Genomic DNA, 143372 nt, shown 5'->3' on the forward strand with positions numbered 1-143372 from the left:
TTTCGATTTGTTATACTCTAAAGCCATCCACAGTTAACATAAAAGGAAAAAGAAAAAGCCATCCACAGTTCCATACACACTCGAAATAGTCCAAAGCCCCCATCTCATTCTCATGTGCCAAAGTCAAACAATAGTTCTTCCTTACCTGCTACTGCCCAATAGTCTCCAAAACACAAAACAACACCCAAATTCATAGGATTTCTAACCCTACACCCTATTTGTCAACCGATCAACAACAAAGCAATAAGGCACCAACCAATCACATTTCCTCTTGAAATTCAAGGAAGAAATTTGAAGAAAATAAATGATATGTTTTCCAATCTAAAGTTTAAGCATTTTACAGCCAAAATAACATGATCATTAAATAAAATTGATCTCTCTCTTTTTTTTTTTGGTGTTAAATTAATTAGAGAGAGAGAGAGAGAGAGAGCATGTGAAGGAAGGGGGCAAGGTGAGAATACTTACCCTAGTCGATAATCAATATTGAATATACGTGGTGTTGTCAACTCCAGATATTGATGGACGAGGTGGTGTACTTTTGAAGGTGGTTGATAGTTCGCCTTCAATACAATAACACTATTTAAGCCTAGGATTTGTTAACTAAAAAGGTTTTATTATTATTATTATTATTATTGCCTGAAGGAGACCATGGATCATAGGCTTGCAGACTTCCATTTTGTTGGATTCTCTTTGGAACAACTGCATTTTTGGATAAATTAGGAGTAATGTTTTGATACCAAAAATTAAAACACTTATACTATCCAAAGAAAAAAAATATATAAAAAGAGATTAAAACACTTATATAAAATATATATTATTTTAAAGTTTTGGAAAAGTATATTGTGGGGACATTAGAAGGCTTTTGTCCGCTTTGGGGAGCCAGTTCTTCACGGTTTTGTCCTCGGCCCCGGGTGTGGTGTTGGGGGTTTTTGCCTTTGAGGTGATTGACACCTAGGCTCACCTTAGTCCCACATCGGTTAGAGAACCCTCCTACTCAAGGTTTATAAGCTTCTGGAGCAACCAAGAGTGTACCACTACTAACTCAGGGCCGAGGACAAAACCGTGAGGGACTGACTCCCCAAAGCGGACAAAAGCCTTCTAATGTCCCCATATATATCATTACGTGAACCTTTTTTTTTTTATTATTATTATTATTTTTTAGTTTGATTCACAACCCAAAGTTAAATATAGCTATAGGAAATATATGAGTCTACCTGTTTGGATGATCTTACATATTTCCGTAGAGTTATTTTTGGAATCTTTTTAATAGTAGATTTTTTTTTTTTAGTAAACAGTAATACTTATTAGAACACATATAAAAATAATAATATTAGTGTTTTAAACCAGATTTATAATACATTATTTAACCAGAATACAACTACAAAAGGGCGTAACTTTTATAGTTGTAGATTGAGGTTATAATACATTATGTAGGGTTAAGGGCCCAACTCATATATTGGGCTTTGGGCTCTGGCCGAGAGCGTAATGATCTGAGGACAAATAAATGGTAGTGGCTAGGTCAAGCTTAGAATCTCATGAGTGAGATACGAATGGGAAGGTGGTCCGAAGAGGAATATCTCCTTAGATAAGCTAAGCACAGCTCAAATGTGTATCCTAATAATCAAGGTGACCTTCTAGGAAGCTCCAGTGATAGGGACGTGCCTCATAAACATACAAGAATGATGGAAACTCAAAAATATCTAAGGGAAAGCTGCTACCACCGTATTAAATGCTCTATAGCTAACTTTCTGACTGCATTAATGTAAAGAAGACCTCTGAACAGTGTTGTCTTGGCTACCTCAACTCATAGAATGCCTGAGGGGGTGTCTGATGGGATAGGCACTCAAGTAGTGGCTTAAATGATCAACAAGTGTAGGGTCAAGATCATCAAAAGGGAATTATATAATGTAAGAAACCCCCCATGGAGAAGGGACGGGAAATTAGAGAGAGAAATCTAAAGAGAAACACTGTAGCAGTCAGGAAATAATCGTGTAATCATACTTAAGATAAATATACAAGAACTGATCTCCTTGGACCTATCCGAGAACGACTTTCTTCAATTGAAATCCATCTACCTTTCTGTTCTTGTCATTTGAGTCCACTTTGTTTGCCATCCAACTCATTCTAACCCAATTTTTCAATTCACTTTCTACAAATTTATTGTTTTGGACTTTTTGGGCCCAAGCCTATTCATTTTTTGAGCTTGGGATTCAAACTCAGTCCTTACACATTATATTAAAACAATGTTCACTGGTATTATTTTTTCCTGTCTGTATTTTGTACTCATGGTTTTTCTTTCTTTTTTTGGAAACCTATTTTCTTACTCATAGCTATGGTTCCCTTTTTCACATTTATCTATTTTCATAATCTTTTTTTTGTCAAAAAAAAAAAAATCTATTTTCATAACTTTTTTTAATTTAAAATTATTACATATGATATCTTTCTTTCTCTCCTCTTTAATTAAATTGGTTATTTAATATAGCAAGACCCACTAAGCTTCTCTATTGCATGCATTGGATACTACAAACTTCATCACAGAAAAGTTATTGCTGAGTTATTAAGTCACACATTTTGTAGGTTTCTCCCAAAAAAACAAAAAAAGGTCACACATATTGTAGGAGCCACGCACCGCCAATTTAGGGTGCTGAATGCACAATCAGTACCTTATAACAAAAGGTACACTTAACATTAACACCACTGCAAATAGTTTTTTTTTTTTTTTTTTTTTTTTGAGAAAGCACTGCAAATAGTTAAGTCGAGTTCTAAAATAATATTAGTAAAAGTTGAACCATATCAAGCATCACTAGTACATATTTGATAGTATTAGAATTTTGTCCTTTTTTCCAATTAAAAAAAAAATTGTCTTTCATTCATTTTTTAGTCATAGTTAATCTTATTCGACACTTAAAAATTACATTATATTAGATTCAATAGAAATCAATAATTTAAAATTTCTCTTTTCTCTTAAAACCACTTTATCTAATTCCTTATATAAAATGATTCTCCAAAAAAAAAAAAAAAAAATTCCTTATATAAAACAATTTTAGAAAAAATGCTAAAATACAAGCAATTTCACACTTTCACTACAAAATACTTAAAATTTGATATGACAATAATTCTGATTAGTGTTGTAAGGATGCGTTTTGAACCCTAGACCTAAAGTATGATTGGATCAAAGCCCAATAAGCCCAATACAATGAATTTGTAGAGAGTGTGTTGGAAAACTAGACTCTAATGAATGAGATAACAGTTAGAATGGATTTTAAAAGATAATCAAACAGAAATGGACTGGAGTTATCTAAGTAAATTTGTCCTTGGCACAATCCGAGAAGGTCTGTTCTAATATATATTGATTGAAAATGGTTACAGATGTGGTTCAAACTGCTACAGTGCTTTCTCTTACAAATTTTCGATCCTCTTCTCTCATTGCTTCCTTCTTCTTTTATAGTTTTTTTTTTTTTTGGTTTTCATCTCCACCCTCCACGTGCAAGCTAGATGGTTGGTCTTGATACTTGTTCCATCAACACCTTCCTAAAGTCTTTAGGTAGTAACTATAAGGCTGAAAGCCATTATTTAGGTATCACCTCCACATTAAAGCGGCCAAAGAGTTAGCTGTAGAGTAATTAATGCGATGGTTGCAACTCTATCCTTAGATATTTTAGGACTCCCCTCTGTCCTTTGTTTTTGCAATACTTATCTGTACTAGCAGAATTTCCTGGAACATCCCCTTGGATGACAGACCACTTCTATGGACCTCGGCTTGGGTTAGCCGAGGAGGCACTCATCCTTGGCCTAACCTCCAGGGCCATTGTGATCAAAACTAACTTCTTCATTCACTAATACGGGCTCCCTTGACAATGTTTACCTTTCCTTGGATGACCCTTTATCCTCGGCTTGGGCCTGAAGGCCTAATATATACATTGATAATGAGCTCTTGGGCCCAATACCCTTACAATAGCCCCTCGAGATTCTTCTTTCTGGCTCCTTGGGAAGAAAGGAGGATTTCGATGTTACCTTAGCTAGTCTGTGCCCATCACATATCTCCTCTGCATGTGTAGATGTCTTTTTAACTACCCAAGACACGCTCCTAACGCTTCGGCATACGAGACACGCCTTCATTAAATTTTTGCAGCGTCTTGTCCCCCACGTTTTACGGCGCGATGCGAATCCAACAGTTGAGGATTCTGCTAGAACATATGCGGGAATTTTCCCACTCGTAGCTTTTTCTTTGATTTAAATACCTTTCAAATCAATTCTCCCATCTCACTCTAGCATTCATTTAGGTCTAGCGCACATACACTGAACCTGCCAATTTTCTTAACTTACTCATGCCTCTATAAATACCAAAAGCCTATCCGAGGACATTTTCCTTATTTCAGTAAGTCTTTCACAAAACTTTACATCTAGTTTTCCCTAAACCCTTCTAGAAATGGGTAGATTTAAGAGTTTGGTAGAATCCGAGGAGAGAATAGAGAACTTTAGGGCTCAGTATAGGATCCCTCCAAGAGTAGGAATTAGGTACTGTGAAGAGGGGTAATGGTACGAAGACAGGCAAGAGGGAGAGGTGGTAATCCCGATGATTGCCTTCATAGAGGGCGGGATGAGAATCCCCATGGGCACTATAACCAGGGATTATCTTAGGGCCCATAGGTTAGCTCCTACCCAGTGTGCCCTAAATATGTTTAGGATCTTAGGTTCCATAGATGCCCTTAATGAGAGAATGGGTTTAAACCTCACACACCACGATATCAATTGGGTTTACAACCTCCATCATTTGACGGGGCAGGGGTATTATCTAAAATCTAGGTACCCCGAGATCCGGCTCATTCAATGCCTTCCCGAATCCAACAAGGGCCTCAAAAATGACTTCTTGATCGTGTCAGGGGAATGACACGATGGCCTCCCCTGCTTGACGAGAGAGGGGAAACTAGGTGAGACTTTAGACTTAGGATGGATTTTTAAAGTTACCCATTCTGTGCTTTTCTTATTTTCTCCTTTTTTTGTACGTGTACCTGAAATTCTCTTTAATTTGTTTTGTTCTGTACTGATGATATTTTTTTATCTTTCCCAATGGTTTTGCAGACAAAAACACTGCCATCCCTAGCTTCAGCCTTGTGAATCAGGCAAGCTTGGATAAGATCCTCAAGGCCGAGGTGTTTGTCCACACAGATGAACAACTAAGGGTTGCTCACTTGATCTTGGATTACATTCCAATTTCTGAGGCCTTCCAAGCGCTGAAGTGAGTAATCAAGGCAAGAGATCCGCGTCTATAAAGGATCAGTGTAGTCGCTCCTAGGTTCCTCATCTGTAGTCCAGTCCCTGAGGGCATGCTCACCACCAATCCAATACTAGAAGACATTTCAAAGGTTACTCAACCAACACAACACATAGCTAAGGAGGGAACCTCTTCTCATCCTGCCTTTATAGAGGAGGAAGAAGAAAAAGAAAAAGTAGTAGAAATGTTCGATTCCGAAGACGAATTTGACATCTTCAATCAAATTCAACCCTCATCAAGAACCTACTAATACCTCCAATGATATAGGCATCCAACGCAAACAGAGGTCAACTCTCCAGGAATTGTTGGAGTCCCAATCTGGGAGAGATGCTCTTGAGAAGGTTGCTCAGACGAAGCTCCCCCCTTCTCCACCCACCTAACCTCCCCGAACTGATCCAATAGACTATAAGAGAAAAAAGGGAGGAAAAAGGTAAGGAGGTGGCAGAAGTAGGGAAAAGCCATCCATCTCATGAAGTTGAGCCCCAGAGGGATGCTAAGCAACAGGAAGGCCTTTAAATGAGGTCAGCCACCAAGGTAGAGTGGAGGGGTGACCACAGATCTACAGCCCCAGTTTAGGCCCCACGCATGGAGCTGGATAAGGCTCCTTTACTTAGTGATGCCTCTATCCGGGATTTCCAACAGGGCACAGTTGGGTATGTGGCAGATGCAGTAGAACAATCCCTACTACTGCTTAGGGATATGGCTGACCTCAGGTCTATGAGGTAGCACAAAGTCTTCCTCGGACTGAAAAGGGACTTGGCTATGGTAAGTAAATTTTTAAGTTTAAGTAAAGTTTTTATTTTATTTTATTTTTTTTAAACTGTACTCCTCTTCCTTTCGAGGCCATTCAAGCCACCTTTAGGGCCGAGGAGATGGTGAACTACTCCCATCGAAAGATGGAGGAAGAGAGGAGGAGGATAGCAGCTGTGAATGCCTTCCACGTAGCTGAAAAAAGCGTCCAAGATCTTAAGGCCAAGCTAATCAAGGAGGCGAGAGAAAGAAAAAGCGCTACATCTGCTCTGGATAGTGCTGAAAGACAAGCTGAAGGCCACAGGGTGTTGCTTTGAAACGTTGAGGACCAATTGGCCGCTTCCAAGGAGCAGATCCTTACTCTGAAGAAGAAATTAGAAGAGGTCCAAAAGGCCAAAGACAAGGTGGAGAAGGCCAAGGAAGAGGCAGAGCGGGCTAAGGAGGAGGCTGAGCAACAAAGATATGACATTGGGGTGGCTGAGACCGAGGAAGCCCTTAGGGCCAAGGTCTTAGGGGTATGTAGGACTTACTGCCTCCAGGTATGGAATGAGGCTCTCAACCAAGCTGGGGTTGAGGCTTCTTCTATGCTTAGGAAGGCAGAGAGTGTCTACTACCCTCCAGCCATCCGTGCCTCCTCCTCCAGCAGCTCCAAACCAGACACCCCTGCCAAGGTGGCCGATCTAAAGAAGAGCAGCACCGAGAAGATCCCTCCCTCCTCAGGTAGCCCTCCAAAAGTGGCCGAGCATCTTGGGGTGAATGAAAAAGGAGTTGAGGTGACCAAGGAGGTGGCCTCTGATGTCATCATGCCCCCGGTTGCTCACCAGGATCCTTCCAAAGACAAAGAGGCCCCTATGATGAAGATTGTTTTTGCAAGCCTCCCAATTCCTACCAAGGGTGACTCTAAGGGAGCAAACCAAGGATCCTTAGAGGCTACAGTTCAGCAATCCAAAGCCCATCCCCAAGGAAAAATTGTAATAAAAAAGAAGTAGATTTAGGATAGTTCTCTTTTTCATTTTCTTTCTTTTGTTTTTTCTGGCAACTTCTGTTTTGGTTTTCATAATTTGTAACCAAGTTGCCATTTTGTATTCAATTTGCCTTACTTCAAGGCTTTTGTTAATGAAAATTATGAGCATTGTCCTTATTTCTATGATTTTCATACAAGTGTCAATATAATTTCTATCTTGTTTAATACTTAGCCAATATAGAAATTGGATATAAGTCCATTTATCTATACAAAAGGTAAGACACCAATTCATGCCAGACTTTATCTAAACTTCTTCCCATTACTAAGTTAGAAGATCTGAATACAATAATCAAACCTGAAACAGATCATGGATATACTTTCAAATGCTTTAAGTGACGCTTACAAGCATGCAATTGACTATGTCACTTTAATGAAGATTTGCATCATTAATTAGGGTTGATCCCATCAGACACTTAAATAACCAATAGGAAGTGTTAACATACTCAATAGGATCTAGATATAATGTAGGTTCTGTTTGACACCTTTGTGAATGGCTTGAAACGTCAATTTATCCAAGGAACGTGGTCCGAGGATCTAAGCATGACCAAGGTTTTGTTGGATACTTAGGAAAGTAATAGGAAGTATTAATCTACCCAAAGCATGTGATTCGGGGAGCCAGGCATAGCTAAGGTTCTATTTAATACTTAACACAATGATTAAAAGATATCAATTTATCCAAGGTATGTGGCCCGAGGAGCCAGACATGACCAAAGTTATATTTGATACTTAGATAGATGTTAGGGAGTATTAATTTACCCAAAGCATGTGGTCCGAGGAGCCAAGCATAGCTAAGATTTTGTTTAATACTTAGATAGATGTCAGTAAGTATTAATTTACCTAAAGCATGTGGTCTGAGGATCCAGGCATAACTAAGATTCTGTTTGATAATTAAAATGATGATTAAAAAATATCAATTTATCCAAGGTATGTGGTCCGAGGAGTTAGGCATGACCAAAGTTTTGTTTGATACTTAGATAGATGTTAGTTAGTATTAATTTACCCAAAGCATATGGTCCAAGGAACTAGGCATAGCTAAGATTCTGTTTAATACTTAAATAGATGTTAGTAAGTATTAATTTACCCAAAGCATGTGGTCTGAGAAGCCAGACATAGTTAAGGTTCTGTTTAATACTTAAATAGATGTCATAGAATATCAATTTACCCAAGGTATATGGTCCAAGGAGCCAGGCATAGCTAAAATTCTGTTTGATATTCAACAAATGGTAGAACGCATGACAAATAATATGATAAACCAAAAATATGGCAAAGATTGCTTTCATCAATAATAATACATTTTTAGTTTGTTTACATTCTAGGGACGGAGTACAGTATTTTCATTTAAATCTTCCAGATAATATGTGCCTATGCATGCCACTGAAGTGATGCGATACAATCCTTCCCAATTAGGCCCCAGCTTTCCCCAGGTTGGGTTCTTAGCAATACCTAAAACTTTTCTTAACACCAAATCTCCTAGTGCTAGTGGTCTTAGCTTCACATTGACATCATACCCTTACTTGAACTTGTGTTGATAATAGGCCAATTGGACCATTGCATTTTCTCTTCGTTCCTCAATTAAGTCTAGGCTCTTCCCTAATAGCTCATCATTGTTGGTCAAAGTGAAAGAACTCATCATCAGTGTTGGGAATCCAGTCTCTAAAGGAACAACAGCTTTGGCCCCAAACATCATTGAAAATGGTGTTTCTCCTGTTGACCTACGAGACGTAATCCGATATGTCCAAAGGACATATGACAACTCTTCCACCCATTTTCCCTTCGCATCATCCAACCTCTTCTTGAGTCCATTCACTATGACCTTATTGACAGTCTCGGCCTGTCCATTCCCTTGGAGGCAAGCTGGGGTGGAATATCTATTTGTAATTCTCAGGTCACAACAGTACCTCCTAAAGGCCTTGCTATCAAAATGCAGGCTGTTATCTGAGATAAGGGTATGAGGGACCCCAAATTGGATTACAATATTCTTCCAAAAAAATCTCTTGGCATCCACGTCTCTAATGTTAGCCAATGGTTCAGCTTCGACCCACTTGGTGAAGTAATCTGTGCCAACTAGCAGGTATCTCTTATTCCCTGTGGCCTTAGGAAAAGGACCTACAATATCCAAGCCCCATTGAGCGAATAGCCATGGGATGGACAGAGGATTAAGGACTTCTCCCAGTTGGTGGATGTTTGGTGCAAATATTTGGCATTGGTCACACTTCTTTACATATTCTTGTGCTTCCCTTAGCATGCTCGGCCACCAGTATCCCTAAGTGAGGGCTCGGTAAGACAAAGATCTGCCTCCTGTATGGCTCCCACAAATCCCTTCATGTAACTCCTCAAGGAGTAGCTCTAATGCTTCAGGATGTATACACAGCAAGTACGGCCCAAAAAATGAATGCTTATACAATTTTTGGTTCTCGAACAGCTAAAACCGAGGAGCCTTTCTTCGCACCTCTTGGGTAAGATGTCCTCTTTAAGGAATAGCACTATAAGATCCATCCAGCTTGGCCCTACCCTGATTTGATGGATCTAGACCATATCTTTTCTCACCATAGCAGGCTTGCACAAGTCCTTAACAAGTATGACCCGAGGCAAATCTTTTGCTGAGGAGGTGGCAAGAGTAGCCAGGGAATTTGCATGTGTGTTTCTGCTTCTTGGATATGTATCAAACTAAAAGATTTAAACCCTGATTGCAAGTGCTTAACCTAACTTAAATATTCTTGCATTCTCACGTCCCTGGCTTCTAACTCCCCCTTCACTTGGCCTACGACCAATCTTGAATCCGAGAATATCTCTATTGCCTTTCTGCCCATTTTTTGCACCATGGCCATTCCCACCAATAGAGCCTCATATTCAACCTCATTGTTTGTGGCTGAAAAGTCCAGTCTCAATGATTTCTCAATAGTAATCTTCTTGGGGGATACTAGAACTAGCCCTACTCCGGATCCCCTCTGATTTGTGGCACCATCAATGTATACTCTCCAGGATAAAGGATCTTGTAAGGAGATCATGCCAATTGATTTTCCATCCATGCCTCGCTTCTCTGTTTCTACTTCCAATAGGGATTCAGCAAACTCGGCTACCAAATTGATGAGGACTTGACCCTTGGCAGAGGTACGAGGCATGTATTTGATGTCAAAAGCTCCTAGGATTGTGCCCCATTTAGCGATCCTCCCCGTGTAATCAGCACTTCGAAGCAAAGCTCTGAACGGAAGCTGAGTTAGGACAACAACTGTGTGTGCTTGGAAGTAATGGGGGAGTTTACGTGTAGCATGTACCACCGCCAAAATGGCCTTCTCCAGTGGTAGATAACAGACCTCGGCCTCATGTGGTGACTTGCTTACATAATAAACTGGCCTTTGTATGCCGCTATCAAATTGTACCAACACCAAGCTTACAGCATGAGGGCCCACAGCAATATAAGCAAACAGGACCTTATCCACCTCAGGACTAGACATGACAAGTGGCTGAGAGAGATATTCCTTAAGCCGCTGAAAGGCCAAAGTGCACTCCCCAGTCCACTCAAATCCCTTCCACTTATTCATCAATAGGAAGAAGGATCTACATTTATCCATTGACCGAGAGATAAACTAGTTCAAGGCAGCAGTCATTCCAGTTAGCTTCTAGACTTCCTTGGGATTCCGAGGTGTTTGTAAACTATTAATTGCCTTAATCTGATCGAGGTTAACCTCAATTCCCTGGTGAGTTACCATGTAGCCTAGAAACTTACCTGATCCCACATCAAAAGAGCATTTGGAAGCATTAAGGCGCAACTTATGTCTCCTCAGAATTTTAAAAATGTTCTTGAGATCTCCCACATGCTCGACACTACCTTACTCTTCACCGTCATATCGTTTATATAGACCTTAATACTCTTGTCCAACTATGGTTCAAACATCCTAGTCATCATTCTTTGATAGGTAGACCCTGCATTTTTCAAATCAAAAGGCATCACTTTGTAGTGGTAGTTTCCAGTGGGAGTGACAAAAATTGTCTTTTCCTGATCACCCAAGGCTAGTGGTATCTGGTGGTATCCTTGAAAGATATCTAAGAAGCTCATCCGAGGATAGCTTACAGTTGCATCCACCAGCTGGTCTATCTTAGGCATAGGGAATGGATCTTTTGGGCAAACCTTATTTAGATCTGTGAAGTCTACACACATTCGCCACTTCCCATTCTTCTTCTTCACTGCCACAATATTGGCCAATCACTTAGGGTAGAATACCTCCTTGATAGCCTCTGCCTACTTAAATTTCATCACCTCATCTCTGACAGCATTAGAATGATATTTGGATGAGTGCTGAGGTGGTTGCTTTTTGGGGGTGATAGATGGATTAACATTTAAATGATGGTAGATGAAGCTCGGATCCACCCTTGGGGTTTCGTAAGCGTTCCATGCGAACACATCAACATTTCTCCTAAGAAACTCTATTAGCTCTTCCTTTTTTTGAGGAGGCAGCTGAGCTCCGATCTGAATAAACTTCTCCGGATCATCACCAACAACAACCATTTCTAAATCTTCACATTTCGCTCCCTTTACTGATCTATTGACAAGAAACATCAGAGCTTTTGATTGCTATAAGCCCCTTTCAGCAGAGGTCGAGGACTTAGTTTCGGGCTGATGTAAGGTGGTAGCCACCAGGCACTACCTAGCCGTGGATTGACTCCCAAAAATCTCTTCAATCTGGCCTCCCGACGGATATTTTACCTTCTGGTACAAAGTAAAAGAGACGGCTCCTAGGGCATGAAACTAGGGTCTAGCCACAATAGCCGTGTAGGAGGAATAAGCGTCTACCACAATGAAGTCCACCTCCACCACTTTTAAACCAGCCTGCACAGGTAGTCTAATCTGACCCCTCAAGATGACAACCTTCCCATCAAAACTCACCAAAGGAGAATCGTAGGCTGTTAAGTCCTCGGGTCTTAAGTTCAGCCCCTTGTACAAATCGGGGTACATGATCTCAGCACCACTACCTTAGTCCACAATCATCCTCTTCATGTCATACCCCCCAGTCCTAAGCGTGACCACCAAAGTATCGTCGTGTGGCTAAATGGTTCCAATCTTGTCATTGTCTGAAAAACTCAGTGCCGGTTGGATATCCACTTTGGCCCTCTTTGGCTTCGAATTAGAGTCCTTGTCGGATAATCGAGTTACAGACATCACTCTAGAGGGACAAGAACCAGTCCTTCCTGGAGTAGCAAAGATGACATTTATTGTACCCAAGGGAGGTCTTGAAGAGGCATTTCTTCGGGGTTTTGAATTTGCTTGACCTTGTAGACCACTGGAATGATGCAAAAACTGCTTCAATTTTCCTTCTCGGACCAGCTGGTCCAGATAATCCCACAAATTTCTACAGTCCTCCGTAGGGTGTCCTTGGTCCTGGTGGTACTGGCAATAAAGGCTTTGATTGCGCTTCATGGGGTTTCCTACCATCTTATTTGATCATTTGAAGAACGGCTCATTCTTGATCTTCTCCAGAACCTAGTGCTCTGGTTCTTGGAACACCGCATTAACCACCTAAGTATTGGCAGGCTCTAGCTACCCAGCAAAGTCTTTTCGAGGTCAGTTGTTATTGTACCGGTCCGACTTGAAATCCCTCCTCTTTTGAGCGATAACCTTAGCCTTACCTTTCCCCTGCTGCTAGTCTTCCTCAACCCTTTTATACTTGTCAATCCGGTCCATGAGTTAACGCACATTGGTGACAGGCTTTCCCGTCAAAGACTTCTTTAAACCGTGCTCAGCTGGGAGGCCAACCTTGAAAGTACTAATGGCCACGTCATCAAAGTCACCATCTATCTCATTGAACATCTCCCAGTATCTGTCCAAGTATGTTTTCAAGATTTCCCCCTCTTGCATGAATAAGGACGGTAAGGAATCCAAGGGCCGAGGAACCCTGCTGCAAGTAATAAAATTAGAGCAAAATGCTTGGGTGAACCCCTTAAAGGAATTTATGGAACCTGCCCCCAAGCCATCAAACAATCTCATCGCCATGGGTCCCAGACTGGATGGGAACACCTTACACATCAAGGCCTCGTTCTTGGAATGGACGGCCATTCTCTGGTTAAAATGGCTCACATGCTCCGCAAGATCCGTTCGACCATTGTAAATGGTGAATGTTGGCTGATTGAATCACTGAAGAAGTCTTGCCCCTTCAATCTTGCACGTGAAGGGTGACTTGGAAATCCAGTTCAACGCCTTGCTCATAGCGTCATTTCCTAGGCCTTTGCGAGGCGAGCTCTTATACCTACGTTTATAATGGTGCTTTTCATCGTAGGAGAAAGACTCGCTAAGTGGGTTCTTAATCTTCGTCTATAACTAGCATCCTCTCCATCATCAGAGGAAACGTCAAAGTTGGAGGGGGTTCGCTTTCGCCATGCATGGCGTAACTTCTTCTTTAAATGGTCAATCTCTAGTTGCATGACTCTATTATTCTGCTCTTGAGAGATGTGACTTCCAACTCAAGAGTGGCTTCTACTTGTATGAGTAGTGTGCATGCTACCCTTCTGATCTCTCCTGTGTTTAAGATTAAGGAAACCATCTTGTCGTTGGGACCTCGTGGACTCTTGTTGATAGGGACCTGATCCTACCATAGTTAACTGTTGTACTCACTGTTACACAAGTTATTCCCCCAGATAGTGCCAATTGTAAGGACGTGTTTTGAACCCTAGACCCAAAGTATGATTGGATTCAAGCCCAATAAGCCCAATACAATGAATTTGTAGAGAGTGAGTTAGAAAATTAGATTCTAATGAATGGGATAACAATTAAAATGAATTTTAAAAGATAATCAAACAGAAATGGATTGGAGTTATCTAAGTAAATTTGTCCTCGGCACAATCCGAGGAGGTGTTCTAGTATATATTGATTGAAAATGGTTACAGATGTGGTTCAAGCTGCTACAATGCTTTCTCTTACAAATTTTCGATCCTTTTCTCTCATTGCTTCCTTCTTCTTTTATACTCTTTTCTGTTTTCATCTCCACCCTCCACGTGCAGGCCAAATGGTTGGTCTCGATACTTGTCTCATTAGCACCTTCCTAAAGTCTTTAGATAGTAGTTGTAAGGCTAAAAGCCACTGTTCAAGTATCACCTCCACATTAATGCAGTCGGAAAGTTAGCTGCAGAGCAATTAATGAGGTGGTAGCAGCTTTCTTCTTAGATATTTTAGAACTCACTACTGTCCTTTGTTTTTGTAATGTTTATTCGTGCCAGCAGAATGTCCTGGAACATCCCCTTGGATGGCAAACCACCTCTATAGACCTCGGCTTGGGTTAGCCGAGGAGGCACTCATCCTCGGCCTAACCTCCAGGGCCATTGTGATCAAAACTAACTTCTTCATTCACTAATACGAGCTCCCTTGACAATGTTTACCTTTCCTCGGACGACCCCTTATCCTCGACTTGGGCCTTATATACATAAATAATGAGCTCCTGGGCTCAATACCCCTACAAGTGTCATTTACAATATAATAAATATTTTCTCTAAGAAAATATAATAAATTAATTTCTTAATTGCTTTTTTGTTTTATGTTTGAAAGCTGACACATCCATTTCTAAGATTAATATATAGTTAAAGTTGCGATGCCTTTAGCATCACTCAACAATCTTAAAGAAACTTTTAGTAATTCTTCAACAATTATTATTATATATCATTATAATTTACTTAAAATGAATTTATAGTTCCATGTTAAAAAGTTAAATGGCATTGTAAGGACGCAATTTGAGTCATAAACCCAAAAGTTAAAAGGATCTAGGCCTAAAGAGCCCAATACAATGAATTTGTAGAGAATGGGTTGGAAAACTAGGTTCTAATGAATTAGGTCACGACTATAATGAATCCAGATGACAATAAAGTAAAAATAGATTGATTTTATCTAAAAAAAATTGTCATCAGTACAGTCCGAGGAGATCAGTTCTTGTATATAATTATTGAAGTTGATTACAAGTATAATTTTTATTGCTACAGTATTTCTCTCTTAATTCTTTGATCCCCTTCCTTCAGGGTCTTCTTTCTATTTTATATTCTCTTCCTCCCCTCATCTCTACCCTCCACGTGTAGAGTAGATTGTTGGTGTTGATCCTTATCCTATCAGCACCTTCCTGAAGTTTTTGGTAGTAGCTGTAAGACTGAAAATTACTGCTTAGGTATTACTTCCTCATTAATGCGGCTAGAGAGTTAGCTACAGAGCATTCAATGCGATGGTAACAACTTTCTCTAGATATTTTAGGACTTCCCACTGTCCTGCGCTTCAGTGATACTTATCCTTATTAATAGAATCTCCCAGAACGTTGCCCTGGATGGCAGATCACACCTTCGAACCTCAACTTTGCTCAGCCGAGAAGGCATTCATCCTCGAACCACCCTATTGGACTCTTATGACCAAGACTCGCCTCCTCACTCACTAACAAAGACCCCTATGACAGTGTTTGCTCGTCCTCGAACTACTATATGTTCTCGGATTGGGCCCCCCGCCCAATATATACATATAGATATATTCCATTGGGCCTACCAACCCTACAGGCATTAAAAAGAAAAACCCTCAAACGAATAACCTAGGGCAAATATATGACATTTAAGTCTTTTTTTAGCTATGAATCATTATTTTCTATCATTACTGGCAGATTTCAAATATATATATATATATATATATAAATATTGAATAAGAAGGAAAAAAAATTTAAGTATAGTGTTTTAGGTGTTGTACATTAGGTACCGTAAACACATATAACTGCATTGACCAATTAAACAAATGCAATGTTATTTTTTCCAAAAAAAAATAATAATATTCCAATAGGACCAATACAATTATGTGTTTGAATTTTATTAGAAAATCTAATATATTGTACTTAAGAAACTATAATTCAGTTTTACTTAAACAATAAATTTTTTTCTCAAATGGATAATGGAGTGTAAATTTATGACCTTTCGAAAAAAAGGACATTACAAATTTAATTATGCTAAACTACAAATTATGCCCTCTAACTTTAACTGGTTTTCATTAAATTTTTGGCCTTATAGATTCATTTCTTTAACTTACATCTATTTTCAACGAAATCCTTTCATCTATAACATACACTATTATACCCCATAAATTAACTTAGTTTACTATTGGAAATCAATGGGGAGTTTAATTAATGATGCAGTCTGAATAGAGATGTACATGATTTTTTTGAAAACTTAAATGAAAATTAATGGAGCTTAATGTAAATTAAAGAAATGAAATGAAAATATAAAAAAGAAACTACGAAGACGAAAATGAAAATATATCAAAATTAGAGAATATAATTTATGACTACTTAATACAAAAGTTTGTTATGAAATTATTAGTAATAACCATTGCATTTATAACTAGATGGGTTGGCTTAAGTTCTTAACATAATTCTCACTTCTCAATTCTCACTCTTGGCGTGACATTTCACAAGTACAAAGTTTATGTGAGGTGAAGAGGGTAAGAACTGGAGTTCAATCTTCCAAAAGGGAGTTTCAAGCATCTATACTCTTAGATTAGGTTATATAGTAGAATTTTTATCTTGTATATATATTATAAAAAAAAGATTATATGAGTGTAATCTTAATGGTTGATTCCCCCACTATGTAAGAGAACTACAAGAAAACTATCTGCCTTAACCTTAGCAAAAATAAAAAATAGAAAACTATCTACCTTAACAACTTGAAAGTCACCCTAGTTACAACTCCTTTTAATTAGAGAATGATCATTTTAAGCCTTTAAATCTAGTTAATATCCACACATATATATGTCCAAATAATACCTCAAAATTTTCATTATTCTTGTGTTCTATATATTATAAGTTATAACCTCAATATTTTCTATATATATTTTTCTCTTTTATCCCCATAATCATGAGAAGGTAGATGGTGGTGTTACTATTGTCACTCTTCAAAGAATTAGCCGCTCATTCAAATCCCATAATTTAATCTGACTAACTCCGTCAAAGATGGGATATATAGATAGCACCACCACCCATTAATCTCTATGATGATGGTTAAAACAATAAAGCATTCTACCTACCGAGTAAAAGAAAGAAAAATTTGGACATACATTATTTGGTTAGCCCTTTAAAGTTGGGTATTGATTATATTTTTTTGCTGTAGTGTTATCATCATTACGTGATAATCAAGTTCTTCCTTTTGCTTTCTAAGAATTTACAGACACCAAGTTCGATGTTACAACAAGTGGCATTAAGGGAGACAATATGCTATTTTCTCGTGTGCTTTAAACTTTTCTCTTCACATGTCTACTACTTTTGTCATCTAACTATGTTTTTTAAGTCGAAAATTGTAAAGTTGGTTTGGTTCTATATATAACGATTTTTCTGGGCAGTGATTGGTGGTCCCTATAACTAGTAATTGTTTTATTTTTTTGAACAAACTAATTAATTTATAAAGGATTTTTAATATTTTTTATTGAATTTGAATCTCTGTCACTTTTTTGATAGGATGTTAACCCGTCCAAGCAGCTGCGCTACTCTACAAAAACAAAATATACTTTTTAAGGTTCAAATCTTATTGTGTCTTTTACATAAGAAAATAATAAGAAAAAGCACCATGAAGATGAGTCAACCTCCTGGCAAATTGAATGTGTATAAAGTATACTGTTAGCCTTTAATATAAATATCATATTGATGGAATTCACTATTTTGTTTAAGTTGATATTATTTTCTTAGTGCATATTTATACTTTCATGCCTGACAGAGATTTTGTTGAGAAAGAGATCTCTTTTAATAAAAAAAGAATAAAAAAGAGAAAGCATAAAACAATGAATTAAGAGGACAAAGTATGAATTTATTTTAATCATCCAAAGGGTACGAAATAATTTAATAGAGTGAAGGAAAAGTAACAGAATCAGAAATATATAAGTTATGTTGACATCATTTAGGTCATCATATAATTAAGTAAATTATTCGTTTAATCTATTAAAAAAATGTGATTCTATTACATAGTTAATTAAGAATGAGGAATTTCTGTGTGTGCGCGGCGTTGAAGTTTGAGATTGAAAAGTATGTGATGGTTTGTTTTACCAATTCTTGATAAAATTGTTTTACATAATTAGGAAAATTTGATTTCTCTTCCCCTATAAATTTAGTGTAAGTCACATGCCTAAACAGAAGATTAGACCCATAATGGAAGCAAATGTTGGCAAATTCTGAAGATAATTGATAACAGACAAAGTTAGAGCTGGTATGATTATGCTCCTTTCTTCTTTCTTCTTTCTTCTTTCTTCATTCACTTTTGTGAAAAAGTGAGCTTCTCCCAAAAATTTTTTTGAATTCATTCTAGAGGATTCTTAATAAAAATCTAGCCTCAGTATTAAAATTTTGGGATCATTCATGGATGCTTAACAAACTAATCAGAATTAACTACATGTATTCTTTTGTAATTATCATATCCAATTTATTCTTAGAGGATTGTCCATAAGGAAATATATCAAAATTTTGGGATCATTTATAAATTCTTAACAAACTAATTAACCAAAACCAATTATACTTGTATTATTTATCAATGTTTTAATTATCATATCCAATTCGTTTTTAGAGGATTGTCCATAAAGAAATATTTAAAACGAGAGAATTAATTTACACATTCAGGAAAAACTAGAAAGAGTTCATCTTCTGTAGCGTGCAAGTTAGGTGAGCTCTTCACTCAGAGATCATGTACAGCATATACAAAGACTACAGTAACAGCATATCTTGGAACTTTTACTAGGTCAACAATGGTGCTCAATTAACTGCTTGTCAGCTTCCTTTCAGTGGAGTAGGGTGGCTTTATATTTTGTTGTATTGTTGCTGTCAATTACCAGACAATATATATTTTAAGGCTTTCTTGTTTCTTCAAGCAAAAAGAAAAACATAAAATTCAAGAAGGAAAAAGAAATTGCATATCCGGGAACAAAGTAATTAACACATTTTAAATACAAACCGTTGGGCCACATGGCATTTTTAAGCATCATGTTCACCTACAAAGACTGCTAATCTTAGGGTTCTCAATCAATTGGCATATATGGCAATCATAACTTCATATATATAGCCCTATTCAAACCCTAATAAAGAGAAACACACACCAGAGTTAGGTCCCAGGACCCAAGTTATATTTTGGGACATGTATTTAATTAATGTGTGACTTTGTTGCCAAGAGTCCATTGCGCTAATGGCATCAACATTGATCACTTTTTTCATGGGATGTTTATTGTTTAGGGTTTAAACCATACTAGACGCGTTTATATGTGATGGGAAAATTCAAGATATACTTTTTTTTTTTTTTTTTTTTTTTTTGCTGTTAAAATAAAAAGCTTTTTTGATTTATAATTAAGTACATCAATTGCTAATAAGGAAAATCTTCAAGCCAAAACAATAGCATCAACATATTCCTTAACATTCTCAATATATATATATATATATATATATTCCTTAACATAATTAGCATTTAGCAATAGCAAAAGCAACTTGATTCTCTTCCTTAGCTACATAGAGAAATAAGATCATGATCATTCCATCCCACAAGAGAGCCAAGCCATCTCACCAAGACTGATTCTATGACCATAAAAAAAAAGTTGATATTTCAGTTTAACTCAAACCTGTTCAATACCAACCTCTGGGTGCCTTGTTTCTATAAACAACAAAACATTGGGAACCTTTTTCCTTTGTTAAAGAAAGGATTAATTAGGACATCACTAATTCAGGATTCAAGATACTTAAGTACAAATTGATACTGTAGAAAAGTGAGGGAGTAGAGAATATTGGAAATGAAAAGAAAAGTTAAGACACTTTTATTGGAAATTTGTAATTATAAGTGAAGAGAAGTGAAATCAACATGAAAGGTAAGAATTTTTTAGAAAGACATTTTTAAAAAAAATATCCTAAATGTTGAGAGAGAGAGAGAGAGTAAAAAATAAGTAATGTCCACCTCAAGTTTTATTTCTTTTTTTGAGAAGGATGTCCACCTCAAGTTTGTTGTGATATCTCTCTCTCTCTCTCTCTCTCTCTCTCTCTCTCTCTCTCTCTCTCTCTCTCTTCCTAGCTTCTCCCCCCACCTGGTTTATAAAGGTTCAGCATAAGCTATTCCTTACATTTTTCCTAAACTCTGTCTATACTTTTAAATAGAAAGGGTGGACTTCAAAGAATGGTGTTTTTCTTTAAAAAAGAAAGAAAGAAAAAGGATTGTTGTTTTTCTCAATTCTCTTTTGTATATTACCCCCCACCTTCCATTTCTCCTCTTTAAAATTTCAATTGTCTCTCGACTTCTTTCGATAAGAGGGCACAATATGTTAAAGAAATTTTACAATTATCACAACCTAGAATTATATATTGTTACATAATAAATGATATATTGTTACCATATTAAGATGATTGAAAAATTATACAATCAACATTTTTGCAATTGAACCCAAATTTGGGGTTAAAACGTGAACCGGCAAAGTATAATAAGTTAATAACTTGATCTCTTTTCAAAACTCAAAACGATCTCCAAAATTTAAAAAAAAAAACATTCACTTTGGTAAATTTTACTTAAGTCACCTTCTTCTTTTTTTTCTTCTTCATTTTTTTAAGCTATCAATTTTAAAAATACACCCTACACCATTTATCATTATTTTTTTGTTTAACTCTATTTGGTTGCAAGGATAGAAAATATTAGTTTTCTATTATGTGTGTTACGTAGAGAGAATGGAAATATGAAATGATGAAAAATAAATATAAAACTAGTTGAAAACTCATGTAATGTAAGAGAAAGTTATTTTTCTCTCTTTTATTTTGTATATAAATATGAAATTAATAGTTATGGTAGTTATTAATAAACATTTATTTTGATTGTGTTTTTCTATTAAATATTAAATATGATAATTATGGTATATTTTTTAATAGTTATTTATTATTATGTATTTTTATAAAATATATTTATTATGATAATTATTATTAATATATATTTGTCATAATAATTAATATTTATTAGTATAGTTATGATAATTGTGGGGACGCGGGCCTATATATGTATTGGGCTTTGGGCTTATCCGAGGAGGCACAATGGTTCGAGAATAGATCAACAATAAGGAAGAAGTATGACTAAGGACTTCACGAACAAGTTATGGCTGTAAAGGCTGGGAGAGGTAAGCCGATCTCCTCGGCTAAGTAAAGAAGGGGTCAGAAGGTGAGCTCTATTATTTAGAGTGACATTTTAAGAAACTCTGGTGATAAGGATATGTACTGTGAACGTACGGGACAATGTGGGAGTTGAGAAATATCTAAGAAAAAACTGCTACCGCCGCATTAAATGCTTTACAGCTAACTCTCTGATCGCATTTATGTGGAGAAGACCCCTGAACAGTGTTGTCTTGGTCACCCCAACTCACAGAGGGCCTATGAAAGTGTCCGATGGGACAAGCACTCAAGTGATGGCTTGGACAATCGACAAGTGGAGGGACAAGATCATTCAAAGTGAGATACATAATGTAAAAGATCCCTGAGAAAATGGGGGGATCGAAAAGAAAAAGGAAAACACTGTAACAACCAAGAACTGAACTTATAATCAAACTTGAGAATCAATTTACAAAAACTGATCTCCTCGGACTACGCTGAGGATACTTTTCTTTATATTAAACTTGTCCATTTACATATTCTTGTGATTTGAATCCACTTCATTTGTGGACTGATTCATTAAAGCCTAATTTTTCAACTCATTCTCTACAAATTCATTGCATTGGGTCTTTGGGGCCTAAGTCCATCCACCATTTGGGCGAGAAACCCAAATCCGGTCCTTACAATAATTATTAGTAGATATTTATTATGATTTTGTTTATATATGGTACTATCAATTTTATTAATTAAAGAAAATATGATGCGAAAAATATTTTAATTGATGGTTTGAATATATAATATAATTTAAAATAAATTAAAAAATATATATTAGAATATTGATGCGTAAAATTGTGAGACCTCAAAAATTTATGTGGCAAAATATTATGAAATTAATAAAAAGTTAAAAAATTTTAGTATTTATGCAATGCATAGGAAAATATAATAATATGATTTTTTCTCTTTTAATTTTTTTAAAATATTAAATTTGATAATTATGATAGTTGCTGATATAACAATTGTTATGATTGCATTTTTATGTGGAACTATGTATTATAATATTAGCATTTATTATGATGATGATTGTATATGGAGCATATATTATATCATTTAAATAAAATAGGAATGATGTCAAGATTCCAATGGAGGGTTTAAATATAGAATAGAATTTAAATTAAATTAAGAATTTATTATTAAAATTACGAGGTGTAAAATTATGAGATCTCAAAAACTTATGTGGCACAATATCATAAAGTTAACTAAATGCCAAACAACTTTGGTTATATATAAATATATATTATAAATTTTTTTGTTTGATTGAAAAGAAAAATGAGATAACGAAAAATATAATATGGCTAAATTTGCTATAATGTTCATATTATATAAGAAATATTATTTTAATAGCATCTCAGAAGTAATTAATTCATCATCATTCTCAAAAAAAAAAAATTTAATTAATTCATCTCACCACCTCTTCTCTCCATCTGCCTTTCCCTTTTACCATTTTTTCTATTTTCACTCCAACCAAACATGGGATTGAGAATAAAAGGAGGAGAGAGAAATTTTGAATAAAAGATTATAAAAAAAAAGTTTTACAGAGCAATACAATACTTTCCTAACTTAATTTTAACGTTGTGTATAAATTTGAATAGTATTTGGAGAGCTGGATGAAGGACATTTTCTTACTTCTGTGAATCTTGACTAAAATACTCTTTGTCTTTCATTTTATCTAAAAAATATTAGATTATCAAAAAAAAATTATCAAAAAAATATTTTTAAAGAGTCAATGTTAATGCTTTAGCTTGAAGGGGAAACAAAAGAAAAAGAAGAAGAAGCTATCGTTGTTCAAAAACAGAAGTTAAACATTATTTGCTTTTTAAGCTTCTTACAATTTATTTAAGAATTTGAGTTAAGAAATAAATTGAGTAAAAATATACTTCTTCCTTTTTTTTTTAATAAAAAATTTTGACTTTAAAAAATTAATTAATAAATAAAAGAATAATTTGTAATTTACATTCTTTGACTTAAAGTTTGGGGTGATTTTAATTTTGCTCCTTAAAATTTAAAATTTTGGATCCATAAAACCAAGAAATTATTAGATCCATTAGAAGGATTGTTGAAGTAGTCATCATGATCCTTCTAACCGATAAAAACATTGTTATTTATGCAAATGTGACATTACCGAGTGATTTTTAATTTTTAATTTGTACTGATTAAGAATCTGATTTACACATTTATATAAGTAACATTATTTCACTAGTTGGGACAGCAATCCTCCAATGCACCTAATAACTTCTCCCATAAAACCAGCTTTTTTTTTTTTTTTTTGATGGGAAAACCAGCTCTGTTTTGAAATTAAATGATACTTAACAACGCCTGGTCACAGCACATAAATAAAATGGCTTAAATACAAACACTATGAAAAGTATGGGACACACATCTAAGTTTGTTAACCATTTAAGGAACTTTTCTACTGGAAAATATAAAAGTGATTAATTTTTTTCAAATTCTTATAAACAATTTCAAAAAATGGGTAGTTAATACATTATCCAGACCCAATTCAAAATTACAACAAACTAAAAATAATAAATTATAATTTTTTTTAGAGAGTATCAATTTATAGTATCGATTCTTGATGATAGCTCTTTATCATCAGATTAAGGTACCAATCAATTTTTAATATAAACAGAAATTAAACTTTAAATTTCTTATTTAATCATAAAAAATTTTATCGATTAAACTAATTGAAACCCATAAATTACCATTTAATTAAAACTTAAAACAAACTGACAAAAAATTAAAGAGGAAAAAAATAAAACTGATAATGTGTACGAAATCTCAGAGTAACAGCAATTTGCCGTGGGACCGTGAATAGTGTAAGAGATCGATGACTCCAAATTAATAATATTATTATAAATTTATTATACTATACAAAAATGAATAATAAAAAAATGAAAATGAAAATGAAACTCCCTCTTTCTTTTTGTGTATCTATGTCTGTGTCTATGAGTGATATTTTTTTCCTTTCCGCCATTTTGAGTCAGAGAGAAAGAAAGAAAGTGAGAGGAAAGAAACAGTAGCTGAAGCTTTGGAGCTATAGTACCAGCAATAGTTGTGACTCTCTGATATTTCTCGTGATTTGCATTTCAACCCTTTCTTTTTTTTTTCTCTCTCTCTCTCTCTCTCTCTCTTTCTTCATTCACTGCTAGTGCTTTCTCAACCTCTAACCAAACCCACTTTGCTTTCTCTCGTGAGCTCTAACCAGTATCCATCTTCAACAAAAATCAAGACCCCAGAAGAAGAACAAGCTTTTTGTTTGTCTGTCCCTTCCAAAAAAGCCTGTCTTTTTTTTTTTTCTATTGTTTTTGAAGCTTTCTTTGTTTCCACTGCTTATTGATCACTGTGTCTCTCAGGACTGTTTTGGGACCACTCTCTTTGTTTCAGGTTTGCTTTGCTTTTCTCTCTCTCTATCTCTATCTCTCTGTGTCTCAAAAAGTCTGTTTTGTTTTTCTTCTTGGTTGTTTTTGATTGTGATGCATACATAGAGCTCAATTTTTAGCTGACACCTGGGATGATCATATGATTCTATTAGCCTTTTCTTTTTGGCTTTTTTTATTATTATTATTTTTTTTTTGAAATTTTGAATTTTGATTGTTGGGTTTGCTGTGGTTTAGTTAATGAACCTGTCCAATTCTTATCAAAAAGCTAATTTTCTCAACTTTTTTACCTGCATTTTTCAAAATTTTATATGTAATGTTTTGTATTGTAAAGAAAGAATTTTTATTGATAAAAAATAGAAGATTGGAGTGGATCCATTATCATATACCTGATCCTAACTGATGGTTTAGGTTGTGATCTTTTTTTGGGTCTTGGATGAATTATTTAGTGGGAAATATGTGTGTGAAACTCTTTATGCTTGAAACTTTAGAGGCAGGAACATGGATGCCTAAGCATGTGTTTTTGGATTTATGAATCTTTTGATATGGTGTGGTGGATAAAGGTCACAGATTCAAAGATATACCAGTAATTGATTTGTATTTCCCTTTTAAAAAAAATATATATATATATATATATATTTTATTTTATGATGGGTTCTGGAATTAAAAGAAAACAAGAAGAAAAAGTAGATTTCACATGTTAAAAGTATGTCATGTTGGAAAATTTTTTGTTTTTTGTAACTTGTATTTATTTTGAGGGACCAAATGGGTGATGGATACAGTTGACATAAATTGTTGTGCTGAGAGGTGTTGGATTTGATTGGTTAGATCAAATTGAAAAGTCTTTAGCCCTTTGGTTATATCTAGGAGTATTTAACCCTTTGTGGGAGGAAAAGTGCATAATTTTATTCAATAAATTTAAGGCCTGTACTTATCTGAAATGTGGCGATCATGACAGGTTTGGATGCTTCATTTTTGAATTAGTGAAGAGGATTTAACAAGCCATTTGAATCTGTAAATCACTATGATAGAAGGAAGCTTCAGAGTATATTTGGTGTGTTTTCTAGATTCTGTGCTGGTCCATGTTCAAAATTCTTCTCTAGAATTGGGTTAATTTTTGCAAGGCTGAAACTACTTTTTGTGGAATTTTTATGGAATCAGCAAAGATGGGGACTCTACCCGGTACTAGTGAAATTGTTGAATCAACAGAAGAATCGGATTCTCAATATAAAATGGATGAGAAAACTGTAAACCTCTGTATGCAGGAATTGGGAAATAGATATTCTATAGAGGATGATATTAATCGCCTTTTTCAGCAAATTGACATTAAAACTAAAGCTAGAAGATTGGGTCAGTCGCATGAAATTGGTAGAGACCCTTTGCGAAAGAGTGCTCAGAAAAGGCCGATGAGAGTTAGTTCGTCTCATTCATCAGGAATTGGAATAGCAGAGCCTGTGAGTTTGAAGCAAGCCCTAAGAGGACTCTGCATCTCGCAGGCATCTGAAATGGCTGCCATGAAGCGATTATCTAAGCCACCCAGTTCACCAGGAGTCTCAGAAGCAGGAACCATCAAAAGGTTGTATAGGGCAGTGGTTGTTGAGGCAAATGGAGCTGGCATTCCAACAAAAGAAGGTAAGGGCAATTTGATGGAAATCTCTCTTGTACCAGAAAGAAGCATGTCAAGATTTTCTGATATGACACCTGAATCCATGCAAATGCCCAATGCAGATTTATCAAACCATAGTGCTCATCCTTCCACTCCTTCAGCTGGTGGAATGATGCCAGATGCAATGATGACCAGATTACCATCACAGGATCAGATTGTTCCTTTGCAGACAGATGTTGGGAGTGAAATGTTAAAGGCAGAGGTCAGAAAACTAAAATCTGCAGATTCTTCAATCACTAATGTCAGCGAGAAGGTTCTGGAGGTGGATGCAGCTGCTCCCACTTCAGTAGAAGTTCCAAGCAAAACTTTAATGCCAGATGGGGGGCAGAAAGGTAAGTTGCATTCTCTGTCTTCCTCATCTAGCTCCAGCAATGCTAGTAGGGTAAGCAAATGGGCTAGCAACAGTCAAAGTTTAATGAAGCCAGTCTTCAGGAACAAGAACTCTATCAAGACAAAAACAAAGCAGGATTCAAGTTCTGCCTCAAGCAGTTCTAATCCTTGTAATGAAAAACTTGATGATGATTTGGGTCCTAGTACAAGTAATGTGGACAATCAGACACAAAGTTGTACTATGAAGCCTGATAGGAAACAAAATGAGAAGGCTTCTTCAGCATCTAGCAGTATGAATGTTAGCATTGAAGCCAATTCAAGTACTTTGGACACGGGTTCAAGCAAACCAGGTTTCAGTTTGAATTGTAGTAACAGAAGTAAATCTCTTGTGACAAAGACTGATGAGAGATCGAGGTCTAGAGAAAAGGGGGAGTTCTCCCAAAGCTCAAAAAGTAGCATTGGTGACTATAGTACTAGCACAAGCAATAGTGAGGAAAGCAATGTGTGTGGGCCTAGTCGCAGTGGCAAGAGGCCTCACATGTCTAAAGACTTGAGATGGGAAGCCATCCATAGTGTTCAGAAGCAGCAAGGAAACTTAAGTTTGAGGCATTTCAAGATGCTTAGGAGGCTTGGTTGTGGAGACATTGGGACTGTTTATCTCGCTGAACTAACTAGTACAAACTGCCTATTTGCTTTGAAGGTGATGGATAATGATTTTTTGGTGAGCAGGAAAAAAATGCCCAGGGCCCAAACTGAAAAAGAGATATTACAAATGCTGGATCATCCTTTTCTTCCTACTCTGTATGCCCATATTGCAACGGATAAGCTGTCATGTTTGGTTATGGAGTATTGTCCAGGTGGAGATTTGCATGTGCTGCGGCAGAAGCAACCAAGCAGGTGTTTCTCGGAACAAGCTTCCAGGTAGCTTTTCATGTTAATTTTATTTATATGATAAGGTCCTGCAATGTCTTCTTCAATGGTTTCTTTATGATTGAAGTGGTCATTCTCTCTCTCTCTCTCTTTCAAAATAATTTTCCTTATGTTTTATCCCAGGTGACACTTTCTATTATATATATTGGTCAGATTCAAGTTAAACATGGTGTAATACCATATAAAAGTTACACCACTGCAGGACTAATTAATATATTGAAATTTCATCAAACCTACTGCCATATTACATTTTCTCTTCATACCTGTCAAACTTGCCAATAGGTGAATGGAGATTAAGCGATAACTAATTTATTATTAATTTTTTAAAAATAGTTTAGTAACATTATTTGCTATTTTCTTAAAACAAAATAAGAAGATGAGTTCATGCATAATAGATTGGATGGTAAATGATATCCAACAAATGTAAAATTTTACATGCAAGACAAGCATGAGAAGAACTTGTGTATCCAACCATTTGTTTTGGCAAAATTTTATTTTAATGAAAAGTTATGTAGTGTGGTGTAATATTTACAAAGTTTGAAATGAAATGTTGTTTGATCCTACCCCCATATATACAATTTTCTTGGATTTTGCTAACTTTTCTATTAAGCATACAATTAAGCTGTTGTTTGGCTGAAATTCAGAGCTTTTGCCAGACATTAAAAGACTTGATGGTTATGAGTGAACTTGTTTTATTGGTTTAACAGATCATTATATTTGATTGTTAACATTTAATTTTTTTAAGTGGGTAATATTATGGCGTAAACCTTAATCTGCAGTTCAAGGTCAGAAGAAATTTCCTTGCAATGATTTGTGGCCTTGTACCTGCCATTTTCCTTAGGTTAATATGCCTTAGCAAATCAGTGAAGCTATGCTCCTGTACTTACATCGGATGGACTGGAGTCAAGAGCTTGGAGCCAAATAATTAGACAATAGGTAAAAAGGTCTTAAGCTCACACTCTAGAATTGAAACTTCGTTTTTTAATTGATGAGTGGATGAAAATAAAAGTATGGTCTATACTTTAGGACTTGGGATGGCAAAAGTTTAGGTGCTAGTGTAGCACCAGAGCAAATGAGAGGAAAGTGAGTGGCTCCCAGATGTTTTGGATGTATTGATTAACCCTCAGCTCTGTAAGATTGTGTTTATGGCCAAAGTTGAATTATTTGCACTTCCAGCTCATACTTACTAGGTAGATATTGGGTTCCTATCAACTTATGTATGACACTGACTTCTGGGTATCCCTTACTGGGTCGATTGGACGCATGTAGTGTCAATCAGAATTAAAATGAGTCGGCAAAGTGGCATGTATGCTAATTGTTTGTTTTTGTTTGTTATCTTCTCTTGGCAAAAACTGTGCTGGAATTTTTATGATAAATCAAATTAGGTGAAGGAGAATCAAATTCCATTAATAAAAAAATCTAGGGGGATTTGCTACATCATCTGTCTTCCATAATTGTTACTCAGACAGTTCAATATTCTTTAGAATAATTCAAGCCATCACACATGCAGGTTTTATGTTGCTGAAGTTCTCCTCGCACTGGAGTATTTACATATGCTTGGAGTTGTGTACAGAGACTTGAAACCAGAAAATATCCTGGTCAGAGAAGATGGTCACATCATGCTCTCAGATTTTGACTTATCACTGAGATGTGCTGTCAATCCGATGGTGGTTAAATCTTCTTCTCCCATCCTGGAACCCGTGAAAAAGATGTCAAGTCCATGTACCGAATCTAGCTGCATCGATCCTTTTTGTCTCCAACCATCTTGGCAAGTCCCATGCTTCACTCCTAGACTTATATCTGCTGCAGCAAAAGCTCGGAAGATAAAAGCTGATCTAGCTGCCCAGGTCAGCCCACTCCCACAGCTTGTCGTGGAGCCAACAAGTGCTCGATCAAACTCCTTTGTAGGAACCCATGAATACCTTGCTCCTGAGATCATCAAAGGGGAGGGTCACGGGAGTGCTGTTGATTGGTGGACGTTTGGAATTTTTCTGTTTGAACTGTTATATGGTAAGACGCCCTTCAAGGGTTCAGGAAATGAGGAAACACTATCGAACGTAGTGTCACGGAGCCTCAAGTTTCCAAATAGCCCTATAGTTAGCTTTCATGCAAGAGATTTGATTAGAGGCCTTCTCATAAAGGACCCCGAAAATCGGTTAGGATCTGTGAAAGGGGCTGCAGAGATCAAGCAGCACCCTTTCTTTGAAGGCCTTAATTGGGCTCTAATACGGTGTGCAGTACCACCGGAGCTGCCAAAGTTCTCTGATATTGAAAGTGCTGCAACAGCCGCACAGAAAAAGGAGAGTGCTAAGTGTAATGAGCTTGAGACTACAGGAGGAGAGTATGTGGAGTTTGAGCTATTCTAATTAGAAGAGGGTTTTCTTTTCTTAACTTTTTCTTCCTTGTTGCAACTGATAATATAGTTTATAATGTAAATGTTATACAATACTATGGCGGCATATTATAGAGTTTTACATATAAAATATGAATCAGTAGCTGAGAGTCCAAATGGGAACCAAGGGGAGCCTTTTTCTCTACCCTTGTTGGTAGGTTTTATTTCATGCACTTGTACCTTAATTGGCCAAGCTCGTGGGACATTATACATTAAACATATTCACTTTCATGGTCTTTTATGGCTACTCAGAGAGTTGTCTTCCATTCCATTCCATTCTACCTATTATCAATATCAAGCTCAAACTCAAAGGCATTTTTACTTTTTACTAAGCTTCTTGGACAGTGTCGTCCATGCATTCATTGAACCAAAATGTGTTTTCCTTTTTTGTTGTCATAACTCAACCTATCACCACCACATATCATATCAGCGAGACTACATCAGACATAGGAAGAAGGATGTGACGTAACGTACAACATGATAATGGAACAGATCTTATTTTGAAGGGACATGGCATAGAATTTTAAGCACAATTAATGTTCTACTATGTTCTTGCTGGCATCCATGTCCGCTGATGTCTGAGAATCTTGGAATCTAGTTACTCACAAACAAATGGATTCCTTTTAACAATTTGCAGCCATATATAAGCTCAAAAATCCTTTTAAAATTTCCGAAAATCTTATAATGTAATGTCTAATCATATGACTAGAAGTAAGTATATGGCAGTGAAAGGTTTCATAACACATTGTCCGGTTCTCTTGATAAAGAAAATTTTAGTGCGCATTTCCTGCTCAATAATCAACTTTACTGAAAGTAAAAAAAAGATGAATTTAAACTTAAAAGAGTTCAAGTCAAAACTTATTAGTATAAGGACGAAAATCAAAATGAAAATTGAAAAGTACAATCAATAAAGAAAATTTTAGTGTACATTTCCTACTCAATAATTAATTTTACTAAAAGTAGAAAAGGTGAATTTAAACTTGAAGGAATTCAAATCAAAACTTTTAAATACGAGAACCACAATCAAAATGAAAATTGAAAAGTTTTACTTGGACATGCACTCATTACTGGTTGTTGAAGTGCATTTATTAAGTAGAGAATTTAACGGGTTCTATTGCATTGAAAAGTAACAAAAATTAATAAATAAATACTTTTTTAACTAAAAGTTGTTTGCTTGTCTTTTTTTTTTTTTTTTTTTTTTTTAAGCTATTAGATTGCAAAAAATCACAATCTTAACCAATGTGCTTCAATACTTGTATTTGATTAGTTTGAATTAATTTTTTGACGAAAAAAAAAAAAAAAAAACCAACCCGAACCCGACCCACAGGGCACAGTCAACCAGGTCCATGTCAAAGCTCCATCTCCAAAATGTTTGGAGCCAAATCCAGTGGACCAATTCATACAAATCCTCCACCCTTACAGCCACAGGCTCACAGCACAGCCAGGGAGGATGAGAGTAGTGCAAAGTAGATTGTTAACCCCACCAAATTTACAATGTTGCCACTCTTCCCACCCCATCTCTCTAAACCCTCCATTTCTTGTTCTTCTTCCACCAAAACAATACCCATCTCTCAAAAACCAAACTTTTCCTCCAATTCCCCACAAACCCACTTCCTCTTTCCCATTTGGGTCTCTGATAAGGGCATCAATGGCTTCATCTACCACACCATGCACAGCCACAGAGACAGAGACCAAACCCTTCTCTGTGCTCTTTGTGTGCTTGGGCAACATTTGCAGAAGCCCAGCTGCTGAAGGGGTCTTTAGAGACTTGGTCAAGAAAAGGGGTTTTGATTCTAAGTTTAACATTGATTCTGCTGGCACCATTGATTACCATGAGGTTGGTACCTTATTGCCCCATTATTTGTTTGGTTACTGAGAAAACAGGGGAAAAATTGGGATAGTAATAGTATTGACAAAATTTGTTTTTTTTAATTGTTGTAAAAGGGAAATGAAGCTGACCCAAGAATGAGGGCGGCCTCTAAAAGGCGTGGGATTGAGATTACATCTATATCAAGGCCAATCAGGCTGTCGGATTTTCGGGATTTTGATCTTATTCTTGCAATGGACAGGCAAAACAGAGGTAGGAATTTGATAATCTTAAGCATTGTAGTGAGTTTTATTCTTTTTTACTTGAATTTTGATCATTTGGATTTATTTTATTAGTAGTGTTATGGAAAAAAAAAAAGAACATTTTTTACAACGGCTAACATAATTTGTTGGGACTGTAGCAACATCACTTTCACCTTAATTCATAATTTTTTTTTTTTTTTTTAAACTTCCTTAATTCATAATTGACACCACTCTTATATATAACACTAATCACAACTGGCCATGTCAACAGTTGTGAAGAATGTTTTTATTTGCCACACATGCAAACTTATACCAATGTATAAATATGCAATAATAAACTTATTTTGTGGGTATTGATGTTTTTTGTAGAGGATATATTGGAGGCTTTTAATAGGTGGAAATTTAGAGAAACCCTACCTGATGATGCACATAAAAAGGTTAGCGTGAGCCTTTTTCTTTTTGCTATGTTAAATTAACTCAAGCACCCATACACAAGAGGGATTTTACCTGCAGACAGGAGCCACCAGCAAGGGTGGAAAGCCAATTGGGCTATTAGCCCATTGGTGGTTAGTATGAGATTGTTGTCATGGTATGGTGTGGTTTTGATTTTGTGGTATCTCGTTGGTGTATTGATGATGCAGGTGAAGTTAATGTGCTCCTACTGTAAGAAACATGATGAAACTGAAGTCCCGGATCCTTACTATGGTGGACCACAAGGTTTTGAGAAGGTAATATAATGATTAAATCATCTAGGTAAGTTGTCATTAACAATATGAACTGTGAGATGGAGGACTAAATGCCTATGTTGTTTGTGCATGTTTTTGAGTTGAAATTCTTACATGCAATGTACTGTACTATATGCAGTAATGTTTGTAATTCTTAACCAACCCTTTTTTGCCAAGCTTTATAAAGCTTTAAAAGAGAATAGGGATATTGTTGCATTTGTGAGAACTTGAACTAAACATTTATGTTCAGTGTATGACACGGGGTAACGATGGTCTTGATGCTGTTGCATTTGTGAGAACTTTAAAGAAATTTCAAGATTCAAGACATGGTAACTTTATTATGGCATGTAGATAGAATGTCAAATATTTGCAGGCCTTCCCCAATTCTCTGATTCAAACTGGTAATCATGGTTAGAATTTCAGTACATTTAGTTCATAGTTGGTTTATGCAACCTTATTTTATGACAGGTTTTAGATTTACTTGAAGATGCTTGTGAATCGTTGTTGGATAGCATCTTGGCAGAAAACAAACACATTCTGGATTCTTAGCCCCTGGTCAAAAGCCAGTTGATCATCTCCTGCAAAAAATAGAGGAACGAACTGTATTCTTCGGTGTAATGCTTGTTATTAGTAATGTAAAGTATTTACATCCAATTTTTATTACTAATGTAAAGTATTTACATCCAATCCATGGCAGTCTCATTATGGATTTTTTAATCCATCAGTTGGTTTATGGTACTTGAACTATTTCTGTGGAATTGGATTTATGATGTCACTTTTCTAAGCTGAATAATTGAAATCCTCATTGCTTTTTACCTTGTTTGAATGGTCTTGGGTTTGGGGTTTTACTCATTGTACCTCTCTGTCCTTGAATCTTACAGCTCTCTTAGATTTGCTTTGTAATTTTTTGGACTCTGCATTCATCATCGTGAGCATAAAGTGTTTTTAATTTCAATAAATCTACTCTACTTATTATTACACAAAAAAAAAAAAAAAAAAAAAAAAAAAAAGACACCCACATAGCGCATTGAGGCAGCAATTTAGTGTGCTGGACACTTGATCAAGCTAGATTCTGCATTTTCAGGTAATGGCTTAATATACATAAGTTCGCCGGTGATTTTTTTAATAATTATATTCAGATTTCAAAAGTGTGATGTTTACATTATTGAAGGTACTAAAAGAAAGAAGGCAATGTTCAAAGCTCGCACAGATATACTTTTTTTTTTTTTTTTTAGGCTGATTGTTACACTTAAGCCCATGATGTGTTGCTTTTGCTTTTGGTTGAAGGTAATGATCATTGCACAAAGACCCAACCACTACGTTGTTGAGCATACTATAGCAACAATTGTCTTCCCAACTGAAAATTTCAATTCAGCCCAAAATTTTCAGGACTTTCTTCAAAAAAAATTTCCACATCACTAATTGCGTGATAAAAGGCTTTTTATCTTAAATATATTTTCTCCGTTTTGCCTTTCTCCAACTTTTTCAAATGTACGAGAGACAAATTTTCACATTCTTTAAAAGCTTTATAATGTATTGCAGAGGTTGTTATTTTTTCTTGGCATGCATACTATAGAATTTGGACCATAGCATCCTGTTCCATAATTTTATCTTGCCATTAGACTGATGCACCAATAGTTAGAGCTCTCTGTTCATATTTCTTATCTCTTTCCTTTAACTAATATACTCTTTTCTTGTCCATAGAACTTGACATAAAACCATGAAGGAAAAACTTAGCCAAAACCCCGTAGACATGATGGCACCTGTTGAGTTGTTTAAGTCTTCAATGAAATGGCATTATGTGAAACTAAGTCAGAAATAATTAATTTGGCATTATATCCTTCACTTGCCTATAATGATTCAGATGTTGGAGGTTTATATCAGTCTCGCCAAAATCAACCTCACTAATGACCAACCACTCTGTAGCACCAGAACAACCAAATAATTATGCAATGTTAAACCAAAAAGTGTAACTTCATTCATCCCACCAGGTCATTCACAACTTAATCAGAAGCAGACTCAACTAACGTGACACACTCAGAAACACATGGCCTATCCAATTCCATCATTAAGAGGTTCAACAACCCACAGATGCTCGCCAAGAAGTACGGTAAAGACTACTAAATAAGTAACTGTAGAACACACTAGTCTTCCAGACGTACGCATTATGTGCGCTAGTTACCATGCTTCAATGCAATAGTTGAACCTTTTTCCAAAGAAAATCTGATGAACCACTTGAAAGAAACTGACAAAGTGATCAACAAGAGCAACTAATTCATGCTTTTATTACATCAATTTTCTGTTGCCAAAATATGTCACAAGCAACTCCACAAGATCTCGCTTACAGCTGAACAAGTACTCCAGAAAAGGGATGGGAGGAGAGACACATACACTCTTCAATTCTCAAGAAACCATGTCTTGATACATCACCATAAAACATAAGTGGTCAGCATGTGAACTATCTCAGAAAATAACACTTTTCAAACCAAAATAAAAGGATATACAGGTTACAATTTCTGACACCATAACAGTATTTTACAAGACTGTTCATTAGAAAAGCTAGCTAAAAATATAGTCAAAACCTTTCTTTCTCAGAAGAAAAACTATTTTGAATCAAATTTATAGGATTTAAATATTGAACTGCACTTGGTTTGCCAAAACTAAGACTTTGTCATCTGAATCCCTCCTCTGAACTTGACTTCAAAACTTCAAACTCATACTATGAAGCTCTGCCTCCTTCGACCCCTTTTCCTCCTTGGGTTCCCACTGATCATGCTAGAAAAGGCATTTACAAGCTCTGAATCCTCTTCATTTACAAGGCTCTTTGCTGCACTTGGGTTGGCAAGGAGGAGCTTTGCCACCAGATATCCTGCAATTGACCAGGTTTGGTACAGTTGTGCCTGCTTTCCAATAAATCTTGCTCGCTTGGTGTCATAATATTCAGGCCACTTATCTTGAGAAATGCGTCTCTCAGCTACCTCGACAGCTTTTAAGGCAACTTCTGGTCTGTTCATCTTTATGCATGCAACAGTGAGCTGAAAAACAAGCCCCATATCATGTTAATTTCAGAATATATACTTCCAGTCATTGGGCTGTATGCTGCCCAAAAAAAGGCGGAAAACTTTACAGTTCCTACTTCCCTTGTCTACCGCTACATGATTTAGTAGCAAAGAACATACCGAAATTTTCTAAACCTATCAAATCAACCAAAAACATTCCATGCCTATCAGATTCTTAATATAGTCAAAGCCATATGGAAGAGGCTCCAACATACATAGGAACATAATCGTTAGCCAATATTTTTTGATAACCTTTCAACTAATAGGCATCTTATATATATACTCAACTGTCTCAACAAAAAAAAAATAGAGAATCCAAAACTCCAAAAATAGGCATCTTATATATATACTCAACTGTTTCAACAAAAAATTAGAGAATCCAAAAATCCAAAACAGTAGGGGGACTACATTCATCGAAATACATTCAAGAAAACAACGTATTAATAAACAAAAAATTCTACAGGAGGTCTAATTAAGAGCGCTGAAATGTCCAGATTAAAGATAAGGTGGTTTCTATCATGGCTGAACAGAAGGACAAGCTTGCCTCTTCAAAAAACTTAACAACTATGTACCAAGCATGGGACATAGAACTTTCAGTCTGAAAAACGACCTCTTGTAGTTGGACAAAGAAAGAATTTAACCTTTCACCTTTTTGAAATGTCCTTAGGTAAATATTGATAGGAAGAGAGTTATCTTGACATTATATCTAGTTGAGCATAGTCTTGGTTATCTTCAAGCATGCACAAACACACAAGAAGAGAAAGAATGCATATGTGACAGGAGGGGGCAATACAAAAGGCCAATAGATACTGTCATTCATGTCAAATGCAGTGGCACACACTTATAACTAGCTTGGAAAATTACAAGTGGCATCACATGAGCACAGCAACAAAACTGTTCTCTTTTGTGAAAACTTTAAATATTTTTTTTTTTGGAAGTAACTTTAAAATTGGTATAAATTGGAAAAAAATTAAGGATCCATTTGTTTCGACATAGGTACAAAATATTTTCAAGCATTATTTTTGGTTGAAACACAATAATTTTCTAAATGTTTGGTTGCACTAAAAATCTATGTTAAAAAAAATAAAAAGTCAGTAAGTAGTGGTGGGTGTGGTAGCAATGATGGGAGGAGTTAAGTGTAGGAAGGGAGGTAGTGACAGTGCAAGGTGGTGGTAGCGTGAGAGGGGTGGTGGGGAAAGGGTGTTACCGATGGTATGGGGAGTGAGGGGGAGGAAGGTGGTGATGCCACAAAGGAGTGGTGAGGGGAGGGAGGTGATAGTAGAAACACGGGAGTTAGGAGTGGGAGGTAGTAGTGGCCATGCCAGCAGCATGGAGGAGGGAGGAAGGTGGTATAGACTTGGTCCAGAAAATGGTTTAAGCTTTTAAAAAACATAAATCATTTCTGCTTTTTTGTTATAGTTTTCTGTTGACCATGAAAATATTTTCCATTGATAGTAATTTTTGGTTGCACTAAACACTGAAAAATATGCATCTTCTTCTAGAAAATATCTTACGCCAAAGTAAATGGAGCCTAACTTATTGGTGCACTTTGAAATCAAGCTCCAAGACGAAAATGAGCTCTAGCTCAAATGACACGTCCTCCCCCCATAAGATAAGGTGGAGGGTAAGGTCATGAGTTTAAAACCCAAATGGATGTGTGTGCAAACTTATCAATAAATATACACACACACACACACACACATATATATATATATATAATTCAAACTCCAAAACATAGGCAATAAACCTAAATTAAAATGTAATACCAAACTAACCTGCCAAAGTAAAGTGGGCCAAGAACCTCCATTGTGGTAAGACCAAGGACTGAAACAAAGAACAAGGTTAAAGGGAAGAGGTATAAAATAGGAATAGGAACTTACTAAAAATCAACATAGAAGCATTACGTGTTCTTGGGATCACTGCCTGTGATAATTTGCCATTCCTGCCCTTCAAGAGCAGGATAACATATTTTGAATGGCATATCAGCAACTAATTCATCCCATTTTGCTTCTATAAGGTCCAATATGGCATGTGACTGATCCACTGTGGCAAGACTGCTTACAATAGACCATAAATTTCCAAGAGAAAAGAAACGGAAGTCCATGTGAGCTGGCTGCAGGTTTCCAATCAAATAACCTCCTTTACTGGGCATAAACTCCACCAGCCAGGAAGGAATCTGATCAGGGTAGATATTGAACTTATTAACAGCATCATATGAGTATTCCTCTGTCTTGTACCGGTAGATCTCATTGATTTTTCTCATATCTATCCAGTAATATTCCCTTACGTGGAAAGATAATGCAATTAGACGATTATTAAGTGCTCGTATAAGGTCAGCTGATGCATCCTCAGGAGCAAGCATCTCACGTGCAGAAAGTAATGCTGAATAAAACAGTGCCTGCAAGGACATGCAATATTGTGTGCAAAGTTAAGCCATTCATCTTTTCTCATAAACAGCAAGAATGCTCATCAACATGAATCAGAAGCTTCAGCTTCTGCAAAGAAAGGCACAGATGGCTTCTAAAGAGTCAAAACTCAAATCTCAGTTTCCCTTTATGCCTCTAATATTCTCTTATAGTAATTTAGCAGAATTTTTTACTTGAGTTCAGCATTACAAAATATACAACCATATTGCTTCATAGTTAAAATCTACACTGCGTGTCAACTTATCAGATTCTTAAGTAATCAAAAGGTTTAGCTTATAATAGCTCTAAGCAACGGGCAATAGAATCTATCCTTCCAAGCATGGGTCCTAATCATTATTAAAAGAAAGTGGGAAAAAAAAAAAGAATAGTCATATGAAGGATCAATTTAAAGTGAGTAAACATGAGAACCTGAATCTCCAAAGGGTGACCATGAATTCCCATTCGACGATCTATCATGCAAGAACCATCGGTCACCAACAAAGTAGGAAACATATCAAAACCATCAGCAAGGCACAACTTTAAAATCATTTTGATCCCAGTTTGTACATCAATTCTCTCTTGCAAGGACAAATCTCCAGAGCATTTTCCATATGCTCGTAACAATATAATCCACCACAATCCTGAGAGTAAAATTAGGATTGTTAGAATTATGGTTAAGTGAGAAACTCATCATTTCCTAATAGCTTAAACTTTTTGGACAATCAGTAATTTAACATGGTATTAAAGCATGAGATCTTGAGTTCGATCCCTATCTTCATTTTACCTCCCATTTAAAATGTTAAATTCTCACTTGTTGGGACCCCACTTATTAAGGGGAAGTTTAGGCCCACCAGTGAGGGGGAGTATTAGAATTATGGTTAAGTGATTAAACTCGTCATTTCCTAATAGTTTAAGTTTTTGGGACAACTAGTAATTTAACAAGTATTATAAATTAAAAGTCATAAAATCACATGTAGTTGATATTTTCAAAGAGAAATTATTAGCCACAAGAAATTTCTTACCAGAATCAACTGGTGCAACACGGCCAATTGCTGCTTCACCAAAGTCAGGATCCAATACATCTTCGGTTGCAGAATCATCACCATCTAGAGGAACAGTACGCACCTTGAAACTGGCAGGCATCAATCCTTGACCGGGACTATAGCAATCCATGGTTTTCTCCCAGCTCTGTTAAGATGAGTGTTAGTTGCTCACTACATGAGGAATTAACATGGTACTTCTTAGAGAGAGCACCTGTGTCAAGAAAGATTCTTGCTTCAAGAGAGCTTTTCAATAGACATGACATAGAAAACAGTTCAGAACTCTCACATTTGGAATATAGTCCATAAGAAAATTCCCTATGTTAAAATGTTTAGAAGCAACAATTGTTTTTAGCAGATCGCTTACTACTAGGTTGGATTGGCTGTGAAGGCTTAGGCTTTTTGTTTTATTTTTTTGGGTTTCATTGCTCCACAGAGGATTTACAAACATTCAAAATCAGATAACCAATTACTGCTTTCCTAAGCTTATATTTATGGGAAAAAAAAAAACAGGGAGAAGGATTTCTAGTTCAGAACTGACATTAGTATTTGTTAGTTGAGATTAAAGAAAACCCAAGCCTAAGTATAGACTTGGGCTTTCAAAAATTAAAAAATAAAATGAAATACTTCATTGTAAGAGAATTGTCTTCAGTAAGCAAGAGGTGATTTATTAAAACGCTCAATGAAGAGCAGTCATATTACCTGCAACTGAAGGGTGTGCAGAATGAAATTCCGTACAATGTCATACTCCCCCTTCAAAAGGAAGGCGATCCCAGAAGGTATGAAATCCCGAATAAAAACCTGATCATAGTTCAGAATACTGCTGCTGCTTGGGTCATTAGCAGCAATTGTTCCAACTTGATTATTACAATAATAAACAATGGAGTCCCTCAGCAAGTTCCAAGCTTCATCCTTGAATACATTCACCCTACCCTTATCCAATTTATCTTTAGTTGTTCCTGCAGCAGCGGCCTTTCCATCTCTAACATGATCTTCCTTTTCATGTTTCAACTTTTGACCCACCTCATATCCTTGAATGCTTGGTGCACTGCTTGTCCCATTAATGGGATTTGATGTTGGCCTCCTTGTTTTCCCCTTGAACCGGGTCTCATTTTGATCCTCTGAAAACCCACTAACTCCTTCAGCCTGTTGGCATTGGCAACCCATAGATTCCAACCTACCAACATCAGTCTTCTCATGAAAAACACTGTCTCTACTCCGTAATGCATAAACCCTCCTCCTGCAATTCTGTGATTTTCTTGAGCAGCTATGCACTTGCATTGACAATGGAATTTTTATCCTTCTATTATTGACATTGGCTTTAATTGTGTGCACCGAGTTTAAACTGTTGGTACATAGATCAGAGTGATGCAAGCGAGGTAATAGAACTTGTAGAATTGCTTCTGAAGTAGCCATTGGCAAACTATATACTAATTTCCAACTCTATAGCTCTGAAAATTACTACTTGACTTAGAGAAGGCGCCTATGCAAAAAATAAAAAAAAACAGAATATGCCTAAAATCATCAAAGCTGTGAAACATACATAATAAATTAAGAGATAGATAAGAGTTTCACGTTGCAAAACATTCTGTTACAATACATTCTTGAAAAATTATACCACATAAAAGTTGATAAAAAATAGTCCACACAATGAAACTTGTAATGAATTAATCTAGACAAGGAACTTGGAATAATTCAAATACAAAATAGGTATTATACCACTCTGGTCTTTCAGGGACAACAAGGCATGTATTATTTTCCTCCATTCTATTCTATTCGAAACCACTCTTTATTTTTTACTACTTCCATTAATGTTATTTTTAATCTTCCTCCACAATTTTTTTTTCCCTTCCCTATTACCTTATTCCAGTGGCGGAGCTAGAATTTTAGTCTAGAGGGGGCAAAATTAAAAAAATATATTAAAAGTAAAATTAATCTAAAAAATATTAATCAATAATAATAACAAAACAATGGTAAGAAAATATGAATATATTTCATAGTATTAAAAAAAATAATAATAACAAAAATAACCAATTCATAGTCATAGCTACAACAAATTTTACAAATTGATGTGGTAAAAATGTGAGTAGTGTTACTTGAACAATATAATGAATATATGTTTGAAATTATTTTTTGTGATTGGTGTGATGCTAATTTGTAAGACATAAGTAGTAAAATTTATAATATTTCTAACATCACTTAATAATAAAATGCTATGAAATGTATCACAGTAAAAATGGTAAAAATAAATATATTAAATAAAAAATAAAAAGTAGTGAAATAGGTGGAAGACAGACAAAAACTGCTTATGAGAATAGTGAAATGGTGAAGAGGTTACATGGTTTGGGAGAATAACCTTTTCTCCCTTTATTTTTCCTGGGTCACTTTCAAGTGGGTGTCCTTTTTTTTCTTTTTTCTTTTTTTTTTTTTCTCAATGTCTCAGGGACTAACTAGAGTAGACTATGCAAGGATGTTTTAGGAGTCAGAGGGGGCAGGTGCCCCCCCTCGCGCCCCTCTGGCTCCGCCCCTGCCTTATTCCCTCCAGAATTTCAAGGAAAACTCGAGATTAATTAAAACCAAGATTCTCATAAATTTAAAGACTGGATTTTTATCATGGTTTTCAAAGGTTTGTGAATTTTAGAAGAAACTAGTAATGGAAAAGTTTTCTAAAAAAAAAGAAAAGATACCCAAAAGTTCCTTACTGTTTTCCTAGCGAACCAATACAATATTTGACAGGGATTTGATTTCCATCCTAGAAATTAATTTCACATAAATTCTGGTTACACAAACAAGCCAACAAAAACAATAACAATAACAATAACAACAACAACAAAGTAGTACAAAGTATAAGTGGTCGAGTGTGAAGTAAACACAGTGATCCATGTGCATACAAGAGAAGTGGAGAGGTATTGGTTTTGCTTACCTATTTGTTGTCATCAGCTATATAGAACTAAACATAGACTTTACTGTCATCAATTGCTTGCCACTTGGACCTGATTTTTCTTCCCAGTAAACAGGAAAAAAAAATGGAGGAGTTTGACTCTTTTGACGAGAGTTGGAATTTATTGCAAAAGGGTTTCAAATCTTTTGTCCTTGTAGTTTGGAAAAACAGAGGATGAGACCCATGAGAACGGAACAGAACAGAACAGAACAGAACAGAAGTGTAAAGAATCTTCGGTGTCGTCTGATGTGAACAATGTCCCTGTTTTCGTGTTTGATTTTTGCTTTTGTCTTTGTTTTTTTACCTTTTCTCTTTGAAGTAAAAAGTAACTCACACAGTATCCACCGCAACCTCACACTACCGCTTATGAATGAACGCCATTTGGATTGGATTTCGGAGTTATCAATATAACGAGCTTGTTTTCTGTGAGAATTTTTATTTATTTATTTATTTATGTGATTGCTTATATGACATTGTTCTGTATATTAATTATTATTAGTGTTTATATGAAAATATATATGATCATTCTTATTAGAAAATTGAGAAAATAATAAATTTATTTATGAAGGAATTTCTGTATGTTAAATATCTATATACATTGTAAGGTGAGTTTTACATGTTAATTAAAAAAAAAAAAAAAATCATATGCAAGAGGTGAATCATTTAAAGGTCAATTAGTAAATCTCCTAATTTACATACGACTTAAACTTGTTTTCCCATTCTATGTTTTTTTAAAAGTCAATTAGTAAATCATTGAGTTAATACAATGAATGGCATGAAAATAAAATGATAAATAGTTAAATAAAATTAGGTACTTGCCCAAAATCAAAAACAACACCTACACCACCATCCCGTACCACAACCCAACCATCAGAATCTGAAACTTCCGACGTGCAAGACACAACAACACCGTCCGGAAACCTTCACCTGGCGCCGGCGGAAAACCCAAAACCATCCCCTCCCGATACAATTAATGGCACCATTAATGCTCATAATTCAGAGGCGAGAAGTGAGGAAAACCAAAACGTAAGTGCTGCCAACGGCTATGCAAACATTCCAGATTTGGTGCACGTTACAAAACTCAGCATTAAGTCAGACAATGATAGTGCAAACGTGGGAAACTGTCCAGCAATAACTCAGCCCATCAATACCCAAACCGCCAAGCCGAAAATGCCAGCCCAATACCACACAACCCACGACGAACAGCCCATCACCGAAAAGCCCAGTCCACATACAAATAACCATCCCAAAACACTACCAACCAAACCTACCTGGGTAAGGATTCCACGTGACCATCAAAAAACCCCTAGCGACGTCCATATGCTTGAAACAGAGCATACAAGACCAGAAATACCAGAGGAGGATTGCAGACCCATAAAACGGCAGACCGTGCCCCAGGATGATGCACCTGAACCTTGTCAAACGGTGGTGGCTGCTGGGCAGCCCCGCCGAACACCATGAATGCCATCAGTTGGAACTGCCGTGGTTTGGGACGACCACGCGCAGTTCAGGAACTCACCGAGTTGGTGAGAAAGCACTCTCCCTTAATCCTCTTTCTGATGGAAACCAAAGCAAAGGATAGCTATGTCAACAACCTGAAACACAAGCTCCAGCTAGACAACGTGCATATTGTTTCTAGACAAAATACAGGGGGCGGCCTAGCTCTGTTTTGGAAGTCTGAAATTAATCTCCACGTTATCGACGCATCGACCTCGCACATAGACGCAGTAGTTAACCCAGGAGTGGATGACGCCTGGCGGTTCACCGGTTTTTACGGAAATCCTGTGACGGCCAACCGGGAACACTCTTGGGCACTACTAAAGCACCTGAATCTAAAAATGGAACTCCCTTGGCTCTGTGTGGGAGACTTTAATGAGATTGTCAGAAACGAAGAAAAAATGGGCGGGCCACTACGACGAGAGCGACAAATGATGGAATTCAGAGAAGCCCTTGATTATTGCAGTTTTCGGGACCTGGGCTTCGTGGGTGCACCCTTTACCTGGTGCAACAATCAGTATGATGGAACGGTCACGTGGATCCGCTTGGACAGAGCAGTTGCTACTAATACTTGGATTCAATTCTTCCCATCAACCCGTGTACACCATATCTCAGGTTCACTTTCGGATCACTGCCCGTTATGGATTTGCACTGATGATGAGAATATTCGATTTTACAGGAAAAGAAGACCATTTAGATTCGAGGCAGCGTGGATGAAGGATGAAGGTTGTGAAGGTGTGATAAGAAATTCATGGGAGGGACAATCCTTGTCCAACCCGATGGAAAGAGTGGTCAATAAGATTAACCGGTGTAGCCAATCCCTTCAAACGTGGAGTAAACTTTCTTTTGGAAACATTCGCCGTTTGCTGCACCAAAAGAAGAAACTACTAGTGCAGGCCAAGAAACAGTCCATGGGTGGATCAAATCACGACCAAGTAAGACTTTTGAAAGCTGAAGTTCATGATTTGATGGTGAAGGAAGAATGCTTGTGGCAACAGCGAGCAAGGGTGGAGTGGCTGAAAGCAGGTGATCTCAATACCAGCTATTTTCATAGCCGGGCAAATCAACGTAACAGAAGGAATTTTATTTCCAAGCTAGTCCTTGACAGTGGTGAAATACTAGAGGACGAACAACAAATTGGAAAAGCATTTGTGGACTACTTCCAATCCATGTTCCAGTCAACCAATACGTTTGGGCTTGATCAAATTCTCCAAGGTATTGAGCCAAAAGTGACACCACTGATGAATGAAGACCTGACCCGGCCTTTCACAGCCATCGAAGTGGAACAAGCTCTAAAACAAATGAAGTCCTTAACAGCCCCTGGCCCGGACGGTATGCCCCCACTTTTCTATAAATCTTATTGGAATATTGTTGGCTCAGATGTTATTGATGCAACTCTATCAGTTTTAAATTCGGGAATTATGCCACCAAATATAAACCACACCTTCATCACCCTAATCCCCAAAACAAAATCACCAACTAGTCCAAAAGATTTTCGCCCCATTAGCCTTTGTAACGTCATGTATAAAATAATTTCCAAAACCATAGCAAAACGCCTCAAAAAAATCCTCCCAAAGTTGGTATCCGAAACACAAAGTGCATTCATGTCCAATCGCCTCATCACTGATAATATCCTCATTGCTTTTGAAACTCTCCACCACCTAAAAAATAAAAGAAGAGGCAAAACGGGGTTCATGGCTTTGAAACTTGATATGAGCAAAGCATACGATAGGGTTGAATGGAATTTCTTAGACAAAATTATGGAAAGGTTGGGTTTTGATAGAAAATGGATAAATCTTGTTGGTTGTTGCATCCGTTCGGTATCATTCTCCATCATGATTAATGGAGAGCCTCATGGCTTGTTCAATCCTAGTAGAGGGCTCCGCCAAGGAGACCCACTATCACCTTATTTGTTTCTTTTATGTGCAGAGGGCCTTCATTCACTAATACAACAAGCAGCCAACAATGGTGACTTGCATGGAGTGTCTCTATGTAAAGAAGGGCCGAAAATTACTCATCTGTTTTTCGCGGATGATAGCTTACTTCTTTGTAAAGCTAAAGAGACCGACTGCCAAGCGGTGATGGACATCCTTACAAAATATGAACAAGCTTCAGGCCAAAAAATCAACCGTGAAAAAACCCAATTATTTTTTAGCTCAAATACAGATATGAACACCAGAAATAAAATAAAGGACCAGCTAGGTGTGGAAGCGGTGACACAATATGAAAAATATTTGGGGTTACCATCATTTGTAGGGAGAGCGAAAAGAGAAAGCTTCAGCTATATTAGAGAAAGAGTATGGCATAAAATTCAAGGGTGGAAAGAAAAGCTCTTATCTCAAGCAGGTCGTGAGATCCTAATCAAATCGGTTATACAAGCAATGCCGACTTTTACTATGGGGTGTTTCAAACTCCCAAAGAGCTTGTGTAGGGAAATTGAATCAATGATTCGAAAATTCTGGTGGGGGTACTCGGGAGAATCAAGAAAAATCCATTGGATAGCTTGGAAAAAACTTTGCACTCCAAAAATCCAAGGTGGTTTGGGTTTTAGGGAATTGGAAAATTTTAACCTTGCACTCTTAGGCAAACAGGTGTGGCGCCTAGTGCAAAACAAAAATTCCATGCTCTATAAAGTCTTCAAGGCAAAGTTCTTTCCACATTGTTCGATCTTGGACAGTGAGGTAAAAACTTCAGGTTCATATGCTTGGCAGAGTCTCCTAAAGGCAAGGGAAGTTGTTAAACAGGGAGCATATTGGCGGATTGGGGACGGATCACAAGTACAGATCCGGGGGGATAGATGACTGCCAGGTTTGCCCACCAAGCACATTATATCTCCCCAGAAAAATCTACCTAATAATGCCAAGGTATGTGCCCTTATTGATGAGGATAACCATAACTGGATTGAGGATAGAGTTGTGCAGGAATTTCTCCCCCATGAGGCTCAAGCAATACTCGGCATCCCCCTAAGCTATAACCGAACAAATGATACTCTCATATGGGCTGGTACAAAGTCAGGAAATTACACAACAAGGAGTGCCTATAAAATGCTATCAAATTGTCCTGACCCAACCTTACCTGGTGCATCGGACCCCTCTGCCCAAAACAGCTGCTGGCGAAGAGTTTGGACTCTTAACGTCCCAAACAAAATAAAACACTTCATTTGGAGAGCATGTCGTGAATCTCTGCCTACAAAGAAAAATCTGCTCATCAGGAAAGTAACACGGACAGCAATCTGTGACCACTGCAATGAGGAAGTTGAAGACACAATTCACGCGCTTTGGGGCTGCCAAGTGCTCAAGGAAGTATGGTGGAATGAACACTACCTCAGAAATCAGTTATCTACACGATATGTGGATTTTCGGGACTTGTGGACAGGTATCATAAACTCTGAGGTACCCAAATTGGCTGAGAGATTTGCTTATGTTGTATGGAGCATATGGCACAAAAGAAATGCAACGAGAATGCAGTCCAGCTCACTCCCTTTCAACCGGATCTACCAGGACATGTGTGATAGGCTACAAGAATTTCAGGCAGCACGGGAACTTGCCATACCAGAGCAAATCCCAGCGGGACCTACTCATTGGTCACCACCTCAACGTACACAGTCCAAAGTAAACTATGACGGTGCTCTGTTCCATGATACCAAACAAGCAGGGATCGGTGTGGTAGTTAGAAATTCAGGGGGAACAATACAAGGTGCACTCTCGGACAGGTGTTGTCTCCCCATGACTGTTGATGAAGTGGAGGCTCTAGCTTGCAGATCAGCAGTACTTTATGCAATACAGCTCGGACTTGAAGAGGTAGTGTTTGAAGGTGACTCCGAAACAATTACAAAGGCTCTCAATTCAGACTCGCCCTGTCTAAGCTCCTTTGGCCATATTATTGATGATGTTAAAAGTCTAGCTTTGAATTTTGATTCAGTATCTTTTATCCATGTTAAACGTCAAGGGAATGCTGTGGCGGATAGACTGGCCAAGACAGCAAAGTTTTCCCCTTGCCCTCGTCTCTGGTTGGATGACATCCCTAGTGATGTGCAAAGACTTGTACTTGTTGATAAATGTTTTGTTGATTAATAAAAAGGACGGACTGGTTTCTCAAAAAAAAAAAAAAAAAAATTAGGTACTTCAAAAATTTGAAAAATTTATTCGTTCATATTGAAGTCCCTTACCAAGTTCCAAGCTTCAGAGTGGACATAAATGGATTGAGTGAACCGTATGAACCAAATAGATTAATGTGGACCAAATTGGACTGAATTAGATCGAATGAACTGAATTGGACCAAAATCAATTAAAAAATCTTAATCTTGATGATTTATTTTGTCATTTTACTCTGCATTTACCCTTTTTCTAAGTCACCAAAGGGATGGGTTAAATCCTTAACTCATATTCTGAAGTCTAAACATGATTTGAGTTATTACATTTTCTTTTTTGCCTTCAAAATTTATTTGAATTTGCCTTCAAAATTTATTTGAAATTAAACCGTGCATTCTAACGTGTAGAACCCGACAGCACTAAGCACTAAGCACTAAGCATATGCATCTTCTCCCTCTCCTATTATTAAAACTAGTAAGTTGTCTATGCGATCCACAGATAATGTTGTAATGCTTTACGTAATTTTTATAAAAAAAAAATTGTTATACATATATTATAACATATCTATCTATATATATTTAAAAGCTGAAATGTAGCATTTATAGTTACTATGCTCCTGTTGAGCCACATCAGCAGTCACATCATCTACTTTTTTTTTTATATATTTTTTTTCTCTATTCAAACTTTTCTTCTCCCTATTCTTAAAATAAAAAAAATAAAAACTCTTCTTCTCCCTGATAGTTCACACTTATGATTACACTTCTTCCAACCTTTCCCCTTCCTTTTTGTCTTTTTATCTCCCCACTACTCTCTATTTTACAGTTACACTTTCTTATTCTTTTTTTTGTTTTGACTCTTCTTCTCCCCATTTTATTTTTTATAAATTTGATATTATTTTCCCAATTCAATCCATATTTTTCCCACAGAAAACTCTCTCTCTCTCTCTCTCTCTCTCTCTCTCTCTCTCTCTCTCTCTCTCTCTCTCTCTCTCTCAATTAAGATTAATGGTTCTTTTTTCTTTCCTTTTTTAATAAGTGTTTTGGTATTGTGTGTGTGTGTGTGTGTGTCTGTGTGTGTGTGTGTGTGTGTGTTTTTTTTTTCATCAGAAAGTCTTCTCTTTCCCTTTTATAGTTTTGGTTAAATTGGTTTGAGTTAATATTTATTTTTATTTTTTAGATAGGAATTTGAATATGCCTACCAAATGTTTGAGTAATAAATTATTATAAAGTCTATTTTTATTCATTTAATTTCATTTTACTTTTGGCTAAGATAACATTGTAATTTTGTGATAATTTTTTATTATTATGCTAATTTCCTTATTTCTTAAGAGATGAAAATTTTGAATAATAAATTTGAAACTTATAAAATTTATTTGTATATTAAGCAAATATAATACACTACAACAAAATTTAGAATAATAAAATGATATATTTGTAGAGATAAAAAGAAAAAAAAATATTTGTAGAATTCTTAAAAAAAAAAAAAAAAGACAATAATTGAAGTAATTTTTACTTTTTATATATTATACCTCGTTATATTATATTTATATTCCCACACATCACGTGGGTCTTTGGCTAGTTTATTATAAAATTTTGTTAGTAATGAGTTCATCATCATAAAAAGTAACAATTATAAATTGCACACACATATCTTTCACAAAGCACGCATGAATTGTAATACCAACCCATTGTTGTTTCAGTGTTACTTATTGTTGTAATACCCTAGCAGTTCGCATCTTGCAATGAACTTTGAAATTAAATTGTATTTTTTTTAATGTAAATAATATGTTGTATTATTATCTTTTTATGTAAATGATAAGTATAATTTGAAATTATTAACGAACCTGTTTTGTAGGATCTCATTCATTGCATTTTATCTTTACTATTGTCATCATATTCTTTAAGGATAAATCCTCATATGAAAATTGTTTTACATGTATTTTTGGTATTTCATGTATAGGATCATGTTTTTTACCATTTCCATCATTGAATTTTTTTAAAGAAAATATTAAGTAAACGGCATTTTGTGAGATAATATATGCTATTTATTAGAATTTTTTGTTATTATAAATTTTAGAAATATGCTCTTGTCAATTATTTCAGCAATCTCAGGGATCTCAAGATTTATATTTATTTTTGTTGCACTGGTCGATGACAAAAACAATTTGTCTGCATATATTGCATAAAACATTATTAATAGACAAAAGTGTATTGAATTGAAATTGGGGAAAAATGAAGACATGATTTCATAAGAATGAAATTTTTTAAAAGTATCATCTATACAAAATGAAGACACGATTTCATGAGAATGAGATTTTCTAAAAGTATCATCTTTATGTGGGGGAGGAGGAAGAGAGTTTGTAAGTAGGTAAAAGTTTTGGCTTTGATTTACACGTGGGAAGGGTCGAATTTGGGTCATAATATGTAAGGTAATAACTGGGTTTGGATTTTTCATAAGGTTTGTGTGGGGACCGGCCCAGAATAACAAGTTGGCTGGGCCTTGGGCCCGTCCGAGGACGATCCTATCCGAAGAGACGCGCGGCCCGTAAATCCCTGCCCAAGCAAACCGAGCAAAGAAAACACATCCGAGGAGTAATTCCTCCTCGAACATCCCAAAGTCCAGATCAATGATGCATCCCCGTTACAGTAGCCCTTACTCCAAACGCATAAAAAGAAAGAAGGCTCAAAATATCCCAGCAAAGGCTGTCACCACCACATTAAATGCACCACAACTACTCTCCTGGCCGCATTAATGAGGAGAAGACTCCTGAACAGTGTTACCTTGGTCACTGCAACTCACAAAGAACTGGTAAGGGCGTCTGATGGGATAGATGCTCAAGTGGGTGTTTGGATGATCAACAAGTGTAGGGCCCAGATGATAGGAGAGGGCCTATATTATATGTAAAAGTCCCCCAGAAAGGGGACGAAAAAAAAAAAAGGAGAGGGGAGAGAGGGAAGAGAGAGAAAAGAAAGAAGTCATTGTATGAAAGCTTGTCCATGAATAGAACTTCGACTTTCACTTACATTTTCGTGATTTACGTTTCTACATCCACTAAGAACATGCAATGAACCGTTTGAGCCAACTGGAACCGAGTTCTTCAGCCCATACTCTACAAACTTCATTGTGTGGGACTTCTTGGGCCAGGGCCTGATCATCCAGGACTGGGTTAACGAAAATCGTGTCCCTACAATTGGTGCCGTCTGTGGGAAGAACTAGGGTATCAGCTAGCACAACGGTCGAGCATGGCAGAACTAGGTCCACACCAGGAGAATCCTCACCAGGCTAACTCCCAACAGACGCAACCCGTTGAGTCCCAGAGGCAAAATAACCCTGCCAACCTAGGCGGCAGAGGGAATCATGAGGGAAGTGTGCATACTATCCGGATGAGCCAGAGTCACAGTCAGATAGGTAGTCATATGTCCCAGAGGTGAAATAGTCATCAAGCCATGCAGCGAGAGATAGATGACTTGAAAAGGAAGTTACGACGTGTGCAGCGAAAACGATCTCCCTCTGGCTCAGATGAGTCCTCTAATGCGGAGGATGCGAGTTACCGACGGAGGTCAAGGACCCCCCCAAGTGAAACCTTTTCTTACGAAAGGGAACTACGCCTTGTACGGAAGTATGAGAGCCCATCCAGCAAGGGTTCGAGAAACGATGCTATGAAGAGGGCGCTGGACCAGGTTTCAAGGTCACCCTTCACGTATAGAATCGAAGGGGCTAAGCTGCCTCGACGCTTCAACCAACCAGCGTTCGCCATCTATAACGGCCGAGCAGACCTGGTAGAGCACGTGAGTCAGTTTAACCAAAAAATGGCAATCTACTCGCAAAATGAAGCCCTAATGTGTAAAATCTTCCCCTCCAGCTTGGGATCAATGGCGATGAGGTGGTTCAACAACCTGAAGACAAATTCCATAGGCTTATACAAGCAGCTCACTCAGGCTTTCTGCTCCTGCTTTATCACAAACACCAGGGTCCCTCGACCCCTCAGTTCACTATTGTCCTTATCCATGCACGAAGGAGAAACCCTGAAAGCATATTCGGATAGATATTGGGAGGTGTATAACGAGTTAGATGACAACCATGATGATGTTGCTATTAGCACATTCAAAAGCGGTCTCCCCACCGAGCATGGCTTAAGGAAATCCCTCACTGGTAAACCAGTTGCCAACGTTTATCAGTTGATGGATAGGATCGACAAGTACAAAAGGGTGGAGGAAGATCATCTGCAAGGAAGGGGAAAGGAGAAGGTCGCTCCTCCCAAAGCAAATGATTTTAGGTCGGAACGGTATAACCATAACCAGCCAAGGAGAGATTTTTCGAGACAGGCTGGACAGAGTAATACGCAAACGGTGAATGCCGTGTTCAGGGAGCCAGTGCAACAGGTGCTGGAGAAAGTGAGGAACGAACCCTATTTCAGATGGCCAGGAAAGATGGCTGGAGACCCTTCCAAACGTAACCAGAACCTGTACTGCCACTATCATCAGGACCATGGGCATACCACTAAGGATTGTAGGAATCTATGGAATCACCTAGATCAGTTGGTCCGAGAAGGGAAGTTGCGTCACCTTCTGCACCCCTCGAGCGGCCATCTCGATCAAGCAATACAAGAATCTCAAAAGGATGTGTCCTTAAGACCCCCCACCAGAACGATACATGTCATCCTCGCCGCACCAGGAAGAACTAGACCACCCCTCCCCAGGGTACTGGCTGTTGATCGGCTCCCCTCCGAGGATAGGCAAAGGGAACCCAAAAGGTCAAAAAGGGAAGCTCTTTGATACTGGGATTCTCGGACAAGTATATGAGAGGAACTATTCAACCTCACGACGATGCCTTAGTGGTTACGTTAAGAATTGGAGGTTTCGATGTGAAAAGGGTGTTAGTAGACTCAGGAAGTGCGGTAGAGATAATGTACCCTGATCTGTACAAGGGGCTGAACTTGAAGTCGGAGGATTTGACAGCTTATGACTCCCCCCTTATCAGTTTCGAAGGGAGAATTGTTACACCAAAGGGGCAGATCAGACTACCCATATAGACTGGGTTGGAGGTGGTGGAGGTAAATTTTATCATGGTCGACGCTTATTCACCCTACACCGCGATAGTTGCCAGGCCATGGATCCACGCCCTAGAAGCCGTATCCTCCACACTTCACCAAAAGGTAAAATACCCATCCAGATGACAAGTAGAAGAGATCCGAGGAGATCAGGCTGTGGCCAGGCAGTGTATGGTGGCCGCCATCTTACATCGGCCCCGTGCCGAGTCCTCGGCCCCTGAGAGCTTATAGCAACCAACCGCCTCAGCAGGGCAAGGCGATGGGCTAGCTGAGGAGATAAGGTGTGAAAGTTTAGATAAATTCGCTGTCAACAACGACCCGGAGAAGTTTTTTCAAGTCGGCTCTGAGTTGCCTTCTCAAGAAAAAGAGGAACTGGTCAGATTTCTCAGAGGAAATGTTGATGTGTTTGCATGGGACGCCTACGATGCCCCGGGAGTTGATCCTAGCCTTATTTGTCACCACCTGAACGTTAACCCCTCTTCAACTCCAAAGAAGCAACCACCCCGACGCCCTTCAAAGGAACATGCTAGTGCCGTAAGAGACGAAGTGGCAAAACTGAAAAAAGTAGGGGCTATTAAAGAGGTCTTTTACCCCGAATGGTTGGCAAACACGGTGGTGGTAAGGAAGAAGACAGGGAAGTGGAGAGTCTGCGTGGACTTCACAGACCTGAACAAGGCGTGCCCAAAGGACCCATTTCCCTTACCCTGAATCGACCGATTGGTGGATGCAACCGTGGGTCACCCTCGAATGAGTTTCCTGGACGCCTTCCAGGGCTATCATCAGATACCCCTTGCGTTAGAAGACCAGGAGAAGACGGCTTTCATGACGCCCATCGGAAACTATCACTATAAGGTGATGCCGTTTGGACTGAAGAACGCAGGGTCAACCTACCAAAGGATGATGACCAGGATGTTCGAGCTGCAGCTAGGCAAAATCATCGAGGTCTACATAGACGATATGGTCGTAAAGAGTAAAGTGGTGTCTGAGCACGTGAAAGACCTCGAAATAATCTTTGCCGTCTTAAGGGAGCACAAGCTGCGGCTCAATGCTTCCAAATGTTCATTTGGGGTCGGGTCTGGGAAATTCTTAGGGTATATGGTAACCCATAGGGGAATAGAAGTAAGTCCCGATCAAATTAAAGCAATTAACAGCCTACAGGCTCCTCGGAATCCGAAGGAAGTGCAGAAGCTCACTGGCATGATCGCAGCGTTAAACCGATTCATATCGCGATCAGCGGATCGATGTCGACCTTTTTACCTCTTGATAAACAAGTGGAAAGGGTTTGAATGGTCGGAGGACTGTGTTCGAGCCTTCCAGCAACTTAAGGAATACCTATCACGACCACCCATTATGTCCAGCCCTGAGGCCGACGAGGTACTGTTCGCATACGTCGCTGTAGCCCCCCATGCTGTCAGCCTGGTATTGATACGGGATGATAATGGGTGCAGCGGCCGGTTTACTATGTGAGAAAATCATTACATGAGGCTGAGGTGCGATATCTACCCTTGGAAAAAGCAATTCTGGCGATAGTACACACCACACGAAAGCTCCCTCACTACTTTCAGGCACATACGGTCATCATTCTAACTCAGCTCCCCCTTCGAGCGGTGCTTCGAAACGCCGACTACACAGGAAGGATCGCCATGTGGAGTGCGCTTTTGGGGGCCTTTGATATCAAATATATGCCCAGATCCTCCATCAAAGGTCAAGTCCTCGCAGACTTGGTCGCGGAGTTTGCCGAACCCTCTATAGAAACAATAACCGAGAAAAAAGACATGAATGGAAAATTGGTTGGTACAATTTCAGCAGGGGGTACCTTGCATTGGAAGGTCTACGTGGATGGTGCGGTCAACCAAAGAGGATCTGGAGTTGGGATAGTTTTAATATTGCCGGACGGTGCTGCCATTGAAAAATCACTGAGACTCGGGTTCTCAGCTACGAACAATGAAGCCGAATACGAGGCCTTACTTCAAGGGATGACGATGGTTCAAAGATTGGGCGGAAGGGCAATAGAAGCATTCTCAGACTCCAGATTGGTCGTCGGCCAAGTGATGGGTGAGCTGGAAGCAAGAGATGCTAAGATGCAAGAGCATCTAGGACAAATCAAACGCCTACAGACGAGTTTTGAGTCCTTCAATCTGACGCACATTTCCAGGAGTGTAAACACCCATGCAAACTCGCTGGCCATTCTCGCCACGTCCTCGGCGCATAATCTACCGCGAATGATCCTTGTCGAAGATCTAGTCCAAGCAAGTCCCATTAGAAGAAACCCAGCCCAGGTCCATCAGATCAGAAAGAGTCTCAGCTAGATGGACCCCATAAAAAACTTCCTCCAAAACGACATCCTACCAGAGGGAAAATTGGAGGCCGAGAAGATACTGAGGAATGCTCCTCGTTTCTGGCTATCGGAGGACCACAAACTATATCGGCGCTCCTACTCTGGGCCATACCTACTCTGTATACATCCAGAAGAGTCCGAGTCTCTACTTGAAGAGTTACACGAGGGGATTTGTGGAAGTCACACCGGAGGAAGGTCGCTGGCACACAGGGCACTCACTCAAGGATACTGGTGGCCGAACATGCAAAGAGAGGCCCAGGAATACACTAAGAAGTGTGATCAGTGCCAGAGATTCGCCCCAAATATCCACCAACCCGGAGGGGTCCTCAACCCCCTCTCTAGCCCTTGGCCGTTCACACAATGGGGTCTTGATATTGTCGGTCCTTTCCCCAAAGCTGCGGGGAACAAGCGATACATAATAGTCGGAACCGATTACTTCACCAAATGGGTGGAGGTTGAACCTTTGGCCAACATTAGGGACGTGGATGCCCAGAAATTCATCTGGAAGAACATTATTACCCGCTTCGGGACTCCACACACGCTCATTTCGGACAACGGTCTCCAATTCGACAACAAGAGCTTTAGAGAATATTGCCGCGAGTTTGGGATCATTAACCGATACTCCACTCCCGCCTACCCCTAGGGAAATGGGCAGATTGAGGTCGTGAACAAGGTCATAGTGAGCGGACTGAAGAAAAGGCTGGATGAGGCAAAGGGGAGATGGGTAGAAGAGCTCCCACACGTCTTATGGACCTATCGGACAACGCCACGACGGTCAACCGGTGAAACCCCCTTTTCGATGACTTATGGGGCTGAGGCCGTGCTCCCAATCGAGAACAACTTTCCCACACTGAGGTCTAGTTCATTCACCCCAAACAGAAACGACGAGTTATTGGGAAGAAGTCTAGACCTAGCCGAGGAAAGAAGGGAAAAAGCAACGATCCATATGGCCTATTATCATCAGAAGCTAAGACAAGGATATGATGCCAATGTTAAACTGCGACCTCTAGGTCCGGGTGATTTCGTAATGAGAAAGATTCTCGGCAGCACAAAAAACCCCTCTTGGGGCAAGCTGGGGCCCAATTGGGAAGGACCGTATCGCATCACGTCCGTGGCTGGGATAGGCGCTTATTATCTAGAAGATTTGGATGAAAAAACTGTACCTCGACCATGGAATGTAAATAACCTAAGAAGATACTATTATTAATGAAAATGGCTTCGCCCATGTTTTGTTTCGTGATTATCCTGTGCCCACTGGTCTATTTACAACTATTCATAGTTTTAAACAGAACCTAAGTCCTGCATGGCTCCTCAGACCACAGACTTAGGGGAAATTATTACTTATGGCAACTATTCATAGTTTTAAACAGAACCTAAGTCCTGCATAACTCCTCGGACCACAGACTTAGGGGAAATTATTACTTATGACAATTTATCCAAGTTTTAAACAGAACCTAAGTCCTGCATGGCTTCTCGGACCACAGACTTAGGGGAAATTATTACTTATAGCAACTATTCATAGTTTTAAACAGAACCTAAGTCCTGCATAGGGATGGCAATTTCAGCCCGACCCGCGGGTACCCAGTCCGGCCCGACCCTAATGGGCCGGATTTTACCCGGTCCGATTAAGGATAGGGTCGGGTATGGATTTAAAAAAAAAAAAAACCTCGAAGCGGGTCTGGATCGGGTCCGGGTTTTATTGAAAAAACCCGAAACCCGACCCGAAACCCGGCCCGTTTAAAACCCGGTACCCTAAATTACTAAAATGCCCTTTATATATATAAACCTATAATTCTAACCTAAATCCCTAACCCGGTAATCCCCAAATCTGAAATCACTCAGCCTCCAGCCCTCCCTCACGCAGCTCTCCCTCACAGGCCTCACTCCCTCACGCAGCTCACGCAGCAGCTCTCCCTCACAGGCCTCACTCCCTCACGCAGCTCACGCAGCTCTCCCTCACAGGCACGCAGCTCTCCCTCACTCCCTCACGCAGCTCTCCCTCACTCCCTCACGCAACACGCAGCTCTCCCTCACTCCCTCACGCAGCACGCAGCTCTCCCTCACTCCCTCACTCCGACTGGCTCTCTTTTACTCCGTCGCCCATCTCCAGTCACCGGCTCTCCCAGTCTCCCTCACTCCGCAGCTCATCTCCAGGTTTGTGTCACCGGTTCTTTTTTTTTTTTTGGTTGTTGTAATGTGGCTGACCGTCGACCCACAGGTCCGACTCTCCCTCACTCGGCAGCTCATCTCCAGTCACCGGCTCTCCCTCACTCCGCAGCTCATCTCCAGGTTTATGTCACCGGTTCTTCTTTTTTTTTTTTTTTTGTTGTAATGTTGTTGAGCTTCATTGTTTTTGTATTTTTAATTTTAAGTTTATGGGAGTTCAAAATAAATAATAATATGAACTGGGTTTTATTATTATTTTTTTTAATCAGCTTGGAGTTCAATAGGGTTTGGATTTTTTAAAAATGGGTTTTATGTTGGCTAACGTTTCTTGTCTTTGTTGTTTTCTCTGTACAGATTTGTGTTGGTTAGTGTGGACTGAGGCTGCTTGTGGTTTTGGGATTCCAATTAAATCCATTCTTTCTTCACATAAGGTAAGGAAGCTGAATCAAAATTTTGTTTTATTTTGTTCTTTCTGTTTCATTTATCAATTTTAGATGTACTATTTTTTGTGAGGAGGAAAACTCTCTCATACAACTATTTGGTTAAAAAATAATTCTGTCTTTTGACCATCATTTTGCCTCACATATTGTCTGTGTATATGTTGGTTCTGTTTATTTCACTTTTTGCTTCTTTGCTTGCATTGGTTATATTGGTTCTGTCTTTACCTGGATGCAAATTTCTACTTAGTATGAACCGGATTTACGAAACACAAAAGATTGAATCTTGTCGGATTTATATTGGTTATATTGATTAGCATTAAATTATTGATGGGCAATCTGGTTTTTATCAGAATAGTAGAAGAGACCATTTTAACTTTTAATGGTTGTTGGATCCCAAATTTATTTTCCAAGGAAACTGAGGTTACTACCTTTTGCTTTGCTGGTATTAAGTTTCGATTTGCTTCTCAAATGTGTTGCAATTGTTGCTTATTACTAATTGTCTAATTTCTATTTATAAAATTAAAATTGTAGTTTTATATTTGCTAGTTACAATTTGATATTTCATTCTTTAATTCATTGTTATTGTAGGTTTTTCAACTATGTTCGGAGATTGTACTGTTCAAACAATTCTTGATGATGGGGAGCCTAATGAAGAGGATGGGAGTTGTGTCACAATTATGGATGATTAGACATTTTGTAATAATTTAGTAGCCTTTTTAATTTCTTAAACTTGTTGGATTAATTTGTTGGTTTGTAATTATTTTAAGCCTTTTTAGCATTTTGTAATTTTTTAGCCTTTTTAATTTGTTGGTTTGTGGAGGATAAGACATTTTGTAATTTCTTACACTTGTAGGATTTGTTTTGTAACTTTTTATTTTTGAATTTCTTGAACTTGTTGGACTTTTGATACTTAGTTCTTGGACTTATTGGATTTATTTTATTTTTATGTTTAGTTGGTGATTTTAGTTATGATTCATTGATTTATAGATGTATTGATGTTTGGTGATTTATTGGCTGCCCAATGAATGGGCTTGAATTGGCTACCTTATTGATGTTTGGTGATTTATTGATTTATAGTTATGATTTATTAGCTGCCCAATGAATGGGCTTGAATTGGCTGCCTAATAATGCCTTGAATGGGCTTAAATTGGCTGCCCAATGAATGGGCTTGAATGGGCTGCTTAATAATGCCTTGAATGGGCTTAAATTGGCTGCTTAATAATGCCTTGAATGGGCTTAAATTGGCTGCCCAATGAATGGGCTTCAATCTGGCAAAAAACAACTCAATGGGCTTTAAAAAAAAAAAAAAATTAGTTGGGCCAGATTTGGGCCCAACAGGTTAAACGGGACCCGCGGGGCGGGTCTGGGCCCCAGAAAAAAAAACCCGATTATTATTCGGGCCGGGTCTGGGTTTAGGGTCTTGGCCCGCGGGTCGGGCCCTAGTATGCAAAAACCCGGCCCGAACCCGACCCGTTGCCATCCCTAGTCCTGCATGGCTCCTCGGACCACAGACTTAGGAGAAATTATTACTTATGACAATTTATCCAAGTTTTAAATAGAACCTAAGTCCTGCATGGCTCCTCGAACCACAGACTTAGGGGAAATTATTACTTATGGCAACTATTCATAGTTTTAAACAGAACCTAAGTCCTGCATGGCTCCTCGAACCACAGACTTAGGGGAAATTATTACTTATGCAACTATCCAAGTTTTAAACAGAACCTAAGTCCTGCATGGCTCCTTGGACCACAGACTTAGGGGAAATTATTACTTACAACAATTTATCCAAGTTTTAAACAGAACCTAAGTCCTGCATGGCTCCTCGGACCATAGACTTAGGGGAAATTATTACTTAAGGGAAATCATTTCAAGGTGTGCGCGTAGCCTAGCATTATTGAAACCCATATTCAAATTCGCCGCACGGCATCCTTTTTATCTCAACCATTTATATTTATTTACACCATTGCAAACGTTAAATAAAGGGATGGTACCAGCATACATCCATAGAAAACAAAGAGAACATTCTACATTAATATTCCGAGGTCAATACAAAGAGAGGTCCTTACAAAAGAACACAAAAACAGGACGACTCTCATTCAAAAAAAAAGGGGAAGTACAAAAATTAAAAGCCTAAGAGCTAAGCCTTGGCAGGAGGGTCCTTCTTCTGCTCTGGCTGAGGAGGAGGAGCCTCGGAGATAGAGTCCATGGCGGGATCCTTCGCTTTATCAGGCACGGGGACGGCATCAGGCACCGCCAAGTCCTGCTCAGAAGCTGCTTGGACGCCATCAGGATTCTCTCGGATCTCCTGAGGGTAGAAGACGTTCTCAGGCAGTTTCAGCGCCGAATCCGCAGGAATTCCTACAGCATCAAGGGCGTGAGCCCATGAAATGCTGCAGTATTCCCTACACACCTCGGGGATCTCCTCGGATAGCCTGGCCTCTGTTTCTTGGACCCCGAGCTGGTGAGAAGCTTTCTTTTCAGCCTCTGCAGCCTCTCGGATCAGTTGGGCCTCTTCTTTAACCTGCGTCATCTCATCCTGAGCTTTCTGCAGAGCGGCCTTGAGATCCAGTACATTCTGCTACTCAGTAGCGAGACTGGTTTCAGTTACGTACAATTTCTGGCTCTGATCCTCTGCTTGCGTTTCAGTATTCTTTAGGCCAGCCTCCGCGCTCTTGCGCTGTTTCTCTGACTCTTTGAACTTCTCCGTTAGTTCAAAGATTTCTTGCTTGAGGGACCCCACGGTCTTCTCCACCTCAGCCCGAGATTGAACCTCAGCTTCAGCCAAGCTGCGGTTGCTGCGGCAAAACTCCTCAACCACAAACACTTGCTGGGTGATCTGCCAACAAAATAAAACCAGAATTAGGACAGAATGCAACAATGTTGATGGCTTGATAAAAGGGTGCAAGAATGGCTTACCATCGCAAGGTCCCTCTTAAGGGACAAAAAAAGCTCGGGCTGGGAGAACCGCCTGTAAGCCTCCATATCCCGAGGAAGGAGCACTGGCTGCTCCAGGGTCTCAGCTATGTAGCCCGCTTTGCCCCTATTGTACTCGCGAACAGAGGCAGTATAGGGGATAGCAACCCCGTCTAGCTCCATCTTCGGACTCCATGCGCAGGGATTAACGCGCACCTCAGCCCGATTCTCCTCATCCCGGCTCTCCGTGGAGTTAGCCCTCTTACTCCTCAGGAATGTCAGCCGGCCTTTTCTTTTTTAGGTCAGGGTTAACCTTGAGGCCAAGGTCAGAAGGAACCTGAGGGGCGATTGGAGGAGGATCTTGGGTTTGTGCCTTGGCAGGCGTCTTTGAGGATTGACCCTTTCCTCGGCTGGACATCAGTTCTCGCAAAGACTTTCCCTTACCAGCCATATCGCCTACTTCCCCGTCCGAAGAGTCGTTCGAGCAAGTTATAATGATTGGACCGCCAGCCACGAAGTTGCGGTCCTGCTCTCCTTCAGGGTTCGAGAGCTCAACTACGGGGGCTTTGTCAACCTCCTCCTCAAAATAAAACTCGTCTATTTCCTCCTCAAGGGAAAGACAAGATGATTCGGCCTCTTCCTCAACTGGCGCGGCGACTTCAAGATCTCCTAGAGGCAGTTGCACGACCGGTGGAGGATCCCGAACTCCAGGTAGCACGACTGGCTTAAGATCTACTCGGGCCAAACACCCAGGCTTGGACACGTCAATCCTAGCTAACCGGGGGCTACTGGCTCTAATGGCATGGCCAACGGGTTGGAAAGCACGGGTTAGTGGTTGATAGCCCAAAACCAAATGACACGCACGCAGCTGCCCGTCCTCGTGGACGTAGATTTCTGACCTTAAAAGATAATTTAGAGCCGGCACGTTCACGTGGCTCAGCCTGGGAGCAACCAAAGCTTTATCTGCAATACAGCCGAGAAGGAAGTTAGAATTAAACTAAGACATTTATGATAAGCGGAAAAGTAAGTAAGTCCGAGGAGCTAAGCCCCCCCCTAAAGGATTGGGCCTAAAGGCGCCGCACCTGGGGTTCCTACCTGAGTTGGACAATGAAGACCGTCGCTCCATTCTCCTGAGGTAATGAGGAAATCATCCTTCATAGTCTTATTGGATATGGGGAGACAGGAGATTAGCCTAACCATCTCGGATCGAGATTTAAAGTAATACCCTCCATTCTCGACATAGTGACACTCGTACATGCGTACCATGACATGCCAAGTCAGACCTAAACCCATTCGCTCGTTCAAGACGTCTATGCAGCCTAATACCCTGAACATGTTTGGAGCGCATTGGTGTGGCGTCAGCCTATGGTAGAACAAGTAGTCCCGGGTAATCCTACGCATGGGGAGCATCATTCCCCCTTGAATAAAGGCAATCATGGGAATGACTACTTCACCCACTCCTCTATCTAACAATACTCCTTCTGGGGGACAGTACCGCAGAATCACCCCCGGCAGGATATGGAATTTTGCCCTAAAGGCCTCCATGGCAGCCGGAGTGTCTACTAGTTTTTTGAATCTACCCATCTAAGCTGAACTGGAGGAATGGAAATAAAGACCGAGGAGAAAAACAAAATCCGAGGAGAAAATCAAAGCGACAGAGCGAATGGAACTTACAGATATCTTCACAAATGACCGGTGAGGTGATCGGAAATCTCTTTTAGGGAGGGCGCTTCGCAGAAACGATTATGGAGATTTGAAGGAAGGAGGTGCTCAAGGATTTCTGGGCGCTGAAGTTCTTTGAAGCTCTCTGTTCTGATGTGCGGATAAAAAAGAAAAAAGGAGCCTCTCAGGCGCTTTATATAGCAGAAGGGAGAGAGAAAAAACCCCTTCCGCTCACGAATTCAAGGAGCAATGCTGGCCGTCAGATCCACATCTCGTCGTTGGATGAGGGAGACATAAAGCTGTCTGGAGTAAATGGCCGCGCCTCGTAACTTGTGGCGCGTCAAAAGTAACTGCCCACGCGCGCGGACCAAGAGGTCATCCGTTCCATCCTTTATAAATGTCAAAACCCCGCTTTTCTCCTCGGAGGGAGATCAAAACCGGAGTTTTGAGGGGCTATTGTGGGGACCGGCCCAGAATAACAAGTTGGCTAGGCCTTGGGCCCGTCCGAGGACGATCCTGTCCGAAGAGACGCGCGGCCCGTAAATCCCTGCCCAAGCCAACCGAGCAAAGAAAACACGTCCGAGGAGTAATTCCTCCTCGGACATCCCAAAGTCCAGATCAATGATGCATCCCCGTTACAGTAGCCCTCACTCCAAACGCATAAAAAGAAAGAAGGCTCAAAATATCCCAGCAAAGGCTGTCACCACCACATTAAATGCACCACAACTACTCTCTTGACCGCATTAATGAGGAGAAGACCCCTGAACAGTGTTATTTTGGTCACTGCAACTCACAAAGAACTGGTAAGGGCGTCTGATGGGACAGATACTCAAGTGGGTGTTTGGATGATCAACAAGTGTAGGGCCCAGATGATAGGAGAGGGCCTATATTATATGTAAGAGTCCCCCAGAAAGGGGACGAAAAAAAAAGGAGAGGGGAGAGAGGGAAGAGAGAGAAAAGAAAGAAGTCATTGTAAGAAAGTTTGTCCATGAATAGAACTTCGACTTTCACTTACATTTTCGTAATTTACATTTCTACATCCACTAAGAACATGCAATGAACCGTTTGAGCCAACTGGAACCGAGTTCTTCAGCCCATACTTTACAAATTTCATTGTGTGGGACTTCCTAGGCCAGGGCCTGATCATCCAGGACTGGGTTAACGAAAATCGTGTCCCTACAGTTTGGTATATTTTTAAAAGAGTAAGACTTAGGTACAGTACTTAAGTATTGTTCCTTAGGTTCCATTTTTAAAATTCTACCATGTGGATTTTTTCTCATGAGATGGAAGTGTATTTTTTAGTTAAATAGCCACATGACTAAATCTTAAAAACGAAACTTAAATAACATCTAAAGTACTGTACCTAAATTTTGTCTTTTTTAAAAGGTAGTCCATTTTGTAGAGAAAAACTTTTGGTCTAATTGTCAAGAGTAGCTCATATTTTATATAATACTCACTCTGTCCCAAATTGTTTAGCCTAATTAGAAAAACCCAATTATTTAGGGAAACATCATTAACTGTCTTATCTCTTTAAAAAAAAGTTAGAAATTTTCTAAATTACCCTTAAACAAATTTATCATTAACTACCTTATCTCTGAAGGTTTTTCTTTTTTGAATAAAGATGGTATGTATAGTGGATTTCAAAATTTAGGTTTTTAATTTTTTTTTAATTAAAACAAATGCTCCCATAAATCAATTAATCGCATAAAGGGAATGTTAATAAATTAATGGTATTTGACTTTTCAAATAGGACATAATTTTGAGACATTCCAAAAAGGAATAAAGGTCAAACAATTTGAGATAAAGAAAGTAGTAAAAAGATGTTACTATGATCTATTGAGTAACAATAAAATAAATTTAATAAAAAGTGGTAAAAAAGTCTAAATTTATATAATAGTAAAAAAAAGTTATTATAATTTATTGGATAACAGTAAAAAAATACTTAATGAAAAAAAGGTAAAAAAATGTTAAATAAAACATTAAAGCGTCACATAGCAGAACCTCATGCACTCTCGCTTGAAGTTTCTACTTATATATATAAATATATATATATATATATATATTTATTTATTGATTACGGAGCAAAGATAATACCAAAATGTTAAGGCATAATTTGCTTTATAGCACAATTTTAGAAAAAAATTAGGAAAATAACACCCAAACAAAGTTATTTAGTTATGTAGCACATTTTTTTGGATGCTATTCTCCTAAAAAATTTCTAAAAATGTGCTATTTGGCAAATTTTGCAAAAATGTTACTATTGCATCCTTTTATGTGCGGAAGTAATTTGACAATTTTAAGCTGACATACTCATATAATGTGCTCCCTGTCTATTAACTTTACATAACAAACACCACTTCCATTGTAGTAGAAAATAAAAGTATTCTTCTTGCTGCCAATGCATTTTACAACAATATTAAGAAATCTAATAGCAATATGAATAGGTACATCGCTAGTCCGTTTCAGCCATTTCTTTAATAAGGAGGGACTGCACAATTTAGAATCTAGTTAGTAAGTACATCTTTCCTTTCTAACTAAAAGCTACCCTTCCCTCAAAATATGCATAGTGCTCAGTGCTCAGTGCTCAGTGTCAACTCATACATCTTCCATGTTCTGATCATTATCATGGTCTCCGTCATAATATTCATCATCACGCTGGATGTGCTTGTCCTGGGTGTGCTCTGAAAAGACAGAATTTTAATAACAAAAAAAAAAAAAAAAAAAAAAAACTATAATAATAGAAGCATAAAAATCTGAAAGAATTTTCTTGTTAAATTTCAATTGGCAAACATCATGTTTAGGAACAATGCATGCTGGCATGATAGTTCCACTGGGGTGCATTATGCATATATGATTTTTATTTTACTTACGATCCATGCGCTCATCTGGGTTCTGCTCATCTTCGTCAAAATCAGGAATATAAAAGTCAGGTGGAACCTGAAACAGAGGAAACATTGCTATCAGTTCAATAATTTTGATACATCCATCCAAAACCAATGTCTGATTTCAGAAAAGCTGGAAAGATAAGATGTTGTCAATAAGGCGGCACCAAGGACCTGATGGACCATTGAAACCATCCCATTAATAAATTTCCACAGTTTAAGGTGTCTCGTGCAAACATAGCTCTTTCATGTTTTAAATGGTCCCAAAAATGAACCTTCTTTCACTTTTCATAGTTTAAAACATAAAACTTCATAATGGGAAAATCATTGTAAGTCAAAACTCAACAAAAGCATTCTGGCCCAGATAATTGACACCAGACTGCCAGCCTAACTTCTGGGGCAATGGCTATCCCAACGGAATCCACCAAGTGGTAACAAAGTTTGTTGGACATATCAGTGTGAGTGCCAGATGACCAGCATTTATAAAAATGTCAAATCCAATAAACAAGACTCCCTAAAATTATGCCATTAACTCAAATATAGTTATCAAAGGCTGCTCAAGAGTTTAGCAACTTAGCATAGCAAGTAAACAACAGTGTAACTCAATCTTTTAATATATTTCACTTCCCAGGATAACATGGGCTTTGGCAATATTTGCATTCCACTGACCTCTTGCATTTGTACTCCTGGGGCGTGCTGGATGCAACGAAGATTTTCGAAGACTTGCATTTTGATTGTGCTTAAGTACGATTTGCTATTTAAGTTCTCCTGCTCAACCAATAGGGAGAAAAGGAGTAAAACACACCAAAAACAATAAAGACACTGGGGAGAGAGAGTACATACTATGTGCCCATTTGGAAATAACTGATTCAGCAATCAAATTGCTGTATGGATGAAGTAAAATGCACTAGTAACATAAGATTTCTGAGAAAGTACATACTATGTGCCCATTTGGAATCCTCAATGAATATTCTGGACCAAAATATTTAATATACTCATTTTCCGGGATCTCTGCAAGAAAGATAAATTAATAATGAAACTTATACTCAAACTAGATAGAAATGGAATATTGATTATAGCAAGGGGAAAAAAGGCTTAACATGCATCATTTTTTTTTTTTTTGATAAGAAGGCTTAACATGCATCATAATCTGTGGTTTCTCATTATAAACAAGGAAAATAGTCACAACAAGCAGTCAGCACAAAGCATATGGTATAAGAAAAAGCTGAAGTTATGCCCAAGAAATATGAAGATAAAGGGTTATTATTTCAGATAATAGGTCAGACAACTGTTTGCAAGCTTCAAATATATAACAAGGTCAACATTGGGAAAACTAATGTTTTGCAGATAGTATATAAGTACATATCAGTTCATATCAACCCACCTGATGCGGACACCAGTGATTGATTGTTTTAATTGGACCTAAACTGATGTTGAGTTATTTTGGGAATTGATTTTATTTAGGAGCCTAATCAAAGGTCCCAGAGAAAACATTACGGACACGTATGATTAATGAATAAATACATATCAGTTCATATCAACCCGCCTGATGCGGACACCAGTTTGATCGATTGATTCAATTGGACCAAAATTGATGCTGAGTTATTTTGGGAATTGATTTTATTTAGGAGCCTATTTAAAGGCCCCAGAGAAAACATTACGGAAACGTATGAATAATGAATAAAAATAAATGTTGTAATTTGCCAATGGCTTGGTGTTGATTCCAAACAACCTAAGCCTCCCCACTTGGTATTGATTCCAAGCAATCCAATGTACTTATTCCTAGGTGTATACTCCCTTTTCTAGTTCTATTTGTTTTCTCCAATTTCTTTTGGATTTTCTGCTGCATCAAATTTCATTGTTCTGCATCACCGCAACCCATTTTTCCATTTCAACATGAAACTGAAGACAATGTCTATAAGAGCGATGCTTTAAAAAAATTTAGCTATAGAAGGCTAACTATGCAAACTTGGATATATTAAGCAAAAGGTCCAAAACAACCGGAACACTGCAATCTAGATAAAAGCAAGAACAATATCATGAATATGTTGCATGTCTTTTGCCCCTTTACTACACATTAATCAGGAAAAAAAGATGTAGATAGAATTCAACAATTAATGTTGGCATGCTAAAAGTGACATTTTATTTTATGATTTGGACATTGCTTTAAGGAGCTGAGATTAAGTACAATACATCACACCAACTTTGAAAATCAACTGCACTTACAATGACAAAAAAAAAAAAAAAAAAAAAATGATAGCTGCTTACAATGACAAAAATTAGCAATAGTAAATATATAATTAAAAATTAAAATATATCCAGTGCATCATGGCATATCTTCAATCAAACATTATAAGAAAGACCATCATTAGCATACCATTGGGAAGCTCTGTATCCAGAAGAACTCCAGTTTCAACAGCCCAACACCGAGCAACATTCTCTTTGGTATATCCTCCACCTCCAGTTACCTGCACAAAGAAGTTTCTCTCTTTATGTCTGATGTATGATACTAATGAACTAAAAGTTTTGGTCAAATTAAAAACATACCAGTAAGGGCAAATTAAACTTCTTCACAAACCTAACACATTCAGCATGCCCTGTAAGAAGCATCAGAATGTTACCACAGAGTAAACTTTGCAATCAAAGGTTAAGCCATTGGGAACTAATTCAAAACCAATCCAAAATCAATATTGACCAAAATAAGAGGGGGAGGGGGGGCGTATTGGAAATTATCTTCATAGGGGAAGAGAAAAAGCTTAATTACAAGGAGTATGCACCATCAATGGAGAGATTGAAGCAGCCCAAGCGGTCCCCAGCAAGTGAGTCTGCCCCACATTGGAGAACTATTGCACCTGGAACATATGTTTCAACAACCTTGGAAATAATCTACAAAATGGAAATTTGAAAGCAGAAATTAACACTTGACAGGATCAAGCCAGAAATAAAGGCATTAATCTTGAAATTAGTTGGTTATTGCTAGAACTTACGCTCTTAAAAAGTCGAGTGAAGCTAGTGTCATCTATTCCATCCTTGAGTGGCACATTGATGGCATAATATTTGCCTTCTCTTTCTCCTGTTTCCTTCAGTACAAACAATAGCAATGCACATTACTCAAATTTCAACTACATAACATTCTCATGTTCTAAAGATAAATAAACAATGAGGACAGAGGGAATGATAGCAGTTGAGCATGCAAATCTGAGATTAAGCAGTTGCATGCATGTCTTCTCAGGATGCATGAAATGTTTGTGTGGAGCAAACAACTAACAAAGTAGGAATCCCAACGGAATTAACTCGCACAAACTGAAATTTGTAAATTGTCTTCATTATTGGAAATACTACCCAAAAAACAAACAACACAGCATTAAAGAATCACCTTAACATCACCAGTTCCTGGAAAAAACATATCTCCATACTTGTGAAAACTAACAGTCATCACCCTGTCATGTCCAACTTTCACAGATTTAGTGAGGAGTATAAAGAAAGCACGATAAGTGTATTAACAATAAACAATTCAATCTACTGGACTGGTCACAAAAAAATAATCATGTATCTTTACTAAGATATGAAATTTAGAAGTAACAGCAAAGTGGAAAGAATGCATAGAAAAGAGTTCTCATGGTTTGACAGAAGAAACCAGCATGACTGAAGGTCAGCTTTTTTTATTCTCAAAAATATTTAAAGAAGTTATAAAGGCCTAATTTACTGATTGCTAGAACAACAAATATATTTTTTACGTGTAAAAGAGTTCTGGTAACATAATTTTTGGGCCACATGAAGAGCTAGAAATTCCCTTTTGTGGGGGGGGGGGGGGGGGGGGGGGGGGGGGGGGGGGTTGGGTGTCAGGTATACAATATGATAACTTTGAGGTGGCCAAGTGCAAAATGAATGTTTCACCATAGAACTAAAAAAATATATACATATATATATAAGGGTGTTCTGAAAATCTTTGAGGGCCATGGCTTCATACAGTACTCTACTTTTATCACCCATGTCGAGCCCATATTTTCTTGATTCAAGCTGTGGTCTAATTTCCCAAGTAATTTCTCATAAGCAAGCTGTGGTCTAGTTCCTATCAACATATGATTTTAACATCATAGATGTAACAGTTTACACTTGTTACTTTTCAAGCAAGGCAAAACCTACATCTAGCAGGTCATATCGACAGAGTGAGAGACTGATCACATATCACTGCATAAAGAATTTAGAAGAAATCTAATCATTTAGCATTGTTAGCAGTAAGCTATAATGTGTAAATTAATCATTTAACTAAATTCAATGTTCCCAGTAGCTTTAGTATACCTTTCCTAATCCAAATTCATCAACTAATAAGATGGTTATCCTACCTGTCAGTGAAATAAAAGGCTTCTTCTACACCATCCCCATGATGGACGTCTATATCTATATACAAAACACGGGCTTGATGTTTGAGAAGCTCCAAGATCCCCAAAACCAAGTCATTGATGTAACAAAATCCAGATGCCTCGCACTTTTTGGCATGATGTAATCCACCGGCCCAATTTATGGCAATGTCACAAAGTTGATTGTTCAATCTGCGTGCAGCATCTGCTAGCAAATGTCAGTTTCTATACAAGGCTTAACAGGCATAACCCAAACTTCTAAGAACAACACTCTAGTAGTTAAATTACCTATCGTTCCACCAGCATATATTTGACAAAACTCAAACAAGTTTTCAAAGACAGGGCAATCTTCTCCGAGATTATCTGGTTCAAAAACAAAGAGTAAAGGTATAAGCATAGCTTGATATTAATCAACCCAAAGGAATTAAATTCATTTAAGAAGTGCCAGCCAATGACACATCCAAATTAGATTTAAATTATAGAGTTTGCATCACTACTCAAAGAGACTTTATTTTAGTTTACTATTTGGGCAGTAGGCTGAGAGAAAGAGCCGCATTATTTTTGAGAGAGAGAGATGATAATTACATGTTGAAAAACTTATAAAATTTCCTTTTCTTATCAAAAAAAAAAAAAAAAAAAAAAAAAACTTATAAAAATTTAAAACCCACTCAACAATGAGTTATTGATGATAGTGATAAAATAAAAAGGTTAAAACTATAACCTGGACCAAGTATCTATACAATGCACTAAATTACACCATAACAAACCAATATATTACCACAACGCATACGGTTATTTAATTTCAAAATTATAATAAAAGTGCATCAACAATTCTAAAAAAGTCATGGACTTATTGCATACTTGCATGTTATGCTTTCACTGGCCATGGAATGGAAATCACAACTGAAAACAAGGATTCATATTATGCCACAAATCTGCGCAATAATTTCAAGATTCTCAAGCTATTGACTCCACTCAATTAAATGATTCACCACAACATTCTTTTTAAATACCTACAGTCAATTTTTCTATCAGAAGATTTGACTTTTAAAGCATGTAGTTACTCCTTTCCCAACATTTGTTACAAACGATAACGATAAACAATTATTAGCACATATCAATAACGCATATCAATCCACACAAAAAAAAAAAAAAAAAAAAAAAAAAAAAGTCATACATTTAGCCAATTCATTTGAGAACAAGTATTGAGTGTCGGGTGTAATCCGGTGCAAAAATTCAACATAATCAGCCGAATGGAACTGTGCAAGCTCAACAGGATACGCCTTGTGAGGTCGCTGCATTACACAGAACCAACCACTTTAATCCACAAAAACAAAAAAAGGAATGAAATTCAATGAATTCAAAAATCAAATAAACAGCTTCCAGATTTAGTAACTAACATAAATTTCCATCTTCTTGTGGAGATCGTAGGAGAGTACAAGATGATGTGTCATACAAAGCCGGTGCGGTTTCATCGGATGGTTCGGTCCAAAATAAACACCACCCACATCCCCTGCAACACCCATTTTCACATGAGTAAACAATACATTTTTCACAACATATTATTACTAATTCTCATATAGGCCACCACTAACGCCACTTTATATCATCTACTATTATTAACAACATGCCACGTCAACAATTGTGAAATTTGTTGAAACTCTTGGCTTATAGCATCAAATTTTTCAATGTCTATAGACACAAAAAATTTGACCAAAAATTTCACACCCGGAAGTGATGTCAGTAATAACCAGTAAAATCTAGCCAACTCAACTGTTATGAAAAATATTTGTCAATTTTTTTTTTTTTTTTTTTTTTTTTTTTTGTGTGTGTGTGTGTACTACTACAAGCAAAAAATGAGCTCATTTTGACATTGAAGATTTGAAGATGGATTGTAGAAATTGTTGTTCTGTTCTGGTTTAGCATTATGATCGCATCCAAACAGAGTACGAGATGGTATATACAAGGAGATAGAGAAATTGGCCATGTTCGAATACAGCTAGGGTTTTGGTTTTTGATAATTAAAAAAATTTGAAGGATTTAAATAAGAAAATAAAAGAGAGAGAGAAATAAGAAATCGGTGAATGGGAGAGAGAGAGAGAGAGAGAAGAGTACCGTCGTAGTAGTAGGCGATCTTGTCCTTGGAGCGCATTTTAGCTGGCAGCGCAGTGGCGCATGAAAACTCTGAGAGAGAGAGAGAGAGAGAGAGAGATAGAGGTGTTTTAATGAACTAGACGTGTAATTTCATTTGATTGGAGTTGGTGAAATCTGGACCCTTTGTTTGTAATGAACGGTTTAGGTAATGACACGTCATCACATTTTAATTAATAAAACGACACCGTTCGGACGTAATTATTTCAAGTTATAAAATTAACTTAGATTATGGATTTAAGTTTTATTTATTTATTTAGTCTTCAATTAAGACTTAACAATTTCTCCCAAAAAAAAAAAAAATTAAGACTTAACAATCAACATGTTTACAAATCCATTCTCAAAAAAAAAAAAAAAAAAAGTTTACAAATTAATTAATTAATTTAAAAAAAACATATTTACAAATTGCTTGATTGCTTTAATTGTTCCTTAATAAAACATCTTTCCTTTTTCCTCTCTCTTTCTTTTTGCTATTGTTATTGTAATTTAGAAAAAATTCAACCATGAAAACCATTCTTACAAAATGAAAGAGAAATACTATATCCACAATAATTTTACAACAAATTTTATGTGACAGATTGTTACTTATTGTTACTGGTGGATAAGAAAGTAATTTTAATAGTAGATTCAAATTAAAAACATTTAATAACTTACCAATTAAAATTTATTATAAAAATATTGTAAACATAACATTTTTTAATATAAAAGCTTCACGTTATGAGGATAGTATTAATTATTAGTTGAGGTGTGTAAATAGACTCTCGTCTTAAAGGCAATATCCTATAAGATACTGAAAAAGTTTTGAAAACTTTTTTTTTTTTTTTTTTTGGTGGCAAATAAGTTGTAATTGGAATGATTGTCATTTTAAGAGAATCAAAACTAGTTTTGACATGATTGAAAAAACTACTTGCATGTTTGTGGATTATTCTCGGAGTTTGAAAATGTGTGCTAATTATTCATTAAAAAAACAAAAAAACAAATATGTGCCAACTGATTGAGTTACTAGAGTTATATATATATATATATATATATATACACACACATAAACACCCTCAAGTAATGGTATTCTATTCTAGAGACAAAACTCTCTAAAATTTGAGGTTTCAAACAAAATGACTAATTCAACTACAATGGTATCATTCTTGTCCACACAAGAAGAAAAAAAATAAATAAATAAAAATCTTTGGATTCCACTTTTAATCATTTCTACGTATTCTCTGTATTCTCTGTCCGGTTCAAAATGTGCATAATTTGGTTGAATTCCAAAGAATCTTTGGATTCCACTTTTAGAAACTATAATTTTAAGAAATGGATTAAGTTTAGCCAACCAAAATGTAAGCTATAAAGTAGGTTCTAGTTAACTTAATTAATAAAGTTCGTTGTCAATAAATAAAAGATTTGGAGTTTGAATTCTACCTCAATAAAAAAATTAATTAGTGTGTTAGCCTAATGATAAGGGCAATCATTATGGAGTAGACTTCATAAGTTAAAATTCTATCGTATCTGTCCCAAAAAAAAAAAAAAAAAATGAAGGCTATATGAAAATTTTTAATAAGAGCTTTTTATGTGCAAAAAGGCTATCTTGAAATTTTGCCAAAAACTCATTTTGATTTATGAATTAATTAAAATTGATTGAATCCATCAATCTCATATTTATAACAATTTTTGTTTTCTTTTCTTTTTTTACAATTAAATAGAAACTCATTTTGATTTATGAACTACTAAAAATTAAACCCATTGGCCTCATATTTAGAAGACATTCATTTTCTTCTTTTTCTTTTTTGTTATTGTTATTGTGCGTACCCAAATTCTACTATATGGACTGGGCTTAGAACTGGGCTCACAATATACTTGTATAGTGGGCCTAGCATTTCCTACTAAGGGTAGTTCCACCTCAAATCACTCTATAGCTTCCCTTAATCCTAGTGAACACCCTTACTCTCATCTCTGTGTTACTCACTCTTGGGTTTCGTTTATCTGCTCTCTCTCTCTCTCTCTCCAGAATTGCCAACCCCCTCTTTCTCATTCTATTCTCCTTTTTATAGCTTTAGGTTGGTGGAGGCGTTATGATTATTCCCTCAGCTCACTCATGTGGGTGGGGTCCAATCTAATTATTCCTGATGAAAATACGCTCTGATCGAAATGGTGGTAATGGCATTGGAACTGGCTCCTGCCTCCAAAAGACTGCTCGGTAGTGATATCCCTTAAGGCAATACTGGATTGCCAAGAACTTGGATATCCCCAAGCAATCACACTCCCGACCAAGTTAAAATTGATCAGCAGGGGCTTGCTTTTGACATGTTCAAGACAAGATGGACTCATTGTAGTTTTTGGGCTCAGATTGGGCCTTAAAATGTGTTGAAATCAAGGCCATAGGTCCAACGGGGATAGGGTCATGTATTGTACCACAAAGCCAAGGCCCAATTGGCTTGGGGCCCTATCCTGAACAGTTATTGTTACTATAAGTATGCAAATGCAATTTAACCATGAAAACTGTAGGGATAAAGGGCCCAAAAGTATATATTAGGCCGTGGGCCTTGTCCGAGGACGCTTAGTAGTCTAAGGACAGATAAATGATAGTAAAGATGTAAGAATCAGAGCTTCGCGAGCAAGTTATGACTAAGAAGAATAAGGAAGGTGGGCCAAGGAGGAATGCCTCTTCGGCTAAGCAAAGTAGAGGTCAGAAGGTGTGGTCTGCCATCCAGAGTAATGTTCAGGGATATTTTATTGATAAGAATACACATCATGAAAGCACAAGACAAAGGGAAGCTATGAAATATCTAAGAGAAAACTGCCACCACCGCCGCATTAATGTGAAAGTGATACCTGAACAATAATTTTCAGTCTTATAGTTACTCCTAAAGACTTTAGGAAGGTGCTGATAGGATAAGAATCAACACCAGCGACCTTATCTACACGAGGAGGGTGGAGATGAAAGAAAGAAGATAATATAAAATAGAAAGGAGACCCTGAGGGAAAAGGGATTGAGAATTAAGAGAAAAAGACTGTAGGAATAAGAACTGGACTTGTAACCAAATTCAAAAGAGATATATACAAGAATTGATCTCCTCATATTGTGTCAATGATGATTTTATTTGGAAAAACTAGTCTACCTTTGGGCCTAGATCCTGTTACCTTATGGGCTTGGGAATCAAATCGTGCCCTTACAAAAACCAAATCCTATGAAAATGAATCTACATATTGTTGGAGACCAAAGGGCTAAATAATGAAAGAGAAAAGATATTTAATGGAACAAACAATGAAATTTTAGATGTTTGGAGGCTTGAAATCTCTTTCCCTAAACAATATTTGCCCCTACTTGAGTTACCAAAAGGTTATTACAAACTTGTTCATAAAATACAACTTAGTTTATTGGGTTACAAATAACAATTTTGAGGAAAATCTACAAAATTTCTAAAAGTTTCGTGATTTTACAAGAGAAATCAATTTTTATGTAATTTATGAGAGTTTAAATTATATATATAGACCATGAAAGTCACAAATAAATGCTATAATTGTTAGAAAACCAACTTGATATTATTGCATGATTAATTTAAAGATATTTATGTTTCAACATGTATCTATTCAGTTTCTCAAAAGAAAAAAAATGAAAAAAAAAAACATGTTTTCTATTCATTATTACCTCTTCACAACAACTCCACCAAATAGATCCAATTATTTGAAACTATCTAAAAGTCTACAACTATAGAACATTTTTTTTTCTCCTAATAATTCAATAGCTAGGGAGGGGGTTTAAATTTTGGATATCTATGTTGGAAATACTAGAAAATATTCATTCAGTTATGAAGCTCTTAACACCACTTTAAAAGTCTACATCATTAATTCAATTCTTGTAGAAGAACTACTCCACCTCCTATCCTTTCTCACGTTATCCTCTATTGGTGTGTAACCCCTAGTAGATGGGACATGTGATTTGAATTAGAGATAATTAGACTTGGATTCTTCGATTTTTATAACCAATAATTCACTTGGTATAAAAATTAAAAATTAGATAGGACATGTGGCACAAAATTGCGAGTTCAATTGAAATCTAATTGTTTTTTTTTTTCTTCTGAATTTTAGCTTTTAGCAAGATATACGTGTGTGAGTATATATATATATATATATATAACACATTTTTTAACAATATAATATAAGTGATTTTCTATTTTTCTATAGAGTTTAAGTATATGAATGGTGAAAATGCGGGTAAATTATTCATTAATAATATAGTAATAATAAATTATTTGTTCCAACAAGAAAATCAATAAAGTTAACTACCCTATCGTACATGTGTAGAGTTATTGATTTCTTCCACTTAAAGATTCATGCATGTGTTTAGTGAATTTATGCATTTGCCTATGATTGAAATAGTCCTTGCTGTTATGAGATATAGGGGAAAAAAATGAACACACCCACACTCAATAATCACTTCTATACTACTTGGGTAATCATACTTTTTCTTTTGTGTTTGGTCTAATAAAAAAAATTGAAGAAGAGATATATAAAATTACTAGCCTCTTTGCACAGGAGTTGTGTGTACGATAAAGCATTTTTTTTTTTTTTTGATTTAGTGTCATAATTTTTCATTCATCTCAAATTTTGAATTATAACACAATCCAAAAATTAAATAAAAGAAACCAATGAGTCTTGATAAAACTAAAAAAAAAAAAAAGGTTGGAATATGGTCTTGAAGGAAATATTAAAAGTGGACTGAGATTTTTTTTTTTTTTTTTTTGGGATAAATTTGTTTTGAAGACATGAATTAGTCGGAGAGTGTTTTATTTTGTAGGCATTTTTAAATGAAGTTGGAGATATATTTTTACTAGGTTGTTCTCAAATTTTATTCCAATTAAACGTAAGGTCTAAGGGTATTTCAGAACTATAAAAAAGTCCAATCAAAAGAGAAAAAAATATGTTATAGATAGTATAGGTTAATATATATTTGCACAAGTAATATATTAATATAAATACTCAGCGAAAATAAAATAATATGGAAAAAGTTTATTTAGCAAAAAAAAAAAAATTTGTAACTATTGCATGTGATTTCTATTTTCCATTCAATTGTTCAATGTGTTTTATTGTAGTTTTGAGACTTTGACAAAACAAGCTCACCGTAGTCACATTCACATTAACCAAAAATGAGTAAAGCTAGAGAGTAGAGATACATTATTTACCATAATTTTGATCATGTGACGAGTTGTAATTCGTAAAAATATGATAGTGGATTATGTAGGAACACATATTTACCAATTATAACTCACAACGTGACGAGGAGTTGTGCCACAAAATTGTGACAAATTATGCCATCCTAGCATTACTCTTAAAAAATGAAAATTGGTTTAAAATAGGAATATACTCACGGTGACGTGGCAGTACATTGACACTGTAGAAACATGACCGAACCGGAGAGAACCCAGCCCAACCCGTTACCCCTTAAAATCAGCCAAGCAAAGCGCCCTTACTCCTTACTCCTTACTCCTTTCATTTCCATCCCCTCTCTCTCGCTCGCCATTCGCAACTCGCTGTTATCGCTGAATAATTCATCAAATCCCAAATCTCAGCAGGTAATTCGTTTTTTTTTTTTTTTTTTTTCAATTCCCTTAGCTGAAATTAGAATTGTGAATCATCTCTGATTAGTTTTTGTGATGTTTTGAGATCTAGGGTTTGTGATATTGATAAATCTGTTTTTGTTAATTTCTCGGATATTTGATTTTCTGATTTGCTTGTATAATTTTGGCTTTTGATTGGATCTAGCTCTGTTAACTGTTAGGTCTCTCTATTCGGGTGTTTAGGTTTTGTGGCCATTGTAATTGGAACAATACTGGCTGGTTTTTAAGTGTTTGGTTTATGTCTAGAGTGGGCTAAATTGCTATGTAATTTTCGTTTAGAACATTCTTTATCATTATTATTAACACCGATTTGTGTGAAAAGTTTGGCTCCAGACCTAAGAAGCACGAACACTTCATTTGGGGGGCCGAACCCGTGTCCTACCGGTATTGTATTCGCCATGTAATGTTATATTTTTTCAAAAATTGTTCATGTCATTGTGTTGAACCCATACCCGGACCTGTGTCTGTGCTTTCTAGCTATCTCCTCAAACCCACTACGTCGCTATTTATGAGATTATTTATATGTATTATTTAAACAAGTCACGTAACTCAATAAAAAAAACCACGTTATCAAAAGTACACATGAATGGTCTTTTCAATAGCTAGAGAGTGGGTTAGAGGAAGACAGCTGCAAACTGGTCTGGAGTTAAAAAATTTTCTATAAAAATCTAGAGAGAGAGAGAGAGAGAGGCCGAGGTCTTTACCCGGTATTTGCTATGTGTTTCCTCAGTCAATGGGAGCATACTGGGTTGTAGAGTGTTGGGATATTTTAGAGTACTTATCATGTAAAGCAAGTGTGATTTTGAACCTTTTGTTATAGATTTCATATGATAAATTCCATGGATTTTTGGTCATGACTGGAGGGTTTTATCATGTCTTTATTCACACCTGAGATCCTGTTTTTGCTGGGTGATAACATGCAACCATGACTGAGGTGCTAAACCTTGGTTTCTGTTACTTCATTCCCTTTTAGTGGACCATCGGTGCCCTCAATTGAATGTTGCCTTTGAAGCATGTATCTATTTTTTCTTTGTGGATGTTGGAGGAGAGATCTTCCATGAGATATGGTTGTTTGTTTGTGGGAAGTTGTGCTCCTAATCTCCTTAGCTTATTTACTGTAGAATTGGTGAGGTGGGAAGGCAAGGGACATGAAGTTACAACTATTAAGTTCTACGCCTTTGGAGAAAAAATTACTTATAACTAGCATTGGCAAATAGGATAATTGAGGGATGAAGCTTGGAGATAAAAAGGATGGATTTTTGGTTTACTTAGTGGGGTAGTGAGAACAAAGACTACAGGTTTTCTGTGATGATAGTTTCATCACTTGGGGAACATCATATATAATATTTTTTGATAACGTTGGGAATATCATTATATAATTAAATTGATCAGTTCAAAATTCATAATGCAGCATGACAGAAGTCACAGAACAACCATTTCGACCACGGGAGAAGCTTATTGAGAAGCAAAAATACTACCAAAACATCCGCAAACACACATACCTCAAAGGACCATTTGATAAGATAACCTCAGTTGCCATTCCAGCTGCTTTGGCTGCCACTTCGCTTTTTCTTATTGTGAGTTTCAATATATACTTGTCTTATGAAGAACTTATGGAGAAAATTAGAATTTATCCTATTTGCATGTCATGGATGAATCTTTAACATTTTACATTTTACATTTATCCAGGGACGAGGGATCTATAATATGGCTAATGGCATTGGAAAGAAAGAATGAGGCAGCAATCTCTATTTGATGATAGAGATGGACCAAGTGTTTGACAGCTCAAATTTCATAGCTTAGAAGTCCTGGGTTGGACCAATGATTTTCTCTAAGTATTTTATTTGTACCCTGTAATAATGGCTTAGTGGCAGCTTGTTGCTACCAATGGAAATTGGAACTTTATCATTATTGGCTTTTTATCTGTTTGTTTCACAATGCATGATTAAATCTCAGGCGTCTTCTTTTTTGATACAACATTTTGATATGACATTACAACTTGCCCTTGGGCTTCATGTGTGCATTTCTCTAGATTTGATGGAGGGAATTGGGGGATTTATACGGGATGGGATTTTATCTCAAAGGATATGTGCACATGTATGCTTTGACCTACGCAAGCAATAAACAGACTTTTTATTATTATTACTACTATTATTATCGTCTATCGGTAATCTACAATTTTGAGACAGAAAAAAATGTATTGAGAAGCAATGGCATGTTTGACGAACTTATGCATCTTGTTTGTTTGGAGAAAGAGATGCAACTAATATCATTTCTTTGTACATTTACTTTTATGTACATGCACATCAAGTAGATACTGGTAAAGCTAATGAGCTTTAGTTCAAAATGGTTTCTTTTCTCCCATGTATGAATAGGGTAGAATGTGAGGTTGTGGTTAAAAACCTATGGGTAGCACTGTAGCAGTTCTAATTACCAAGATAAAAAGGCATAGTAATATAGTAGGCAGTAGGCAGTAGCTAATAATTAGTAGAGATTGTTGCCACTATAACACTACTTTTGTTTTTTTGGGTACTGATTAATTGAACTACAAGGCTCTTTACACCACAATTGCATTATAGTTTAGGGTGTATCTCTGTTAGGTTATCGATGGGTTTTGTCCAAGATATTTATTCATTTGATTAAAACTTTTATCATACTTAACAGACTCCAATGGTTCAAGTTTGAATCCAATTCTTTAGTTTGGTTATAGCTGGATTGATCTAAAGATGACAATCGGGAAAGCTACCAGGTAAAAAACCAAGATATGCATTAGTTTAGTTATTTTCCTGCCAATTCTTGACAGTTTTTCCATGCGATTGTGACTACAAATTCAGTCCTTTTGTGGTAATTTAGCAAGGTATGAGTAGAAGATTTTTATCGTCTAACCCAATTCAGTCCTTTTGTGGTAATTTAGCAAGGTATGAGTAGAAGATTTTTATCGTCTAACCCATGGGGAGGGGAACGACTTGTGTCCAGTGGCTAGTTTCACTAGATACGTTGGGATATGAACACGTGTCCAATTTAACTTATAGGAAGGGGAATGGCTTGTGTCCAGTGGCCAGTTTCATTGGATACGTTGGGATACGGACATATGTCCAAGATTGGACATGTGTCTGTATCCCAACGTGTCCAATGGAACTGGACACGTGTCCGCATCACAACGTGTCTAGTGGAACTGGCCACTGGACACAAACGTCACCCTATGGGGAGACCACTTTTTGATATATGAGATTCTAAAGATAAGGACTTGGAAGCTTGGGGTAACCCAAAAAATGACCAAAGGTACGATTTATTATGAATCACACAAATAATTCATAGGAAAAAACAAAGAAGAAGAATGAGTGTCAAAATGAATGAGATAAGGTCATCTATATTATGTTATTTCTTACTACACAAATCAAATTAAAAAGTTGAAGATTCATTAGAAGACATAGTCACAACAAATAATCTTGATATGCCATATGTTTTTATTAGCATATGGCAAAAAAAAAAAAAAAAAAAAAAAGCTACTTTATGTAAAGCGGTAAAGCCACTTTAGTAAGTTGTGTAATGTAATGATCTCCTCTTATTTATATCTTTAATTTATTCCAACTGTAATCTAGACATAAGATTTTGATTTTGATTTTCTTTTTTTTAAAAAGATGTAATTATTTTAAAAATTCAATGGTCTTAAAATATTTATGTAAATTACATAAAATCAAATAAAGACCATATGATTTACATATGACTAAAAATTGAATAGAATTAGAAGATTTAAATAGGAGGGGATTTCATCTCGTTAACAATGCATTTGTTCTTATCTTTTTATAAGCTAACAGTTACTTTATATTTTTGTCTTCTTTACTAATCTTGCTTATGAAAGTAGAACAACTATTCTTGTAAAGATCAACAAGTGTAAGAGTAGACTCATATTTTAATTTATGATGTTCAAGTAATAGAATATTAAGGAGTTAACTTATTTTTAAGTAATCATGCTATTTATTTATGATGGAATTGTAGATAAAATGACAAAAAGTGGGTGGAATTCATTCTCATCACCCCCCCCCCCCCCCCAAAAAAAGTCTATAACTTTATATTTTATATGTAAATAATTATACTTTTAAAATAAAAAATGATTTTTTTTTTTTAGAGTTTCAATCTTTAGGTTTCTAATGATAGCTTTTTATTATTAGACCAAGACACCAATCAGTTTTTGGTGTAGGCAGAGATCGAACCTTAGATTTTTTATACAATCATTAAAGATTTTATCAATTGAGGTAACTGAAACCCACAAAAAATGTAAAGTTTCAAAAATAAATAAATAAATAATGAAAATTTGAAAACTATACATAAACAAAATTAAAAAAAAAAAAAAAAAAACCCTACTAAGGAAAAAAGAAGAAGAAGAAGAGGGAAAATAATTTGGTAAATACTCTCTTCTCTTCTCTTCACTTCTCTTCACCGCTGCTCAATTCACTCTTCCCATACGTACGCAGATTCCTGCGAAAAAGTGGGCTTGCAGTTGAAGGTGTGCTCTCTCTCTGTTTCATAGTTCTCTTCATTCAAATTTTAAATAGGGTTCCGCGTTTAATGGATCCGACACAACACCCAATCATCTTACTTTTGTTGTTGTCTTCGTATTTCACTTTCATTTACCATCTACAGAGGTTAATTTTGGTATCACATAAACTATATGTTTTTTTTTTCCTTAAATTTCTTCAAATGTTAGGTTATGGCTTAATAGTTTTGAGAGATCTTCAATGCTCAATTCCATCTGTAATGTCACTGTGACATGTAGGAAAGATGAGAGTGACTGATTAATTTTCTTTTGCTTTTGGAAAAAAAAACAAATTGAACATTCTGGGCTTGTTGATAATGCAAAACCTTTATTGAAGGTGCACCGTTTGTATAAAGTTTCAATGTTTGGGAAAGTTAAGCTGAAGAGTAATTTAATTGAGTTTCAGAAACTTCTTAGGTGATTCAGTTTCTAATTTAATTTTCTTGGTCTGAAGTGATTTTGTAGTTGAGAGATTTGAGTCTATTTGGATATAGAAATGGGCAATGTATGTTGGACATTCTATCAAATTTAGATAGCTAATGGTAATATTTTAATCGGCGGCACAGGTTCAGTCGATGAGTAATTAATACAAATTATGTGTTTCCTGGCCAAGCATTAAGAAGTTCTAGGGGTGTATTGCAGTGTAAACAGTGGTTATTGACAATAATGATGGTTGCACGGCGCCATGAGAGTGAGTGCATGCCAGTTTCAGAATGGTTGCTGACCAATGGTGTGTTGTAATTTAATATCATTAGGGAATTAGAGCAAGCTTTACAGGAAAATAAAATGTCTTGGATGGTTTTGTAATATGCATATGAGAATAGAGGGATCTGTGGCTGAAACAGATGTAAAGTTTCCCGAATAACCTCAATTCATGTTGTTATGCCCAAGGAAGTGCTGAAACTAATTGTTGGCATGGTTTTGTTTACGAGGATTTGGAACCTATGGAATGTGGATATATGATGTCGTATGGAAGCTTGATTGGGTGTATAAAGTTGGGACTAGTTGGTTACTTGGTTTAGCCCATCGCATGTATGAAAAAAAAAAAAAAAAGAATGCATGAAGGAAGTCTTGTTAGTTGTTACCAAAACTTTTATTCAGAAACAGTCGGTTGCTTTTCAGTTGCTTCTAATCCAATATCCTGACAAATAAAGTTTGTGGTAGCCTTTAATTTTTGTTACAATTGATTTATTTATCATTACAAATGAAATAGATATATTTTAATAAGTATATACATCAAGGTTAATTGGATGTGCAAAATATTTAATAATAAGTAATAAATATTCAATTGAATGGCATTTAACTGTGAGGTAGTAGGTGGAAGAATGCCGAAGGTTAAGACCAACCGTATCAAGTACCCAGCTGGGTGGGAGTTGATTGAGCCTACTCTTCATGAACTAGATGCTAAGATGAGAGAAGGTTGATGACATGTTTGATGCTGCTATCATCTTGATCTAGTAAAGTTGTTTCCATTCTTTTTAAACCTTTTTGTTCTAAAGGTGCTCTAATCTTTTGTTGGTTTGGCAGCTGAACTTGATCCACATGATGGCAAGAGAAAGTGTGAAGCATTATGGCCAATTTTCAAAATTGCCCATCAAAAGAGCCGCTACGTTTTTGATCTTTACCACAAAAGGACTGACATATCTAAAGAGCTGTATCAGTTCTGCTTGGATCAAGGTTATGCAGACCGCAATCTAATTGCAAAGTGGAAAAAGGTTTGCTACAGAAATTCAATATGAAAAATGTAGTATATAGGGCATTTTTGTAATGCTGAATATAATCTATATTTCCTAGGGCTGGACATTTTAAACTATTATGTTTGAAACAGTGAGTTGAAAATTGAAAAAATGTTCCCTGTTTTGTAATGTAAATCAAATAAAGATCTTATATTTGGAAATATTTTTTTTTCTTTCAAATTAGTTAATGTCTTTATAAATGTCTGAGCAAAGTAGATAAGCTAGGAATATTTGCTTTACTTTTGACTTGGTAATTGTTAATGTTTTAGTGGAAATGAGTGGCGCCTATTTAGTCCATTATTATTTAGAAATACTCTTAATCGGTTTTTGCTCTGAACTGCAGCCAGGATATGAACGTCTTTGCTGCCTACGTTGCATACAGCCAAGGGATCACAACTTTGCCACGACTTGTGTGTGCCGAGTTCCGAAGCATTTGAGGGAAGAGAAAGATGTGGAGTGTGTGCATTGTGGATGTATGGGTTGTGCAAGTGGGGATTGAGTGTTTATATGGCATTCAAAGTTATGAGTTTTCCCCTTGCCACAGCCTAGTTGCAACTGTTGTAGCTAAACTATTTATGTTCCTGAATGTATGCCAAACTTATTATGGTAGCTGAAATTAATGACTCTTTAACTTGTGACTCTGGCCAACATGAAGCAAACGTGTGAATGCTATCTAAAGCTGGTTTGACAAAAATCATAGTCCTATTATCCAAGTTCTTTATATGCATGGTCAAATTAAGCATTCTTGTACCAACTCAGTATTTCAAGCACTGTCCCCATCAGTTTCTCCTTCCAACTTCCAAGCTATCAGGTAGCCCAATTATATAAGGGTAATGCTACAAAGGCAACATTTTTTCACAACTGTTCTCGACTGAGTTGGTAAGTTGTTACTGACCTCATAATGAATTAGGTGGCCTGATATCTTGAGGGACTTAAAAGATAGGTTTGAAGTTTGATGGATTGATATTTTATATAGTTGAATTATAATTAAATATATTGCTATTTAGAACTAGCTTATTTTCTTTCATTATTTCTACATATTCTTCAAGAATTATGATCTATTGACTATACAGTTAAATCTCCAATTTTGACCTCTGACTTTGCTTAAATACTCTTCTTGTTATTGCACTTGTTACTAACCTGTCTCAGTCCCCAATCAATTTTGTTAGTGTGCCTTTTTATTTCTCGGTGTGGGGGCTTGGGAGGATTGATTTAGCCCTAGTCAAGTGTTGGGTCGTTGTCACTCAAGCCTCTTTATTTTGATTAGCTTGGAACAAGGGAATTGAGAGATATGGATACCTCATAGTTGGTTGCTATAACGTGCTAAGTATCCACTGTTTCCCAATATCAATGGGGCTAGACTTGAGGTAACCTATCCTGTGGATTGGTCCAGTTTGCATTAATAAGTGGGTCAATTACCTAAGCCAAAATAACAGTGACAAAGTAAAGAATCTGTGAGGAAAGTAATGCTTATGGTAGACATTTTGATGCTGAAATATGGGCATCCTTGCCTTTATTTTCAAAGTTACCTACTTTCCATGGCATTTATATATGATGAAGACATGTTGTGAAAGAAAGACTTAGGAGACAGATTAATATAAAAGTTTCATATCATTTTTTATTTTGAAATTTTGGTGTGAGGGTGCCGGTCGTTTAGGGGTTGCCAATTTCTGCAATAATCAAATAAAACCCAGTATGAGCAGCTGACAATTTTGGACAATAAATTCTGTTGACAATTTGATCACTCCAATTTTTAGGATTGGCACGGTCACAGTTTGGACATCTTCAACGTCTAGAAGAGAATTGCTGCTACTTGCATGCATAGCCTTGCGTGGACTACTATTCCGTGGTGTGTATATAGAATAGGAAATTGCATGATACAGATTGATGTTGATTGCTCATGCCTCATGCTAGATGATGCTTATGGACATGTTAATTAAGATAATGTTCACTTAGTTGCTGGGCTAGGAGAAATAAAATTTTGAAATTTATTGGTAATTGCTTATGAATATTGATGAATAACATCTTTTCTCTTATTCTAGTTGTATGCATTATAGTTTTTGTTTTTGCTATCACTCATTTACATTTTTGTTCTTTTTACAAGCATATTTTCTACTTCAGCTTTCATGGTTCATAATGAAGTGAGAAATGCCCTTGACCTTCAATAGTATTTCTTTACATTTTTGTTCTTTTTACCAGTATATTTTCTACTTCAGCTTTCTTGTTTCATGATGAAGTGAGAAATGCCCTTGACCTTGAATAGTATTTCTTTTTGTCCTTTTTTTTTTGGGTTCATAAACAATAAGGGGAGAATGAGATCATGACGTTACTCCATAAATCCATGATTTTTGTTTATCAATAAAAATGCCTGATCTTGTAGGCAAAAGAAGTCCTTGAATGCACTCAGTGCCTATCTATATCAAAATGATATACTTGAAGAAGTAAGTCTATGTAAAAGAGTCAGTAAAGTTTGTCAGCTGAGATGGTTTAAAAAATTTCTTCATACCTTAATTATTGAGAAAAAACTTTGGTCTTGCAACCAAAAGTCCTTGCGTGCATTGTCACTGAGTGCTTGTCTACATCAAAATGATCTACATTTTGCACTCAAAATGACCTCTTTTTAAAGAAGCAAGTTTGGTCTTGTTTCACAATTAACAAACTTTGATAAGTTAATCAGTTGCTTAAAAAGATCTTAAAACTAAATATTTCAAGACTTCCAGAATCAAGGACAGGGATTTCTTCACATTAGATATTTTGAGCATGTTGTTATTTAAATGAGACAAGCTTTATAATCATAAAAACATAACATTTTAGGACTTAGCTTACCTCCAGTGCTCTTGTGCCCTACATAAAACATATGTATGACACGTATCCTAAAGTATTTATATGTCGACTTAGTGTCTCGTTCAGTGCACATGAACATTGGATAGAGGCTTAACTTGACCTCCTATTTTTAGGCTTGTACTTTTCCATTATTTGAACAATTCAAGTTACTTTGTGTTTGAGCTTCAACGCTTCAAAAAAAAAAGCATATACTGCACTTGCCGGGTCGAGTTGGTTAAAGTTGCTACATAAGGAAGCTGTGATATCAAATATATTTATTTTTAATGAAGTTTATCTGAATTTCAGGTTCATCTCACTGTTTCTTTGACAAAATCACTTGGACAGAGTAGAGCTCTTAAGGTTTAGCCTTTGTTGACTTGATAAAAATATTGGAGCTCTTGATTGATCTTGGAAATGCATTGTAGAACTAAGTACCATATATATCATATATTATTATTAATCAATGAAGAGAGGTCATGGTACAGCAAGTGAGCTTGGTATTCCGAAAATGGCCCGGCCCAACTGGAACCTAGTCAACCTATGACAACGCGGTGCAAACTACAGATGCAAAGATCAAAATAAAGACCTTCTAGATTGGACTAAAAATAATGGGTTTTGGCTGAGTTATTAATTTTCCAGGTCAAAGTTGGTGTAATAGCATCTCTCCTTTAAACAAATGTGAAATTCTAATGGGAAATTTTGAAGCAATTGCATGTGTTCCCACCATCACTTGGTTAGTGATTACAATTAAAATATCATGGTTTGATAATAAAATAAGTTTCTATGACTTTGTGTCTAGTGTGAGAAAAAAGCCTACGTGATATATTTTATATATTTATTTTCTCCTTGACCTGGGACAATCAATGTTTCTAGACAGGACTTTTTTTTGCCCCTGAAATTTTCAAACCAGTAGTTAGCAGTTACTCACAATAAATAAGTAATAATCATGGTCCGTGACATTCCCCCCCATAATAAAAGCAAAAGAAACATATGTACAAGAATCACAATCATCCTTGAAATAATCATTTTCATTTGAAATGAATCTATTTTGTAGTTTAAATTAAATTTTACAAATTTAAAAGGGTGTGATTATAATGTTATTTAAAATTTTAAATAAAGTGATAGCTTGTAGCCTTGTTAAATCAACTAATAAAGTCTGTTGTGGTAAAATAAATGATTTGATGTTGAATCCGGTCTATAAAAAATTTGGAATTGAATTTGGCATATATTAAAAATAGACTCACTGATATCTTAGCCTAAAAAATAAAAAGCAATAAGCTTAAAGTGGACCATGATTCATAAGTTTAAAATCAATTAAAAAAAAATACTCATTGCTTTTAAGATTTCTTAGGTTGGCCCACTTTGCAATTTCTTTGGCAAAGGCAATACTGCAAAGATTAATGTTTGAATTTTCTTGCAAAACTTCTTGTTGAGGGGACACTGACATTTTAAGCTGATTACTTTCTAGAATTGATATATTGAAGTGAATGTCCAAATTATTCTTCCTTCCATGGACATTTTTTTTTTTTTTGGGTGAGAAAAACCTTCCATGTACCCAGATTCCAAGTCTGGAGACAATTTATGATTATGTAATCTTCCCCCTACGTTACCTAAGTTTATAAACCGGGAGTTACTCACAAGTCACAAGGACCACGGTCCACTATGGTTTTTATTTTTAAAATGTAAATGCTCTTTTAATTGCATGGTAATTTTTTTATAGTTCAAAGTTTAAACCATCTCCTTTGTTTTTACATATAGGTAGTAAAGTTTTTTTTTTCCTCACTTCACTAGAGACTTTGTTAAAAACTTGAGATCTTATTGAAAAAGTTTATCAACCATTCCACACCTACATCAAAGTTTTTAGGCCCGGACTTTTCATTGAACCGTAAAAGGGAGAGGTTCAAGGTTTTTGAGGTCGAACCGGGGTCGAACCGTGATGATGTCATAATTAATTTAATAATTAATTAATGCCTAAATATAGATATTAAATTTATAAAACTAGCAAAATTGACTAATATATCTATATATGTGAGGGAAATTTAATGATTTTTAAGCATATATTTAATAATTAAATAAGAAAGTTAATAAAATAAAATAATAACCATGAAAACATTAAAATTTATGATTAATTTTTGAAGTAAAGTTGAACATCTTTGAAGGATTTTAATTATATATTTTTTTATTCCTTGTAAGAGGTGGATAATTTAATTAAGTAGAATAAAATTGTGTTAAGTTGTTTTTATAAAAAAAAAAAAAAAAATTGCTAAGGGGTTGGGCCGCACGGTTCTTGCCACCGGTTCATGCGGTCCAACCCCGGTTTTAGGAGTTCACGGAATTAACTAAAAATCCGGTTCTTTATGCTTAAAAAAACCTATTTTCACGTTCCGACCTCTCGATTCGGGTCTGAGAACCTTAACCTACATCACCCAATCAAAAGTTACTTGAAATTTTGTGTTACATATTTTTTCCTAAAAAAAAAAATGTTATATATTGTTAAATATATTAACAACGCGATATGTTATACCATGTTATATATGTTAGAGTGGATGCAGAAGGGAAAACATAGAATAGGAATACTAAGAATACGAGGGTTACGTGGTTCAGCCTTGTTGGCCTATATTTATGGAGGAAACTCTTAAGGGTTACATCTTTATTATGTAAGAGTGTAGTACAAAACTTATGTTATAATGAACCACGTATAACATGAGTATATATAGGAGACTAAATCCTAGATTACTAGTACAAGTAGGAGTGAGTTTGGGCCTATTACATTGAGCTAATATGTCTAATATATCTCTAACATATATTTTGTGTTACATATTTTTTCCTAAAAAAATGTTATATATTTTTTACTCAAAACTTACCCCTCTAACTTGACTATTAAAGTGGTCTCTACTCTTCTAGGTCATACTTCCTCAAAGGGTCATGTTCTAGTTGCCACAATCCATAAGAGCATCTGTTTTAGCTGGAGTTTTGATGGTGATTTCCGCTTAAATTTTTCATTCACCTACAAACTCCATGTCTTTTGGGGAAGAACTACCATCAAGAACCATAACAATGTCCATCCCACCATAGCATAACGAGAAGGAATCACAAATTACACCCTTATCAATAAGTTGGCTCACGGCATTGATATTACAAACGACCAAAGTCACCAAAGTCATCATTCCACCATGTTGGACTATAAAGGTCACCGTTATATTCATTGTAGCAACTGAAAGTAGGACTACGACTTAGGTGGGGGAAATTGGGCTTTTGCCTCCTAATTTACAAACTATACAACAAAATACTGTTGTTTTGAAACTATATAGCAAAATACCCATATTTTTTAAACTTGATTTTAATAAAATCGAGTTATATGTAAAACTTGATATTCTCAAAATCGAGTTTTATATATAATTTTAAGTGGAACTAAACATTAGCAATGTCAAGTTCCACTTAAATTTTCAAAAAAAAAAATTAAGTGGCAAAATATGCATAGAACTTGAGTAGTGAGAGAGTGAAGGGGAAGAGAGAAGAAAGAAAGAGAAGAGTAGAGAGTGACATAATGGGTTGAATTTGATGGAAGATTATGATTTTGGTGTTAGCAAAAGATAAGAGGAAATGGGGAGATGTTTGATGAGGATGAGAAATAAGGCTAGCCATGAGTATAATGGTTGGGTTTTGCTTATCAATTATAATTTTTTTTTAGGTTTAGAAAAATGAAGATGAATTTTGATGATACACAAAAAATCATCAGTGAGTAGACGGTCCAGAGAGAGAGTTTCGGAAGACCTACAATTGCAAGGAAGGATGAACACACTCTCAAAGAGCGTTAGAGTCTGGCCAGCTTATTAGCCAACGACCCTTTAATGCTTAAGTCAGTACCTCATAATAATCTCTAAGAGCTCTAGAAGTGTGAGAGTAAGAGAATTTTACTCATGTCTTAGAATGGAGAAGGTCAGGTGTTTATCTAAAGCTAATTGCATTTCCAAGAATTTTAGGCATTTACCTTGTAAGGTGTGTACTGGGGAAAGTGGGGTTAGTAGGTACAAATTTGTAGGAGGATCTTTAGCCATGATGTGTGAGTCTTTCTAAGTGGAGATGATGGACTGGAGGACATGTGCAAAGGTTGGGGAGTTTAGCTCTCGTTTGGGAGGAGGGAATAGAATGGAATGGAAATAAATGAAAAGAATAATTTTAGAATATTCTTCCCTTCTCTTGTTTAGGAGTTTAAGTGGTAGATAATGAAATGGGTAGGAGGGAACTAATTTATTTATACTTGAGTTGACCTTTTTTTTTTTATCTTGCAGAAATATTACCTATGAAATTTATTTATTTTCCGTAAAGATGAACTAATTTACTTGACTTGATAATCATTATTTTGCATGTGAATATAGAGATTATAGACCACATTTCCTTCTTTCTTGGTTCCATTTCCCTCTGTTGCAAACGATTAAGAGGGCTAGAAAATTCCAAGCTGTTGAAATTGAGCTTGATGCTAAAAGCATCTCCAGTAGAATCAGCAAATTTTTATACTGTTTGGAGAATGAACAGTGACTTTTACCTTTATCTACCCACTTTTTCAAATATACTTTCCAATAGACTCTCTATCTCATTTAAATATTATTTATTCATTCATTATTTATTATTTTTTTAACAACTACATATCTTTCAACTTTTTTTTATTCTAACACCTAATTATTATAATAGAAAAAAAAATTTGAAGAATGAATAGTAGCTCATCAGACTTGATGAGCTACTATTCATTAACAAAAAATAATTTGAGTTTTAGAGAGGCTGTTGGAGCCCTCTTTCCTTGTTTTTTCCAGTTTCACTCTCCAAATTTTGGCTATCTATAGCCTGTTGGAGATGCTCTAAATCCGTGATCCATCTTCCGTCAAACAATGGTGTATCTTTTGCAGACCGTGCACCTATTATTGATAACTGTAGGAACCTTCTGAATAGGCTACCCTCTGGAAAATCCAACACTACTACAGGGAGATGAATGCCTATGCTGTCAAGCTGTATCCCTTCAACAAGTTTTTTGTATCTTAAACTCTCCATGTGGAGTCGTCTTATCTTTTAATGCATGACTTCTCTAATCTTTTTTTTAATATATATCCTTTTAACCCAAAAAAAATAAAAAAATAAAATCAAAGGGATGAATTGGACCCACAAAATTAATAGTAGAGTGCGAATCGCCGCCTTTCATGCCAGCTTTTCAATCTTTGATCCTCGTACATTTGCCATCGATCGATGAATGTAATTGGATTGAGGTGTGGTGGATGAGAAATTATTGTGTACTTTCAGAGTATGATAAATATGTATTTTTTCATTTCACATGAATGGTAGGTCTCACTAATTAAATTTATAATGAAATCTATTATTTATGTGAGAGGGGAGACTACATATTTATGATACAGAGTAACCAATAATTTTCGGTGATGAATGAAGTTGCCTAGTTAGTCGTAAAACTAGCCAATCAAGAAAATTGCCTTCGCTGGCTTTGTTTTTTCTAGAAGGCGTTGAAAGTAGTAGTTTGGATTTGCACCTTCATTCACACTCGTACACGGAAATGGAAGTCCCACAAAGTCATATTCTGCGCTACTTTTTTTGGGGTCAAGTTTTGCAAAGTCAAACATGCAAAATAGGAGATATTAACGTTTCCCTACTTCTTTGTTTTTATTTTTATTTTCTACACACTCCACCCAAAAAGACAAGGATTGAATGTAATACTCATTTTGATCCAATCTATTTATCACTTGCGTTAAAGATGAAGAAAAATAAAATAATTCTCATTTTTATTAAACATTTGGAAGTAATTATTATTTTTTTGACCATCTAATTTGAAACCTATGATGTTGAATTTATACTAATTGCTTTTATTTTTATTTATTTTTATTGAGTCCATATACAATAATTACTCTTTATCATTATAAGAATTGATATATTTTTTTTGGGTATAACTAACGGTATTTACCTCAATTTTTTACTAAATTACTAATTGATCTTTCTCACTAAGGTTATGTGTGATTCAAAGAAAATTGACTAGTTCTCTCCTATTTGAGAATTTATTTTTTTAACAAATTATTGAGTTAGTTAGAATTTATTAAAAGCGAAAATGCTCACAATCCCTAGATATATGGTGGAGTAAGTATTTTAGCAAAAAATAAAAGGAAAAAAAATACAATTCGTGGATTAAGTCTTTAAGCAGACACAATAAGAATTAAAGAAAAAAAGAAAAAAAAGAAAAGAAGAAGAAGTGGAATAAGTCCTTTTTGCATTACTCGTTGCTCTTTTATCAATTATTGTTTGATATTATTTATTTTTTTTGTTGAAGATGTTTGATATTATTATTTTATCAGTAAGACAAGGATTATCTAATCTTCTTATTAAAAAAAAAGAAAAAAATGATCTAATCTTAAAATAATATTATATTATTAAGGAGCGTACGGAAGGCGTGTTGGCAATATGGGACCCACGAAGCAGCCAATAGAAGCGTCGGTCTAACCTTACGTGGATCTAACACAAAAACAATTTTGTCCTTCGGTGGAAGCATCCTAGAATTCCTCACCGTCCCCACTTTGGTCAGAAAAATACAACACTCATTGGACCAACCTAACTGTACTAACACACGCTTCACAGTATTTAATACATAAAAAAAAAAAAAAAAACTAAAAAATAGTACTCACAATGTGAACAACATGTTCCGTTCATATTCTATAATATAATACTAAAAGAAACTTTCCGTCGTAATTATAGGAGAAATGATATATATTTATAATATGGATTTTACTAATATGTGGCCTTATGACACACATTAATTTTCATTTTTTAAAAATTTTTTCTCGAGAATTGAAAAAATAATAACAGCTTTTTCATTTTTCAAAAAAATGCTTCTAAAAATAGAAAGTTTAATGTGTGTCCTAAGGGCATACTTTAACCGGACCCTTATAATATTTTGACAATAAATTATGGCTGACTTGTGATGATAGATTGTTATTGGTAAAAAAAAAAAAAAAAATTCAGTGATGGATTCCAAGTTAGAACTTAAAACCAATAATAACTTACTATTTAGAATTTGTTTTAAAAATATTATGAAAATATAATGAATTTAACGCTACTATAATTATAATTTTATTTTAACAAATATCCTCAAAATAAAATGAGAATAAAAAATGCAGGGCAACATGGGATTCCAACTTTCTACGTTCTTATTCGTTCACCCACGGTTGTGACAGCAGTATAGTACTCCCACTTTGACCAACACAAAAAACATTAATAAACAAATAAATAAAATAATATAATATAGTGGAAAATACCTCCCTTTTCTTCTTCTACTCTATATATAAATAAACCTCCTCAACACTTCCTCACATATTAACTCTCTGTCTTTCTCTACGTTTTCTCACGTACCAAACAAACACAAAAATTCAAAGCATGAACAATACATAGATTCATTTCATTTCATTTTTTTTTTTTGGTGAACTCTGCTACAAGAAAAAAGGCTTGTTACAACGAAAAAAATCGTGGGAAAGTTTTAATATATAAACATGGCGGCGGCTGCATTGGCCGGAGATGACTTATCAAGGCAGACGAGTAGTAGGAGGAGTTGGCGGTCGACGAGTGTGAGGGAAATGTGGAATGAGCCGGACGTTTTTCAGAGGAGTGGACGGCAGGTGGTGAATGATGAAGAGGAGTTGAAGTGGGCGGCGATAGAGAGGCTTCCCACTTATGATAGAGTGCGGACAGGGATGCTGAAGCAAGTGATGAGCAACGGGAGAGTTGTGCATGGTGAAGTTGATGTCACAAAGCTTGGCACTCAGGACAAGAAGCTGTTGATGGAGAGCATTCTTAAGGTTGTTGAAGAGGATAATGAAAAGTTCCTCAGGAGGCTCAGGAACAGAACTGACAGGTTTGCAAATTCTACCTTCATTCTTTACTGTACATGCGTGTTAAGAACGCAGAAAACATGTAATCCAACGATATGATTTTCTAATATTAAGAAAAAGTTGCATCAAGTATAGCTTGAATACTTGATCTAGTGGTTTATGGTTACTTTGGTTCATTCTTTTGGTAGGAAAAGTAAAGAAATTGAAGTATTGAAGCTTGATATTTTACATCTTTGTTTTTGTATTAAGAATATTATTGATTTTTAAATTTTGTTGGAAACAGGGTAGGAATAGAAATCCCTAAGATTGAAGTTAGAATCCAGAATATGTCAGTTGAAGGAGATGCATATGTTGGGACCAGAGCACTTCCAACTCTGCTTAATTCCTCCATGAATGCAATTGAGGTACTTTCTTCATTTATTCTAGTTTTTTGGTAATGAATTTTAAGGATTTTTCACTTAACGTTTTAATTTATAATGTGAATAGTCTGTTCTTGGAATGATTGGGCTCTCTCCATCAAAGAAAAAAGTTGTCAAGATTCTACAAGATGTGAGCGGCATAGTCAGATCATCAAGGTATGATAATGAATTGTGCAGATGTTGTGGGACTAAAAACACATAAAAATCTTTATTGTTACACACAAATTTGTTTCACTCTTATGATTACTACTACTTATTTTCACTTGCTAATGTTTAATTTTGTGTTTTCTGAACTTACTTCATGAGCTTTAATTAATTTATTCCATTTCCAGGATGACACTGCTTCTTGGGCCTCCCGGGTCAGGGAAAACAACACTGCTACAAGGACTTGCTGGGAAACTGGGTGATGATTTAAGGGTTTGTTTGTTATCTTATCCTAGTTTTTTTTATGTGTTTTCTATTGACACTAATAAAGTCAATCAGTTTTCACATGTATTGATGAATTGGGGTTATGAACAGGTAACTGGAAAAGTCACCTACTGTGGTCATGAATTTCAAGAATTTGTACCTCAAAGAACCTGTGCTTATATTAGCCAACATGATCTCCATTATGGTGAGATGACTGTACGTGAGACATTGGATTTCTCTGGACGTTGCCTAGGAGTTGGAACCAGGTATGAAATGCTGTTAGAATTATCTAATAGAGAGAAAGAAGCAGGAATTAAACCAGATCCTGAGATTGATGCCTTCATGAAAGCCACAGCTATGGCTGGACAAGAGACAAGTTTGATCACAGATTATGTTCTCAAGGTTAATTTCTTAATTCCTAGCTTGTTGGTTCCTTGCCTTTTCTTTTTCTATGTTTTTTTTTTCCTACCCCCCCTTATGTTATATAACTAGTCTAACTTCTTCTTATGGGCTTCCAACAGATACTTGGGTTGGATATCTGTGCTGATACCATGGTCGGGGATGACATGAGAAGGGGTATATCTGGTGGTCAGAAGAAGCGTGTAACTACTGGTATGTGTTAATAAGTTAAAAGAATATTATTAGGGATGACATCAAAGCAGAACATTTTTTATTATCAGTTTTCTTCATTAGGAAGTCTCCCATATTATACTGTACAAAGGTGCTAGTTTCGTTCTCTGTATTTGGAAATTTATGATAAAAAAATTTCAGAAACTGTCTTTGATAAATTATCAGTTGTCTCAAAAGTTTAAGTTAGTAGGAATGGTAAAAGGGAGGTAGAGTGGAGATAGGTTCTAACTTAGGACTACCTACTCTGATATATGATATATTACCAATTGTCCCAAAAACTTAAACTATTAGAAAATGGTGAATTTAATCCTTTAACCGTTATTTTAATAATCTTAGATGTTGACATTTCCTTTGTGATTCGTTACATATAAGAAACCTGTTTCTGTCAATTTGATTTGTGTAAATTTGTAATCTTCTTCTATTAGTGTTATTGTGGATTGAAACTGACAGTGTTTGTACTGAGTGCAGGTGAAATGTTGGTTGGACCAGCAAAAGCATTTTTCATGGATGAAATATCAACAGGGCTGGACAGCTCCACCACATTTCAGATTGTCAGGTTCATGAGGCAGATGGTTCATATCATGGATGTCACCATGGTTATCTCTCTCTTACAGCCTGCACCTGAGACATATGATCTTTTTGATGATATTATCCTTCTTTCTGAGGGTCAGATTGTCTACCAAGGTCCACGTGAGAATATTCTTGAGTTCTTTGAACATATGGGCTTCAAATGTCCAGAGAGGAAAGGGGCTGCAGACTTTCTGCAGGAAGTAACTTCCAAGAAGGACCAAGAACAATACTGGTTTAGAAAGAACCAACCTTACAGATATATCTCAGTAACTGAGTTTGTAAGGGCCTTCAACTCATTTCACATTGGCCAACAGATTTTGGAAGATTTAAGAGTTCCTTATGATAAATCCAGAGCCCATCCTGCCGCTTTGGTGACAGAAAAGTATGGGATTTCCAACATGGAACTCTTCAAGGCTTGTTTCTCAAGGGAATGGCTTCTGATGAAGCGCAACTCCTTTGTGTATATATTCAAGACTACTCAGATAACAATCATGGCTACAATTGCAATGACTGTGTTCTTGAGAACAGAAATGAAAGCTGGTTCATTAGACGATTCAGCAAAATTTTGGGGAGCTTTATTTTTCAGTCTCATTAATGTCATGTTTAATGGGATGGCAGAACTTGCAATGACAATATTCAGGCTTCCTGTGTTCTTTAAACAGAGGGATTTCTTATTCTACCCTGCATGGGCTTTTGGACTCCCTATTTGGCTCCTGAGAATTCCAATTTCATTTATGGAATCTGGTATTTGGATCATTCTTACATATTACACCATTGGGTTTGCACCTTCTCCCAGTAGGTAAGTACTAAATTTATCTTCTCAAGTTTCAATTTCATAGTGCAAGCATTTTGATGCTTAATGAAAGTTTGAATCTGATAGTTTGAAAAATGAAACATTCTTTCTTCTTTTGACATATGTCCTCTATGTTCAGGTTCTTCAAACAGTTTTTGGCTTTCTTTGGCATACATCAAATGGCACTCTCCCTCTTCCGTTTCATTGCAGCCCTTGGAAGAACACAGGTTGTTGCAAACACGCTTGGTATTTTTACATTACTATTGGTGTTTGTGCTCGGAGGATTCATTGTTTCCAAAGGTTAGAAATTTTTCTCTATTCACTATTAAGGGTACTTTGTTATCAAAGTAGTTTGTTGCATATACCAATCTAATACGTGGACTAATGGGAATCCTGTACAATACATTGACAAACTGCTGGATTTTGCATTTGTTCCAAGATATTGAAAAAATCCATTCTCATCTTGGCCTGTAGATGAGATTAAGCCGTGGATGATATGGGGCTACTACATTTCTCCTATGATGTATGGACAAAATGCAATTGCTATCAACGAGTTTCTTGATGACAGATGGAGCGCTGTAAGTTCTGTTAAAGGATAGAGAAGTCCTATAATTTGCAGTGAATTTTTATCTTCTCAATTTAGTTGACCCCATATAATTGTATTGGAATATAGAGTTTGTTACCTTAAAAAAAAGAAAAAGGATTTGATAAATTTAAGTCTGCACTCAATGAGATTTGCTAATATCATAGTGATTTCTTTGGTACAGCCTGTCACTACCAAAGAAGGAACAGTAGGAAAGACCCTTCTCGCGGAAAGAGGCCTGTTTACTGAGGAACGTTGGTATTGGATTTGTGTAGCAGCACTCGCCGGGTTTTCTCTTCTTTTCAATGTTCTTTTCATTGCGGCACTGACATTCTTAAATCGTAAGTGAATATTTTTCATTTCTTATGTTTGTTTTTTCCAATGGCAATGAGAACCATGTGTTGACTGTTTACTGTTTCCTTTGAACTCAATTTCAGCTCTTGGTGAAACTAAAGCTGTGATTGTGGAGGATGTGTCTGAAAGCAATCCTAGGCGGCAATTAACATCCAATTCAGAAGGTAAGTGATGTTATACTTTCTTCAGGATCTTAACTTATATATACGAACTGTTTTACAAGATGGCATGTCTGTGAGAGATTTGATGGAGTCTATTAGACATAAATGTCATAGATTATTAATTAAACAAAAAGGAAAGAAGACCTAAAATTTTTGCCAACCCCATCCCATCTCTTCACTACTGCTGGGGCATTGAACATGATGTTAGCAAGAAAAAAAAAATCCTATTCACCAATTGCACCATCTTCATCCATGTCATAGTGCTGTAGTACCAATTCTACAGCATAAGCCTTACATCTAAATTAATAGCTCTACCAACACGTTATTTTACAAGTCTAATGTATATCACCATTACAGGTAACAGAAATGCTCAAGGTACCAGCTCAGTTCAATCTAAACGAGGAATGGTTTTGCCCTTCCAGCCGCTTTCACTTGCTTTCAACCATGTGAATTACTATGTGGATATGCCTGCAGTAAGTTGCTTTTTCCAGTAATCTATGTATCAAAATGATCTCCTTCACATTTAAAGAAGCACAACAATTAAAAAAATGGAACAGTTACTTGATGTTCGAATGCAAATAGACACTTATTTGGAATTTTCACAAATCAATTGAGTTTTGCAATGGATAATAAATCAAACACTTCAATTCGAGCCCTGCCTATATGATACCAAATACAGATCATGGATTGACGATAATTTTCATGGTAACAATTTCTATTGTTCTTTTTAGGAAATGAAGACCCAAGGGGTTGATGAGACCCGACTGCAGCTGCTAAGAGATGTCAGTGGTGCTTTCAAACCAGGCGTACTGACAGCATTAGTTGGTGTCAGTGGTGCTGGAAAGACTACCCTGATGGATGTTTTAGCAGGGAGGAAGACTGGTGGATATATTGAAGGAAGCATTAGCATTTCTGGTTACCCCAAGAACCAAGCCACATTTGCTCGGGTCAGTGGTTATTGTGAACAGAATGACATCCATTCGCCATATGTTACTGTTTATGAATCTCTCGTATACTCTGCCTGGCTGCGTCTTGCTTCGGATGTAAAGAAGGAAACAAGAAAGGTATGTTGCATATCAGCCGGAGTTGTTTCTTTTGGCAATTCAACACATAGTTTTCTATAAATATATGCAATTTTGTCCTTCAATGAGCCAATCTTTCCATCTGAAAATTTTGAAGTTATAATTGTATATCAAACTGAAAATTATATTAATCTATAGTTTGTGTTGAATATAAGAAATTGGATCAGATGAACAATGTAGTTGACTGTGTTTTTCTTTGTTGTTACAGATGTTTGTTGATGAAGTTATGGATTTGGTCGAGCTTCACCCATTGAGGAATGCTCTAGTTGGACTTCCAGGAGTGGATGGTCTTTCAACTGAGCAGAGAAAGAGGCTTACCATTGCTGTGGAGTTGGTTGCGAACCCCTCCATCATCTTTATGGATGAGCCCACATCAGGCCTCGATGCTAGAGCAGCTGCAATAGTTATGCGTACTGTAAGAAACACAGTGGATACAGGAAGAACCGTTGTTTGCACAATTCATCAACCAAGCATTGACATTTTTGAAGCTTTTGATGAGGTATAATTCAAATATTACATATTTCGTGTATGAACACTATTTCATTTTCATGTTCTATTTTTGACCTCTGTATTATTTATGCTTTCAGCTCTTCTTGATGAAAAGAGGAGGACAGGTGATTTATGCCGGACCTCTTGGTCGCCAATCTCACAAACTTGTTGAATATTTTGAGGTGAGTTCCCCTTTTTTCCTACATGCTTTGATTACATCCCAGTTACAACCAAACATTGCCAGAATTGTTAACTCTGATAATTTTTGCTGTAGTCAAGAAATTTTTTCACACACCAATTTTCAAAATTTCTTACCTGAGCTTCTTTCCAAAATGTTTGTGTTGAAGCTTATAATAGTCCATTGTATCACTAAAAATTCTTAGTTGCAAAAAATCAATGTGCAAACTTGTTAATAATCAACTCCTCTGCTTGAATTATACTATCTAATTCAGCAACTATTATTGTCATTTTTGAAGGATTATAAATCATGCACTTCCAATTCTCTAATTATTAGTTTGACTAATATTGAGGACATCTTGCAGGCAATCCAAGGGGTTCCCAAGATCAAAGAAGGTTACAATCCTGCTACCTGGATGTTAGATGTCACCTCAACTGCAGTTGAGGGTCAACTTGACATTGATTTTGCAGAAGTTTATGCCAACTCTGACCTCTACAGGTGAGTAATCTGTGACAATTTATTTCTTCTTATCTCTCTTCTGTTGCCACCTCCTCTCTATCTGTGTGTGTACTGATCTATCAATAAATTTTCTTTTCAAATTTTCAGGAGAAATCAGGAACTAATCAAGGATCTAAGCACTCCAACACCAGGTTCCAACGATCTTTACTTCCCCACTCAGTACTCCCAGAGCTTTACAACTCAGTGCAAGGCTTGTTTCTGGAAGCAGCACTGGTCATACTGGAGAAACTCGCAGTACAATGCAATTCGGTTCTTCAGTACAACTGTCATTGGTATTCTATTTGGTATTATCTTCTGGGGCAAAGGAGACAAAATGTAAGTCAAAATTTCTCCATTCTAAATAGAATTTCTTTTTGTTCCCATGTGTTTATGAATCATCTAAATTCACTCTAAGAAGATGTTATCTATGTTTTGGAAAAATCTGATAGACACAATATCATACTCACTGTTTCTTTCCTGGAATTGGGTACTAATATGAAGTTAATTGTATCTTATCAACAGATACAAACAGCAGGACTTGGTTAATCTTCTGGGAGCTACCTATGCTGCTGTTCTTTTCCTTGGAGGAACCAATGCTTCTGCTGTGCAATCTGTGGTGGCAGTAGAGAGAACAGTCTTTTACCGTGAAAGAGCTGCAGGGATGTACTCAGAGTTGCCTTATGCATTTGCTCAGGTAAGACGTTGGACGTTGTTCTCAGTTACAAAGATTCTATTTATGAATTGAATTTTCTGTTCTCTTGAAAGAAAATGTTTAAATGTATTCTATAATTGTATTGATGGGTGACTTCATTGCTACAGGTGGCTATTGAGACAATTTATGTTGCTATACAAACGTTTGTGTATTCTCTTCTTTTGTACTCGATGATCGGATTTAGTTGGCAAGGAGACAAGTTCTTGTATTTCTACTACTTCATATTCATGTGCTTTACATACTTCTCAATGTACGGGATGATGGTTGTTGCACTGACTCCGGGCCATCAGATTGCTGCAATTGTTATGTCCTTCTTCCTGAGCTTTTGGAACTTGTTCTCTGGTTTCCTTATCCCTAGGCCGGTATGTAACCCCAAACCAAATCTTTAGTTTCATTGCCATGCATTTTGCATAGTAGTTATTTGGTTTATAATTAAGATTCTTGAGTTTTGTTACAAAGATCTTAAGACTTAATTTTTATATAATTGCAGCTGATCCCCATATGGTGGAGGTGGTACTACTGGGCTTCCCCAGTTGCTTGGACAATCTATGGCGTCATTGCATCTCAATTTGGGGACTTGAAGACTGAAATTGTTCTTCCTCTTGGAACAAAAGAGCCTATAGATGCATTCCTTAAGGAATTTTGGGGTTATGACCATGATTTCCTTGTCCCTGTAGTCATTGCCCATGTTGCTTGGGTCTTTCTCTTCTTCTTTGTCTTTGCTTATGGCATCAAGTTCCTTAACTTCCAAAGGAGATGAGGAATTTCATTGTGCACCAGAGAAGCTTTGGAATGTTATGATTTACAGATAGGTAGTTGAGTGTACACTATTATAGTCAATCAGCCAGAAGAACATAAAGCAGTTCATTCTTTCTATATTTATTTTTGTTTTTTCCTCCCAAAATTGTGTATTTTGCTTGGCTTGACTCTATCAGAATGTACAGTTTTTGTATTCTTATTTTCTTTATTTATTTTCCTGAAATTTTATACAAGCTTGCTTTTGTATTCTTAAATAATAAATGCATTTATTATAAACCCAGCAAATTCTTCTCTCATTTTGTAGCATTGATGGTTGCATCTCCCTAGGCATATTGTTTTAGACTTGCTTCACTTATATATCAGTGTTCTGGAAAAAGAAAACCATTTTTGGATTCAATGTCATAGATGAAATTAGGAGTTTCTGAAAGTAGGCTGGCTCAGCCATCTATGCAATGTAAGTTTTAAAGACGTACACGTGCTAGGTATTAGAACACAGATAACCAATGGATCTATGACAATGAACAAACCTTAATTATATTTTTGGATACAATAAAATTGCACTTGCACATTCGGCACACAATCTAGGCAAATCTTTCTTACCATGCTCCTCCTTTCAAGTCGGCTCTTGATGGGGAAGCCACCCTAATCTCTAGAAAGAATGAGATCTAGAGTTTTGTCTAACCTTATCGATGAAGGGCATTATATATATAGTGACTATTTGCCCATCATGGGTCATGTTTAAAACCTTAATAAAAACAAGATGTACCAAACTCCAATACTCAATATGAACACAACATATTGATGGGCCCTTAGGTATGTTAACTAAGTCACAACCATCCCATTTTAAGAAAACAAAAATCCAAATTCAAGGAAGACCAATTCCAACATGCAACCCAAGCTACCACTGACCGGTACAAACCAAGGCTTGGAACTTGGGTTTTGTACTGAGATGTAATTAGCAACAAGTCTTTGCCTTTACTGTTTTTGTAAGACCAAGTTATCCCAAGATGAGCAATGGGTCAATAGCTTGTCTGTATTGTATATATGGTGTGCCGTTTTGCCTGTTAAAATTAAATTACTTATGGTGATGAATGGTTTGCCATTTGGTAAGAAGAACAGATTTGCTGTTTTGCTGAGCAAAGGAAGCTATAGAATTAAAACGGTTTGCCGTTTAAGCCTATAGAACACACATTTAGTTCTTCTGCCAATGAACTGGCAAAGAATTGAAGACACTTTTTCAACATTTTATTGTAAAGTGATATAAGGTGGCACATCAATTTGATGATTGAAAAACAAGAATTTGATGACACAAGAGGATATACTGTAGTATGAGCTTTAATATGGCTGATAGGTATGTCTCACAATTCTTATATATGACAAGAAGATATAGTGTAGTTTGCAACTTTTATTTCATGATTGATGGGTATGTCTCACAATTCTATATAAGAATATTGAATAGACTAATTAATAGTGTAGCTTTTTGGTAACAGACATTCTTTGTGGACATGTCTTTCCTAATAAATCAGAAAACCTTAGGGGGAAAACCAGTCAAATAAAGAGAAAGATAACACAAAATATACCAAACTCAAGAAAAAGTACTCTAATTGCAGCACACCAACACCCTTCTGGTTTCCTTTATTAAAAATTCTTATTTCACAGTATCTACATTTTTGCTGAGCTCCTCCAGCTTCCTCATCCTCATTCTCTCACTTTCACCCACCAGCTGACCAAAGTTCATACAAAAACAAAAAAGAGAAAAACAAACTCAAGAAAAACTACTCTAATTGCAGCACACCAACACCCTTCTGGTTTCCTTTATTAAAAATTCTTATTTCACAGTATCTACATTTTTGCTGAGCTCCTCCAGCTTCCTCATCCTCATTCTCTCACTTTCACCCACCAGCTGACCAAAGTTCATACAAAAACAAAAAAGAGAAAAACAAGAGTTAGCAATCAAATTATGAAGATTTAAAGTATAATACTAAATTTTGGAAATTTAGTAACATATTGCTTATCTTTAAAAAGAACTGGCAGTATTTACCTCCATTAATTTAGTGACTAGTTGAGCTTTTTCCTTGTTTTTCTCATTGACAGCCTCAAGGGCTTCCTTGTATTCTCTCTCCTGTACCACATTAATGTTTTAAAGGACATTTAGAAAGAAAAACATTTTGCTTGGATTTGATTAAGGGAAATATTATGACAAAGAAGTTTGCATGAGGAATTTAAGTGTGCCACAAATATATTTCATTCCATCATGTTCTAGTCTACGTACTAATATAATTTTAACTGCAGTAATATTCTGTTGAATTTGTTCTCTAATCTGTAAATGACATTTAGATATTAAATGACTTCATTGTTGGAAAATCTGGTTTTGCATCTCATATAAAACACACAGCGGAATTAACAAACACGGATCTACTTCATTCATGAAAGATAATATGTAACCTTGAATTCTAGAACAAAGAATATAAAGCGTACCTTGATGTAGTAAAATTCAAAACTAAGACTTGAGAATGTTTCTAATCTTCATCCTAATTCCACATGGTGCCCAAGAAGTGTTGTCTTTCAATCAATTTACACGTATGTGTTCAAGGGAGAATAAGAGAGTGGCTTACTCTCACATACACACCATTTTCATCTTCTATATTTTGAAAATTCTGTATGTTTCTCTTCTTATACATAACTGATTATTTAATTAGGCTAGACTTTTGGGCTTTAGTTTGTGGCTTGAGATGGGACCAAAGGGAACAAATAATACTCTAACTCCAATAGGCCTTGAGTTTTTTTGTCAACTCTTGACAAGTTTAAAATTACTATTAATTATATTTAATACCACTATATAAATATAATTACACTCTAGGCCTTATTAATAAATTATATCCCAAGACTCTAATGATATTATTTGATCATTCCATGAAATATCCATAGTGAACAAAGTTATAAAGAATTGTCATTTTGTAAACATCTATTTTATCCTTGAGTACCTAGTTTAATCTTTTAGTTATTCACATTTATTGAAATCCGATTTCAATAAATATAAGCTTTAGTAACTCCTTACTAAAGTGGGCACCTTGAATAACTAGTTCCATTAAATTTATCTCAAGGGGATATTTCGTGTCTCTATAAAAAGATATTATGGATTTTATCTTGAGAATATGTGTTCCCTCAACACTACGTGCGGTCACCCAATATACTGAGATTTTGACCGTAAATATTAGATCTCACTCCTTATATATCAAAGTAACTTACATTTTATGATCGGGTTCACTATCCTTTTAGGATTGAGAGTTTATGAAATTAGAAGTCGTGAGATTAATTATTCAGGTGACAGTTGTTGATTAAATAATTAATCTCATAGCAGTCCAGTTCAATATGTCTTAACTCTTAAGACACATCAACAAATCAACTAGAAATCTCCACTTTCATGATCAAGACAAACCATCTTAATTGATGTGCTATAGTCTTCACAGATGAAACGCCCGATTTCATTACCGATTACGAACTACGTTTTGAGTTTATAAGGAACTTGTGATTTATATTTTCTGTGACTAAATCACATACAATGCATCTTAAAAACTATGATAATGTCTCATTAGTTCATTTATAAATAATCTCATATAATTAAACAATTTAATTATTTATGATATGCCAATAAATTGGATTTTAGGACATAAATTCCAACAATCAATTCATCAAATTCTACATAGCATTTATTAATGTTAAAGGATATGGAATGGTTTCGTTTCCATGACACAATCAAATGTGTCTTAGTAAATGACTTCTTAGATATAAAGATTTAGAAAACAACAACTACAACAATTATATGCAAACAATGATAGAACTCCACCTTCTTTTGGCAGCTTTGACCCAGTGGCCTTAATTCTTTGTTAACTGCATCTATCCTCTTGCGAATAATTCCAACTTCCTTCCTCATTGGATCTGTGAGAGCCTCAAGCTCCTAAAAGATATTTAATTCCACTAGATATAATCAAATAACAAGTTATAGATACAAACATAATTAAACAGATATAATATGACAGTTTCTTGAAGACTTTTTTATCTCCAAGTCATATGCCAATACTGCAGACTAACAAAAGAAATAACCACACCACAATTGTCCTCAAAATTTTGAAAATCACCAGGTAGGTTGCTCAAAAGAATTGGAAAATGTAAATCATTTGAACTCCACTTAGTTCATCAATTTATTAAAACAGTCAACTCAGCAGTGAAAGGCCGTAATTTTCAGCATTTTTATGTATAGTGTAGTAATGATGTTTTTTCTACATTGGCATTTATTTCAGGTTCCTTAAGCATCAAAAGGTCTTGTTATTTGAATTCATGGTATATGATCCCTAGTTAAATTCAATAATTACCGCATATGTCACCTTTTAATGTAGAGACTAATATGATATCTTGTGGCAATATTGTTCAACTTACTTCTCGAATCTCTGCTAGGCGCTTAGTTGCTTCTTCTACACGGCCCAGCTGAGCATGAACCTTATTCTTGACCTCCATCTTCTTCTTCTCAATTTCTTCTTCCTTTGCACGGAAGATAGCCAATGCTGACTGCGACATCTCTTCTTCCTTGTCATCCTTTATTGGGCTCCCATTGCAACCGATAATTCCTGAGTTCTTCACTCGCTGCATCTGTGATTGTTGCTGCTCCCACATCTGTTTTGGTGTTGCCATTGCTGCCAGCCTCCACAAAGCCCTTCTCTTCTATTTTGTGGCTCTCTGTTTTTTCTCTTTTTCCTTGCAATGATGGTTCTCTTTCTCCTATCTTAGGTGGTTATGAGCATGGCTAGCTTTAAAGGTATGAAACCAACTAGCTTACTTTACAACAAATATTACAATGAGCTACGATGACCAATATACCGGCTGCAGCTAACTTTATAATCATAAGGTTAAAGTATATTTGTTGAATGAAGACCTAGCCAAATACCTTAAATCTTTTCCAACTTTACTCAAACGCCTACTCAATTAACACCACCAAAACTTCTGTATTTAAAGTTAATTACCTTCTAATATATGCAGTAAAAATTATCAAGTCTGCAGTCTAACTTTCTTACCTGCAGTTTTTACTTTGAATTTATTTAATATAAACTTGGTGATGAAGGATCTAGATGGGCCTCTTTTTTGGTTAGATAGCTATTTTCTTAAGTTGGTACATTGGCAAATTCAACTAACTTCTGCTTTTCTTCTCACAAATCTCACTTGGTACCACCTTTTTTATTCGAATAGATTTATACAATTTACTTTATAAATATTAGTTTATATATTTTATATTATACTTGCCACCCCCTTTGTTTCCATATGAAGAAATACACAGATTGGGTATAATATTTTTCTTTCCCATTGTACAATAAGTACTTCATGAACTATGATGTAATTAGGTAAAACTGTCTGAATGGGTACGAACTGTTGAGAAACAAATTAATGTTATAAAAAATTATTGGTAATTATTTTGTTTTCTTGTAGAGGGGTGCTTGGGATGGAAGTTTTGTATGTGGAGTGGACAGTAAGGGCTCACCTACACGAAGCACGAATGGGAAACCTTAAGGGACAAGACAGAGTAGGAGAGATTGGAAGCAGCTAAGCTAGCTAGCTGCCTTTGTCACATATGATTACCCTTACTGCTATGACTTACAAGAAAGATTCTCCACTTTATTAACTTTTTAAAAAATATATATATTTTACATCGATTGTTTTTTCGTCAAATTTTACATCGATTGTTACAAGTAGACTTTAGGATTGGGAAATATTTTTACGCATGTATACTCTATACACAGTGTCCATAATTTTACGTACGCTGTTCACATTTTTTTTAATCATGCCTACACTTTAACTCATAAAATCAAATCCCTGATGTGTACGGACAATGTATGTACATAGATGAGTGTGTGGTAGAACATTCACAGCGGTGAAGCTAAAAATTTAGTTATTTGATACCATAAAAAGTTAATTTATTTATTTTATTTACACACACGCTACAGCAGTGGATCTATTTTAGATTTTAACATAATAAAATAATATAAATATCACAATAAAATAAGATATCTATTATAATAAAATAATATATCCATTACACACAACTATTACAGCCATACACACAACTGGGCAAGGAATGAAAAATTATTACTATTTTTTAACTCTAAGTTACAGTGCACGTCCATAGATGGATGTGCACTATAGCAATGAAGTTAAAAAAAATAGGTTTAGTTCCACTGTTGTATGAATTTTTTTTGTGTTTTGATGGAGTTAAAATAGTGATATAGTTTTTTAAGTCCGCTGCTACAAGTGCTCTAAGTGACCAAAATAAGTTTGGAAAGCAAACATCACCACCTTTTGAATTTATTTGTTAGAATTCTTTTTGCCCACTTTTGCACCTGGGACATAATTTGCAGCCATGAATGCTCTTCCTTTAACATGTCCATGACAGAATGGCATGCAGCAATTAATTACAAGCTGGAGGATAGGACAGATAAATACTAACTTTTTAATTTTATTTGATTTCTGTATGGGGAACACTCCAGTATTTCAACACATACGAAGTTGGTACTTTCATGCTACAAACTTTCCGGTGCGAGTCAGACATGTTTCCAATTCTTTTGATTCTATTATCCATCAAATGGGTACATTCTTGTTACTTATTTCAGTGCTTATTGAAGTATAAGAATGAATAATTTAGTATTCAATTTTTTTTTTAAGGCCATTAAAAAAAAGTATTTATTCACGGGAGGACAGCATCTTGATCCTCCAAATCAATAAAATCAAGGGATTTTGTCTCCTAATTTTAAAGAGTTCACATAATAATTGAAATTCACAATAGTTGGTGTTTATTAGTTGAGAGGACCACTAGTATAGCACAATTGAAATCGAAAATTTTCTTAAAAAGAAGAAAGGGAAGCCTATTTAGCCTTTTCACCTTGTGGCCTGTGGGGCACAAAAAATCCACAAAACTTAAATTGAGATTTGGCTGGGATAAAATAATTAGAGCTCAGAACCCAAAACGGAAAGTTTTGCAAATGGCCCAGGAAGTGTGGTGAAATTATTGAGAATCCTCCCTATACTGGTCCTTCTCTCACAATAAGTGTGGGCCGATGTTTATGTGAGAGGAGAAATGACTCATTTCATAAAAGTGAATAATTTTTCTTAAATCTCTTTCGAAGAACTTTTTGAAATGTGACAATTTAGGTTGTATTGCTTATTGCCTATTGCCTATTGGATAGTTTCATAATTGCTCCAAAAATAGAACATTTCTATTTTGAGTGGTGCTCGGCCAGTGTCGGCTATGGTAATTTGCTAGAAATTCAATATTTGTAATGAATTTGTTCATGTGTTCTTAGTTGACAGTCTTCAACATCAATTTAGCTCAAATGAGGTATGATTGGAACGCTTAAATGCTAAAAGGTTAATGATGCCAAGCTTGGCTCCAGCTCTCTCGATATGAAAAGTTCAGACACGACAATGGAGTCCAAATCTTCTGTACCACTCTCCCTACTCCACTCTATACTCCACAAATAAAAATTTGACACATGTCTACCTATTTAATTAAATGCTAATTTTTTGCCTTTTTATATTCCAAATTTTCAGTTTCCTAAAAAAAATTTAAAACAAAAAACCAACACATGTTCAACGGCCACCATCACCGGTCCAACCAGCAGAGTGAGAATAGTAATAAGGAAATCAATCAATTCCTTGCCTGCTTCAGCGAAGAGCACTTGGTGTCTCTTTTTGTCAATCAAAAGCTTCAAGCTTACCTTAGTGGCTGCCATGTTTTGTATGCTGCTTTGAGCATTTACCTTAGTGGCTAACTTAGGTCCACCGTAGTGGCTACCTTAGGTCCACATCTCAGCCGCCAGGTCCACACCAACACATGGTTTTGTTGTGTTTATTCTGTTGTGTGGCACAGTGCTTCGCGGCTTTCTATTCTTGAAAGTTTTCAGTTTCTGTGTGCTGATTGATTAATTGTGGTAATCAAAGTACGGACAAAAGGTTACGCACTGACTTGTACCAATTTGGGGTTGAGTATCTAGTAAATTTTTGATGGATTGTTTGTTGGTGGTGACCGGTGAAGATGTGTTGGTGTTTTTTTTTTTTTTTTTTTTTTTTGGGTAACTGGCTAGCCGATTGAGGTGTGGACCTGGCGGCAGTAGTGGATGGCCAATGACAATGTTGGTGATCTCTTTTTAGTGGAGTCGGCGAAGTTGGTGGTGGACCGGCGATGGTGGCCGTTGAACAAGTGTTGGTTTTTTGTTCTAATTTTTTAGGAAACTGAAAGTTTGGAATAAAAAAAGGCAAAAAATTAGCATCTAATTAAATAAGTAAACATGTGTCAAATTTTTATTTGTGGAGCATAGAGTGGAGCAGAGAGAGTGGTACAGAAGATTTGGACTCACGACAATGTAGCTTTCCATGTTAGTTTTAAATTTTTAATTAGTGTTTATTATTATTTTTAGTAGTTTTGTGAGTTTGATTAGTTTGTTTGGAGTTTCCATGCTTGGCTTGAATCCCATCAAATCAAAGCATTTTTTTTTTGTGATCATAGGGACCGGGCACATTTGAGCCTTTGTCTGTCAAACTTGGTTCAAGATTTGAATTGATTGAGTTTACAAATTTGAAGCCTAATAAAGTGCAATGGGCGAATTTACATTTTAGTCAATCCTGTGTCAAATATGGTCAAACTTGGTTAAACTTAGGGTTGGACCAAAAATTGATACAAATTGATGATTCATCCATCCAATTGGGGAAAATTGGTCTCATCACTCTCGATTATGAGACCTTGGGTATCGATTTTTATAAATCACTTATTTCTTGGGCAGCCGATAGAATGAAATTTGGGTGATGACAAGTCCTTAGTGGTTATTCCAATATGAAATAGATAAATTTTGAAGAAACAAAAAATATAGAAAGAAAATGTGTATCTTCAAAATGGATACAACACTTTTTAATTGATGTAGCCCTATTAAATATTCCACGAAATTTTCTAAGGAAACGTTTTAAATCGAGAGAATCTTGAGAAGTTGATTCTTAACTTTGCTAACAAAAATCTGAAATATGACTAGATAATCTATTTAATTAGGTATTAAAGATATGGTGTGATTATGGTGAAAGGGATGAAAAGGAGTTGCTTCTCAAAAAAATAATAAATAAAGATGAAAATGAGTTAAATTCTTCTATTTTAAAGTCAAAATAAAGAATGGTAATTGTTATTGGGTTGGGTTTGTGTCTAGTGGTCAGTTCTACTGGACACATTGAGGTGCGGATACGTGTCCAATTTTGAACACGTGTTTGTATCCTAGTGTGTCTAGTGAAACTAGTCACTGGACACAAGCCTCTTCCATTATTATTATTATACACATGAAATTTGCATTGAAATTGTGACTAAATCATGATTTCAGTGCAAATTTCGTGTATGGTTGGATATAAGAGTGTGTATAATAAATACCACTCAATGAAGAAATAACTTTGATGACAGAGGTGGACTACAAGATCATCTTCTTAACTCAAAGCACTAGTCTCAACCCAATAGTTGAGTTTAGTTCAAAGAAGTTAGAAACTGGCTTGTATGAAGAAAAATTAAAATGTACTAGTTAACAGAAACCAAGTGTTTATGGTCAAAATTCAATTTGGTCCATTGTCTTTGCTTGTTACCTTTTCTTGATGAAAGGTCTTTACTTATTACCTACAATCTGAATTTGTGCTTCCCTTCATATTTTTATGATTCAAGGAAAAGAAGAAACATTCAACTTACAAGTTGTTTTTATATTTCCTCAAAAGTGGTAGAAATTCTAGATTCTCCAAGTAGCTGCTCCAGCTTCTCTACCACCACATCCATCTCTCCATCATCTGTGTCCTTCATTCTCTGACTCAGTTTTTTAGCTTTCTTCCTTACTTCCTTCCCTTCCTCTTGCATCACCACTTTATTTATAACCTTGGCCACCTCTTCTGCCTTGAGCTTCTCATTCTCTCTTGAAACCTCTACACCAACACCAACCTCCACCACCAATTTGGCATTAAAGGGTTGGTCAAGATGCATGGGAATGGCTATGATTGGTACCCCAAACATCATTCCCTCAAGTGTTGAACTCCAACCACAGTGACTCATAAACCCACCAATGCTTGAATGCCCCAATATTTTTGCCTGTGGAGCCCAACCTTCCACCACCATACCCTTCTCGCGAATCCTCTCCAAGAATCCTACAGGTAAAGCCTCATGAATACTAATTTTGTTTCCACCATGAAATCTCACAACCCATATGAAATTAACCTTGCTAAGTTCAAGCCCACGAGCTATCTCTTCCATTTCTGCCAAGGAAAGAAAGTACTCACTTCCAAAAGAAACAAATACAACCGAAGAAGGATCTTTCTTGTTGAGCCATTCTACGATTACCATATCATCATCTTTGTTCTTAGGTTCATGAACAAGAGGCCCAACAGGAACTATCTCCTTCCCTACTAAACCAGAGAGATAATCAATATACTGTGATTCAATCTCTCCCGAGGTCTTGATCAAGACTATGTTGGAAGATCTTTCTATGCATTGCATGTACCTTTCTTTGGTTGTGATACCATTTGCTGTATAATGCAGGAAATGCATGCTTTTCTCGCATTCAGCCTGTGGGAAATTTAAGGCTTGAAATGGGAATTCCTTGCCAGGATTATTGCTATAGAAAGCCATCAAAGAACTAGCAGCCGCACCACAAGTTGACAACATAACAGCTTCAATGTTTTCTTCACGAGCTGCCACTGGAGCCCATGGTTGTAGACAATCATAGATTAAGAGGTTTGGCTTTAGGGCCTTCAAGATGTTGCTAAACATAGGCTTGGCTGAGTCAAAGGCTGTTTTGAGTGTGGACATGAGATGGGGAGGGAGGTCTTTGGTAGTGTGGTATTGAGGAGGGAGTTCTGCTAAATAAGGGAGGTGAAGATCTACTGGTTGTATTGAAGAGAATGTTTTGTCTATAAGAGATTCTCTTACTGGTTTTAGATTGATGGGTGTGGAACAGAAATAAACATGGAAATTTCTGAGTGAGAGTTTTCTGGCTAAATCTAAGAAGGGTGAGATGTGCCCATGAGCTAACCAAGGAAGCATTAAGATACTAATACTATTACTTCTTTCCTGCTTGGAATCCATGGATCTATTTGATTTTGTGAAAATTTTGCAATGTTTTCTTTGAGAGATGCACCAGAAGAAGGGAGAACTAGGAAGACTGAAATTACAAACATAAACTAGAATAAAAACCTTGATATTGGAGATATATTTAATGTGTTAAGCACATCTTCTTTGTAATCTTGATCAATCAGGAGTATCCTTTTAAATATGCATCTTATTGGAAATTTATCAATTGTTTTATGTGAGCAGCCTCCATTCACGGGATCTGATACTTCATTTTGATAACAGACATTTTTTTTAAGCGACAAAAGAGAGGTTTATTTGTCATATATAATGGTAATCTGTCAGCTCCTTCTCAAAAAATGGAAATCTGTCAGCAAGTTTTTTTTTTTTTTTTTTTGGACATTTAGGACAAGAACAAAATAAAATAAAAAGAATGGTTACTCGAAATGAGAAATTGAGAATCGTCCTCTATAGTGTAGGTCTCTTATTATGGGAGTTTTGAGGCCGAAGTGAGAATTAAATAAACTATAAACCCAGATTAATTGATTGGATGGACCAAAAGCTTGTGCTTCTTTTATAATAAAATTTTGGTGCTCACAACTCATTAGTTCAATTAAATAAGGCAGAAAAACTATCTGCATTGGTTCTTTTTTTGAGAAGAAAGACCTCGAAATTTTATTGAAAAATTAGCCATAATTGGTAAAGAGAACATTATGAAGGTAAGAAGGAACATTCTTCAATCACACTAGTAAAGTTCTAACTTATTTGACATGTTTTGTTAGGTTGTAAGTAACGATATTACTTATCCTGTGAGAAAAAAACATTTTAAAGTGAAATATCTTAATTACCCTCTTTTTGTTGTATTGATGCTGTAAAATTTAATAATATATGGTAATACCTTTTGATTGGGGAAATCATTACACCTTTCTCTCGAACTGTGAGCTTTACCCTAGCCTCTTTTGTTTGTGCATGTGATGTGTGTCTGGATGTGCTTGTGTCATAACTCATTTGTTTTTGGATAATCAATTGCAAGTCATTATGCAAAAACATGCATGTTCATATACATAAAGAGTACTGTAATCAGATTACTCGGTAGTATTTTTATTTTATTTTTATAGATAGTATATGATTTAAATCTATGACATTTAAGTTGCTTTATGATAATTGAACGCATAGATTAGTTTTTTATGTAGGCAATATTCGAAATCAATTATTTTATTCAACAAAAACTTATCTAATTGAGGAAATTAGAACCCATTTCCTATTAATTAATTTATTACTACATTTTTTTGAGGAAATAATTTATTACTACTGTACGGCACCGAGACCCCAAAACCCCTACAGGTCTTGGGCCCAAGCCCATACCGGTTTTGGATGCAGGCCCAGCGGAAAGGTCCAGTTACCCTACGCCCTTCTTGAAACTGCCTTAACGTGAAAACACGTTTTGGGGTCTGAGTCCCAACAGACGATCAGTTTAACTTTCCTGGGCAAGTGAATTGGTCGTGTCCGGGAAAGTCATGACATGCACGGGAAACTGAGTTGTCGAACATATCCATCAAGCAAGAACCAAGTTCCAAGGTCATAAATGCTGCACCGCCCTCTCACCTAAACATCCACTTTGACCAGACAATATTGGACCCTTAGTAGCACTAACGATGGCTGTAATCATAATCTCCCCACTAACCTTGGCTATAAATAGAAGAAATTGGGGAGAAGAAGGGGTTCAGAAAAATGGAGAGAAAACAATCAAGTGAGAAAGAATAAACTGAGTGTTGCTTTGAGTCTTTCTGCCGAGAACGACCCAAAGTAGGAAATCCTCAAACCCACTACAAATAAGTTGTGAGCCCAAGTAATTTAAGGCCCAAAAGTCTCGTACTTGGTTCTTACAATTGGTGCCCATCGTGGGGCTCTCCTACGAAGCTGTGGTTCGAGTGAGATTCAAACAAGGGAGATGTCTGAAGAACGTTCAGGAGGGCGTGCTCCGAGTAGTTCTATAGGATCTTCTCGGGGATCGACGTGGAGGGAGAGAAGGCAGAAACGGCGGGAGGATAGGGAGCATCCAAGAGGAGAGGAAAGGTCCGGATTGGGAGAAGGATCGGCCCAGACACACCGGACGATTTCAGGCGTCTCGGCGCATCGGCAATATGATGAGAGAGACCGAGAGCTGGAGCGGTTACGCAGGCTGGTAATGGATTTGGAGCTGGAAGCAAGGGATCGGCACCACGAAAGGAACCGCAACCCCCAACAAAGGAGAAATCGGGGCGAGGAGGGCTCCAGCCGATCTGGTACGCAACAATACCGAGACCGATCACGATCTCAAGAGTCACGTCGGCACTCACGGGAGGCACGTCATCAACGGGACCGTTCCCGATCGCATGGATATGATGACCAAGGATTAGAGTCGCCGGAGGAGCGACAGCACCATAATGCCGCGATGGACGCCATGAGCAGAGCCTTGCGGATGGCAGCCCGGTCTCCATTCTCCGATGAGATTGAACGGGCCCCCATGCCGAGCAGATTCACGCGACCACCATTCAATTCCTATGAGGGGAGGACAGACCCCGTGGAGCATGTCAGTCATTACATCCACATGATGTCTTTGCATGCGCATAACGATGCACTGATGTGTAAAGTATTCCCCTCTAGCCTCGGCTCAACGGCCCTGAGATGGTTTAATGGGTTACGGAAGGGCTCCATACACAGCTTTGCCGAGCTGATTCAAGAATTCGGCAGTAGATTTGTGACATGTAGCCGAGTGCAACAGCCGGTTGACGCGCTACTTTCCATGAAGATGAGGGTCGGGGAAACCCTTCGAAGTTATGCCAGCCGATACTGGGAACTCTACAACGAGATTGGTGGAGGGAATGAGAAAATTGCGGCGAGCACCTTCAGGATGGGGCTCCCCGAAGATTCCGAGTTACGGGAGTCATTGACGAAAAGACCCCTCGAGGATATGAGGCAACTGATGAGGCGCATAGAGGAGTACAAACGCCTGGAGGACGACAGGTTGCAAAGCAGGGGGAAAGCCCCATTAATTGGGAGATCTCGGCAAGGCGTTTTGCCGGCAAAACCAAAGAGAGACTTCAGAATGCAAGAACTAGAGGTGCAAATCGAAGGGGTAAATGTGGCATTTAAGGAGCCCGTGCACAAAATCTTGGAGGGGATCAAGAACGAGCCATTTTTCAGATGGCCAAACAAAATGGGGGGCGACCCATCCCGGAGGAACCAAAACCTGTACTGCACCTACCATAGAGACAAGGGACACACCACCGAGCAGTGTCGGGTACTAAAGGATCACCTCGGGCAGCTGGTAAAGGCAGGACACCTGAAAGACTTCATTGCAGACTCTGCTCACCAAGAAGCTGGACTGGGCGTCCAACAGAAAAGGAACCCCCTCCCGCCTCCACTGGGGGTAATCGAAGTCATCCATGCTGCACCAAGAGGAACAGTAGCAACAAAAAGGGTATTGACAGTAGCTTGCACGGGGGGAGGGCCAGCCGAGAAGAAGAAGAAGAAAGTTGGACGGCTTAACATCTCGTTCGGGGAAGACGATTTGGAAGGAACAGTCCAACCCCATGACGACGCTTTGGTGGTCACGGCCCGGATAGGCGGGTTCCTAGTGAAGAGGGTAATGATTGATCAAGGGAGCGGGGCTGACGTCATGTACCCAGACCTCTTCGAAGTGCTCGGATTAAGGACCCAAGATTTGGCGAAGTATGACACGCCGCTAGTCTCATTTGACGGGAGAGTCGTAATTCCCGAAAGTCAAATCTCTCTCCCAGTGAATATGGAAGGCAAGAGAGTTATAGTTACCTTCATAGTAGTCCAATTATTCTCGCCGTACACCGCAATCCTGGGGAGGCCATGGATTCACGCCATGGAGGCTGTCCCGTCCACCCTCCACGTAAAAGTAAAATTTCCAACCGAGTATGGAATTGCCGAGGTAAGGGGGAACCAACAAGTGGCGAGACAGTACCTTATCACCGCGGCCACATGGAAAAGTGAACAGCTCGAACAAGCTGAGCGGGCCGATAAAGAAGATTCATAGCAATTACAGAGGCCCCGAGGGGAAGCGGGGGCGGACGTGGCCGAAGAGGTATTGAAGGTTAGGATTCTTCCCGATACTGACAAGTATTTTCAGATAGGCACAAGCATGAATGACCGGGAAAGGGTAGAGATGTTGTTGTTCCTTTTGCAGAACGTAGATGTTTTCGTATGGAACCTGTACGAAGTGCCCGGAGTAGACCCCGAGTTTATTGTCCACAGGCTCAACGTGGACCCATCATTTCCCCCGAAGAAGCAGAAACCAAGAAGAGCATCAAAGGAGCACGTCGATGCAGTAAACCTCGAGGTCCAGCGATTGAAGGAAGCCGGGGTCATAAAAGAAATATTCTTCCCGAGATGGCTAGCAAACACTGTCGTAGTGAAGAAGAAGAACGGTAAATGGAGGTTTTGTATGGACTTCACAGATTTGAACAGAGCGTGTCCCAAGGACCCATTCCCAATGCCCAAGATTGATCAGCTGGTAGATGCTACGTACGGGCACCCGAGGATGAGCTTCCTGGATGCCTTCCAAGGCTACCACCAGATTGCATTGGCGCCCGAGGACCGAGAAAAGACAGCATTTATATCCCCGAACGCAAACTATCACTATGAGGTCATGCTGTTTGGATTGAAGAATGCCGGGGCAACCTACCAGCGTATGATGACAAGAATGTTCAGAGAAAAAATTGGATGCACGGTTGAAGTTTATATCGACGACATGGTGGTAAAAAGCAGAAAGGAGTCGCTGCATACTGAAGACCTTCGGGGAGTATTCGAGATACTACGACGGCACAAGTTGTGCCTGAATGCCGAAAAGTGCACTTTCGGAGTGGGGGCTGGCAAGTTCCTAGGTTATCTGATCTCCACTCGGGGAATAGAGGCTAACCCCGACCAAATAGAGGCCGTCAATCGCCTCAAACCATCGAGCAATCCTAAGGAGGTGCAAGTGCTCACTGGAATGTTGGCCGCCCTGAACCGATTCATCTCCAAATTTGCCGATCGCTGCCGGCCATTCTATCAACTTCTAAAGAAGTGGAAGGGGTTTCGTTGGGACGAAGGATGTGACGAGGCTTTTCGAGAGCTGAAGGAATACTTGGCAAAGGCGCCGAGGTTGACGGCCCCGGAGCCCGGAGAGGATTTGTTTATGTACCTCTCAGTCACCGAGCATGCCGTAAGTGCCGTGTTGCTGAGGGACCAAGGAGTACAAATGCCAGTGTATTACGTAAGCAAAACCTTGGTGGATGCTGAGACAAGGTACTTGCCTCTGGAGAAGTTGGTTTTGGCCCTGGTGCACGCCACGAGGAAGTTGCCACATTACTTCCAGGCTCACGCGGTGTTCGTTCTCACCGAGTATCCTTTGCAGTCACTGTTAAAGAGATTGGACTTCACGGGCCGAATTGCCAAATGGGGGACTCGGTTGGGATCGTTTGACATAAGATACCGACCTAGGAGCTCGGTGAAGGGACAAGTCCTCGCAGATTTCATCGCAGAATTCACACCTAAGAACGATGGCAAAGTAATCTGTAATGCAGAAATTCGCCCATGGAGGGTATTTGTGGACGGCGCCTCAAATGCTATGGGAGCCGGAGCTGGCATTGTCATAATTACCCCTGAGGGCATACGATTGGAACATTCCTTCAGGTTGTGATTCAAAGCCTCAAACAATGAAGCCGAGTATGAGGCCCTACTGGCCGGCTTGAGGGCCGTGTTGCATCTGGGTGCAAAAGATGTAGAAGTTTACTCGGACTCTAGGCTGGTCATTTATCAGATCACAGGAGACTTCGAGGCTCGGGACTCTCGAATGAAGGCTTATCTGAGCATGGCCAAGCAGATCATCAGCCAATTCGGAACAGTAAAAGTATCCCAGGTAGCTCGGTCGCAAAATAAGCACGCCGATTCCCTTGCCACGTTAGCCTCATCGGCTACGGAGGACACGCCTCGGTTAGTCACAATAGAACTTATAAGGGAGCCAAGTATCAGTGTGAAGGGTGCCCCCGGCCAAACCAGAGTAGAGGTTGCACAGGCAGCAGTAACTAATCCGTGTTGGATGAAGCCGATCATAGATTTTCTTGCCGAGGATGTAGTTTTGGAGGATGAAGAAGAGGCCAAGAAGATTCGTCGGGTGGCTCCCCGGTACTGGCTGTCCTCGGACCGCAAATTGTACCGAAGGTCCTTTGCTGGCCCTTACCTTTTGTGCTTGTATCCCGAGAAAGTCAGGGAGCTTCTGACTGAGCTACATGAGGGGGTATGCGGTGGACACGTTGGGGGACGATCTTTGGCACACAGAGCGATGACCCAAGGGTTTTGGTGGCCTCAGATGCAGAAGGATGCCGCTGAATATGTTCGGAGCTGCGAACAATGTCAAAAGCACGCCCCTCTGATCCATCAGCCTGCAGGGCGACTGAATCCTGTCAGCAGCCCTTGGCCGTTCGCACAGTGGGGGCTTGACATTCTCGGACCGTTCCCCCGAGCAACGGGGAACCGCCGTTTCGTATTAGTGGCAGTAGATTACTTCACGAAGTGGGCGGAAGCCGAGGCCCTGGCCAATATCCGGGATACTGATGTGAAAAAGTTCGTATGGAAAAACATTATTACTAGGTTTGGGGTGCCAGATGCGCTAGTAACGGACAACGGGCTACAGTTCGACAGCAAAGCCTTTCAGACCTTCTACAGCGAACTCGGCATCAGGAACAAATATTCAACCCCGGCTTACCCATAAAGCAACGGTCAAGCGGAGGCAGTAAACAAGACTATTCTGAATGGGCTCAAGAGGAGGTTGGACGGGGCGAAGGGAAGATGGGCAAATGAACTACCCAGTGTATTATGGGCTTACCGCACGACCCCCAGGAGATCCACGGGGGAAACCCCATTTTCTCTGACGTACGAAGCGGAAGCAGTGATACCGACCGAGGTGAGCTTATGCAGCGCAAGGGTTGCCGGGTTTGACCCCATCCAGAACGCCGACCTAATGATGGAGCGTTTGGATTGACTAGAAGAATGCAGAGAGGCCGCGTCCATACGGCTCGCCGAGTATCAGCAGAAACTGGCTCAAAGATACAACCGAAATGTAAAGGGGAGGGAATTCAGCGCCGGGGAGCTAGTACTAAGGAAGGTTGTGGGAAACATGCGAGATATAGCTGTAGGGAAGCTTGCTCAGACCTAGGAGGGACCATACAGGGTTACAGCCATTGCGGGTGCAGGGGCCTACTATTTGGAAGACCTCGACGAGAGGCCGCTTCCCCGGCCATGGAACGCCAACAACTTAAAGAAATTCTACGCATAATTACCCGTGTAAGCCACTACTTGTATTTCGTCAAAATCAAGATTATGATGAACTTATTTATGCCATTTTCACAACTATGTACCAAGAGAATTACAAATATATCTCTAAGGACAGAATCCTGACCCTCGGCTCGATCATATTCGCTGAGCAGGTGGAAACCTTACAATTAAATCTCTAAGGACAGAAACCTGACCCTCGGCTCGATCATATTCGCCGAGCAGGTGGAAACCTTACAATTAAATCTCTAAGGGCAAAAACCTGACCCTCGGCTCGATAAAATTCGCCGAGCAGGTGGAAACCTTACAAATGAATCTCTAAGGACAGAAACCTGACCCTCGGCTCGATCATATTCGCCGAGCAGGTGGAAACCTTACAAATAACTCTCTAAGCACAGAAACCTGACCCTCGGCTCAATCATATTCGTCGAGCAGGTGGAAACCTTACAAATAACTCTCTAAGGTCAGAAGCCCGATCCTAGACTCGGTCAAAGTCGCCGATCAGGTGGAAACCTTACTGCTAAAAATCTTTAAGGACAAAGACCCGGTACTCGGCTCGATTAGAACCAACAAATGGGTTTAGACCTTATAGCTAAAAACACAAAGGACGAAAACACGACTCTCGGTTATGATAAATGGCCCAAAGCACTGGCATAATTCTCGTGGAACAAACCAAATGACAAACATTCATGCAACTGATTAAAATAGAAGTCAAACGGAAAGCATGTTACTCATCAAATAGATAAAATTACTGTTCATAATAGATAAAATTACTGTTCATAATAGATAAAATTACTGTTTCATGCACCACACCCCGGTGCCTTAGGCAAACAAACCTTTGAAATTAGAAAATTAATAAAAACAAAGTAAAAATACAAAAAGGCTATCAGCTGGAAGGTTGGGCAGGATCTGTCACTTCTGCTTGGACGGTCAGAGGGAAAGACGGGACTTCACCAAGAAGCTCCTGCACAGTCGGGATGTTGGTGACTTCCACTTCCTCGGGCTCGGCATGAGCATCAATTTGATCAACCAGCTCCCTCATACTGGCCGTTTCCTCCTCGTCAATAGCGGTCAGAGCTTCCTGGACGGCAGGGGCAGGGCTCGGAAACGGAATTTGGCCGGGGTCCCTCAGATGCGAATCTTCAGGAACTCCCATTGCTTGGAGAGCGGCGAACCACCCGGCCTCAAAACCCATATGCCGAGCCCGACCCACTACCGGTTCTGCTGAATTTTCAGCATCCGCGAAGCCCTTGTTGTACCACTTCTGATCCGCGGCCTCCAAGGCTGCCCTGAGGTCGGCTATCTCATCGGCGTTGGCAGTATTAAGGCTGAGGGCTTCGGCCAACTTGACCTCCGTCTCATTCTGCTTCGCAAGGATCTCCGCGCATCTCTTCTCGGCCAATGCCCGGTTCTTCTCAGTAGCAGCAGCTTTCTTCTCAGCAGACTCTGCAGCCTTAAGCTTTTCCTTTGTCGTTTTGGCTGTCGACTCTCGCGCACTCTTCTCGCGCTCTACTTCCTTGACCAGATCCCGAGTCCGGCTGGCTACAATGTGAGCCAGTTGAGCAGCCTGGCAAACCCAAAAGTTAATAAAGAGGCAGAAAAGGATGAATGAAAAGAAAACGAAGAAGCTAAGCAATTACCGCAATGGCGTGCCACTCTAGCCGGCGCCCCACAGACTCCTTGGATCCCTCCTCAAAGGCATGCACGTCCTCGGGAAGAAGAAGACCCTCGGCCAAAGTTTGGGCAATACGGCCGCCCTCTCCCTTCTCCCACATTCGAACATAGGCAGTTGAGGGCAGTGGTTTGCCGTCCAATAGGAACTTTGGCTTCCATGCTGGAGCCACCTGTGAGGAGGACGCAACCCCCGTGCCAGCTTGGGTTTACGGCTCACGGATGACAATTCCTCCTATTGGTTGGGGAGGAGTCTGGATTGCGGCATCCCCCGGGCCCGTGGAAGGTTGCTCGGTTACTTTTTGCTTCTTACGGGCCCGTCCGGACTGCGAAGGGGGTGGAGGCTGAGACGCTTGATCTCGACCTTGAGTAAGCGGGAGCTGATTGGGCTGCCGGGCACCGGGCACAAACCGGTCGATGGTCATCACTCTCCTTGCCACCATTCTTGCACCAGGTTGGATCGCTTCAGCTAGCAAGGCAGCCGCTTCTATCACTTGCTGTTGAGGCTCGGCGGGTGGATTCTCGGGATTGGGCTGCTCTTGGGCTTGGTCTCCTTACTGTATGGCTTCGTGGGCTATCTCTCTAAGGCGCTGAGATACCCGTTCCGCGGACTTGTCTCGCAGGGGAGCTAGTTCGTCCGAGGCAGTGAACCGTCGACCAAATTCCCTTGCCTCCCCGGTTGTAAGTTTCGGAGGCAAAAAGTTTACGTACCGGACGTCTATATATGATAGCAGGGGGCTGTCAACTAGTAGTGCCTACTTGAAGGTTTGCCAAGTAGAGTAAACTAGCTCTACCCCGAGGATTAAGTGCGAGGCCCGGAGTTGTCCGTCCCAATGCACGTATATCTCGGAACGGAGGACGAAGTTTAGATCCTTGACGTGGACGGATCTGAGGTCCGGAACGAACACCTTGCCGTCTGCAAAAGATCAAGTATCGCATTAGTATCTAACAATAAGAAGAAAAAGAGAAGCAGAGGAAAGCAATTAAATCAAGGGAATAATACGAACCCACTTCACGCCGTGAAAGGGGGCAAGGGACGTCCCCGGCAAACCAATTGCCGCGCACCCTTACAAACTCCCCGGCGGAGTTCCTGTTCGAATCAGGTAGGCATGATATCAGCTGTACCCGATTGTCTCTCGTCTTTAAGTAATAGTTGGTGGATTTGTTCCCACAGAGGCTATACATGTGGTTAATGTCATGATGGTTTAACTGTAAGTTAAAGGTATGGTTCAACTTATTGACACAACTAACTACCCGGTAAAAGTTGGGGGGAAGCTGGTCGGGACACAGCCCATAGTATGTGAGTGCGTTTATCAACAGGGGATCCACGGGGAACCTAACCCCTCCTTCTAAAATGGACATCAAAGGGAAAAAGGCTGTGCCCCGCCCTCGGTGGAGTTCAATATCACTCTCATGGAAGTAGGCCACATCCACGTCATCGGGAACATTAAATTTACTCCTAAAGGTGGCTAAAGCAGCCGGGGATTCTAGAAGGTAAGAGTAACCCATCTACAGTGACTAAAACTACAAAAGGGGAACTTGAAGAAATAAAGCTGAAGGAACAGGAAGGGGAAGAAAAACTTACTTTGGGTTCTAAGGAGGAAAGGAACACTGGGCAAGCGAGTAAACGCACAGTGATTTGGTCGGCAGAGAGTAAGCGCAAGAAATCAGAGGCAAAGGAAAAATGAAATGGTGTTCAGAGGGGGACTATTTATAGAGCCACAAGGAAAGGTGGGAGAAGAAACGTTTAATCAAGCAATAAATGGGCACGATTTACAAGCGGCCCATCGAATGCCAAACGTAAGTGATTCGCGCGCCGCTTCGGTTCGCGAACCGACAGACAATAATGGCGACTGCATAATAATGACGACTGCATCTGGCGCCGCGAAACGGCACGTCTTTTGAGACGAATGTTAATGAGAAGCCGTAGTCACGAGTCCCAGGCTATAAGATTCCCGAGGTCAAAAGTCCCGGACAACTCCTTGATTCTTCTCGGCGACCGAGTATGAATCAAGGGGGGGCTAATGTACGGCACCGAGACCCCAAAACCCCTACAGGTCTTGGGCCCAGGCCCATACCGGTTTTGGATGCAGGCCCAGCAGAAAGGTCCAGTTACCCTACGCCCTTCTTGAAACTGCCTTAACGTGAAAACACGTTTTGGGGTCTGAGTCCCAACAGACGATCAGTTTAACTTTCCCGGGCAAGTGAATTGGTCGTGTCCGGGAAAGTCATGACATGCACGGGAAACTGAGTTGCCGAACATATCCATCAAGCAAGAACCAAGTTCCAAGGTCATAAATGCTGCACCGCCCTTTCACCTAAACATCCACTTTGACCAGATAATATTGGACCTTTAGTAGCACTAACGGTGGCTGTAATCATAATCTCCCCACTAACCTTGGCTATAAATAGAAGAAATTGGGGAGAAGAAGGGGTTCAGAAAAATGGAGAGAAAACAATCAAGTGAGAAAGAATAAACTGAGTGTTGCTTTGAGTCTCTCTGCCGAGAACGACCCAAAGTAGGAAATCCTCAAACCCACTACAAATAAGTTGTGAGCCCAAGTAATTTAAGGCCCAAAAGTCTCGTACTTGGTTCTTACAACTACATTGATATTGTAAAAAAGTTTAATTCATTGTAGATTTGAATCAACTTCTTTCTAAATGCATTGAATCAGAGTTTGAATTTTCTAGTGTAGGTGCTTTACTAAGATAATATTAGTTATTACTTGATAACTCAAAAGTTTAATAAATATTTCTTAATTATTTATTTTTAGTTTTTATGTTGTGTTTAAAATTATATTTTATGTAGTCAAATTTGTAACATCCTTAGCATCACATAAATTTACCAACTTCCAGTCAAGGGAAATCTTAAAGCTACTAGAATTTTACAAACAAAAAAAATAAAATAAATTGAAGTGGTGATGAATCGGATTGGTATTATTTCAACAATTTACTAAATAAATATTTGAATTATTTTGTGATTAGTGATACAAATATTTATAAACTTATCTATAACAATATAATTTATAGTCTTTCTAGCATCACTCATTCCTAGTTGAAATTGCAAGCCGAATAAATTAGGTATTGATTTAGACCCAAAATTTCAATTACGGCTTGATTAATTTTAGATTAAACAACATTAAAGTGCAACCCTAATATGCATTTACACAAACATTTATAGAAGTCTAGATTTCACTCACAATCAATACAATGTGTACACATAACAAGACTAATTTTTTTTTTTTTCCATGAAATTCTAAGCCCAACCCAATTACATTAAACCCCACAAAACACAAGGAAAATATGCATGTAATTATTATAAAGAAATTGGCACGGAATAAAACCAACGCACAACATTAAAAAAATGAAAACTCAACACTAGTAAACAATAACAAGCATAATCGGCTATATCCATAAATATGTGTTTGGTATCAATTTATTTGATTTTTTTTGGTTGAAAGTAGGTTTGCATACTTGCAAATGAAAAAACTGGACACAACCGGACACGAATTCATATTAGAAGCCAGAAGGCCCAAAACCCAGGGAAAGCCCATGGGAATACTATGTATAGCTTAGGCCCACTAACAAAATATAGGTCCAGAACCCATGGAGAGCCCATGGTAACACTATATATAGCCTAGGCCCACGAATAGAGCGCGCAATACAGAGAGAGAGAGAGAGATGGACAGTGCTGTTGAAACAGAGACACAAGGTGAGGCAGAGGGAGCTCTAAACCCTAGCAATGGCAATGAGGAAGAGAAGGCAAAGGTGGTGGTGATAATGGGTCCCACAGGCTCAGGGAAGTCAAGGCTAGCCATTGATTTAGCCACCCACTTCCCCATTGAGATCATCAACGCTGATTCTATGCAGGTCTACCATGGCCTTGATGTCCTCACCAACAAGGTCTCCCTCAATGAGCAAAAGGGTCTGTCTCTTTTTTCTCACTCTCTTTCATTTTTTTATTACACTATGTGTGTGTTTGTGTTTGAAAGGAAATTATGAATTTTTTACATTACAATTGTAGGGGTGCCACATCATCTTTTGGGGACCATAAGCCCAAACCTGGAATTCACTGCTAAGGATTTCAGGGATTCTGTTATTCCTGTAAGTTAGTTACCCACTTTGTTGTCTTGTTTGTGTTTTTAAATTTTGCATTTTGAAGCTTTTAGTCAAATACAAATAGAAATGGTGTCATAAACTAGTGTTATATGCTTCAAGTGATAGCCTTGCTATGGATTTTTAGCCTCTTGTGTTTGCTTGTTCCTATTATATCTTCTGACCCAAATAAAGAAAAGTTATGTATTTGGAAAACCCATGTTGGTGATGTATGATATTTGTGACTTTCCTTTATTGGTAGCTTATAATCATGAGTAAGCTCTCCTTGTGTTAATATTGGGTATCAATCTGTACTGTTATTGCAGTTTTTGGGATTTGGGATTTGATTCATTTGAATTGATATTCAATGCAATATTTTTTGGCTGCAATATTTTCTTTAATCATTGTATTGAAGGAAGAGTTTTTATGAAAGTATGCATTTTCAACATTTTTTGAGACATGCGATTATGATGAATGAAATATTGCAATCCTACCGAATGTTTTTAATACCTTGGTGCTGATTCATATGTTTTCTATCTTGCTAAGCCTATATGCGGATTCATAGTTTTATTTTATTTTTCTGTTCTCTGTTGAGTCTCAATCCCCTTTGAGAATTCTGTTCTACATCAACTTTCAATTCTACCCAAAAAATTATGGGAGGCTTGTTCTTTCTAAGATGGAGGTTCTTGATATTTCAATGCCTTGGTATCTAAAAAAGAACAAGCCTTCCCTTTTATTGAAAATTTTCCAATGCCTTGGTATTGATTTCTGGGTTTCCTATCCTACTTGTGCTAATTCCAAGCAAGCTTAGGTACTGATTTCTAGGTTTATTTATTTTTGGTTGATAGCGGTGTGCATGGGTTGGGGTATTTTTCAACCCAACCGGACCACATTGGGTTGAAAAATCTCCAACCTAATAAAAAATTGAGTTTCCACTCAATTATTTAAGCACATTTTTCAAAAAATTTATTATAATTTAATTAATTGAGCCTAATATTTCAATTTTATAAAAAGGTAAGTCTCAAAATATCTCAAAGTAACAAATTCTCAAAATCCTGGGTTGGAGTGGGTTACTTGGGTTGAAAACTTTTCCAACCTGATCCTAACAAACCCAAGCTTTTGAAAAAATTTACAACACAACCTAACTCATCAACCTACAAAAAACTAACCCAAGGCATTGGGTCAGGTTGGTAGGTTGAATGCACGCTTCTATTTGTTGATTCTCAATCCCTTTCTAGATTTTTTTTCTCTACATCATGATAGGCATTGAATGGATTTGGCCTTTTTTTTTTGTCGGTTCTTTTGTCATATATTTTAATTCCTACAAAAAAGTGCTGTGTTGTGCTCCAGAAGCCTGTTTCTGTTGACATTTTGTCTTCCTTTGAGCCCTTCCTCGTGTATTGATACTATTGATTATCTTTTTTCTCTCTTTATAAACTTATATTTTATTCTTGTTCATTGCTTTATAGTTTTTGTGGTGACTTGGGTTTTCCTTTTATTAAATATGATCAATAATGATCTGAATGTGGTGATTAAGACATTGTATTACCATTACATATTGCCCTTTGATGTAATTCTGAATTTGACTTGGCATTTGGATTTTCAGCTTGTCAATGACATATTGCTTCGCAACTGCATGCCGGTCATTGTTGGGGGTACAAATTACTATATCCAGGTAGGAGATTGTTTCATTCTTGCCTTTCATGGTAAAGAAGATAAAACTTTGTACTGGAAATAATTAGTGTAAATTTATTTAACTTGCACTATGTCTGTAAATTTTTATATGAAGCAAATGATCTTCATTAATCTATTAAACTTGAGAGATTTCTCTTCCAATTTCCATGTTACAAGCTTACAAACTATCACAGCATCCTTATTTTATCCTAATTTCTCTCTCTCTCTTGTTTTTGTTGGGGGGGTTGTTATTGACTGTATCCAGGCTCTTGTAAGTGCATTCCTCTTGGATGATTCAGCAGAAGATATGGATGAAGGCTGTTTAAGTGGCCCTCTTGGTAATTAGCTATTCTATAGCTTTTAAATTCTACACTTGCCTTAAATACATCTGACATTCGTTATAATTTAACAGGAGATGAACAGACAGATAAAGAGCTGGATTTTGGGAGAGACAGTTCTGACTATAGTTATGACCATCTTAAGGACATTGATCCAGTTGCAGCAAACAGAATCCATCCAAATAACCATAGAAAAGTAAGGGTGCCAGCTTATTATGTATTCTTTCCTTGCAATATATAAGCAAGGGTGCACTTATAATATACTTCTGTTGTGTACTTGTGTTGTTGGCTGTAGTTGATGTTGTTGCCATTTCTAACAACTCCTTTCTTCCTTGACTCTTTATGAAATCAAATTTTATAGTGAATAACAGAAATAACTCAGGAATTAAAAACACACCTTACTGGTTCTGTAATACTTATAAGTAAGAATTGGTTTGTAGCTGTTGGCAGTAAACTGGGCATCTTGCCTCTTCAAAATTAAGGCATGGCCAAGGCCAGGCCTAGTAGCTTGAGAGTTCTGTCTTGATCAACTACGTCGTGCTAGCCCCAAGTTGGAGTCTGCTAAGGATTTGCATATCACTCTTTCTGGGTTATGTACTTTGCATTTGAACATATTTGCATATATACTTTTGTTAGGAATTGATGTGTGAAAATTATGCATCTTTTCTGGCTATAGTGTTATTTGTTTATCATTCTCACTTTGCATCATTGTCTTTGGTTTATACATGCATTGGCCTCTCTGATCGTACGAAGTACTTCACTGGTGCTGATAATTTTAATTATGTTATGGTATTAATTATTATTATTAATATTATGCCTTTTGGGTGAGTCCGTCCATCAACAGTTTGTTAGTTTGAGGAAGTTATTTTTGAAATCTGAAATCAGGAAACAAAAAAAGGAAAGAGTTATTGACATGACATGGAAGTAGAGATGTATGTAACTTATTCTTCAGAAGTATTTGTTATTATGATTGTCTTTTGAAGCCTTCTATTTTATGTGGTTGCTGAGAAAGTGAAACATTTTTAATGTCACCCAACTCTTGCCCCCCCACCCCCCCAAACTAAAACTTCTCTTTTCCCTTCAAAATCTTGACTGTTGATGTAAGGTTGCAACAGTTTTTTTTAATTGTTATTACTTATTAGGATTGCATTTTGTAAAGCAGTGGCTTGATGTTGATTATTATCCTATTGTATATAGCTTCTGCATTCAGATAAATATATGCTTATCTGCAATTCTCCTCACCAGTAATAATAATTGATGCCAAAACTTACAACATATATTTGTGTGCAATCCTTCCAAGAGAATGACGTGACTGCTTTTTTCTTTTTCTTTTTTTCCCCTTAAAGATCTTTAATTCATTTATGACAAATCTGTCTAATGACAATGTTTGGATGACTTCAGTTTTGGTTGTATCTCTTGCAGATTAGTCAATATCTCAATCTTTACTCCCGTTCTGGTGTGGCCCCAAGCAAACTTTTTCAGGAAAAGACAGCCAAGGTTTGTAATTAATATTTATTTGGTCATAATTGTCTCACATTAAAGAACTTTGACTTCTTTAGCCCTTTTTGGATGCTGTTGTGGTTCTGGAACAGGCTTTATATTTTGCAACAGAGAGCAGCTATTTCTTGTACTTCTTTTATTTTTTATTTGGGTTCTTCCTTGATCTTTAGTTTTGATGCCCATTAGCTCTGGCTGTGACAGTGCTTTGGGTCCTATATTTTGTACACAGCTGGTCCCAAGCCTAGAGGAGGGAGGATTGCGGTAGGATAATAGAGGAAAATTTAGTCACTGGTAATGAATCGATTCTTTACAAATTGATAGAGTGAAAAAAGATAGATGGATGCCTGAAATAACATGGTTAGAACCAGAAGTAAAGGAGATGAATAACTTAAATAGGAAGGCGGCAGAGATTATATTTTTAGACAAGGATAGAATAGCAGAAAATAATATATGTGGCTTCCCCTAGTTAGTATATGAGGTTAATTGGAATTTAAGGCTTAATTGAGTTAGGTTTTGGTGCCCTTGAGAGCTAAGACATCTCTATGTAACGATGTATCAAGTTTTTTCTCTGCTTTTGTCTATGAGCTAATTGTGGGTCAGGTTGTGTATCAGCCAGCTCTCAAGACTCATAGAAGCTGGAGCCTTTTTGCGCTGTGTATGCTGATTGTTATTACATTTGCTGCTATGCACCAAGTATTTCCTTAGCTTTGTATGTTTGGAAACAACTTATTTAGCTTTTTGCTGAAAATGTGTTAAAGTATGGTTACACTTTGAAAAAGTGAGAAAAATTAAGAAAAAGTGAGGTTTTAAAAAGCTGTACATAAAAGCTAAAAAGCAAAAAGTTAGCTTATAGGCTAGTCCCAAACACACGGTCTAATGGATACTAAGATAGTATGAAAATGCCGATGAGTGTTGAAATGCAATATATAACAAGATGCTTATGCTTTTTAGTTATCGTTTACTTATTGTTTATGTGGAATTTATGTTTCCAGATTTATAAAAGTTTATTCTACTTTCGAATTTTGCAGTTTGATTAGTTCTAGTAGCCATCAGGATCCTCCCCCCCCCCCCCCCCCCCCCCCTCTCTTCACTTTCCTCATAAGGAGATTTGATATGGATATAGCGTACATGTGTTTATTTTATGTTATAATGTTACATGTGGCAGGGCAGAATTGGGGTCAAGTCAATAATTTTAGATACAATTGCTGTTTTATATGCGTGGATGCTTCTCTCCCTGTACTGGACCAATATGTGGAACAAAGAGTTGATTGCATGATAGAAGCTGGATTACTTAATGAAGTCTTTGACATTTACAATCCAAATGCAGATTACACTAGAGGTCTGCGACAAGCCATCGGTGTTCGGGAGTTTGAAAATTTTCTGAAAGATTATTTTTTAGAAGGTAGATGTGATGAAGAAAGTGATTCCACTGAAGGGTCTTTGTCCCTGAGATCTATAAACAAGGGTAATAAGATGTTGAAAGAGAATATTCAGGTAATCTTGGATACCATTGGTGACAACCAACCTAGAATTCTGCTAAAAGAATCCATTGACAGAATGAAATTGAACACCCGAAGACTTGTTCGTCGTCAAGTAAGTATATTTTGTAACGGTTTCATAAATTCAGACTTGCACACCCCCCGCCCCACCAAAAAAAGAAAAGAAAAAAGAGAGAGAATAAAAAGTAGATTTGCACTTACTAAGTTTTATAACACGTGACACTTTCATTCCAAAATTGGTCATAACTTATTCTGGTATTATATTGATCATGAGGTATTGACATTTATAGCAATCAAGTCCTGGATTATTGATTAAACTCTTTGATTGTTCCTAAATACAACAACAACAACAAAGTTTTACTTTCCGTTACTTTCTTAACTGACATATCATTTTTTACTACTTTTATTAATGTTATTTTTTGTCTTCCCCTACTTTGTTTTGTTCTTTCAATTTAAATCAACTCACTCTTTATTATTTATAAAGGTGTTGATTGTGGTGTTTTGCCCAGTTGTAATTGTTCTTCAGATTTTTGAAAGTTCTCTTCTAGAATTTTAGCAGTTGTAAATTAACTCTCTCATCCTTAATATATGAGTACATGTTTTAGACAAGAAATTTGAGTTTCAAGTTTTTTTTTCCCCAAACTACTCATCAAATCTATAACTATTGATCCCTGTGGAAACTTTGTTAAGACCATTTATTTATTTATTAGTAGTTACCAAAGAAAAGAAGAAGAAGAAGAAGAACTGATGGGCTGCATAAGTACCTGTCCTGAATTTATTTGCATGTAATTAATATCAGTTATACGATGGTGAAGCCTTTTGTAATACAATTTGTTTTTGTTCAGAAAAGGAGGATAAATCGGCTGCAAACATTGTTTGGGTGGAACATACATTATGTTGATGCAACAGAATCCATATCATGTATGTCTTTTATTCTCCTTTTTGGTTTATTCTGCCCCATATACTGAATCAATTTTAACTGAATCAAGCTTAATGTGCTCAACTTCTCATATTCTAGGCAAATCAGATGACTCATGGGCTTTGCAAGTAGTTGAACCTGCAGAAAAAATTATTAGATCTTTCCTTACTGAGAATGCCAGCTCAATGCCTGATTTGGAGGCTCCAAATAACATGGGACTGAAATTAATCCAGAGGGACCTATGGACTCAATATATATGTCAGGTCAGCATTTTGTGAGACAAAGATTATGATTTTAGATGGAATAGAATGGTGGAGAAGAATACTTGTGGTCGTTCCCAATTAGTTTGTTAAAGATCCACAGCTAAGCCGACTCCAAAAGTTTTGGGACAGGCTTTGGTGGTGATGGTATTGTCAGCATTATGTGAGACTGTGTCTAGGATATTGTTCCCGTTTCCTCTTCTTTAGCCTTCTTATTTTATATACTGTGTTTCTTGTGGCTTTAGTATGCTAATGAATTTTCCATTTGCAGGCTTGTGGGGATAGGGTACTTAGAGGGGTACATGAGTGGGAACAACACAAACAAGGCCGTGGGCATCGAAAACGTATTTCCCGGCTGAGGAAGTCTCAAGGATTTTACTTACTGGAGCAGCAGCAACAGCAACAGCAACAACATCAACATCCTGACTGTAGCTAGATACATTCAATATTTATCTTAGTTGTTGGAGTCCGGAAGTATCCAATTTCTCTTAATCTGCTTGTCCATTTGTGGTTGAAAAAGAATTCACCTCCATGTGTAATGTTTGAAATTGGTATTTATAATCATAGATATAAAGCCAAAGGTTGAACCGTGACTTGTTGAATCATGTGGAATATTGGTTAGGTATGATATGATAGTTTAGGATTTGCAGATATCGATGGTTTGTTATGAAAGAAAAATAGGATTTGAAAAAAGGGAATAAAGTATTAAACCATAAGATACTGTGAATTGTACCGTTTTATTTGAATCTTTTTAGATTTTTAATGTTCAAAAAAGTGTTTTGACTAAATAATTATGTTTTTTTTTTTTTTTTTTTTTTCAATATTTTAATGTTATTAAAGGATTGCCCACTAACCTCTTTTGAATCCCATAAAATGGGAGTTTAGTGTAGTGGACACGATCCTATCTTTATTTAAAGGGTTTTAAATGATTTGATTAGAAGTCAAGGAAATGAAATGAGGAAGTAAGACCTACAATAATATTGGTAGAAGCGTTAAAAGTGCATGTTAATTACCAAAAAAAAAAGAAAAGGAGTAAGAATTTAAAGTATGGTTTTGGAATTATAGAATGATGATATGGGAATACATGTGATTAACTGTAATTAATTTGGTGAGAATCTACAGTCAATTCTAAAAAAAATTTGAGGTTTGTTTGTAACTAATTAGGTGAGAATGTATATTCAAATCTCAAAATTTTGAGGTTTAAATGTTGCAGTGTTTCTTCTTGTTAAGGTTTTTATGTATTTTATTTTGAAATGTGGGGAGAATAGTTTGAAATATTCTCAAAGAAAATTATGTACTCTATATTTTAAGCAAGGGTTATATTTTCTAGGATATTTAGGAGAATACAAGTTTTTTTTAGAAATACTAATAAGGTGATTGTTTTTGGATAATTTAATTTTTATAACAATTAATAAGTGGGGGCTTCTCTCATTAGTAGATCAAAAACAATATTTGCAAATTACAAGGCTTATTTAGAACATATGGCAGCTTGGAGACTTTGGACATCTCACTTAGTAAGCGTGACCTTGAAATAGTTTCCTCTCCAATTCAGTTGGATTAAAATAAATTTTGACCTGACAATTAGGCCTATGCCACCATTATTGTTGTTGTTGGGAGAAATGAATTTGGAGATATTTTATTTGCTTACTCAAATCTGTTCCCTCCCTCTCATCCAACTCTTGAAGAAATGCAAGCTGCACTTCAAGCCATCAAAGTAGCAATATTCCACAAGTATTCTTATGTTCTTTTTGAAGGAGATTCCAAAGGAGTTATCCATACTTTGCAGAACATTCACTCGTCTCCTCCATGGTTCATTGTTTCTTATCTCCTAGACGTCAAAGTTGTATTAAGTTCTCTCATTTGCTAGGATTCTCTTTATTATTTTCTGGTAATTGGGATGGACCCATTTCTATTTCTTCTCTTTTTTCTGAGGTTTTTTTCTTCACTTTGTTTATTCTCTATCTATATAATTATCCTTATTCATAAATTAAAAAAAAAAAATACTAGACTCTTGAAATCTATATTGTAATTTGATAGAACCATTGTTCTATTCTAATAATATAAAACAGATAAGTATGGTATTATTGGCAAACAGTGTCTTAGTTGGTGTCCTAACTCCAACCACATATGTTGTTGATGATGATGTAGTATATGACACCTAGTTTTCATTTGAACATGTGAAAAATTAAGCTGCGTTTGGATTGCGCTGATTCCAGCGCGTTTGCATTTTTTTTTTTTTTTTTTTTTTTCATGCGTTTTTTGACTTGCAGTTACTGTTCATACACTGTTTAATGAACCGTAACCGTAAATTTTGACTTTTCAAACTTTTTCATTCAATCAGTGCACATCGTGTACTGTTTACGGACCCACAAATTTCACTTTTCAACAACTTTTTCATTAAAAATGGGTCCCACGATACTATTTACACATTTAAAAATTATTTTGCTACAGTATTTTCAGTTTTTAATTTTCAACTGTATCCATATCGGAGTCCATTTGCCTCCACATACTTTTGAGTTGTGTGATTAATTCTACTTTTATTCCTGTAATTTTCTACTTTTAATTCTACTTTTTTTCATGCGTTTTTTGACTTGCTGTTCATACACTGTTTAATGAACAGTAACCGCAAATTTTGACTTTTCAAACTTTTTCATTCAATCAGTGCATATCGTGTACTGTTTACGGACTCACAAATTTCACTTTTTAACAACTTTTTCATTAAAAATGGGTCCCACGATACTATTTATACATTTAAAAATTATTTTGTTACAGTATTTTCAGTTTTTAATTTTCAACTGTATCCATATCGGAGTCCATTTGTCTCCACATACTTTTTGAGTTGTGTGATTAATTCTACTTTTATTCCTGTAAATGATGATTTTTTTAGTTGTAGTACTTGTTTGAATTTGCGGAACACTCTAGTCACTAGCACATTGTTAGAGTCAATCTTGTCCTTAGTTGCCTGTAGGTTTTGTAGGCAACAATCAAAGTATATAGGTGTTTTTTTTTTTTTTTTTTTCCTCCCCACTTTTTTAACTGAAAGATATTCTCAAATATATATACATATATTGAGAATCAAAGTAAACATGTATACGAAAAAAAAAAAAGGTGTGTAAATAACTAAATGTGTATGTAGTTATGTACGTTTTGATACTATAATCCGGTTCCCAAAAAAAAAAAAAAAAAAAAAAGATTCCATCCGTAATTATTCATTCCATAATTTGAATATTTCTTGAGACAAGCCACCTAAATTTCTCAATCAAATTAAAGTAAGAACTTTGTTTTCAGAAAGTAAATTAACATAATATCAAATTTTGAATAAAGTGAATTCTTTGTTGGTGTACGTTTGGATAAAGACAAAATTTTTTCTTTTTTGTCTCAGATTTTAAAAAAAAAATTAATTTTTTCAAAAAATAAATTAACTTTTAATTTTTATCACACAATATTACCAAAAATTATATATTTTGATAAACAAATAAACCACCGAAAACTGAGGTACCCAAAGTCCTAAACAGACACCTAATCACATGTTATTCATATTTAACCTCAGTCTACGAAGGACTTAATTATGGTTTTAGATAGTGGAAAACATTATTACTTGAATCGAACCAACCTCAAGCTATGCTATCATTTCAAGGCTTGGAACTAAAAATCTATCCTGCATGAAAAATTTAACCAATGGTGGGGACAGGTGAACTTTTTCATTTTGTTTTGTTTTGTCACTGTGATTGCTGTGCTTTGGATCTCGTTTATGTTCTAGATCTAGTTTATCTTTTGGTCTTTATTGCATCTGATTTGATATATAAATACTCTGTTTCATTTTGTGTGTTTTATTAATTGTGGGTTTGGTTCATTTTCCAGCCAATTTCTCTTTGTTGGAGTGTGTTTGGATAGAGAGAAAATGAAGGAAAATAATAGACTTTTGAGGTTTTATTTTTTAAAAAAATTCTTTTCTTTTGGCTTAAAAAATCGTCGGTTCAATTTTTTGTTTCGATGTGGTTTTTTCTATTTATTAAATGCTGAGATGGCATTTTTTTATGTTAATTAAAACCTTTTAACATTATTTTATAAGTCACCTAGTCTTCAAGTATGTCAACCATGCATATAATTAGTTATGTAGGTATTTTCTGTTAATAAATAGGCGATAAAGACTAAATTGACTACAAAATAAGAATAACATGAAACAAATTGATTATAATTATAAAATATAATAAGGACTAAAATAATTTTTGGCTATAGTTTTGTTTATATATAAGCTCTGTTTGGATAGAACTTATTTTGTTGAAATTGAAAACTGAAAATTGAAAACATTGTTGCAAAATAATTTTTAAATGTGTGAATAGTACTGTGAAACCTATTTTTAATGAAAAAATAGATAAAAAATGAAATTTGTAAATCTATAAACAGTGCACAGATATACTGTTCATAAAAGACTGGTCAAAAGTTGCGACTACTCATGTACCGTACATGACAGTATCATTTGTTGGGGGAAAAGGCGTGAAAAAAAAAGAAAAAAAGAAAAAAAAAGAAAAGAAAGAAAACGTAGGAAACTTAAACGCAGCAAACACAACGTCGATCCAAATTGAGCCATAGCCACGTATATATAAAATTTATAGCCACATACTTCCCCGTGATAAATGCAATGGAATTGTTTAACTCTGACATATGACTTGACACATAACAAACCTCCAACTCAATAAGAAAATATATATTTTACCAAAGTACACTTTTTCATGTGATTATCGGAATGGAACCAACAATCAACCTTATCACCGACATAATTGGTGGCCCTAGTATATGCTACTAGTAGTATCTGAGGCCTACGGCCTTTAGTCAGAATGATGCTGAAAATCTTGAGTCATGTTACTACTTTTTTATACTTTAGCTTAGAAGTAGTTAAAGACTATTATTATAGTTACGTCTAAATAAAAAAAATCAGGTTGGTCGTACTTTTAACTAATTTTTTCTAAAAATAGAATTATAATGAATTTTTTTTTTTTTGTTTGTATTGCCTTTTGATCTAGTGCTAGTAAATATATTGAAACTTCTCTCAAAAAAAAAAAAAAAAAATATTGAAACTTAATATTAGTTCTTCCGTACGTAAAAAAAAAATTATAAAGAAAACCCTAAATGTTTTGGAGTGCCACTCCATTCACGTTTTGTCCAAACCATTCCATTCTGAAATTCTCAATTATATATTTCTTATTATTGTGCCCTAGACCCTACCTAATAGGTCACTTTGTCGTGGCTTGGGCTAAACTGGTCGCAGACACCAAGACCATAAAAACATGTGGGTTTTGATTGGCACAACTCACACTGAAAACGAACAGCGCATGAATATATAGAATGGAGTGACCTTGACTTCCTGATTTGTCTTAAAGTGAGTTTTCTATTTCCAACAGTGTGTTGGTTTCTCATTTTTGTGGTCTACAATAGGGGGAAAAAAAACCACAGATAAATGGGGATACACAAACGATAGACTATAGGCATTGTGTAAAAATAAAAAAAGTTTGGCAAGAATGAATAAGAATATATTAATTAATAAAGTCTCTTATACTCGAAACAAAAAATTAATTGTCTTAATCTAATAATTAGAACAATTATCATAAAATAAATATTATAAGTTAAAATTATATCATTTGTGTCACGACCCAAATCCAAGGAAAATGAATTTAGATCGAGTATTACAGTATGAGTAGGAGACATATGGATAAACTTGGCTGTATGATTTATCTGAAAGTGAGTCTTCTATTTCCAACATAGTGCATTGTTTTCTCATTTTTGTGGTCCACAATATGGGAAAAAAAAACCCAAATAAATGGGGATACATAAACCATAGACTGTAAGCGTTTTGTAAAAAAAAATAAAAAAAGTTTGGCAAGAATGAGTAGGAACATATTAATTAATAAAGTCTCTCTACTTGAACAAAAAATTAGTTGTGTTTTAATATGATAATAAGAGCAATCATTATGAAATAAACGTTATGAATTGAAATCATATCGTATGAATATAAATATCTGAACATATGGATAAAGTTGGCTGTATAAGTGAGAATTTCAAATGTCAAATATATTAATTTGATTCTCATTGATTATATTCAAAGTATATGATACTTTTCTTCAGCCGGAAATGTTGGCACTAAGAAAAAGAGGAAATCGAGAACTTGGCAGTGATATATATATCTTTTTTGAGTTTTGATTGAAACCAAAAGAAAACGGCAAAGCAAGTCAAGTCATGGATAGTGAAAGTATGTGCAACACGTCCAAGCCACGAAGTGGGCACCGAGTTCCCACACTTCTCACCTGCCCTTAATTAGTGTTGCCTCTTGGATGTGGCAAACAATTATGAAATATATGCTTGCATAAGTGCATACGTTCGCCTACAACTACATCACTACGTGCAGGTGGGTCCCATCTAAATTTGAAGCTTATATGTAGGTGTACTCACCACAAAATTTCGTCTTCTAGATTGATATTTTGATATATATTGAACATCACATTTCCTAAGCACGGAAAAATCTTTTTTCTACGTTAGACGTATGAGACCAATGTTTTAGTGGAATATGGGTCGTGACTCACATGTTAGTGAGATATTAGCTTGTAACTCAGCTCATGTATATACATGAGTATATTTAAAATATATACATTAAGATGTATAGTATAATTCTTACATGTATAATTTAAATATTATTGTTAATCATTCTTATATTTTTTTTAACTCTTTAAAAAGTATTGTAAGAATATTATTAGGTAGAAAATGTAAATTGTCCATTTAAAAAAAAAAAAAAATTATGTTCATTAGTTTTAGACTCTTTAGTTTTTGTACGCAATAACTCACTTGGATGGATATTTATGATGTTGTCCCACATTTGACTCCAAAATTAAGAAATAAAACCCTTTTTGGAAATAAATAATTTAGGACACATGGCGTAAAATTGGACTTCAATTGTAAAATCTAATTGAATGTTTCTCTAAACTTTACCTCTCTCTCTATAGATTAGTCTCACTCGTTGGATGGAAGATATACTTTTTTCTCTAAGCATATGCCTTCGCTAAACTTATTTCTTTTCATAAGTTTTTTCTGGATCACATAAAAAAATTAAAAAAAAAAAAAACCCTCTTCATCTTGCTGTTTCTGAGCAATTGAGAAAAGATATTCCTCTTCTTATTGGCTAATGAAATTGGGGTTTTTATACAAAAACCAAAACTCAAATATAAGACATACTTCATTTTACAATTATAATATAGATGATAAATGCCATTGACAAAAAATATTATCAACTCAAGTATAAGATATTCTTTAAATTTTTTTAAAAATCAAGTATAAGATATATTTCATTATTAATATATTTAGTGACACAAATTTTTCATAATTGTTTTTACAACTACTTATGTGATTAGTTTTGATTGCTACACAATAAAAATGGTGGGTTCATGTGAGTGATATTACATCAATCATAACTAATCATATTAACAAGTTATAAAAAAATTGTTGTGAAATCTTTTGTCTCCTTAATGTAATTCCAATATGAATTGATGGACTAATCATTTGAATGCTAGTATTACCAAAGTCCAAAGAGTAAGACAATCCAAAACCTAGACGTGTGGGCGGAGAATATGGAATGAGAGCTTGACATTGATTCAAGACATTGTTGGATGAGTTTCCACATGTGGTGATGGATACACATGGATGGAGCCACTGTTAAATAGGGGGCAATAACCCCCTTAAAAAATTACATTTTGCAACTCTTAAATAATATTATTAATTCTTTTAAGAGTAATGCTATACTAACAAACTTTTTTACAACAATTTTACAAATTATTTTGGTAACAAATTCTTATTGGTTCGCATATGGGCCCACCAATTACATCAATTTTTTATTTACCAATAATCACTTATCACATTAACAATTTATAAAAAAGTTTGTAACTTTAGCATTTTTCTCATTTCAGTGACCATAAAAAAATTTATGGGTCTATACAAGCAAAAAGAAAAAAAAATTGTTCAACAACAAAAATTATCAATAGTAAAACTAAAAAAAATTAAGCCCAATCAACCAATTTTTTATCCAAAATAAACAATCTTGCCCTTTAAAAAATTCTAAAAAAAAAAAATAATTTTGTTCTTACACAAAAAAACCTTAGCAGCTAAATAGTAGCAGGATCAGAGGTTAAAACAGTCGCAAACAAACCAACAGTATAACCACCTCCCTAACTCAATGTTCTGGGTTTGTCCTTGTGGATACACATTGTTCTGAGTACAACTAAAACTAGCTATCACTGCCAAACCCTCATTGATAATGTCGAAATGCTCAAGTTCATCGATAATGTCGAGCACAACAACCTTGATCCCTATATGCAACAATGACGAAGATACCCACCACTACTACGTTTTGTAATTCAACTTTACCTACTTTGAACCCAAACTATAACTTTCATTATTGTAAGATTACAAGCTTGACAATACGGCCTGACCTCATATGAGACTGGGTGGTACATTCCATCCTTACAAGCTCATTTACCATTGCCTCCTTGCTGCACAAGAGCATGAGTCCGATACTATTTTTTGGGGGGAGAACACTTGGGAAGACTCTAATTAAGGTTTTAATATAACATATAGAAATATTACTTAACCAAAAAATTTAAGCCTATGAGTATAGTCCTAGTTTTGTTATATTAAATTTCCAACTTCTTTTTATTTATTTATTTATTTTTTCTATGTGAGACTTTCACTCACATGTGTAACAATAAGACATAATTTTTTTTTCTTGGTTGAGTTAGTCTCTTCTTCTTTTTTTATTTTTTATTTTTTTATATTTTTTTTATAACAATTATCCCCCTTAATTTAAATTTCTTGACATGTGCTAAGGGCCTTGTATTGAATTTGTATATAATTTACATGAATTTCATTTACCACAATAGCATTTTCTATCTATCACTCAATGTAAGAATATTTTTCAAATATTTTTAAAAGTATAAAGACTAAAATGAAATACTAAAAGAAAATAAGGATATCAAAACAACTGCTAAAAGTTGAAGGATCAAATATATAATTTAATCTTTATTTCACTATTATTCTATTAAATGATATGAGGTCACTACAAAACTTTATCAACCCAGGTTTTGTCTTTTACTGATTCCTTGTCTGCCTTTAAAATCACTGTCAAGCAGAATTAAAAATAGTATAGAAAAACAAGCAAAGAAATTAGCACGAGTACGTTATTAATTAATGTTTTTTGAATGCCGGAATACTGTGCCATAAATGTAAAAGTGACTGGTGTTTTTTTTTTTTTTTTTTGATCAGAGTGACTGGTGTTTGTGTTTGTTTCGACACAAATCATCACAAAAATATCAAATTTGTAAATGTTATATTTCAAGCTTTTTAATGATTTTAATAGAACTCTAATTTAGAGTTCAAGTTCAGAAATCAATATTTTCAAAATTATCATGTACACTGAGTCAGACCTTTTCAAAAAAAAAAAAAAAAAAAAAAATCACTCAAGCCTTTAGATCAAAACTTAATGTAACTTTCATTATACAAGTATAAAAAATAATTTTAAATAAATGTGACAACAGTAGTGTTCCAAGCTATGCATTTGATCGAATTTATTACCCTAAAATTACTTCTTTCATTTTTTGAACTGTCTGAGATATTTTTTGATAGATTGTATTGTCTATCAAATGGTGACTTAAATAATATGGACCATATATATATACACACTAAGTTTTTCTTCTCATAAGGGCCATATATTATAAGTTATCTGATCACAAATTTGTCATTTATTGGATCGGTATTAAGTGTGTGTTTGGTTCCGGCGTTGCGTTTGCTGAAGCTGCGTTTCTTCTTTTTCTTTTTTTTTTTTTTTTCTTTTTTTTTCCACGCATTTTGTTTTGGAGCAATGCGGTTACTGTTCACAGTAACCGCAAATGTTGACTTTCTGCAGTGAACAGTGCACATATGCACTGTTCACGGACCCACAAATTACACTTTTTATCAACTTTTTCATTAAAAATGGGTCCTACGGTATTATTCACATATTTAAAAATTATTTTGCTACAGTGTTTTCAGTTTTCAGTTTTCAGTTTCAGCAAAATAAGTTCTATCCAAACACACCCTAAGTTTAATAACAGAGTAGTAGCATTCCCATTAGCAATGTTGATAGGCAAGCAATACATTGTTTCTAGCTAGTAATAATGATTAAAGAGTCTTTACTTGATGATAATAATGACACACTCGTTTTCAAAATAAATAAATAATAATGACAAACTCATGTTGGTTGACAATTAAGATATCGTCTTCTTGTAGTAATCAACTGGTGATGAAAATGCATGTTCAGGAGATACATACATGACTGATCATTTGGATCCTAGGGTCCATAATTTCCTTAATAAAAAGGAAAGTTCAAACTCTCTTGTAGAATTCGCAAAAAAAAAAAAAAAAAAAGGAAGGTAGGAGTTTGTCTTTCCAATGAGATAGGTCAAACACGTTTAATAGGCTAAATGGAGATTAAGTTAAGAATAATAATCATTTTTATTCTCAGAATAAAAGATTTTTTTTCTTTTTTAAAAAAGGGGATAAAAGATGTAATGTAATAATTATTCCTATTCATAAGTTTGGTTGTTATATGTGAAAATTTTGTAAAATATGGTATATATGGAAAGTTTATATTTTTTGACATATATTAATTTTAAAAGTTGTTATTGCAGATTTGCAGTAAGGAATAACTACTACAGTAATTTTAGAAAAGAATAGTTATTCCTTAATTACTAAAAAATAACTATTCATTCTAATAAAAATGTAATCAAATAACTGAATAGTTAATACAAACATAATAATCATTTTATTACAAGATTTATTACATAATTATACCAAACGTGGTCTCATATCTAAAATAACAACAACAACAACAACAACAATTTTGAGGTTGGTTATGAATTCTTAACAAATTAGTTAAAATTGTCCATATATATATATATATATATATATATATATTCCTCATCTAAAAGAAGAAAACCCAAAAAGATAAATGATAAATATCTTTTAATGGAGGTGAGATCACTGAGATGGCTCATTTGAAAGC

At 36.7% G+C, this 143372-nt stretch overlaps 11 protein-coding genes and 1 long non-coding RNA gene across 17 annotated transcripts; 8 read left to right on the forward strand and 4 right to left on the reverse strand.

Annotated features, from left to right (window-relative positions):
* Positions 1–24114: 24114 nt before the first annotated feature.
* Positions 24115–30132, forward strand: LOC126722164 (serine/threonine-protein kinase D6PKL1-like). 3 transcript variants are annotated; one of them, XM_050425326.1, is made up of 4 exons: positions 24115–24574; positions 25526–26199; positions 26296–27484; positions 29004–30132. In XM_050425326.1, exons 2-4 carry the CDS (start codon positions 25719–25721, stop codon positions 29857–29859), a joined length of 2526 nt encoding a protein of 841 aa, XP_050281283.1. In that variant the 5' UTR covers positions 24115–24574; positions 25526–25718; the 3' UTR covers positions 29860–30132. The 3 variants fall into 3 exon arrangements, with proteins under 3 accessions (XP_050281283.1, XP_050281278.1, XP_050281272.1); XM_050425321.1 differs by having other exon boundaries at positions 25526–25621; positions 25729–27484; XM_050425315.1 differs by having other exon boundaries at positions 25526–27484.
* Positions 30133–31264: 1132 nt separating this feature from the next.
* LOC126722182 (uncharacterized) lies at positions 31265–33495 on the forward strand. Its single transcript, XM_050425332.1, has 5 exons — positions 31265–31722; positions 31830–31965; positions 32325–32392; positions 32597–32683; positions 33149–33495. Exons 1-5 carry the CDS (start codon positions 31336–31338, stop codon positions 33227–33229), a joined length of 759 nt encoding a protein of 252 aa, XP_050281289.1. The 5' UTR covers positions 31265–31335; the 3' UTR covers positions 33230–33495.
* Positions 33496–34939: 1444 nt separating this feature from the next.
* LOC126722189 (alkaline/neutral invertase E, chloroplastic-like) lies at positions 34940–42396 on the reverse strand. Its single transcript, XM_050425338.1, has 7 exons — positions 42108–42396; positions 39887–40667; positions 39167–39332; positions 38574–38785; positions 37644–38137; positions 37515–37563; positions 34940–35715 (listed from the first exon to the last, which is right to left on the reverse strand). The coding sequence occupies exons 2-7, from the start codon at positions 40598–40600 to the stop codon at positions 35395–35397; spliced, it is 1956 nt and encodes a 651-aa protein (XP_050281295.1). The 5' UTR covers positions 40601–40667; positions 42108–42396; the 3' UTR covers positions 34940–35394.
* A 14697-nt stretch (positions 42397–57093) lies between these two features.
* On the forward strand, positions 57094–57839 carry LOC126713685 (uncharacterized). Its single transcript, XR_007651398.1, has 3 exons — positions 57094–57255; positions 57320–57390; positions 57622–57839. It is a non-coding gene; the product is annotated as an uncharacterized LOC126713685 (long non-coding RNA).
* A 6776-nt stretch (positions 57840–64615) lies between these two features.
* On the reverse strand, positions 64616–71764 carry LOC126722195 (histone deacetylase 9). 2 transcript variants are annotated; one of them, XM_050425344.1, is made up of 14 exons: positions 71641–71764; positions 70926–71038; positions 70703–70820; positions 69814–69888; positions 69511–69730; positions 68541–68604; positions 68152–68244; positions 67942–68050; positions 67712–67761; positions 67542–67632; positions 66105–66175; positions 65834–65932; positions 65153–65219; positions 64616–64963 (listed from the first exon to the last, which is right to left on the reverse strand). In XM_050425344.1, the coding sequence occupies exons 1-14, from the start codon at positions 71675–71677 to the stop codon at positions 64878–64880; spliced, it is 1293 nt and encodes a 430-aa protein (XP_050281301.1). In that variant the 5' UTR covers positions 71678–71764; the 3' UTR covers positions 64616–64877. The 2 variants fall into 2 exon arrangements, 1 of the variants encoding a protein (XP_050281301.1); XR_007653982.1 differs by having other exon boundaries at positions 64881–64963; positions 66008–66175; positions 71641–71723.
* Positions 71765–77077: 5313 nt separating this feature from the next.
* LOC126722205 (uncharacterized) lies at positions 77078–79303 on the forward strand. Its single transcript, XM_050425352.1, has 3 exons — positions 77078–77243; positions 78700–78865; positions 78978–79303. Exons 2-3 carry the CDS (start codon positions 78701–78703, stop codon positions 79023–79025), a joined length of 213 nt encoding a protein of 70 aa, XP_050281309.1. The 5' UTR covers positions 77078–77243; position 78700; the 3' UTR covers positions 79026–79303.
* A 2326-nt stretch (positions 79304–81629) lies between these two features.
* Positions 81630–84194, forward strand: LOC126722211 (protein BUD31 homolog 1-like). Of its 2 annotated transcripts, none has more exons than XM_050425359.1 (4): positions 81630–81795; positions 83143–83244; positions 83353–83540; positions 83905–84194. In XM_050425359.1, the coding sequence occupies exons 2-4, from the start codon at positions 83151–83153 to the stop codon at positions 84058–84060; spliced, it is 438 nt and encodes a 145-aa protein (XP_050281316.1). In that variant the 5' UTR covers positions 81630–81795; positions 83143–83150; the 3' UTR covers positions 84061–84194. The 2 variants fall into 2 exon arrangements, with proteins under 2 accessions (XP_050281316.1, XP_050281324.1); XM_050425367.1 differs by having other exon boundaries at positions 81637–81795; positions 83140–83244.
* A 9553-nt stretch (positions 84195–93747) lies between these two features.
* Positions 93748–102190, forward strand: LOC126722224 (pleiotropic drug resistance protein 2-like). The gene is made up of 20 exons (XM_050425379.1): positions 93748–94281; positions 94542–94662; positions 94745–94833; positions 95010–95094; positions 95197–95487; positions 95607–95697; positions 96184–97084; positions 97218–97378; positions 97553–97656; positions 97846–98002; positions 98099–98179; positions 98534–98649; positions 98908–99240; positions 99467–99757; positions 99846–99929; positions 100290–100423; positions 100532–100759; positions 100946–101117; positions 101243–101497; positions 101626–102190. The coding sequence occupies exons 1-20, from the start codon at positions 93920–93922 to the stop codon at positions 101893–101895; spliced, it is 4326 nt and encodes a 1441-aa protein (XP_050281336.1). The 5' UTR covers positions 93748–93919; the 3' UTR covers positions 101896–102190.
* Positions 102191–103498: 1308 nt separating this feature from the next.
* LOC126722230 (uncharacterized) lies at positions 103499–106759 on the reverse strand. Of its 2 annotated transcripts, none has more exons than XM_050425397.1 (4): positions 106332–106759; positions 105742–105852; positions 103936–104016; positions 103499–103617 (listed from the first exon to the last, which is right to left on the reverse strand). In XM_050425397.1, the coding sequence occupies exons 1-4, from the start codon at positions 106581–106583 to the stop codon at positions 103543–103545; spliced, it is 519 nt and encodes a 172-aa protein (XP_050281354.1). In that variant the 5' UTR covers positions 106584–106759; the 3' UTR covers positions 103499–103542. The 2 variants fall into 2 exon arrangements, with proteins under 2 accessions (XP_050281354.1, XP_050281346.1); XM_050425389.1 differs by having other exon boundaries at positions 103499–103797; positions 106332–106756.
* Positions 106760–111532: 4773 nt separating this feature from the next.
* Positions 111533–113122, reverse strand: LOC126713690 (flavanone 7-O-glucoside 2''-O-beta-L-rhamnosyltransferase-like). The gene has a single exon (XM_050413527.1). It carries the CDS (start codon positions 113029–113031, stop codon positions 111658–111660), a length of 1374 nt encoding a protein of 457 aa, XP_050269484.1. The 5' UTR covers positions 113032–113122; the 3' UTR covers positions 111533–111657.
* Positions 113123–116101: 2979 nt separating this feature from the next.
* Positions 116102–117061, forward strand: LOC126721401 (uncharacterized). The gene has a single exon (XM_050424458.1). It carries the CDS (start codon positions 116102–116104, stop codon positions 117059–117061), a length of 960 nt encoding a protein of 319 aa, XP_050280415.1.
* An 8603-nt stretch (positions 117062–125664) lies between these two features.
* Positions 125665–132945, forward strand: LOC126722241 (tRNA dimethylallyltransferase 2-like). Its single transcript, XM_050425404.1, has 10 exons — positions 125665–125932; positions 126032–126111; positions 127709–127777; positions 128042–128114; positions 128189–128310; positions 129537–129611; positions 130785–131207; positions 131959–132034; positions 132132–132295; positions 132564–132945. Exons 1-10 carry the CDS (start codon positions 125689–125691, stop codon positions 132726–132728), a joined length of 1491 nt encoding a protein of 496 aa, XP_050281361.1. The 5' UTR covers positions 125665–125688; the 3' UTR covers positions 132729–132945.
* Positions 132946–143372: the final 10427 nt, after the last annotated feature.

This window comes from Quercus robur, chromosome 1, assembly GCF_932294415.1.
Source record: "Quercus robur chromosome 1, dhQueRobu3.1, whole genome shotgun sequence".
Classification (NCBI taxonomy): Eukaryota; Viridiplantae; Streptophyta; class Magnoliopsida; order Fagales; family Fagaceae; genus Quercus; species Quercus robur.

Coding starts and splice junctions, on each gene's coding strand:
- LOC126722164 (XM_050425315.1), top strand. CDS start 25,719: ATGGAATCAGCAAAGATGGGGACTCTACCCGGTACTAGTGAAATTGTT. Junction 27,485..29,003: donor TTCTCGGAACAAGCTTCCAG/GTAGCTTTTCAT, acceptor TCACACATGCAG/GTTTTATGTTGCTGAAGTTC.
- LOC126722241 (XM_050425404.1), top strand. CDS start 125,689: ATGGACAGTGCTGTTGAAACAGAGACACAAGGTGAGGCAGAGGGAGCT. Junction 129,612..130,784: donor TTCAGGAAAAGACAGCCAAG/GTTTGTAATTAA, acceptor GTGGCAGGGCAG/AATTGGGGTCAAGTCAATAA. Junction 132,296..132,563: donor GGACTCAATATATATGTCAG/GTCAGCATTTTG, acceptor TTCCATTTGCAG/GCTTGTGGGGATAGGGTACT.
- LOC126722224 (XM_050425379.1), top strand. CDS start 93,920: ATGGCGGCGGCTGCATTGGCCGGAGATGACTTATCAAGGCAGACGAGT. Junction 97,379..97,552: donor AGGATTCATTGTTTCCAAAG/GTTAGAAATTTT, acceptor CTTGGCCTGTAG/ATGAGATTAAGCCGTGGATG. Junction 99,241..99,466: donor TAAAGAAGGAAACAAGAAAG/GTATGTTGCATA, acceptor TTGTTGTTACAG/ATGTTTGTTGATGAAGTTAT.
- LOC126722230 (XM_050425397.1), bottom strand. CDS start 106,583: ATGGCAACACCAAAACAGATGTGGGAGCAGCAACAATCACAGATGCAG. Junction 104,017..105,741: donor GTCAAAGCTGCCAAAAGAAG/GTGGAGTTCTAT, acceptor AATGTGGTACAG/GAGAGAGAATACAAGGAAGC. Junction 103,618..103,935: donor TAGTCACTAAATTAATGGAG/GTAAATACTGCC, acceptor AACTTTGGTCAG/CTGGTGGGTGAAAGTGAGAG.
- LOC126722205 (XM_050425352.1), top strand. CDS start 78,701: ATGACAGAAGTCACAGAACAACCATTTCGACCACGGGAGAAGCTTATT. Junction 78,866..78,977: donor CCACTTCGCTTTTTCTTATT/GTGAGTTTCAAT, acceptor ACATTTATCCAG/GGACGAGGGATCTATAATAT.
- LOC126722211 (XM_050425359.1), top strand. CDS start 83,151: ATGCCGAAGGTTAAGACCAACCGTATCAAGTACCCAGCTGGGTGGGAG. Junction 83,245..83,352: donor AGATGCTAAGATGAGAGAAG/GTTGATGACATG, acceptor TTGGTTTGGCAG/CTGAACTTGATCCACATGAT. Junction 83,541..83,904: donor TAATTGCAAAGTGGAAAAAG/GTTTGCTACAGA, acceptor TCTGAACTGCAG/CCAGGATATGAACGTCTTTG.
- LOC126722195 (XM_050425344.1), bottom strand. CDS start 71,677: ATGCGCTCCAAGGACAAGATCGCCTACTACTACGACG. Junction 69,889..70,702: donor CTCAAATGAATTGGCTAAAT/GTATGACTTTTT, acceptor TTTTTGAACCAG/ATAATCTCGGAGAAGATTGC. Junction 69,731..69,813: donor ATATGCTGGTGGAACGATAG/GTAATTTAACTA, acceptor ATTTGCTAGCAG/ATGCTGCACGCAGATTGAAC.
- LOC126721401 (XM_050424458.1), top strand. CDS start 116,102: ATGCAAGAACTAGAGGTGCAAATCGAAGGGGTAAATGTGGCATTTAAG.
- LOC126722182 (XM_050425332.1), top strand. CDS start 31,336: ATGAGAGTAGTGCAAAGTAGATTGTTAACCCCACCAAATTTACAATGT. Junction 31,966..32,324: donor AATGGACAGGCAAAACAGAG/GTAGGAATTTGA, acceptor TGTTTTTTGTAG/AGGATATATTGGAGGCTTTT. Junction 32,684..33,148: donor GACCACAAGGTTTTGAGAAG/GTAATATAATGA, acceptor ATTTTATGACAG/GTTTTAGATTTACTTGAAGA.
- LOC126722189 (XM_050425338.1), bottom strand. CDS start 40,600: ATGGCTACTTCAGAAGCAATTCTACAAGTTCTATTACCTCGCTTGCAT. Junction 38,786..39,166: donor TGTTGCACCAGTTGATTCTG/GTAAGAAATTTC, acceptor TTTTACTCTCAG/GATTGTGGTGGATTATATTG. Junction 35,716..37,514: donor GGCCCACTTTACTTTGGCAG/GTTAGTTTGGTA, acceptor CTTGTTTTTCAG/CTCACTGTTGCATGCATAAA.
- LOC126713690 (XM_050413527.1), bottom strand. CDS start 113,031: ATGGATTCCAAGCAGGAAAGAAGTAATAGTATTAGTATCTTAATGCTT.